The sequence below is a fragment of the Camelus bactrianus genome, chromosome 10 (genome assembly GCF_048773025.1).
Source record: "Camelus bactrianus isolate YW-2024 breed Bactrian camel chromosome 10, ASM4877302v1, whole genome shotgun sequence".
In the NCBI taxonomy this organism is placed as follows: domain Eukaryota; kingdom Metazoa; phylum Chordata; class Mammalia; order Artiodactyla; family Camelidae; genus Camelus; species Camelus bactrianus.
In genome coordinates, this window is record NC_133548.1 from 71,048,091 (window position 1) to 71,162,324 (window position 114,234).

The following is a 114,234-nucleotide window of genomic DNA, read 5'->3' on the forward strand; positions in this document are numbered from 1 at the left end:
CAGTTCTAAGAGGGAAGTTTATAGCAATACATGCTTACCCAGGGAACCAGGAAAATCTCAAGTAAACAGCTTAACCTTATATCTAAAGGAACTAGAGAAAGAAGAACAAATTCCAAAGTTAGTGAAGGAAAGAAATCATAAAGATCAGAACACAAATAAATGAAATAAAGACTAAAAAACAATAGAAAAGATCAATGAAACTAAAAGCTGTTTATTTGAAAAGGTAAACAAAATTTATAAAACTTTAGCCAGACTCATCAAATAAAAAAAAAAAGAGTGCAAGAAAGAGAGCCCAAATCAATAATATCAGAAATGAAAAAGAAGTCACACCACAGATAAATAAAGGATTATGACTACTACAAATAAGAGTGTGCCAGTAAAATGGAGAACTTATAAAAAATTTACAAATTCTTAGAAAGGTACAATATTTCAAGACTTAACAAGGAACAAATAGAAAATATAAACAGTTCAACTACCAGTAATGAAATTGATTCAGAAAAATTTGAATTAAAAAACTCCAAACAAACAAAAGTCCAGGACCAGATGGCTTCACAGGTGAATTCTACCAAAAATTTAGGGAAGAGTTAACACCCATCTTTCTGAAATTATTCCCAAACATGGCAGAGGAAGGGACACTTCTGACCCCATTCTGTGAGGCCACTATCACAATGATACCAAAATCAGACAAAGATATCACAAAAAAGAGAAAATTATAGGCCAATATCACTGATGAGCATAGATGGAAAAATCTTCAACAAAATACTAGTATATAGACTCCAACAATGAATTAAAAGGATCATACACCATGATCAATTTGGATTTATCCCAGGGCGGCAAGGATATTACAATATCTGCAAATTAATCAATGTGATACACCACATTAACAAATTGAAGAATAAAAACCCTATGATAATCTCAGTGGGTGCAGGAAAAATCTTGACAAAATTCAACTTCCAATTATGTTAAAAAAAAAAAACTCTCCAGAAAGTGGGCAAAAAGGGAATATACTTTAACATAATAAGAGCAATATAGCTCCTAAAACAAAGGAAATAAAAGCCAAAATAGGAAAATTGGACCGAATTAAACTTAAAAGTTTTGCACAGCAAAGGAAACCATCGACAAAACAAGAAGACAACCTACTGAATGGAAGATATTTCCAAATGATATGACTGATAGGCAGTTAATATCCAACATATATAAACAGCTCATGCAACTCAACACCAAAAAAGTAAACAACTTGGTTAAAAAATGGGCAGAATAACCTAATAGACATTTTTCCAAAGAGGAAATACAGATGACCAACAGGCACATGGAAAGATGCTCAACGTTGCTAATCATCAGGGAAAAGCAAATCAAAACCACAATGAGACACCACCTCAAACTTGTCAGAATGGCCATTATCAAAATGAATACAAATAACAAATGTTGGTGAGGATGTGGAGAAAAGGGAACCCTCCTACACTGCTGGTGGGAATGTAATTTGGTGAAGCAACTGTGGAAAACAGTATGGAGGGTTCTCAAAAACCTAAAAATAGAATGACTGCATGGCCCAGCAATTCCACTCCTGGGTTTATATCTGAAAAACACAAAAACACTAATCAAAAAGATATATGCATGCCAACGTTCCTAGCAGCGTTATTTACAATTGCCAAGATATGGAAGCAACCTAAGTGTCCATCAACAGGTGAATGGATAGTGAAGATGTAGTATATATTCACAATGGAATGGGACTCAGCCATAAAAAATGACAGAAGTTTGCCATTTACAGCAACATGGATGGACCTGGAGGGCGTTATGCTAAATGAAATATGTCAGGCAGAGAAAGACAAATACTCTATGACATCACTTATATGTAGAATCTAAAAAAATACTACAAACTAGTGAATATAAAAGAAAAAATCAGACTCATAGATGTAGATATTAAACTAATGGTTACCAGTAGGGGGGATGGGCAATATGGAGGTGGAGGGGCGGGAGGTGCAAACTACTTGGCTACATGGGTATATTGTACAACATGGGGAATATAACCACTGTTTGAATTAAAAAAACTGTAAATGGAGTATAACTTTAGAATTGTATAAAAATAAAAATCAAAATTAAAAGAGAGACTTAAAATATATATTTAAAAAAAAATGAATTGGCAGCCACAGGTGTGTAACAGTAGGATCCAATCACAAAGATTGACATGATTCTCCTACTGTCATAGTTAAATGCATTTAAGTTAATTGAAATTCTATTTTTAGATATCAGGGTTTTGTTTTTTTTTTCTCTTAAAAAGCAGCCATTTTTGGTAACATTTTGTATTAATTAGCTAATGCCTCAATAATAAAGTGCCACCAACTTGGAGGGAATGGGCTAAAAACAGAAATGCATTTTTTTCATAATTTTGAAGACTAGAAGTCAGAGATTAGGGTGCTGGCATGGTAGGCTTGTTCTGAGAAGTCCCTCCTTTACTTGGAGATAGTCAGCTTCTCCTTGTGTCTTCAGTTAGCCTTTTTGTACGTGTGTATTCAAATTTCCTCTTCTTATAAGGATCCCACTCAGAGTAGAGTCTACCCTCATGGCTTCATTTTAACTTACACTTCTCTCCAAACAGGGTCACATTCTGAGGTACTGTGCGTTAGACTTTCAACATACACATTTTAGCGGGGGGGAGGGGGTGTCACACAATTGAGCCCATAACACATTAGTAGTGGAATAAAAATGTCTTCCACCACAGGAGAACAGTTATATTGTCAACTAAACCTCCATGTTACCACAGTCCAGCAGAAGCTTCACATTAAAAGGGGTAATCTTAAACTTCGTTCAACATAGCCAGCTAATGAGTCAGCCGCACAAAAATCTAGCATTTTGCAACTTTGATGCGGGGATGGCAAAGAGGGAAGCTTCACAAAGTCTGACTTTATTCTCTATACCTGTTGGAATCAAAGAAGAATTTCTACCCTGTACACACACACACACACACACAAATATATCACCTTGCTGTCATTTTAATGAAAATGTAATAATAAGCCTTTTGTTTTTCACCTAACAGTGGCTAAGGCTGTATTTCTCATACTTTCCGGAAGGCATTGGTCAGAGCAATTATGCATTTAAAACATTTCAGTCTTACCAATCTAGAATGCAAATGGATAGATAATAAATTTCTAATATAACAGGGTCCTCAAAATATTACAAAATAATAGAATTTAAAAGTTAAACCCAAGTTAAAAGTAAAAATTGGTGATAAGACACTCAAAATGTAATTTAGTTTAGCAGTTCCTCGTTAAAATTTGGAATTCAAGGAAGAATCATTCTTTATGTGTCTGAAATGCTAATCTCTGCTATTCTAGCCCTGTACATCTTGATTTCTGCCCCTAAGTGTTACTGAGAAGGAAAAAATCCAGATGAAATATTTTTCATGTTTGTCCCCATAACACTAAAGAGAATATTATTATTTAAGTAAGGATATAAGGAATCAGCCTGGGCCTAAGTTAGAACTCCAATGATGATAGTGTAATTCTTTGATAGGCTTGAAAAGGGACTTTTTAAATTTCTGGTTTTAGTCAAAATGTTCATGTTGTTACAGAAGTAGAGAGAACAGTGTAATGGTCCTCCGTGTACTCATCACAGCCCCAAAAGTTATTCCATCATGACAACTTTTTTCCCTAACTCCACTCACACTCCTTGTCCCCTGATTATTTAGAAGAGAATCTTAGGCATTAAAAACTTTAGAGATAAATATTTCAGTAGGCACTTCTAAAATATAATGGATTTTCATAAACATAACCACAATAGTATTAACATGCTCCCATAAATTAAAAATATTTGTTTTCATGAACTAATACAATTTAGTTTTTAGAAAAAAAATTAGGTTCACAGGAAGATTGAAAACAATGAATAGAGATATCCCACATACTCCCTGCCCCACTCATGCACAACATCCTCCGCCAGAGTGGTACAATTTGGTACAATCGATGAACCCACATTGACACATCATTGTCACTCAAAGACTATAGTTTACATCATGGTTCACTCTGTAAAATGTATTACATTTTATGGCTTTGGACATATCAAATGTATCATGACATGCATCTACCATTACAGTATCATATGGAATAATTTCACTGCCCTGGAAATGCTCTGTGCTTCACCTGTTCATCCCTCCCACCTCTCAACCCCTGACCTTTTTACTGTCTCCATGGTTTTACTTTTCCCAGAGTGAAATAGAGTTGGAGTCATACAGTATGTAGCCTTTTCAGACTGGCCGTTTTCACTGAGTGGTATGCATTTGTTTCCTCTGTGTTATTTCATGGCTTGATAGCTCAGTGTCTTTTAGTGCTGGGAAAAAAATAATGCATCAATATTGATAACATTATTAATTATTAAAATGCAGTGTTATATATAATAATAATTTCTTTTTAAAAAGAAAATATCTGGTTAGTTCACATTTCCCAAATGATCACAATTATATGTATAATATTTGAAAATTCAAGTAAAATCCAAATATTGCAATTGGTTGAAATGCCACTTTAGTGTTTTGTTTTTTTTTTAAATTACTAGTTACACATGTCTCATGAGCTTTCTTTTTACTGTCTTTTTATTGTTGTTGAGGAGAGTAAGTCATCTGTTGCAGAAAGTTTTCTCACACAGACAGAGTTTGCTAATTGCCATTAATGCCAGAAAAACAATTGCCTAAACTCCTTGTCACGATTAATCGCTTTCCCAGAATAACAGCTAAAAAAAAAAAAAAAAAGAATGCAGAAGAAATGTCCAGGATGTTAAAGGATTGTCTGGAACACTAAAGGGAATAGCCTACTACTGAGACCAAAAACATGAATTAGAATAATGATTCTGAGAATTAATAGTTTGACATTGGACAAGCTTTTGATAATTTGGTCTCAATTTCCAACTATGTAATCATACTTAAATATATCACAGCTAAATTACCGAATAAAATTTTGTTGTTGTTAGGTATGAAAGCAGCTACTAGAGGGTGATAAACAATAAGAATGACACCTGCTATCAGAGCAAATATATAAAACAAGCTATCTTCAAGGAAGAATGCAGAGAAAATATTTAGTGACGTTAAAACTTGTGTGGAACGTTAAAAGGAATAGCTTGTGACTGACAAACAGTTTAGAGCTTTGGTTTGGGCAATAGACCCAAGGGCAAATCTCAAATTTGCTATCTTTTTTCTGAATAGCTTTTGGAAGTTACATAGACCGACCTTTCAGTTCCCCCCCCTTTTTTAATGTATATAATAATGTTTACCTCATAGAGATGTTATAGAGATTGAAATAAATAAATCAGTAAAAAATAATAAAAATAATTTGCTTAATAAAATTCATAGCTATCAAAACTGTAAAATATGATCAGAGGAAAAAGGAGATGTTATGGATATATAAATAAAATATTCACGTATTTAGCTCAGTTTCCTTCGTGTCTATCTGTGTAGGTATATATGCCAGGTTGGAGTGACTGCAGTCACAGTGAATCCCATCATTTGAAATAATCCATTTAAATAATCTCTGAAAAGTTTTCTTCACAAGTATTTTATAGTTAACTAATTGGTCTACAAAGGTTTTGTTTGTTTTGTTTCACTTTTATGAGGACTAGGGAAGACAAAGTCTGAAAGGAGTGCAGAGGAGCTCCCACTCTGTTGGCACTGGCTTATTTCCTTGGCTGTATTATCTATGTCCAAAATAGTTCATAAATTTTTTAAAAGTATAATTCAAGTATAATTAGCTAGCACTCAGAGATTACAAGTCTTTAAAAATTATGGAATAATTTCATTGTAAGTTTCAGCTACTGATATATGGGGTGTGCAGAATATGTTAATTATAGATGATATTATGACTATTGATTACACACATTTTCACTTCCTGTTTCCCTGCTCTTTATCTATGTAATATCCTCTCTTTACCATACATCTGAACACTTCTTTTCCTGTAAGGATATTAAGTCTCCTTTTCTGTTATTAATGTTATATTGGTTGAAGTCACTTGGGGAGTGAGGTCAATAATACACAGACTAGACACTGTGGATCCTGTACCGCGATATTTGGCTAAAGCTAGCCCATGAAGAGTTTTAGATCATTGGAAGCTGGAAAATTTTTTCCATCAACTTCCAAATGTATTGTCCATAGTCAAGCCTGTATTGAAAAAAAAAGATTGTCTACAGACTGTTGCAATTAATATTTTGCAGTGTCCAATCTAATATTTAAGTGAATAATAATAGATGTTTTATATGTATGTGTGTCTTACCTCATTCAATTTTTTTCTTAATTATTAAGGCAAGCTCCAGTATAAATTACTGAAGGTATATTAAATTCAGCAGATAGGCAGAAATGCTCTGAGTTTTGCACTAGCCTTTACATTCATTATATTTTTTAGGGATCATAGTTTATGTTTACTCTGACCTGAGCTAGCTTTTCATTTAGGTATGTGTTTATTCATTTGAAGGAAGTGTTGTATTGAATGTTTTAAGAAATTTTTATGATAAATTAAAACAATTATTATTATTTCAGATAATCTGATATTTTCTGAAAACATTTATTCATTCTTTTTTTGCCAGTTAGAATGCACTTTAGGCTCTCTGGAACAGAATTTCATTTTTGTTTTGGGTCCCAGTTGTGCAGCCTGTGTGTATTGAATGATGTCAAATTTAAGTCATTCCATGAACGGAGGACTAAGCCAATCTGAAGATTCCATCCACATGACCACAGTGATTGGGTCAAATATGAGCATGTGATCTAGGTCAAGCCAATCAGGCTCAACAAGCTGGTTGCAGAGTTTTGAGAATGCATTTCTAGAACAGCTACAATCCTCATGTGACAAAGAGAAGGGAACCTCTATGATAATAAATGAACAAACATTTTTTTTTAAAGATAAGAAACAGGGAGATAAACTAAATTATTTTAGCATTGTTTGAATCAATGATCAATCATGCCTGAAGCTACCATATTCCTTTTGTCTTGAAATCAAGTTTGGCTTCAATTTTCTGTTTGATGCAGCCTCCAACCCACCATCTACATTCTTGCCACCTATTTATAACCATGCAGCAAAGCTTTAAGAATTTAGCCTAATTAATCCCTTACTACCCATCCAGTCTGGGCCACTCTGCTCCTCACCCACCATATATATTCCATAAAAATATTTAATATGATGCAATTATTAATTTGTTCAGTTAACTAGCTATTCTAATACTCTGCTCAACAAAAGTCACCAAATTTAGAAGTGTCGCATTCCCAGTATTAGGCGTACACTGAAGTCTCTTTCATGCTCTGGACAGTTTCCTTTTCTGTTACCCGGGAGCATCAAGGTCGAAATCTTATTCTCAGCTTTCTGGCAGAAGAGCACAATTCTGTGATGACTGCGCTGTCTCTGCCTCTGACCTCTAAAACTGTGCATATTTGATGAATGGCATCCCAGGCGACAAGGCTTGACATGTGGGCTTGTTTGAAATCAGATGAGAAGAAACAGTTAAAAAGCACTTTAGGGACACATGTGGTTTTCACTTGGATTTATTGCAGAAAAATGTATTTATTTTCTGATAAATAATTCACTTCTTGAATTGGTTTTTAGGCAGAGTGATCCAGTTTTGTTTCGAGAGGTATAAGCAAGAGTGATTGAGAGCTTAATACAGACATAATCTCTAGCTTGCACTGATCAGTCCTCCATGGATTTTTGCCATGGATTAATGTACAGCTGCGAAATTCACACAGTAATCCTCTGCTATGCAATTTGGTGACAGGCTGTATATTAGTCATTGTCCCTACAGACAGTAAGGACATCACATGTATCCTGTCTTGGTTTACACCTTCCTATGAATGGATAAGCAAAGGGAAGACAATAACCCAAAGTCACAAGGAAGCCAACACAGAGATAAAATCTGACAGTGAAATACCTTAGTACGCAAATTGGATTAAATATACTGAGTGCAGGGTGGCTTAAAGGCAGTGATGGGATGTGAGTTGTACCTCAAATACCGACTGAGATTAGATGAGAAGTTATGTGTTCCCATTAGGAGCAGAAGTGGCATGAACAGTATAAACAAGGTATGGTTGTGAGTAATAAAAAAAAGCCCTACTAGAAAAAGGGGTCATGCTTGGAAGAAATGTGACATGAAGATAGAAATGAAACCAGAGTGCAACCATGTGAGAAATGTGTTAATGACAGTGAAACAGTCTTAAAATCTATCTTGTAAATTGTAATAAAGGTTTTTAATTGGTTTTAGGCCTTCGCATTTAGGCCTAGCTAATGAGAAAAACAAAATTCAGGTGGACGTGCCTTATTTTTGCTTCTGGAAATACGATTAGTGAACATTGGGGAAACTCTCCATCAGAATAGCTGATTCTAAACTGAGAAGATGGAGAAGAAAACGGGCAGTGTTTCCATCTCTTTGACGGGGTGGTAATGAAAGAATTAAATTCAATTACGGTTTTGAAATCATCTGCTGAAACTGGAAGAAAGTACTGTTTGTATCTTGCCCCCTTAACTGGTTGTAGGATGGATGGCAAAACTATGCCAACATGGCTTTGGGGGGAAGATCTGGAACTGATGCAGGAAAATGGATATGGGGCGTGAGAAGGGCTGTGTCCCAGGCTTCAGCTGGCCCCTGGGATGTGTCCTGCCAAGTGTGGGTCCTTGGCTTTGCACAGGAAAGAATTCAAGAGCGAACTGCAGTGGAGTGAAGGTAGATTTATTCAGAGAGATACATGAAAGGCAAGAGAAGAGGGAGAGAAAGGGGGCGACAGCTGCGAGACACCTTGTTGCCAGTTATTCACCAAGTTAATATATTATAATGGGCATATAATGAAGCTTAAGTTCTACTAGGAGTCAAATCTCCCACCATCCTGAGCCTCAAGGCCTACTGGGGGTTGAATCTTCCACCATTTTGATGTTAGTTGCTGTATCATTCCTTGAATGGCTGTGCCCTGCCCACTTCCTGTCTCAGAACTAGTCAGGTAATATTACCCAGCACTGTTTGAATGCCGTATGGTTGTGGCAAATCTCAGCTTCAAATGCTAAAGCACAGCATAGAGATGCTTTGGAATCAGCAACAGTAAACAAATGAATATGCGTTCAGTAGATAAAAGGAGGGGTGATGAGCAAAGTCCTCTTTAAGACATACAACAGGAGGGAAGGGTCCCCAAACACCAGGCTTAGCATAGAGCTATCACACAGACCAGAGACCACTGTAGGTTTGGAAATGAAGAGATATTGGTCAAGCAAAGGGCAACAGTATTTGGAGGAGGGAGGTAAAAAGTGTTGTACACTCAAGTACGTGAAAGAAGGTAGAAAGTTGGCAGAGAAAATGGTATGAATTGTGAAATATGAAAAGAAAGGCATGAATTGTGTCTTCTAGTGAAGCTGGAAGACATGGATTTAGAAATGAGTAGCCAAGTGCCAAGGCTTGATGGTTTTACGGCCATAATAATTTTCCTATGTGACAGAAAAATACTTGAAGTGCTCATCACGAGAATGAATTCTTTCTAAATATTTGTATCTCTACAAAGAGGATATTGTTGAAAATTATTGGGGGGAGTGTATAGCTCTGTGGTAGACCACATGCTTAGCATCCACAAGGTCCTGGGTTCAATACCCGGTACCTCCACCAAAAAAAAAATTTTTTTTTAATTATTTTATTAGGTAATTTGCCCTACCTAATAAAATTTCTATTATCCTTGCTGTGTTATATTCAAAACTTAAGCCAATGTATACAGTTTATAAGAATGGAAAAATTTGATCCTGGCAGCGTGCTTTAGTAACTTTTTAAAAAATTAAATACACATATTAATTGTCTGTTACATGAAAAATTCTGTGTTAGTTACTGGAGATACACAGATGAAAAGTAAATCAGATAAAGTGCAAAATCTGGAAGGTAAAGATCAATTCATAAACAAGTCATCTAAAGAGGCAACTGAGTTAGTGAGAGGTGGAATGAGAAGGAAGTGTAAACGAAAAATACCTCAAACCATCTCAGTAAGCAAAGAACGCTGAAGCCATCAAGTCATCAGTGGCTGCCACCACCAGACCTAAGTGGGGACAGGCCTGCAGCCCGGCCTCTGCAGCCACTCACAGTGGTGCACCCTGAGGGGACTCAGAATAAGGAAGGACAGGATACTGGCCCTGGATAGCTAGGTGCTCATCAGAGGAATGAATTCAATGAGCCCAAATGTTTGCTTCCTCCCATACACACAAAAGCACTAAATTTTTTAACTTGAGATGCCTGGTTTTCTTAGATAATAAGCAATCTTTTATTGTTCCAACTACCTGGCCTTTGCTGTAAAGCTCCTATATATCCTAGCTGCTCCTCTACCTCTTTGGAGCAGCCCCTCAGAGCCATCTGAGAGGCTGTCATCCCGGCTCAAGTCCTCCCACCAGATAAAACATAACTCTCAACTTTTAGGCTGCGCATTTATTTCAGACGACAGAAGTAACCACAATGCTTAGAGTTCTCTGGTGCTCAATTTTAAATACTGGTTTATGAGGAGAGATCAATTTCAACTGGATAGAATATTTGATGAAAAGTCCTATATAAACATTGAGAGTACGCTTACAAGCTGAAGTGAATTTAAAAGTACAGGGGGAAATCACAGAGCAAGACATAGTGAGAAAAAAAAAATGGACACTGAGATGAGTCAGATATGAGTTGAAATAATTAGTAACATGCCAGGCATTCTGAGGTACAACAGTGAATAAAACATGGTCCTTGTCCTTGTGGATCTTACATTCTAGTGGGGAAAATGATACGATAAAAAACAATTACAATATCAGGCAGTGATCAGATTTAAGAAAAGAAATTGGCTTAGGGGATAGGGAATATTGGGCTGTAGGTCAGGAAACAGTCCTCTCTGACATTTGAAAAAAGACCTTCAAGAGTTAAGGGAGCCCTGCAGGAATCTGATAGTGTTGCCGGTGGATTGAACAGGTGTTCCAGGTTCTTGTCCCGTCCCAGAAAGAATTCAGAGACAAGACGTAGAGGTTAAGAAAAGCAGAGTGAGGATTTATTAGAGGATGGGTGGTCCACTCTCAGGGGAGAGCGGGCAGGCTCAGGTGAGCGGCTGCCCTGAGCTTCTTTGGCAGGTTGGTTACACAGGGTGTAGAAATGAATGGTTGGAATATTCACTGGGGAGGGAAGGGTCTGGGGTCGTATTCTCTGCTTATCATCCCAACTCCACCTTCCCAAAGGGAGGAGGGATTTTTGTCCTTATTTAGTCCGGATCAAAGTGTCATGGCGTCGGTGCATGATGGGTACTTCTGGCCTGCAAGGCTAATTTTATTGAAATGAGGGCTTAATGAGCCAAAGGTTACATTTGGACACTGAAAATTCCTGGCTTTTCTGACCTTTCTTTGTTGGTCTCCAGGCCAAAAGGTGTGGCCCTTTATCAGTCCAAATGTTCCTTCTTTTCTTTCTCTGCCCAGGGGCCCCTGGTGCTTACATGATGTGTGGTTTTCTGCATTTGGCCTGTGCCCCGCCTTTCTGCCCAATTCCTGCCACTTGGTCTGTGTCCCCCTTTCTGTGCTCGTATCTAGCTATCTGCCTGCTCTGACAGTAGCAGTGATCATATTTTCAAGGTTCTGCAAAAAGGCCAGGACTCAATATTAGGTGCCCAATAAAGGTGAAGTAACCCTAAAAAGCCGTAGTAGTATATTTACAGTTTAAACCAGTTTAAAGAAAACCTGTTTCCATCCTAGAGCAAAAAACTCAAAAGAATAAAACACAAGACATTAAAGCCAACAATTGTGGAGAGGACTGAGTCCAACCACATCAATTTGCAGATGAGACAACTACATGCAGAGAAGCAAAATTATTGGCAGAATGGAACTGGGACTAGGAATTATGTCCTTTCAACCATAGGCAGTTTATTCTTTCCCCATCGTCCCTGCTGACACGTAAGAAAAAAAAAAAGGTCCCATAACATTTAGCTTAGCACTAAATTCAATAAGCTGCATGATTCACACACCTTGTTCAAAATGACATGACAATTCAGAATCCTCTTGTCATTTTCTCCATGAAATACCACATCTATTTTTTTGAAGACAAAAAAGCCAGCTTTTACATAGCAATAATGCTTTGTACTTAGGCCTCTAATATGAGCAGCATAAAAACATATGTATTTTTTTTAATTTAGGGAAAATTGGATCTCATTTTTGGAAGGAACTTCAACTACTCTCCAAAAAGTATTGCTCAGTTGGCTCCCTTTGACTCTCCAGGAGTCAATGACTAAGGCTGACCTTATTCGTATTTTTGAGTTGGAGTATTTAAAAAAATGCATGAATCAAGTTGCCATCTCCTCTTCCTTTTGTTTTTATTTGAACTTTATGAATTTGCTACAAGGCAAACCCTCGGCCATTTCTGTAATAAGAAGAGAGCAAATCTGACTCCACATTGGATCTGTTCCTTTAGTTCTAACCACTGTGCCCCATTTTCTAGGCTCAGTCTTTCCAGCTCTGCACCTTTTGTGAAATAATGTTGCCTTTAGCCTGAAATACACAGGAGAGCCTATTCTCGGGGCTCTGACCTTTAAGGATGTCAGCTCTTCTGCACTTATGTAGAGATGGCAAGTTGCAAACTAGACAATAACCTTTGTTTCGTTGGAGGTTTACAGGGACACCATGGCCTGACCCACATGGATGGCTGCGAGAACAGAGAATTCCTGCAGCAAGAAGTTTGCACCAACCAACCAACCACACCCCCTGCCCTATTTTTTTGTGTAAAAGGAGCCTGTATTCTGACTGGAGCAGGATGGTTCTCCAAGACATGAGTCTGCCATCCCCTCGGTCTGCCGGCTTTCCAAACAAAGTCGCTATTCCTTGCCCCAACACCTCGTCTCCTGATTTATTGGCCTGTCGTGTGGCGAGCAGAATGAGTTTGGACTCAGCAACATTTCTTTTGAATCATTTGCATCTTCTCAAGGTCTATTATTATTGCCTCGTTCCACAACCACCACACTTGGGCTGGGATGTTGCTGCTGACTTAGTTTCGTGACTCACATGACACTCATGGCCTGCTGTCCTTCTAGCTCTGCTTTCCCAGAAATCATCGCTGTGTGTCTATCCACATAATACTAAAGAGTAAGTGATCTTGGCCCAGGCATTCATTTTTTGTCTGGAGTTAGTCAACATATTTTTGTTGACAGTAATCTATCTGTATCCTTCAAATATGTTTGCATATTTTTGCATTATTAATTTGCATGTTTGCATGTATGCAAATTGTGTTAAAATTTTTAAAAATATTCTTTAAAAAAGAGATAAATGGTAGTGGTTTCTGTCTCTAGCCTACAAAAGCCAGTTTAACTCATAATATAGTTTTAGTATAAAATGAATAGAGTCTAATTTCAGTCCTGAGGGGAGAGGCATTTTCTGTCAAAAGAAAAAAACACATCAGTGAATGGGAGAGACACTGAGGAGTGAGTTTGTTTTCTTCCCCATTCTTAGTTTTGAAATAGCAGCACAATTCCCACAGCAGTGAAATTTGTCTTTTTTTAACCTATATACTCTCTTTCCAGGGTGCCCTTTATCTAAACGTCAGAGGTTTTCAGCAACTGTAATAGATTAAAGGTGGACACAAATTTTTTTACACTTTTCCCATCAGTAGGCGGCATCTAATTCCCTTCCCTTGAATCTGGGCACGGATTGTGACACCTTGCCCAACAGAATACTGTGAAAGGAATGCCACTGGTTTTCATGCCCACATTTAAGAAACTTAGGCTGGTCCCATGCCAGTCTCTTGAATACTCATTCTTGGATCCCAGCTGCCATGCTCTGAGGAGGCTCACCCAGTCCTTTGGAGAAACCCTTGTAGGAAGGAATGGAGGTGTATGACAGTCCCAGCTGACAGTGAGCTGTCATTTCCAGCCACACGAGTGAGCCTATCTGGGAAAACCCATCTTTCAGCTCCATTAGCCTGAAGTAAAGGAATCAGTGATGAGTTCCCCGTACCAACTCCTGCACAAATGGCAGATTAATGGGGAAGACATGATTTTGTGGTTTAAGATAAGAAGTTTTGAGTGTTTTTATGCACCAGAAGAGTGCCCTTTTGTGAGCATATACACAGCAGTCAGGCTTGCTGTTTCTGTAAGAGTGTTCTTAGTTTACTTGCACTAAGACACTACATTTTCCACAAAGCCACTTCCCCAGGTCAGCGCTCACCTTCTATTAGAGCCAGTGGGCTAATTAGTCATTAGAAGAAAGCAGAATGATTGAAGTAATTTTGCATTGTCTTAAATGACTAATGTGTGTTTAAGCCACTCAGAAAGCTTTAACCAGCAAAATTTCAACAAACAAAAAGAAACTGAAAATAGAGTAGACGACATGGGAAAGGATATTCTCAGATGGGGTCATAGTTCAGAGTATACGAAATACATCCACTTAATTGGGTAGCGTAGATCAAGGATTCATATCTTGTGTTAGTTACTAGAAAAGGGGCAACATATATAGGGCATTGAGTTGTATTTTAAAATAATCCATTGCTCACACCCATGGCTACTTTATATGTTTCTTCAAGGTAGGAATGAAGCCTACCTCATTCATGTATTTTCCATCCTACCCCATACAGTGTGTTTTGTACAATTCAGGCGTTCAAGCAATTTTTGTGTGAAATAATTAGTATACTTGTATATATATTTACCATTTTTTTTGATGTCAGAGTGCCCAAATATGAGGTTTCAAAATAAAATAATCAAGTTGAAACAATATATATATATATATATATTCTTGCCTCTTTATTGCACTGTCTAAAATATCTAGTACAATGTTGAATACTTGGATAAATTTTAAAATGTAATAATTCCCTTACATTCCTTGAATAACCCCAATTTATTTATATTCTATGATTCTTTTTCTGTATTTCTTGGTTCACTTTGCTCATATTTTATTCAAGTTTTTTAACATCTAAGTTCATGGGTTTGCCTAGGATTATCTTTTTGAAATTTTCTGGTCAGGTTTTGTTATCGAAGTTAGGCTATCCTCATAGAACAAACTGAGGGGGTCCTACCTTTTCCTAGTTTCTGAGATAAAAACATAGTGTAGCAATCACCATTAAAGCAATCTGGGGCTGGACTTTCTCTTGGATGAAAAGAATATATAGATCAATAATGGAAATAATAATTTGGTTTAGAAGATTGACACATATCAATTTCAATACATACAAACTATAATATTCAAGAAAAAAGAGAAAAGAAAATGTAACGATAAAAATTTTATTTAAAATAGCAAAAAATATGAAACATCAAATACTAAGACATCTCTACAAAAATTATAAAATATTTAAGAATTTTTAGAGAAGAAATTAGTAATGATATGTACCATGTAAAATTTTTGAAATAAGCCATATGATAAAGGTGCAAATTTTCCCAAAATTGACCTATAGTTTTAATGCAGTTCCAATCTAAATTCTAGCAGCTGTATTCATGTGTTTGGCCACAAGCAGATTTTAAAGTTCATAAAGACTTGTAAAGGCACAAAAATAGCTATCATAGTATAGATCAATAAACTACAGAATAACAGAGAGAGTGCAGAAACAGATCCAGTCTTAAAGGGATACTTGAAATATCACAAATTGGAACTAAGAAACAGGAAAGAGGAGACATCTCTTTATTAAATTTTAAGTTAATGGGATATTCAGATTTTTAATTATGAAATTTGACTTCTACTTTCATATTGTTCTCAAAAGTTAATTCCAAGGAGTTTACAGACATTAGCATGAAAGGAAAAAGAATACAACTTCTAGAAATTATATGAGACTACTGACATGAAATTCAGGTAGATAGAAAGATTTTTACAAAGAAAACAAATAAAGCACTGTCTATAAATGTAATTTGATAAATTGAAATTAAAATAAAAAATAAAATTAACATTAAAATAAAAAATTTGATAAATTCAAAATATGAGTGAAAAGACAATCTGCAGAGTGGACAAAATAATTCTAACACAAATAACTGACAAAAGGACTTGAATCCTAAATATAGAAAAAGGTCCTAAAAATTAATACGGAAATTACCAAAAAAACCCTATAAAAATGAACATGACACTGGATCAAGCATACTACAAAACAGGATATCTACATGACTGATAAATCTATGAAGAGATGATCAATCTTATTGGTAATCAGGGGAATGTTAACTAAAACCACAATACTAAAAACCCAGTAGGTGATTAAAACTAAAAAGGTAGAAGATATGAACATTAGTAGGATGTGGAGTAACCAGAATCTTCATGTTCTACTGCTCCAAGATGAAACTAGAATAGTGACATTCAAATCCTCTTTGACCAGTATCTACAAATATACATCAGCTTTATCATGATCCAGCAATTCCATTGCTGAGAATAGACCCAGCCAAAGTGATTGGTTAGGTGTACAGACAGACTAGATAGATAAATAGATAGATAGATAGGTAGATAAATAGATAGAGTTATATACTAAAAAACAAGAATGTTCATAGTACTATTATTTGCAGTAGCCACACTGGAAACAACCTTACAATATAATAGCCCACATGAGAAATGTGCAACAACAGTGATGTGGCCTATTCATATAATTAAAAATTATACAATAATGTGAAAGAATAAACCACTGATGAGTGAAACAATATGGACAAATTTCCCGGATACAATATTTAATGAAATAAACCAAACACCAGTTCATACTACTTGATTTCATTCACAGTTCAGAAATATAAAAAGTAATACGATGCTGGTTATCTCATAAGGCTATGGTAAAGTCTAATAAGAGAAGCAAGGAATTCAGCTACACCTTTAAAAAACAGATAATTGTAGTTCTATTGAAACTTTTGCAGTGCATAGAAAAAGGAGGATAAGTTTTAAATTATTCTGTGAATGTAACATTACACTCATAGTAAAGCCCAAGAAAGATTTCACAAGAAAGAATACCCACTCCACTTTGGAATGTCAAAGCCAAGTCTCTTCAAAGACACTGAGATGGTTCAACATTAGAACTCATTCAATATCACAGTGCGAGTTAATGTAAATAGATGAAAGTATGAAATTTTATTTCTTAATAAAACACAACATGGTATGTATTCAGCTCTAAGCTGATTACATTTACATCAATCCCAAAAACAACAGCAGAAAATGTCAAATTTTATTTAAGTAGACAAAGTAAATCTTAAAGTAATGTTAAAAAACAAATCAAGTAGAAAATGTCTGGAAAAGACCAACACTGAAGGGGAAAAGTAGAGGAGTCTATTCTTAGAAAGTATTAAGATATACCATGCAGCCCCCAAAATAATGGGGCATTGCCACAGAACTACACAGACTAATAGGTCAGAATAGAAAGTTTAGAAATGAAAACAAATTTCTGAGAAAAAACTTCATGTTTCAGATGACATCTTTCATCAGGGTGAAAAGCTAGACTTTTTAATAAGTGGTACGTAAAAACAATTTATTATCTGGGAAAGTACTAAAGTTGGATCAATTCTTCAGACTGTATACTAGGAAATATTCAAAACTAATCAAATATGTACATAAAAAAATAAAACAATAGATGTTATAGAAGAAAACACAGAAGAAGTATATTTAATCTTTGAATTAGAAAGGCTTTTCTCCCTAGTACATAAAAGAAGCATCAAGAGAAAAATAAACCTGGTCAATTTAACAACATAAAAATCAAAAGCTTTTGTAGGACAAAAACTCATATACCATTTTGATTAAGTCAACTAAGTTGAGAAATATGACAAATGGTGATCTTTTAAATACATGGGATTATAGTAGCTCTGAACCCAACAGAAAAATGAACAAAGGGCATGAACAGTATGATCACAATACAGGAATTATATGTGTGAAGATAATCAGCTGCAGTCATAATAAGAAAAATACAAATGAAAACTAATAAGGTATCATTTATCACCCATCAGATGAATAAACACTTAACAGCTTAATACTGCACTATCATTGAGACGTGTGAAAATATGCACTTTATATTGTCTATATTACAATTAGAAAGTAAATATCATTGCTAGGTAGGGAAACTGGGGATTGTCTTTGAAAATCACAAATACATTTACTCTTGGACTCAGCAGTTACAGTTCTAAGAATTCCTAAAAGTGTACTAGCATATTTATGAAAGGATTATTCAGTGCTGTATTACTGGAACGGGTGCCCAATCCCTTATCCAAAACCTTCAGAATAAATGTGTTAAGGAGTACAGCTTTTGTGTTTGATTTTAGGAAGATGGCATATGCACGTATTATCTATTACATAAAACCCTCAATAGGATTTGGGGCTGCATCCCCTACCGAAATTATTGCAATGTCTGTAGTGAAATATGTGTACATTCACACTAAGTGGCATATATATATATATGTATTATATATAAGTATTTAAATAGTATTTTATAAATAGTATTTAGTTTGCTTATGGTTCTTTTTTAGAGTAGTCTTTTTTAAAGTAGTCTTTTTTATAGTTTTTGAAATAATGGAATACATTTAGACCGGGGTTCTAAAATAAGAGCCTGTGTAAGGATCACTTGAAGCCTTGTAGAAAGACAAATTACGGGGTCCCAACTTCAGAGTGCATGATTCAGTAGGGTTGGGGTAGGACCTTACAATTTTCATTTTTATCACCTTATCTGGTAATGCTGATGCTGTTGGTTCTAGGCATCACATTTTTAAAACATTGATATAGACCATAAACACTCTATGCTTATTTTTTCTATAAATAATATTTAATCAAACTCCATTCTAAATATAATGCCTGTACATACACATACACTGGATATTTATTACAACAGCAAGATGAGGAAAAGTGGACACATTAGCACAGGCTTTGTAACTAGACTGGAGTTAGGTGTTTGAGGATTGGCCAGAAGCAAATTTCTCAAGTGACCAATCACATCAGAGCCTTATTAAATCTCTCTGTGGATCGCCTGATTAAACACTTCTGCTGTCTTCTGTCTCATTACCGTAAGTTTCTTTCCAAGAAGTTTCTGTTTAATTATGTAAACCACTGTAATCTCTTGCTCACTGATAAAAGCATGCTGTTTAAGGATACAAATTCAGTTATCAAACATTTTCTTCTAATAAAAAATTTAGTATGTATACAGTTTTCCCATCATTAAGGTAATGCACAACAAATGCTTTTTCTTTAACTTTCTACATAATTGATTAACTTCAATCTTGATGGAGTTTAATATCACCTCTTATCATTTTGCAAAAGAATTATTTAAAGTCTTCATCATTAGAGCTTTTCAAACCATGATTGCTGTGCCAAGCATTTTTTAATGTTGATTTATCAACATAATTCCAAACATTAGTGATGGTATAATTGGTGTCCTAGAAATTGAATGCTTTTGGGAAATCTTGAATTCTTCATTCTCTGTTAATTACAACAGCCTTACACATTAAAGTGTGTCTATACTTGCCCTTCGTAGAGTGTAATGGACATATTATAGATGTCCCATTGGTAGAAAATATATTCATCCACAAATAATAACATTTTAAAGTTTCTTTCTCTGGTTATATTGATCTGAAATGAGTTTGCATGGCTGGTACAAAATTATTTTTGAATCAGTAAAAGGCACAATATATCTAGTTATACTTGTTTTCATTTTGCACAATAATGTACAAGTTAATCAAATACACCTTTCAAATATTTTGTTGAGTTTTTCTTATCCCTATCTATTCACCATCTGTATTCCTGCATACCCAGGAGGAGTTAATATGATTTTCCATTTGTATTACCCACTGGCATTCTCTCCTCTGTTATCATTAAGATGTTTCTAGGAATTAAGCATCATTGTCAAGCTTTTTATCTAAATTGTAAATATTTTCAAGACTACATTTTTCATTAAGTACTATCTCACAAAATTTGTCAAAGTAGATTTTTTCACCATAGATTTCACTGTGGTTCTTCCCAGTACTTTGAAGTTAACATCCTAAAGACTCACACTCACCTTCATTTTTCATGATCACTTCTAGCTAGTTTCATGACCAACAAATCAGTTGCTGGTATAGATTCACTTCTTATTGTTCTATCAATACAGTCAACACATGGTTATGTCTTTAATATTTTACCCCACGTAATGTGTCTTTCTGTTTCCCATTTCTTGTTCATCATTGTCACAGAGTAAACATAAAACCTGCTAATTATCATATCACTCATTCATTTCTGATTGTAACTGCTACCAGAGTAGTGGAATTTATTCTAAACATATTTTCACAGTTCAACTAAAACTAAGATCAAAACATAAGAAAATGTTAAAGAACAACAAATACCAAATAACACATTATCAAAAATGCAATAACATGTCAGCAAACAGAGGCACATGTGACCACTGTGAGCACGGAAGCACAAATGATACTTCCTATCAGTCAAGATTAGGTTTTGTGAACAAGTGAGTTCTAGTATAAGTATTATTTTAAAAATTTATTTTCAGAGAGAATCAGATTTTGAAATATTGGACATGGGAATATGTATCTATGTAAACAAAATAATAAAAAACTTGAATATTCATCAGTAGGTGTTTAATTCAATAAACTGTGGAGTATGCTCTGTGGTGTAATAGAGTATAACTTTCAAAAAGAATGTGCGATGTTCCTTACATTTTTGTATGAAAATGACCTTAAGATTTATTATCACGTGTGACAAGCAATGCGCTAAGCCATATTACTAGTCTGTTTATATTCTTGTAGAAAAGGAGGAGATAAACACATAAACAGGTATCCTGCATAGAACTGGTGTACAAGAGAGTGAGGATGGGAGAGAGACTCTTCAGCATATGCTTTTTTCCCCTCTTTGGTAATTTTTACTACTTAAATATGGCCATATGGTATGTATTTATATTAATTCTACTCAAGAAATTAAATGCTTGAATGACTGAAAGAGAGTGCTGCTAAGAAAACTGAAAGGCAGGAATATGGGTCATGATGTGGATAATAAAAAGTTTATCAAATAAATCTTTAAAAAGTTTTCAGGACACAGCATATTTTTAACCTTTCCTATTAATTAAATACACAATATATTCTAGTAACGAACCTTAAAGCAGATATGACTACCTTCAGAATTATTATAGGTAAAGAATATATTATATTATTTAATTTGGAGTATTAAATATTTATAGAGTGGGGCAAAAGGAATCATCTTCTGCAGAATAGTTGCTACAGTAACTCCAAGAGGCTGCACACTTACTATCTTCTCAGGAAAAATTCTGAAAAATCTACCAGAAATCCCATAGGGTGCATATAGTAGGTTTCGTATAAATCAAACCAAGCACCGGAGGCAGAGTAGGAGCACATTCAGTCTCCCTTCGGAAAACCCGAGAAGTCACCACGTTCAAGGTTCCCTCCACTGTTTACCTACTCAGCTCTGAGAAAGCCAAACCATTTGCAAACAAATGCATACTCAGAACTATGTCTTCAAAGGGGACAATGTTAAGTCTCAAAATGATATAATAAGTAGGAGTGGAATGTGTTTTGGTGTCTACCTCAGATTGACAGTCAATAGACATTCCTTTCTTTTTTTTTTTTTCTTTTTGTATATATATTTTTATGGAAGTACAGTCAGTTTACAATGTTGTCTCAGATTCTGGTGTCCAGCATAGTGCTTCAGTCACACAGGAACACGCATATATGTGTTTTCATTCTTTCACTATAAATTACTACAAGATATTGACTATAGTTCCCTGTGCTATACCGTATGAACTTGTTGTTTATCAGATTTTTTTTTATTGAGGTATAGTTGGTTTACTATTTTTGTGTCAATCTCTGGTGTACAGCTCAATTGTTCAGTCGTACATGGATATACATATATTCATTTTCATGTTATTTTCACCATGAGCTACTACAAGATATTGAATATATTAGACATTCCTTTCAATTCTCCATTTTAGAACAAGCATAGGGGCACACATAGACAGGTAGACTCTCCCTTTAAATACTTTTTGCTCCAACATAAGGCAAAACATTGAGGAAGAGGTAATGTAAGAATATTCTGAGAACTCCACAGCTACATACAACAAGTAAAAGTGCCCTTGAATTATTATTGAATTATTATTGAAAAACTGTGACAGTGTATTGTACTAGCAGGATGAATCTGGGTGGGGTGGGGCCTGAAATTCATACAACTCAACATTACAAACACAAAATCAGGTACGAGAGTGAATATTTACTTACAGTAAAAATAATTTACAAGTTACACATTTTTAAAAGCTTAAAAATCTTATATACATAAAGAAATCTAGAAAAATTTCTTACTTACTACCTAGCACAATTCTACAGTACTTTTAATTCTATGCTTCTGGCTGTCTATGCTTCAATGACTTCTTCCCAGGATGACAATTTTGTGATATCACTTCTGAAATATCACAGAAAATGGGAAGCAAATCCAACTGTACTTTTAGTATGGTTGATTGAAATTTGTGTTTATTGCTAATTGTAGAGACACGAGGTACAAAAGCCCTTTTAAATAAACCTAGAGAGGGATCACAAAAATGTGTTAACATTTTTTTGGTAAATTATGCAAGTTAGCTATTTTAACCATAATCAGTTCAGACCACTGCCTATTTCTCTTCCAACTTCTCCTTTATCTGTTGATCTCATGTTGGCTCGTTCCCATATAGCCACAGAAAGTTTTGAGATCAAGCTACGGAGAAATCAGGGGAGAACATTTAGTTTGAGGTTAGCAGGAGTATTTGTGTGGTTTGAAGTCATTTCTGATTGTATTTGGATTATTGAGAACAGCTTCCAGGAATACATCTCAAAGTGTGTATAAGGTTAATCACTGCACACACAAAAAATTTGCAATTCCCGCACTGTATTTAGATGATACATGAAAAAAACTATAGAAGTTTCCTCAAATTTGATAACAGTCCTAAAATTTGCATGTTATTACTATTAATGGATTCTGAAGCTGTTGCTGAAAGTATAATGAAAGGAAATTCTGAATGGAAAGAGACAGTGGTATTGACCGATTTCACTTAAAATATATTACTTCCCAAAACACATTGGACTTTAATGACCACATTGCTATGGTCCTTCCTGAAGCTTAAAGTTTAATCGGCTTCATTGTAAACCCACCTGTGTGTGTATAGTAAGGAAAGCTAAGCCTTTAAAGAAGTTTGGTTTAAAATCTCGGCCCACTACTTAAGACTTTGGTAGAGAAGAACTATTTACTTGGCTTTAGCTTCTTCATCCATTAAACACTTAACTTGAAGAGTTGGAATGATTCGTTTATTCATCTATTGATTAAGTGTCTATTTTGTTTCTTGCCGGGGAAAAAAGCAAGAGCTGGGAAAGAGCTGGGCACGCGCCACAAACTGAATGAAGTTCCACGTGGCTGGGAAGTAGTGAGTGGAGTGGAAAGTGTTACTGAGTGAGACCTGGGTGAAGGGACCCCACAGGTGCTAAAGATATTTACTCTTTATTTTATTTTTTTTATTTCTAGATAATTATTTGTATTGTAAGTAACTTAGTTTTAAGATTTTAAACTGGAAGTGGCATGCTAATATATATTTTGAGGAAAATAATCAAAACAGCAATTGATTTATGTACCAGGCAAGATGCTAATCTCCACGCATGTGCTTTCTCATGTAACCCCCCTAAAAGCCTACTTTAATAGTATCATTGTCTCCGTTTGGCAGGTTTGGAAGCTGAGACGTAGAAAATTTAATCAAACCAATGGAGGCCATGCAGTTACATTTTGACAAGTGGGACTCCAACCCACGTCTCTGTTACTCAAAAGTCCCCCTCTGCAAACTGTAACTACCCTGTTCCCACATGGCAGGAGTCAGAGCACTTCAATGCCATGGGGGTTAAAGGAAGCTTCTGCACCATTTGGTTGAGTATTATTGGAAACTTTCTGTCTGTGCTCCAAATGTTTCTGTGGGGGGAAATAGACTAGCCTTTTAAATTGAGAACATTTTCAAATGTTTTGGCAGTTGGCTCAGTAAAGAAAAGGTGTTCTTCTGCAGTTAAATTGGAATGTAGCTTTTTGCAACAGTGACGGTATTTTTAAATGGCTTATCCAAATGGAGTACTTTCAGAAAATTTCAAAATAGAATTAAACTATTTGTGTCATGAAGCTGAACTACAGTCTTGATATATTCCTAAAATGTTGTCCAGTATGAAAGATGTCACAATTCACTTCATGATATGGCTAAGAAACAAGGAGAGGAAAAAGCAACATCACAAATTCTTAAGCTATTACTATGTGCCAGGGGTTGTTTAGATTTTTTTCATATATGTTGTTTCTTTTAATTCTCCCTAATTCCTCCCTTTCTCTCTCCTCCAACAGAATCAGAAATTCCGGGCCTAAATGTAAGTGCTAGCCAGCTAAAACGAATCAGAATATTAATTTCATTCATCTCCCCCAAATTTTTTATCTGTTAAAAAAATGTAGATTCCTGTATCCTATTGAAGCCCAAATTTCTTTCTTTCTTTTTTTTTTCTATTTGACTTTCACATTCACCCATTTTCTTATTAGGGTCTCCTTTATCTAAATTGACCAGGTACCCTCCTCAAGGTCTGAGATATTGGCTCAATCTGCTGTATAAGCTTTACAATTTCTATTTAGAAATTGTAATAAAAGAGTGAATGGTAGCTCTTGGCAGTTCTTCTAAAATAACTCAGACTTAATGCAGCCAAATTCATTACTTCTAGAGGCATACAGGATAGATAATTTTAAAAGATGGAGATCAAAGATGAGCCATGCAAAGATGTTTTATTCTCTGAAAGAGGTTAGGTGACAACTGAGACTCTTTTAGGTCTACTGTATGAGGGGGTAGAGATGGATCCATGCCAGAGAAAGTCATCAACATTAAAGCTTCAAGCGTCACGCAGAGTCTCTTTTGTTGTTGTTTCTGCAGTCTGTATTCTGCTTCCCTTTCCACTCTTTTTTAATTCATCTAAGCAGGCCTGGAGATTATTTCCATTTTTGTGTTATTCCAAAAAATAATTTTTTTTCTGATTGATTGCATCTTCATTTCTCATTGACAAGACTTCACTCCCTGCAGGTAGAACCCATCGATTGCATCACTTAGTAATTCCTGCTTTAACATTATCTTTTATAATTCACCACCAACTGTTTGCATCCGTCAGCCAAGAATTAGAATCTGAGCAACAGCAAAGGCAGTGCAACATTTGGTTGATGGATACAACCTCACATACTACTGGTAATTCTCATTTCACGGATCAGTCAACCCAAGCCAATGGTACCAAGGCTTGGTTTTAATTCATACTTTTATTCAATTAATAGGCCTGTAAAATGGAACACTTAAATGGAAATCAGTAATACTGAAGTGTAAGAAGGAGTCTGTAATCAGTTTGAAAGATTCGAATTTCTGATAAGTGCTGAAAACGTCAGGCTTGCTTGTGCCCTAGACAGAGAATCTCCTGGAATAACTGGTAGCCACTTTAAATTACTCAACATTCCAAACAGAGAATCATCCTACTATTTTAGCAGCTTCAGAAATAAAAATGCATTCTGCATGCAAAAAATGACAGAAAATGCAGTAGATTACTATGTGACTCTTTTAAGGCTAGCCTGCTTATTTCCTGCCATACTTCAATATAAGTTAATTTTAAAGTACATTTTAAGTAATGTTTGACTACAGACGTCTTGCATCTGATTAAAACATGTGATAAATGCCTCTGTGAGTTGAAGTTACAGAAGCAAAATACTTCTTGAATATGTGCAAAGGTGTTAATCAAGAAGTGACAATTTGAATTGTTCATAGTCAACTGATGAAACATGATTAAAATCTCACACCAAAGCAACAGCTACTAAAAGGGCAATGACTATGACTTCCATAGTGGGCTATTGAGCACTTGAAATGTGGATAGTGGAGCATCTGAATTTAGATGAGCTATAAAAGTAGAACATACACTGGCTTTGAAGACTTTCTGTGAAAAAAATAGACATTCCAATAGTATTGTATTGTCTTGAATTGTACTGAACGTAAGTTGAAATGACAATATTTGGGTATATTGAGTTGAATAAAATGGGTTACTAAAATTCATTTCACTTATTTTTGCTATTTTGCTTGTGTTGTTTGTTTCCTGAGGGGGAGATAATTAGGCTTCTTCATTGATTTCTGCTTGGAGGAGGTACTGGGGATTGAACCCGGGACCTCCTGGGTGCTGAGCATGCGCTCTACCACTTGAGCTATACCCTTCCCCCTATTTTTGCTTTTCTAATGTAAGTACTAGAGGATTTAAAATTAAAACTATGTCGCTCGTATTTGTGACTCTAATTGTATTTCTGTTGAACAGCACTGCTCCATGGAGACTGATGGATGAAAATACATTGTTAAGAGTAAATTAAAATCCCTTTGAGAAAGTTTGGCAGTTATATTAACCTTCAGAACACATCTTAGAAACTTTTCTCAACTTTACCTCATCATTCTCGGTTAGACAGCTGGTTCCTATTAAAAACACACACAGTAGACAAACATACACATGCACACATACTATCCTTAAAAGAAGGTGGAGGAAAATAAGTGATCAGCACAGTCAGCCCTCCATATCTGCAGATTCCACATCCATAGATTCAACCAACTGTGAACTGAAAGATAAAAAAAAAAAAAAATCCAGAAAGTTTCAAAAAGCAAGACTTGAATTTGCTGGGCGTCAACAACTATTTACATAGCATTTACATTGTGTTAGGTATTAAAAAGTAATCTAGAGATGATTTAAAGTATGTGGGAGGATATGCAAATACCACATCTTTTCATGTAAGAGACGAGCTTCCACAGTCTTTGATATCTTCAGGAGGTCCTAGAACCAATCTCTTGTGGATGCCATAGGGCAGCATATGCTAGAAAGAATACTAGGATGAGATTTAGAAGATCTGTGTTGTGTTTAACATTTCTACCAACAACTGTATCTAATGGCAATAAGATACGTATTTGACCTGACTTTCAGCTTGCCCATCTGTTAAGTTGAGTGTGTCAAAGACTCACAAGGACCCCTTCCTGCTCTGACATCAACTACTTCTTAAAACAGACACAAAAGGTACAAGAATGACATGAAAATTGATTCAGGAAACTGGACTTAAGCGGAAAAATCAGAGAGAAGCCATCACTGGTGCCCAGAGCAATGTGTCCCTTCAACAGCATGGAGAAGCATTCCCAGGAACCTTTAACCGTTAGCTTCTACCCACTGCTTGTGCATCTCACCTTTACAGGAAGAAAATATATCCCTAACCTTCTGTGGCTGTCCCTTTGTTATAAAGATTCCTTTTCCTCACAACCACCGCAAATCATATCTGTGGGCTGCTCGCATTCTGTACCTCTGCTTATTTGGGTCTACGGGGGCCTCCTCCTGCCCAGCCTTATGTGTTGTCTCTTGCTTTCAGACAGGAAGTTCTCCTGGGAGTGGTCCTGCATCCCCCTCTTTCCTGGTGGAACTTTCTGTATGGGTGCCCCTATCTTCAAATCAAGACTCAAAGCTTCACGTCTCTACCTTCCCATGTCTCATTTCCAAGGCTCTTTAGGTTACTCTATCTTAGCCATCAGTGCTCCAGGCAGACTCTGAATCCCTCAAAAAGTGGAGAACATTTAGGTCTGGGGTGGGATGAAAGGTTGGAGGATGAGAGATTTCCCATCATAGAGAGGGAAGGCATGAGAGAAGCTAAAGTATGAAGGATGAGAAAGGGGACGTATCTGCTTGACCCACAGCATATGTCTCCTTTCTTAATTTACTGACTTTACCTATTCAATTACCTTTACTGAATACTCAGCTAACTAGGTACCTAGAAGTTTATCTGTGCAGACATATTCTCTGCCCTTGGAAATATTTATTTTGCAAAATCACCTGAATATTGTTTTTGAATCACGGTAGGGGATTTTCTTTTCATTCTTACACATATAATTATTAATACTTTGTTCCGAATTACTCTTTACAATTTCACTGTACCTTGGAGCATATCTCAACTCTATGCATTACTCCCTCAAGTCAGCTGCCCTTCAGTTTATCAAAAAATGTTTTAAAAATCTTAAATCTGATGTTACATTGATTGAGCAAAGCCTCTCATTTCTATTTAAACATCAGATAATCTCTGACTTCAGAAAGCAATGGATATAATTAGTTATGATTTTGTTTTGTTGCTTTAAGTGTGCTTTTTACCTGGAAGCTTATAATTTACACAAACACACACATACACGTACAAAATTGGTCCTTGTTCATGTTTACCGTTTATATTTTTTAAATTTAATTCCATACTAAGTCATACTCTTTTGCTGTATCACTACAAGTTTTCTGGGATCCTCATGTGAGCCCAGACATAGAGTTAGAAATAAAATTTATATTTGGTTCCCCATCATGACTCCCAGAAAGTCTTTAATTGAGGACTTTTTTTTTGTAGCCAAATTTCGGTGTGGCAATATCCAAGGCCTCGGCAATGAATTCATCTCCACGAATTTTCCACCAAGGGCACATTAACTCTGTTTCCATTTGACACGTATTTATAATCAGAATGTTCAGAGGATTTGAAAAGCTTCAAACAAACCATGAGATTTTCCCTATGTGAGTCAAGGAGTCAGAGGCTTTTATCTATTTTAATAAAGAATTCTAATTGCTTCTCAAGACACTTTTATTTATAACTTTGTAAAACAATGTTAATGGAGTATATGCAAATATAAAAATACAAGAACAAACCCAGTCTGCCCCCAACTTTTAAAGGGATCGTCAAATTAATAAACACATTTGAATACTCTCCAGAAAAGCTTTCCCTCACTATGTGCTTACCGGGTATGAAAAATGGTAACAAGAATTTCCATGGGGTACAGGTAGCAACAAAACCTACGAGCATCTCCCTCTAGTTGACATTCAGATCTAAGCTGAAAAGAACGTATGGAGTCTAGAAGAGAAGCCTTTTGACTTGAAAAGGGACTGTTGGGGAGCAGAGTCATTGATACAGGGGACTCTGTAGTGTCTGAGATTCTTCAGTGGCAAAAGAGGAAATGATTGAGGGGGAAAAGCCTGTTGATGGTAGGAGCTATAGCGTTTTCTCAGAGGAAGACACTCATTCTTTATTTCCTATTTTAAAATAAAAGCAATCCTGTTGAGAAACAGAAGGAGCATCACAAAAGGCGATAACCAAAGCAAGACATGGGTACTTCCAAGTCAGTCCACAACTATGCCATTGTGAAATTATTATAGAGAAATGTTACTTATTTCTATATGTTAGATTTTTGGGAGGTTTGTATTTCATCTGCATAAGACAAATGTTTTAAAATATTAATACATGAGCTTTCCTCTGTCCCCTTCAAAATTGTCTTATTGATAGGAAGTTCCTCTGAAAGTCTCTTTATGTGAATGAGAACCCCCCAAAATGACCCGTTTTAATTCAACCAGTTTTTCTCTCTAACCCATACTTATCTTAAATTGCTTAAAATCTGTAACCTAAAGATATAAACAGAGTGATGTAATCTTAGAATAATGCAGTTTAGATTAAGCACAAAAGGTATTCAGAGTGTAAGGGAATGACTTCAAAATCCTGTCCTTTACAGTGATTGTCATTCATGCATAAGTCCCTTGAGTGATAAACACAAGGCCACTCTGAATAAGACCCACAGCAGCCACATATGATCAGTGGAAGAGAGAGTCTTGGGTCTGTTTTCCAGGTTACACAAGGTAACAGCCAATCACTGTATCCTGAGTGTTTGCCATTACACACCTGCCAGAGCTGCCACAGATCTCCGGTCCCCTGACCAGGCGACACTGGCCCAGAGCTCCCTCAGGGAGAGAGGAAGAAGCGAAAGGTATTGCAGAGCTCCTGGTGGGCAAGGGGCTTTGCGTCCCCACTTGACCCTCACAGGCGAATGCTCTAAACTTCATTCTCTTCTGGGCTAGGGGTTCTGCTCCACCTCAGCCCACGGAGACTCTGAGGCAAGCAGTGCTTGCTTTAATTTCACTCACAGGAGTCAAAGTTCCATTTGTCATCACAAAGTGGCTTCAGTGACCTTTAACCATAGCAAAAGAAATGGAAACCCAACAGGACATGAATAAACTCTTCTGCTCAAGGCTAGCTACAATCAAATATATTGCAGTTAAAGCCATAATCAGGAAAAGCCAGGTTCTCTAACTCTATTTTATTTTGTAGTTCCCATCTATTTGCTTATCCTTATTACTCGTGTGAGGTCAGTTAGTCAAAACCCCTTCGTTTTCTATTTTGTTGTCTACTGACAAAGGCACACTGGTTTACACAGTGCCCTTGTGTCCAGTTCACTTAAAGGGAGGACATCACAGAACAGCTTGTGTGATTTTCGTGATAAATCAGCCTCTACAATGATAAATTCAGTTCGTTGTGCTTTTACTGGTTCATACCTGTTGCTTCTTTATTTACTATCATATTAAATTAAATTAAATTAAAAAGACAATTTAATTTAATTACAATTAAATTAAGATCAAATTAAATTAAGAGTTAAAACAGATAATGAATATAACACTTTATTATGGGGAAAAAAATCAGTTTTTTACAGTCACAGCTGAAAGTAATCAAAATGTCAGTCCATTTTTATCTGATTAATTTTTAAGTGGTAACTGAGACGCTAAACTTGCCTTAAGTGAGGGGGTGGTATTGAACATCATCACTTTTATGTAAGAACCTCATTGCAAAAAGTTATTTCTGTTTGTTTTTGAACATTGTTATTAAACATATTAAGTCTCTAAAGTAGGTCATGTTTGTTATGGGATTAGTTACTTCGTCAAAGCTCACCACAAGATTAACATACAGAAACCTGTTGTGTGTCTCTACACTAACAATGAAATATCAGGAAAAAAGTAAACAATTACTTTAAAAATTATATAAAAATTGCCTGGGAATAAACCTGACCAAGATGGTGAAAGACCTATAGGTTGAAAACTATAAAACATTAATAAAGGAAATTGAAGATGATTCAAAGAAATGAAAATATATCCTATGTTCTTGGATTAGAAGAATTAATATTGTTAAAATGGCCATACTACTCAAAGAAATCTACAGATTTAATATAATCTCTATAAAATTATGAAGAACATTTTTCACAGAACTAAGAAAAATAATCTTAAAATTATATGGAACCACAAAGACTCAGAATTGCCAAAGCAATCCAGAGGAAAAAGAACAAAGCTGGAGGTCTAACCCTCCCAGGCTACAGACAATATTACAAGGCTAAAGTAATCAAAACAGCACTGTATTGGCACAAAAAACTGTCATATGGACTAATAGAACAGAATAGAGAGCCTAGAAATAATCCCACACAGTTATGGTCAATTAATCTTTGACAAAGGAGGCAAAAATATACAATGGAGAAAAGACAGACTCTTTAGGAAGTGGTGTTGGGAAAGATGGACTGCCTCACATAAATTAATGAAGTTAGAACTCTCCATCACATCATACACAAAAATAAATTCAAATGACTTAAAGACTTAAATATGACGTGACACCATAAAGAAGAAAACTTAAGCCAAATATCCTCGAATGTAAATTATAGCAATGTTTTCTTAAGTCTGTCTCCCAAGGCAAAAGAAACAAAAGCAAAAATAAACAAATGGGACCTAATCAAACTTAAAAGCTTTTGTGTAGCAAAGGAAACCATCAATAAGACAAAAAGACAACTTACGGGCTGGGAGAAAATATTAGCAAACAATGCAATCAACAAGGGCTTAACTTCCAAAATATACAAACTTCTCATAGGGTTCATTTAAAAAAGAAAATCAAAAAATGGACTGAATACCTAAATAGACATTTCTCTAAAGAAGACACAAAAGAAGCTGTACAGATGGCCAACAGGCACATAAAAAGATTCTCAATGCAATTAATTAGTAGAGAAATGCATCAAACTACAGTGAAGTATCATGCTGGAGAGAGTGTGGACAAAAGGGAACCCTCCTACACTGTTGAGGGGAATATAAATTGGTGCAGTCACTTGGAGAACAGCATGGAGGTTTCCTAAAAATATAATAATAAAATAAAATAAGAATAGAGTTGTCTTATGATCCAGCAATCCCACTCTTGGACATATATCCAGAAGATAAAAACTCTAATTTGAAAAGATAAGTGCACCCCAATGTTTATATCAGCACTATTTATAATAGCCAAGACATGGAAAAAATCTAAGTGACCATCAATAGATAAATGTATAAAAAAGATGTTTTTATTTATATATATATTTTATATTATTTATATATATACTTTATATATATATATATATATAAAATGGAATATTACTGAACCATAAAAAGTGAAATAATGCCATTTATAGCAAACTAGAGATTGTCATACTAAGTAAAGTAAGTCAGACAGAGAAAGACAAACTTATATGTGGAATCTAAAAAAAAATAGCGATTCAAATGAACTTATTTACAAAACAAAAATGGAATCACAGTCATAGTAAACAAACTTATGGTTACCAAAGGGGAAAGTGGTGGGGAGGGATTAATTAGGATTTTGGAATTAACTGTTACTCACTACTACGTATAAAATAGACTTTAAAAAAACCAAGGATCTACTGTATACCTGTATAGCACAGGGAACTATATTCAATATATTGTAATAATCTATAATGAAAAAAATCTAAAAAGAATATATATATATACATATATACATATACATATATGTACATATATATACACATATGTATGTATAACTGAATCATTTTGCTGCACACCTGAAAGTAAAAGAACATTTGTAAATTGACTATACTTCAAGTTAAAAATAAAAAAGGTATGATTTCCTAAATTCATCGTCTTGTTTCATTACCTAGCATGTGATCTAATGTAAAGAATTTTCCATATGCAGTTGAAAAAAATATCCATTCTGTTACTTTTGGAAGGAATGTTCTATATATATATCTCTGCTGAGTTCATTCATCTAATGTGTCCTATAAGGCCAGTGTTTCTTATTGATTTTCTGTCTAGATGATCTGCCCATTGATATAAGTGGTGTGTTGAAATTCCCTACTATTACTGCGTTACTGTCAATTGCTCCCATTATGTTTATTAATATTTGGTTTATGTCTTTAAGTGTTTCTATGTTGGGTGCATGTACAGTTACAAGTATTATATCTTCTTGAATTGATCCCTGATATCATGTAATTTACTTCTTCGTCTCTTGCAACAGTTTGTTGTAAAGTCTATTTTGTCTTATGTAAGTACTGCTACCCCAGCTTTCTTTTAATTTCCACTTTCATAGAATACCTTTTTTTATCTCCTCATTTTCAGTCTGTGTGTGTTTTTATATCTGAAGTGAGTCTCTTGTAGACAACACATACATGGGTCTTGTTCTTGCATCCATTCAACCACTCTACGTCTTTTGATGGGAGTGGTTAGTCCATTTACATTTAAAATAATTATTAATAAATATGGTCTTATTGCTATTTTGTCAATTGTTTTTGTGTCATTTTTGTAGGTGTTTTTTGTTTCTTTCTTCTTCTTTTGTTTGCTTCTCTTGTGATTTGATGACTATCTTTAGTGTTACGTTTGGATTTCTTTTTCTTTGTGTGTGTGTATCTTTTGTACATTTTTGGTTTCTGGTTACCATGAGGTCTGTATTAACAATCCATATACATTACCAGTTGCTTCAATTTCTGATCTCTTAATTTCAAATGCATTTGCTACTTTTGTCTTTTAACTTTCCTACTAGCTTGGAGAGTATATGGATGAGTTTCTCCCTTTACTATCTATGCCTTTATGGGCACTAATTTCATTGAGGTGCCAACCTACCAAAAAATAGGCAAAGACAAATATGGGGAGAAATATTTAAATTATGAGCCTGGAGTTTTTCAGAGAATGCAGGAGTTTGCAAATGCAGCTGCTATATCTGAGAATGTCAAAATCTTGATGAGAGCAAAACCACAGCTGAATTCTTTGTGGAAGGGGTGAAAAATTATTTGCACCCAGGAACCTCATGGACAGAGCAACTTTAATGACGTCACCATGAAAGTCACCGAGGACACTTCCCGGATTATGTCATGGAGGGAGGGAACAGACAGCAGTCCTTTGACTATATGGACCAAGGAAAATGGGACCAACTCAACAAATTTCAACTCTGCCACCACAGCAGGCTGTGTCATGACCCTGCAGAGCTCACCAACCATCATCCTGGAAAGCCAAGGCCTCCTGTTTGCAGGAATTCAACCTGGCAATGTACAGATGGATCCAGATACATATTTGTGGGGCCCTACATGGGCTTGAGTTCCTGATGTAGACGGAGTATTCTACCCTACTCCTAACATGGGGGGTTTGGGTGTCATCAACCCCCCTCCAATGATTCTAGTAAAAAACACTGCTGTGCCAGCCCAGCCCTGGAAAGCATTTACAGGAGGCCCTAGTCTTTCATTAATCAGTACTCCACAGGACAGGTTACAGTAGAGATGGAGTGGGAGATTGAAGGAAAAAACAGTAAGCACTGGAATCCAGAGATTCAGTACACCGGTAATTACGGTCCTACAAGGACACAATGAATTTTACCGTAGATGGGAACGGGAAATATAACGGGAGTCCCCAATTTGCTAGAACCAGGTTTCTGTCAAAACGCTTGTGATAAAAATATTATGTTTCAGATTTTGGTGTCAGTATCTTTATTTGAAATTTCCCTTTATCTCGCTGGTTGGTTTCGGTGACGTGTGCACTGAAGAGGGCGGGGCAAGGGCGTTGCATCAGCCAGAAGAGACTAACCGGAAAGAGATGAAACTGGAAGCAGAAACGAGCATCAGAGTAGGAGGGGGAGGGGCTTTAGCAGGAGGAGCTAGGGTTAGGGGTAATCTCATGGGGTAGGTGTGCCAGGGGTGCGTACGCTCTGTTTTTCTGCAAATAGTTACACTTTAGGTATGCCTCGGAGAGGAGGGAGCTCAGGGTTTCTCTACCCTGACATCTTTGCCTGTCTTTCTGCTCCTTCCTTTCAAAGCGAACCAGAAGGGAGGATGTATGTGTGTGCGTGGCAGAGGGAGAAGAGGTTCTGATTGATCAAAAATACTATGATTTCGTTGGAAATGCTGCTGGGAGGAGAATTATTTATTGTTACTGGTTATACCCATGCATCCCCTGTTCCTTGGGCTGGCAGGACACAAAGCTTTTGATTTTCTTCTCCCTACACTGTGCCGTTTCTGGGGAGAAGACTACGAAGGAGAGAAAGTGTCAGAGTTTTTATGAGCCACTTAACTAGAGCTGACTGAATACCAAATCATTAATCATTTTTATTTCTTCATATGATAGAGCTTTTGAATTCAAAGGAAATTATCCTAGGTTACAGTATGACTACTGACATAAACTTTACAATACTGTACAACAGTTCATCACCCTATGCTTGAATGATATGGTATCTTTCATAACCAAAAATCTTCCCTGCTTACTCTTTTGTGTTGAGGCAGAATGCTATTATAGTCAAATATTTAATTGTGTCTGTTTCTCTTAGATTGAGCTATAGCTTGAATAAATGTATTTTAGCAGGACTATTGCATATTCCTTTTGCACTATATAGAAGCAATGGGCCCATTGCTGGGTGATGTATTGATGTCTTAGATACAATAGTCTTTGCTTTCTCGCAAGCAACGAGATAACTTTGCTTACATGGGAAGATGGAGAAAAACAAAACTAACAAAGAATGCTTAGTGGAGATTAAAGACTGTTTAAACCAAAAAGCATGTGCATTTCAATTTCTATAGTGAGACAGTAGAAAAGAATTATTGCTAGGAGAAAAAATAGCACACTTGAATATGGAGCTCATTTGTAGAGAATATAAACAATGCTCTGTACATGAGCATAAGTATGTAGCGGTGGGATGAAAACTGAGTTGGTCAAAAGCACCTTGCAAAATTAGCAAGGAGGAAGTGCTCATTATTCAACAATTGGCAGGTTTTCATATAACTAAATAACTTGTACTCTTTACGAAGTCATATGATTTTAATTTGACTGGACCTCGAGATGCTCAGAGATGTATAGAGATGACACATTAATGACCTTCTCATGTAGCCTAATATTCCAGCAAATCCTTTGAGCTGCCTTCTGTTAAATAAATATGAAAAAAGGAAAAAAAATATGAAAAAAGGATATGGCTTACAATAGTCCTACCAGCTTAAGTTATCCACCTGATTAGCTTATGATTTATAGCAGATTCTGACTAAAGCAGGGGGAACTGATGAGTGATATATGCTGTTACTACTAGAAAAAACAGAGAACATCTTGTGTCAATCAAGATTACACAATAGCATTTCCCCATTTACATTTTCTTCTCTTTGTATGTATCTTTAAATAGCCATCATTATTCCATTTGTCTTATTTGAGAGATTAATTACCATTACATAAACTGGTAATGTTTTTTCTAAGTATTAAACACATTACTGATAAACCCAAGACAAGACATAAATTATGCACATAAGGAAATAAAAAAGTTGAATCTGCCACATAAAGTGGTATCAACAGGCAACAATTCAAGATGTTGGTAATTAAATATATATTGTAAGTTCAAAATACATTTCCTTACTAGCCAAGAACGTATTTTCAATATCAGTTTTATGGTGTTAAAATCATGGTATATTCTTATATTATCAAGACTATTTTTGGTAGTATATAAGCAGCCTATAAGGAATCTGAATCAATATGGCCTATTTTAATCAGAATGATAACTCAAAACTGATAGACATTTAAACCCAAACTGAAAGTATTTAGAAACCTAACCACATGTAAATGACATCCTGCCATTGTCTCAAGCTCTATCATCCTTAGGTAATAATTATTGAACTTACTATTTATAATGTCAACATACATGACTAATATATTCTGAATATGCACACACACATTAAATAAATTAGAGGATCAGGAAATGGAGAATGTCCCAAAATCATAACAGGATGAAAAGGGATGAATAATACAGAACAGAGTGTCCAAGACAAATAGGATTCTGAGAAAATGCAGAGTGAAAAACACCAAAATCTGTCTCCCCACTTAGACAACAATGGAATTCACAGAATCTGTCTGATGTAACTATTTTGTGATTCTGGAATCTGTTGAAGACTTACAACTTCAAAAGGGGAAGGCTTGGATGGTAAATTGTGCTTAACTTTGGTCAGTTTCAGCTTTTGGCAAAGCAGCAGCTAACCATATTCTACTCCTTGTCCTATGGCAGGGTGTACATCTCATTTTTCCCTTTTGGGAGCCAAGCATTAAATGCTAAGACATTCAGAACCAACCACATATACATGGGAAATTAAAAAGTCACCATGCTTGCCCAATGAAAAGAGAAAGCTCAGAAAATACCAGCTAAGACCTTACTTTTGTATCTTAGACTTCTCCTTGGCACAGACTACAACAATCAAAAAAGCAAAAATGATTAACAAAACCAAAGCACCCTGGAAAGAAAAGAATCTGATTTTCAGAGTTATCACATTATTAGATTCAAATATTCAATTTTAATGAAAAAATCACAAGTATACAAGGAAACAGAAAAGCATGGCCAATTCAAAGGAAAAAATTAATTTATACATATATATTTTTTTTCCCTGAAAAGACCTGATTATTTACCTCACAAAGACTTTTAAATTACTGTCTTAAAAGATTTTCAAAGAATTTTTTAAAAATGTAAATAAAATCAGGAAAACAATGGAAATGTTAATAAAAGGAAACCAAAAAGAAATTCTAGAACTGAAAATATAATAAATGAAATAAAAAATTACTGGAAGTGTACAAAGGCAGTTTTGACCAGGCAGGAGAAAAAATAATGAACTAGAACACAAAACATGGAAATTATCAAATCTGAGTTACAGAAATTTTTTAAAACATAAAGAAAATTGAACAGAGACTAAGGATCCTGTGGGACACCATCAAGAAGATCAACATATGCATTGTGGGAGTTCCAGAAGGAGAAGAGAAAGAGAAAGGGGAACAAAAATATTTGATGAAATAATGGCTGAAAAGTTTCCAAATTTAACAAAAGATGTGAATATAAACATCCAAGAAGCTCAACAAATTCCAAGCATGATGAACTCAAAGAGACTCACATTACAACAGAGGATAATACTCAAGTTTCAAAAATCAAAGGCAAAAAGAGAATCTTAAAGCAACAGAAAAGTGACTCATCACAAACAGAGGATCCTCATTAACTAATCAGCAGATTTCTCAGAAATTTAGGAGGCTGGAATTCAGCAGACCCATGTATTCACAGAGCTTAAATAAACAAATAAATGAATAAATAAATAAACAAATAAACCATCAATCAAGAATCCTATCTATGGCAAAAATAACTTCCAAATGTGAGAAGAAATTAAGACATTAAAAAAAAAAAAACCTGAAGTGATTCATTACCATTAGCTTTATCTTGCAGTAAATACTAAAGAGAGCTGAAATAAAAGGATACCAGATGACAACTTGAAGCCATATGAAGAAATGAAAATCTCAATAAAGATAAACACATGGACATTTACAAGAGCTAGCATTTTAACAATGATTTACAAGTCCATTTTTGTTTTCCATGTGCTCAAAGAGACTGATATATTTAAAAATATATATTAGTCTAAAAACTAGTATTATTTTAGCTTTTGTTTATAATTCCACACTGTATTTTCTACCTAATTTAAGAGACTAGAATATTTAAAATAATTGTTAATTTATGTTTGGGGACACACTATGTATAGAGATATAATTTTGTAAAGTAAAAAATGAAAAGTGGTGAGCATGGAGTTGAAAAGGAGCAGAGTTTTTATTATTATTAATAATTATTACTATTATTAATATTAGGTTGGATATGTTCAAATTAAAGTGTGGTAACTTTAGGATTTTAAATGTAATTCTCATGGTAATAATCACAAAGAAAACAGCTATAGACATAAACAAAAGGAAATAAGAAAGAAATGTAAACATTTTCCTACAAAAGATTAAACACAAAGGAAGACAGTATGCAGGAAATGAGGGACAAAAATTGTGAATCATGTGGAAAACAAATAGCAAAATGACAGAAGTATATCCCTACTTATCAGTAATTACTATAAATGTGAATGTATCAAACTCTTGAATCAAAAGGCTGAGATTGACAGAATGGATAGAAATTTTACACTTTAATATGCATGTGAATTACTTGAAAATCTTTTTAAAAATGCAGTCAATTTAAAATGCAAATTTGGACTCAGTCAGTCAGAGAAAAAGTCTAAGAATTTACGTTTCTAACCAGCCCAGAGGTAATGTCCATGCAGCTGGTGCATACACCATACTCTGAGTAGCAAAATATTAGAGAGGAGGCTGTAATTCTCTGAAAGCCTTCCTTGGCCACAACACTTTCTGAAAAATATCTGCATCAAATTTTAAACCACCTTCCCTCCCACCACAAGAGTCATTACAGCTTACTGGATCAGAGGTGGGCTCCTCATATAAATGCTGTTATCTGTAGTTTCACCAATGGCCTATGATGTGGCCTGGGATGAGAGTACCACCCATTTAGGGGAATTCTGCATCAAATGGAGATGAATGGCTCAACAACGATGGTCTCTTTGGGCTATGGGGAGAATGGTGTGTGTGTGTGTGTGTGTGTGTGTGTGTGTGTGTGTGTGTGTGTGTGTTAGTGAGAGAGAGGGAGAAAGACAAAACAAAAAGAGAATGAGAAAGAGAGAGAGAATGAAAGAACCAGCAGAAGAGAGGAGAGGGAGCACATAACAGTGTCCCAATTCTTACAAGATATAAAGGATACCTTCTAGACTTAGTGCTGCATCAGTAGCATCCTTGGAAGATACTAGAGATGAGATCTTTTTGAGACCTAATAAGTAGTTGTTGAGACATCTACAAGCCACTTGCTTATTTACCTGTTCTTACAAATGAATAAACTCTTCACTTGTGAGATAACAGAGTATTTCCACAGATAACTTGAAACATTCTCTCAGATTAATCCTAAATTGCTTCATTATTAAAATATTTCAAGGTCTATTTCTGTGCTTTAAAGATTTATGGTGAAAACTTTTTCCAAACCCCAGAATAGGTAGTGGATAGATTAGTTAGGTGAGTAGAATAAATAAGATACATAGGTAATAGATAAATAGATAGATAAATGCTTTGTAACTGATAGTTATGCACAAGCAATATTATGATCCAGATAATTTCACCTGCCTTAGGGCATTCTTGATACTATGTAACAGGAAGAAGCAAAAGGAGATCCATGTGACTCCAGTTACCAGTGGTAACTCTAATATTCAACTTCTCAGTCTATAGCAAATACAAAACCAGGGCAAGAATTCCATCCTTATTCCAAGACACTAGTTAAAGTTTTAGAACACTTCCTTGCACCATACACAAAACTAAACTCAAAATGTCTTAAAGACTTAAACACAAGACAAGACACTATAAACCTCTTAGAAGAAAACATAGGTAAAACACTATCTGACATAAATCTCAGCAGTGTTTTCCTAGGGCAGTCTACCCAGGCAATAGAAATAAAAGCAAAAATAAACAAATGGACTGAATTAAACTTATAAACTTTTGCACAGCAAAGGAAACCATAAGCAAAACAAAAAGACAACCTACAGAATGGGAGAAAATGTTTGCAAAAGATGAGACTGATGAGGACTTAATTTCCAGAATATATAAGCAGTTCATACAACTTAATAAGAAAAAGCAAACAAACAACACAGTCCAAAAATGGAAGAAGACATAAACAAGGAATTCTCCAATGAAGACATACAAATGGCCAAAATGCACATAAAAAATGCTCAGTACTACAAATTATCAGAGAAATGCAAATCAAAACTACAGTGAAGTATCACCTCACATCAATCAGAATGACCATCATTCAAAAGTCCACAAATGACAAATGCTGGAGAGGCTGTGGGGAAAAGAGAACCCTCCTACACTGTTGGTGGGAATGTATTTTGGTGCAGCTGTTAAGGAAAACAGTATGGAGATTCCTCAAATAACTTAAAATAGACTTACCATATATTCCAGCAATCCCACTCCTGGGCATATATCCAGAGGGAACCATAATTCAAAAAGATACATGCACCCCAATGTTCATAGCAGCACTATTTACAATAGCCAAGATATGGAAAAAAATTTACACTTCCATTGACAGATGACTGGATAAAGAAGTTGTGGTATATTTATACAATGGAATACTACTCAGCCATAAAATATGAACTAATGACATCTGCAGTAACACGGTTGGACCTGGATATTGTCATTCTAAGTGAAGTTAGCCAGAAAGAGAAATAAAATACCATATGATATCACTCATATGTAGAACCTAAAAAAAAAAATAAAGGACAAATTTATTTACAAAGGAGAAACCGACTAATAGAAAACAAACTTATGGTTACCAGATGGGGAAGTGGGTGGGAAAGGGTAAATTGGGAGTACAAGATTTGCAGATACTAACCAACATATATAAAATAGTTGAACAGTAAGTTCATACTATATAGCACAGGGAATTATATTCAATATCTTAAAGTAACTTATGGTGAAAAGTACATGTATATATGTATATTCATGTATGACTGAAGCACTATGCTGTACACTGGAAATTGACACAACATTGTAAACTGACTATACTTCAGTAAAAAATATATATATAAAATAAAAGTTTTACCTGAAATATAATTTCCATTCAATCTGCAAGAAGACAATAAACCTTCACTGGAATTTTAAAGATTGAGAAGTAGTGAGTGCAGAGAAAATGCTAATCAATGTGGTGTGAACAAAAACTACTGCAAGCCACATCAGTAAACAAAGGATGCTGTAACCATCAAGTCATCATCCGCTACAGTCAACTCAGGATGCAGACAAGCAGGCAGCCTGGCCTCTGCATCCACCCCACAATGGTTCCCCCTGAGGGGCATGAAAGAACAAGACACTGGCCATAGACTGCTAGGTGCATATCAAAGGAATGATTTCAATGAGCCCAGACATTTGTGACTTCCTATACATAGAAAAGGGCTAAATTCTTTAACTTGAGATGCCTGGTTTTCTTTAGTTAACAGTAATCTTTTAATGTTCTGACCACCTGGTCTTTGTTGTGAAAACTCCTGTATATCCTGGCTCCTCCCCCACCTCTTCAGAGCAGTCCCTCATAGTGATCTGAGAGGCTGTCATCCTGGGCTCGAATGGGTTAGAGTCCTCAGAAATGTCCACTGAATTAAACATAACTCTCAACTTTTGGGTTGTATACTTATTTCAGTCGACATCAGGAAGAAAATTTCAAGACCTTTGACTCCAGGCTTTTCTTTTTTAACTAAGCCCCTGAGTGGCCAGTTGGCCATCACACATCACAAAACGAGCAGTAATAAGACTAAGGACTTCTACTTCTGGGCATTTTCTATTACATTAATAAATTCTGCAGCTTATTTTCTTTTTAATTTTCCTGTTCAAACAATTTCAAGTCCTTACCACTTAGTTTGTTGTCATAGTATGTTTCTGAGACTATTTAACTAGACTGACTTTTAAAAATATACATTTGAACTCTAACATGTATATATATGTGTGTATTATATTTAAATATATATATATATTTTGTTTTATGTCCATCCCAGGGTAAAAATTAAATGCAATAACAGAGAACAGCAATCCATTTCTAATTAAAATTTTAAGTCCTAAAATTTACCCTTTCAAATAAATTTTTTTACTTTTTACAGTTAAAATCATAACATGAAATCTTTTTATACATCTAAATTTAGTAGGATTTCAGAGGTTCAGCTGACTTGAACTTGTTCATGACATAAACACAGCATCTTTAAAGTCAATGAAAGAAAAAAGGTTAATTTTAATCATATTCAAAGAATGTGTTCATGAAAAATCAACTATCATTTAAAGTTCCACTCACCTGCCAAACAATAATTAAAAATACCTATTTTTTATCTAAACCATTGATTCTAGTATCATTAGTATTTCAGAATAAGTTAGAGAGCCAACGTAGAATTTCACAAGCAAATCACAGATTACGCAGATGTGCTTCTCTGTGAAGCGAGTGCCCAGTCCTTCTGGATTCGGGTCCCAACTTTTTAATATCGTTCAAAACGTCTTTACACCATGGTTTAACTTGAGGGGCCATAGCAGTATTTTAGGTTGATTGACGATGATACAGAATGTAACAGGTGGTGCCCATCATGTCACGCATCAATGCGGTGTGGTAGAATGGAGATACTGCATTCTTCCCACGCTACTGTAAGTACCGCAAAGGTGGGGAATTTTGGTATTAAAATGTTTCCAAGTCATCAAATCATTCTGAAAAGCATCCTCCTCTACCACCAGCAATACTTTATGACAGTTATTTAATAATCTAATAATCTAACATGACCCAGACATTTTTATGTCAAAAACAAACAAAAAAAAATGGAATAAAGGAGCACCAGCTTGGTTGCAGTGGACCACGAAGGCATTACTACCTGTATAAGGTCCATCCTGTGGACTCTTAGGCACGTAACCAAATGTCTTTGAGCCTCAGCAACCTTCTACTCTGTACAACAGAGATGGCAGAAACTACCACTCAGAGGTAGGATTTGAATAGAAAATGGAGCGGAAAGACATTCTTGCAGGGTTCAAAAAGGGTAAAAAGTGAGATTTGGACCACAAAAAGAAAATTAGGAGGCACCACAAGAATTATCCAATATGGCTAATGCCAAGAAAAGGAATTACAGTTGCAAACCCCTTAATGATAGGGGAAAAGTTGTGATGACTAAAGTAGAGGCTAGACAGAAAATATTTACTACGTAACTTAAAGCTCTTCAGGAGAGCCAAGGTGGTACAATTCCATCACTAGTAATTGCAGGCAGGATCAGCTCCAGACATATCCGGAGGCAAACAGAAGTGATTTTCCTCCTTTTCTCTTATATCCAACCAATATTGGATAACCACGAATGGACTGAGGACAGTGCATACGATTCTGTATAAAGCAATCTGGAAATCTTTATAACTATTTCTATACGACAAGGTTAACACTCATACCTAAAACAATTAAGTGTTACACAAAATACGAAAAAAATTCTCTAATCTCAATGACCAAGAAGTAGAGAGTCCTGAAGGAGACACATACATGAGTATGCATCTATCATACAACTAAAGGAGGAATTTCAAATCCATAAGGGGAAGAATTAAAAAATGACTTAGAGATAATTGGCAATGCAATGGGAAAAAATTACTTCATAAAATATAAAAAAAGATACATTCCAGAAGCAGTTAAAAGTTCATATGAAAAAAATATAAATTATAATACTGTGTAGGGGAATATTTTTATGGTTTTTGTGCATAACACAAATATTGAAAGTCATAAGTAATTTGTATGCATAATTTGCATTCACAAAATTGAACAAAAGTTTATAAAGATTATATACAGTTAAAAACCTCAGCTGGGTAAAAATATTGACAAATGATATACTTAACAAATGATAGATAATTTTCATATCAATAAAGTCTTTAAAGATAACTATCAAATGACTATTAAAACAGAGAAGAAGATAAGAAAAATATCTATGTAATAATAACATATAATGAGCATTTAACATCTTGAGCAATATGACAGGTGCTTTACATACATTGTGTGTGTGTGTGTGTTTGTGTGTTATTTAACATTTATTGAGTATTTACTATATGCCAGGTTCTATGATTAGTGCTTGTTACTTGTATTACTAAATCCTCATCATAATCGTATCATGTACTCATCTCATTTTTACAGATTAGTAAAATGTATCTCAGTCTAGTTGAATATTTTGTTCAAGGGTCCACAGGAGTAAAACAGCCGATTAATCAGATCCCAGAGCCCCAGCTTTTAACCAGTATATTACTTGAAATTGTAAACCCTTGTATCATTATTTATAAAGTGAGTATTTTGGAAATATTTGTCAACTAAATTATGAAACACCCATAATTTGGAAAAATATGTAGTAGCTAAACAAAACAAAAAAATAGAACTATATGTATTAACATGGAAACTAATTTCAGAACATATTACTATGTGGGGAAAACTGTTACAGAACACAACGATGGGTTTTAAAAATTCTATATGTAGCTAAGTCCATATCTACTTCAAAAGCATGGAAAAGGTATTGAGAGGATACATATGATTTGTGAATATGTTTTTTCCTGAGGTCTGGAGTGGGATAAAAGAGAAAGGAGATGAAGAAGAACTTTCCAATAGTGGTTCTAAGAGTTTGATAACATTTGAATCTTTTACAAAGAAATGTAAGTTTATATTACCATTTTTAAAAATTAAAAACCACACTGGCAGTCAGTTATAGATTGTTTAGAATGTGGTTTCCCTGGAATTGTAGGTCCGTGTGTAGTGTACATGTATAATATTTGATATAGATATGTCATTGCTAAAGGAATAAATTCAAATGGACATGTCAAAATACTCTGTGAAACAGAACTTACTAGAGCAGTGTTAGTTTTGATTAGTGTATACATAATACTTACGATTGTTTGGTTATGAATTAATTGATGGAAACTTTGGGACATTTTCTATGACTGATTAAAGTAATGACAATTCTCTATATTCATAAATTATAAATTAATTATCCTCTAAAACATATATACATATATTATTTTATGCATCAGCATCTCAATAGGTTTAAAAATGTTTCATTAGAATATATTGTTTAGATTCTGCATATGTTTAATTTTGTTGTTTCTAGAATGGGTTAAAATGTGTCACATAAAGCAAACCTAATTCCTTTCCTCTACACACATTTTACTCTATTAATTTTCGCTCAAAGTAGAGGTCTTCTTGAGATTTTCCCCTACAAGTCCACTTTCTGACCTTCAGGTCAGACAATGAGGCTCATATTTCTTTCCCTGTAATTCTTTCATGCACCCAGTTTATGACTTCCACCTTGAGATGCCATTACCGGTGAAGCTGAGTTATTATATACCCAATTGAAATGAACCAGGAAATGTGTTTCTCACAATTATTTCACAGTTCCTAATGGAGGCCCAGGCCCTGATAGAATCCCCAAAATTGCCATCAAAGTTCAAATTGAATGTGAACCATGGAATGCCTCGGTTCACATTAGAAAGATCTATGACTGCCCTGCATTGGGTGTGAGGTTAATTTAGAGTTGAGGTCTTAAGCAGTTGAGTTGCTGTTTGGATATCCATGAATACACATACAGATTTGAATTTATCTGTGATCAGCCTTTGTCATCTATCAGTATCACAATGTAGACTGACTTGTCTTGCTCAATCGAAACAAATGTGAAAAGGTAGACAGATTGTTTTCAGTACTTCCTAACTATTCTTGCATTTTTTTTTAACTTGTTGTTTTAACATCTTATTGAGGCACAGTAGCACATACACAGAAAAGTGTAACCATCATAGTACGCAGCACAATGATTTTTTTAAAAACAGTCAAGTAATATTTTGGGGGGTTATCAGGGCCTGGGCCTCCATTAGAAACTGTGAGTTCAAAGCCATAGATGTAAAAATAGACCATAACTTTAATCCCTCCTTGATGTTGTCTCTGTCCGTGGGTGGATTTCAGGGAAGCGTCCATGAAGGGTTTAGTTGCTTCCGTATCAAAGTGGATGCTTCTTCTTCTTCTTTTTTTTTTAATAATTCTTTTTTTGGGGGGAAGGGGAAGGTAATTAGATTGATTTATTTATTTCTCTACTTACCTACTTATTTATTAGTGGAGGTACTGGAGACTGAACCCAGGGCATCCTGCATACTAAGCATGCGCTCTACCACTGAGCTCTGCCCTCCACCCCAAAGTGGATGCTTCTTAAGAGGAAGCCTGAAAGCTGGAGGCAACACCTACCGCTGCTCTTTGCCAGTGCTCATACAAGTACTTGTATATGCTCTCAGGACATAAAAAAAAAAAAAAATTTGTGCTACAAGCAAATATGATTTTTCTTCTCCTCAATCTATCAAATTTTACCTGAGTGACTTCCATTGCAGAATTGAAGGAGAGAGCTGCAGGCAGGGCATCTGGTAAATGGCATTACTAGGCTTTGTGTCCCTGCACTTGAACAACAGGCTTAGAAGAGCAGGTGTGGAATTATCAGCCAACACAGGCAGAACACCTTCTAAGAGTCTTCTGAAATCTAAAGGAATCATCTTTATTGCACAAACATGATTTAATGTTGCAGTGACACTCATAGAGAACCACAGATTTGAAAAAAAAAAAAATTGGTGCTTGATATTAATTGAAGGGAGTCAAAAATGACTCATGAGTTTCTTTTTTATTTTAGCTTTTTTTAAAAAAACTATAATTATAAGGCATTTTTTAATTACAGAAATTCAGTATTCACAAATTTGAAAATAGTATGCTGAAACCAATTATTTCATCTCCCAGCTGCAATCTTCCTTCATCTGTGCCCCACCTCCATCATTCTTTTCCATGTGGGTTTTTCACTCAAATCTAAAATATTACATACTTGTTTAATGAAAATTTACTATGTGTATATAAAATATCATATTTTCTAAACATTATCACCATATTTTTATCCTGTGTAAAGTATGTATGAAAACAGTATCTTAATAACACCAAATATTTTGTTGGTATTCAAATATATCCATTTCATAATTGTTAAAGGATTTTTTAAAAAATTAGGGTTCTGATAAATTCTACAAACTGCAATTGGTTCAAATTGCAATTATTCACAAATTGCAGAAAATCACAAATTGCAATTAAATCGCTTGTTTCTTTTAGTCTATAGATTTTCTGTTTGTTTCCTTCTGTCTCTGTCACTCTGACTCTAGCTCTTGTTCTCAGTCTTTCTCCATCTCTATCAATTTATTTATTCAAGACTCAGGTGGTGGTTTACCACAATATGGTTTTGGCTGATTGCATCCATGGGGTGTTATTTAAAAGGCTCCTCTGTTCCTTATCACCGTTAGAGGCTTGATCCGATTCTGAAATGTGATACTGTGTGTTTTCAGCAGGATGCACATGTAGTCTAGCCTTCTGTCCTTCTTGTGGTTTTTAGCTGTTATTAGTAATCATTTCCGACATCTTCCTTTCTTTTGGATTTATAAAATTGTTTGTTCTGTCTCTCATTTTGTGTGCTTCCTTAAAGTGAAATTGCAGTACTCACTTATTTAGTTACCCTTATGTACAGTTTACATTGGAAAAGCAGGGTAGACACTTGATTCTTTCCCTTTAGGTATCAGTTTTCAAATAGTTCCCTCCGATCCTCAAATGTGGCCAACATGTGCTCAGTCCTAGCCCTGCTGCTTAAGAGTTGTGTAACACTGGGGAAATCACTTTTCCTCCCTGTGTATATGTATTCTGGTAAAGATTTTGGACAATTAGATGTGCGAAAAATTAAATAGAAACCTCAGTTAAATAGAGTTGTGGGATGAAACAGGGGAACTCTCATAGCCTGTAATGATAGCAGAGCCCAACATGAAAAAAAAAAGATTCCTTTTCTTTCCCAACAAGGACTCAGCCAACTAAAAGCCATGGAGTTTTCTGTGCATTATAGCGTTCCCTACTTTCTTTTTCTCTCTATAAAAGTGACCACTTTCCCTTACTGTGCAGGGACTACTACATTAGTTACCATGGTGGAAGGCCTGGAATTACAATTCTCTGTTGATCCTGAATAAGCTCCTCTTTGTTGGAAAAAAAAAAATATCTGGAGTCTATTTGTGCCAGGTCAGCAGATATCATATACATAAAGTGCACAGCAGACTGTTGCACACTGTAAGAACTCAATCCATTATTATCATCATCAATTTTTGTTAAATCTCCCAGATCCAATCATCACACATATATAATTCAGTTATATACATTTTTAGAAGCCATATGGTCAAATGAAGTCCGTGAAAACAGAGAACCCTGTTTTTTAAGGCAATAGAACTTTGGAAGGGCAGTCTTATTGAGTTAATGCTTACCTAGCTGCCAATTGGAAGAAAATGTGCTGGAAGTCATTCCAGACTCATGGAGGTCACTTATGAATGTCTTCTATGTGGAAAGAAGAAAAGCATGTGTTAGTGACTCTGTACCTGAACAGAAATGATAAAGTTTGTTCATTCTGTCATTTGTTTGCTTTACAGCTATGGGAAGATATATAAAATTTGTTGAGAGTTAAAACGCTGTGTAAATTGATCTAAGAGCTGAATAGATAGATATTCTAGAATTTCTGTAAAACAAAACAAAACAAAACGGAATGTTTTTTGTTTCTGTTTTTACCATGGAGAACATACCCAATACACTGGATTGTTTCCAGTGACATGGAAATCCATACTTCAATCCCGATCTGCTATGTTTATTTGCTCTCTCCTAGGTGAATGGATCTTAAAATGCTAGTTTTTCTATGGGGTACTATGGGACCAGAAGGGGTGATAAGGGGTTTGAGGTAGCAAAACAATAAAACGAAGGGAGTATAAACTTTGAGTCAATAAAATCTAGTTTCAGCCTTAAAAAATGCATCATTTTATTTTTCAGTTGGAATTTTATATAAGCTTGCAAGAAAAGGAGAGTAAGAGTGCTTATACAGATGGCTAACTCAGCAGGTGAGAACTTGATCGATCCAAGGTCAAGACCTCATGTATCTTATGGGCTCATTATTTTCATGTTTTCATGTCCAGAGAGTCCATACGTAACCCAGGTCAGTTATTTCATAAATGCTTGGCCTGATTCACTAAGGGGTGAATTTTGGAATTTCTAACTCCACAACTAAATGGAGAATTTAAAGCACACCCATATAATGCTGAATTGGTAGTTTCAATCTCAAATTAAAGCCCAACATTAATGTTATTATGACCATTATTATCCCACAGATTCATTAATTTATGTTTGAGGTTGTTTATTTTCTTCTTTATTGACAGGTCAATTCCTTCAACTCATTGAAACAATAGAAAATGCATATGTCATGCAATCAGTATGAGTTGATCTCTGGCTGTCCAGAATCGGATCACCCTTTTCATGTTTGATTTTCTGTATATCCTGAGAGTCGAAACAAAGCCTATTTCCTCTGAGATAAGTATGAGTGTTTCCGCCTCTCTTGCAGCTAGATTGACAGCATGTGACCTTGTCCCTTCAATCAGTTTGCCCCACCTTGGATTTTGAATTGGGACCTAGTAAATTTTAGGGCAGAGATCATGGAACTTGTTTGCCAGCAATAGTAGCAACTATCCTCTCCATAAATGTTCTATTTAAATTAGCCAGTTTGTTTCTTCTGCATGAAACAAGAAAACTTAACTGATCTGGGGAGTAATCACTCAATTAAGTGTTAAATAAATTTTCTAGGCAGGACTGAAACAAAAACTTCAACTAGTATTTGGAGAAAGAATTTTGCCCACCTTTAGCATGAAATGGAAAAATAAAAGTATTCCTTGCTTTCTGAACTCTATTCACCTGAATACATGTTGGAATACCTTTCAAGTAAATTTAAACAATATTCACCATCTACATTGAAAGCTTGGCCTCACACACCTACATGCAGGTACAGTGAAAACATCTGAATTGCATGAATATCAGTGTGAAAAGATGCAGAATATGATGCAGTGTTATCTAAGTAATTTTTTCAATAGGTTTTTGTCCTGTGCTTGCGTTAAAAAAAATTATGTTGTGTATTTTTGCTATGACTTTCCCCTCATAAGTAAGTTTAAAAGGCATTCTAAGGAAGGAGAAATGCCTGTGAAGAAAGTAGGTGAGCCCAAAATGTACCCAAAAGTCATACATTAGAAGTGAGCTTAGAAGTAGGCAAGTGTGACTACAGAAAATATTTACTCATGACCGTGTACATCTTCCCAGCTACTGTGTATGTGAGTTGTTTCTTTTCATGACAAAATAAATAATGATTAGAGAAGTGTTGTCGGTTCTGGAAAATTTCAACACATTATTCATATATGGCACAATAATTTTGGAAAGCATCAGAAAATTAACTTGCTCAGTGCATTGGTAATCACAATGAGCATGGGATGACACTGAGCACTATGTTAACACAGAAATGTTGAACATATTTGAAGGTCTGAGTAAAACCACAATGAAGGAGTAAGATGATTTAGTGAAGGAGTTGAGAACTAGAGAATTCAAGACAGATTATGGGTCAAGGAGCTTCTGCTGATAATCACCTAAGGAGTCTTCTGATGTGAAGTGCAAAATTCTATTGTTGCTGACTTCAAGCCTCTGGGGAAATGACTGACACAAAGCAAAAAAAAAAAATTGTAAGACTTAGTAAGTACCCAAGTGTAGTGAACCAGTCAGGCATCTGCTGTTGCACTTTTATCAACACATAGAAAATTACTATGGAGAACAACATCCTACTTGGTGCTCATTGTTGGACTGAGAAAAAAAGAAAAAGGAACTCCAGGATACTATATGCCACATCTATAAAAGAAATTTTGTATTATACAAACTAGTTAGTTGCTATTGAAAGCAAGGTGGATGATAACATGAGCACTTCAAAAAAAATCACTTTTCAGGGGACGAGGGTATAGCTCAGGGGTAGAGCACGTGCTTGGCATGTACGAGGTCCTGGGTTAAGTCCCCAGTATCTCCAACAACAACAACAAAAAACTAATTACCTGTCCCCCTCAAAACACCCCAAAACAAACAAAAAAATCACTTTCCAAAAGACAATTATAAATTTAAGTTGCTGTATAATTGATCTCAAGCAGAGATAATGGAAGCTGATGATCATTTTTATTTCTTTATACATTTTTATTCCAAACATCCCATTTCTGTAATTTCAGATGCTGAAAGAGAATCCAACCACTTGGATTCCACCTTGAACACACTTCAGGCTGTTTCAACCTCTCCTTTACCAGCAGACTCTCCAAACACTCCAGAAAGGAGCAGCAGAAACTCTGCCTCCATCACAAAGTTTACCAAGATTGCCAAAGACGGGTATGATAATTTAAGCAGCTTGGAGCTTTTTGTGATTGTTTGTTTGCTTAGTTAACTGAAACTAGATCCAATGGCATGTGAACAGATATTCAGATGACAGAAGCATCTCCATTTAAAATAAACAGAGAAATCCACAGGCTTGGGGAAGGCACACCGAGCACATCCTTCATCCTGAAGAAATTTGTCAGTCACTTCAGCCGCTTCAGGAAGTAGAGAATCCCCAAGAGATGAAAAGCAAAGTGCTGTTTTTTAATTCTTTCATTTTCTTTCAGATTCACTCCTCCCGCTATTTTCTATAGGACATATTTGTGGTGATAATGCTATAGTTAAAACCTATCAAGGCAAGTTGAAGTCAGAAGAACAGAGCAGTGTACATTTCCCCAGAGATGCTGTGGCTGGATGCAGTAACTAATGGAACTTTGAGCTTCCCTTCTTTGGGGAGGGTGAGAGTACATTTTAGCTTCATGAAGGAGCAGGGGGGTCCATTAGGGTGCGCTTGTTTTCTTTCTTTTTCTTTTCTTTCTTTTCTTTCTTTTTTTCTTTCTTCCTTTCTTCCTTCCTTCCTTCCTTTCTTCCTTCCTTCCTTCCTTCCTTCCTTTCTTTCTTTCCTTCCTTCTTTCTTTCCTTTCTTTCTCTTTCTTCCTTCCTTCCTTCCTTCCTTTCCTTTCTTCCTTCCTTCCTTCCTTCCTTCCTTCCTTCCTTTCTTTCTTTCCTTCCTTCTTTCTTTCCTTTCTTTCTCTTTCTTCCTTCCTTCCTTCCTTCCTTTCTTTCCTTCCTTCCTTCCTTCCTTCCTTCCTTCCTTTCTTTCCTTCCTTCCTTCCTTCCTTCCTTCCTTCCTTTCTTTCCTTCCTTCTTTTCTTTCTTTCTTTCTTTCTTTCTTTCTTTCTTTCTTTCTTTCTTTCTTTCTTTCTTTCTTTCTTTCTTTCTTTCTTTCTTTCTTTCTTTCTTTCTTTCTTTCTTTCTTTCTTTCTTTCTTTCTTTCTTTCTTTCTTTCTTTCTTTCTCTTTTCAGTGTCAACAGTGGAGGGAGGCACTGTAATCCAGAGCGCCTGTGTTCCGTGGCAATTCTTTTTTTCCAACAGTTTTCATATTGGACTAGTGTTACTGATTTTGACTGTGGCCCTATCTGATGCCCACTTCCTTGTTTCTCCTCAGTCTTCCAGCCCCAGTTTTCAAGCTTTCTTGGAGTTTCTGTTAGTTATGTAATACCGTTTGTGATAAGTTTATTTTTTTTTCTGTGTAAATATGCCTAAATCAATACCTGTAGCTAGCAGCTAAGAACCATGGCTGATTCTTGGTCCAGCAAAGTAGTCTGAAGTTTATGAATAGACAGTAAATGTACATTATCAGGAAGCTATTTAAAATAGGAGCCTGATCTGCAGTCCTACGGGCTAACCCTGAAATTAACATTCTTTTACTCTGACCCAGAACCACTCAGCAAACAAACAGGCTGGGATCCCATCAGGGATAAATGCTATGCTTAGTCGATACTGAAGTGAGTTTAAATAAGGGACAATTTATGGTTGAACCAACCAGGGATGATGTTGTCCTGCAAACTAGCAATGGTGAAACACTCTATAAAGTGAAGGAGAAAAAAAACCACCACCAGAGTCACGTGATAAACTGGCATGAGGAATTGAAAAGGAGCTATAGTTACAAAGGGACAAAACCGCAGCCACAACCACAGGACCAAGTCAGGTGGGGGGAGGAGAGCAGAGAAGAAATATTCTGACCTCAAACCCCAGGCCTCCAATCAGCTGTTGGGTCCTCCCAGGGCTAACCACAGAAGTCGAATAAAAGCTACTCAAGCAAGAGATCCAGGCCTCTTCCCCATCAAAAAATGTAAAAGCAGGGTCATATGGTAAGTCTACTTTCAGCCTTTTGAGGAATCTCCATAATGTCTTCCACAGTGGCTGCACCAAACTGCATTCCCACCAGCAGTGTAGGAGGATTCTCTTTTCTCCACAGCCTCTCCAGCATTTGTCATTGGTGGACGTTTGAATGATGGCCATTCTGACTGATGTGAGGTGATACCTCATTGTAGTTTTGATTTGCATTTCTCTGATAATTAGTGGAATCTAGAAAAAATAAAAGACAAATGAACTTATATATAAAATAGAAACCGACTCACAGACATAGAATACAGACTTGTGGTGTATACCACAGGGAAATATATTCAATATCTTGTAGTAGCTTACAGTGAAAAAGACTATGAAAATGAATATATGTATATTCATGTATGACTGAAGCATTGTGCTGTACACCCAAAATTGACACAACATTGTAAACTGACTATACTTCAATTTAAAAAAAAAAAGAAACATAGAAGCAGAGAATGGACCTGGAGTTAAACAGAGAACACTTTGAATAATAATCAACTTACTTTTCGAAATAAATTAGGAGAACTTTGTGATACATTCTTGTCTCAATAAATTACCATATTAAAATTTTTTCCAAGCAAATATACATTAATTAGAAAAACTTCAATATTATCTGGGGGAAGTTAATCCAGAAATGCTTTTTGTTAAAGCATATGAGAAATTTTGAAGGATTTGGAATGAGAACATATGATTCCTTTTTAAAATTACATTGGTCGAGGAGCAAGCAACTGCAGAATGAACATATGGAGGATCGAAAACCTTCTCCGCAGCAAAAAAACAATAACCTTTGAAAATTATAAAGTAAACAACCATTTAAAATCTCTGGAACTTATCCTAAGGGCAAACAGAAAATGGAGAAATATTTAATGAAAAAAAAAAATCCACTAAGTTTTGGTAAGCGCAAAGAGAAGCTCTGGATTTGAGGAAGTGTAATTCACTCAACCTCTCCGCAGCTCAGTCTGATGGAAATCACATTATAGGCAGATTATAAGGAAGAAAGGAGACTAGGACTTCCTCTTCCCTCGGCTGCTAGTAAAGTGCTGTGGATTCCTCCTTCAGCATCCCCCATCCTCTCACCCTTGTGTTGAAGAAGCTCGATTCTAGGCAAGAGCAACTGAGAAGTCTGGGCACACTTTTTCTATCCAGCTACCAACTCATAAGGTGAAAGCTTTATGCCAGGTGCACAGGCCAAGAGCACTGGTCCCTGATGACTCTTGTCCCAGCTTGCTTAAAGAGCAGAGGCTTCATGCTAAGACAGGCAAGTCTAGAAGACCACAGCTACTGCTCCTGCCTGCCACCCCACTCACAGAGCAGGGTGTCACCCCAAGAGCAGAAGACAATAGTCCCACTTTCCAGGTTCAGAACATTAGTGCACGATTTAGACCCAGCACAGAATCAAGCCTTAAGAACAACTAGTTGTACAAAAAGACTGACTTTATTTGGAACAGAGCATGAAGATTGTCAAGCCTACATGCCCTTCCAGAAATAATGGCAATTTTAGCAGTGTGCAATTAAGAGAAGACTACTGGCTCCATGAAAGCAACAAGATAATGATACACCAGACTGAAATTTAGCAGACAAACCAGAGGAAGAGACAGCTAAAAAGAGTCCTTCTGGAGGCAGAACAAGCCTCAAACTCTAGCCTCAAAAAGTACCTCTAGTTTAATTCTATAAGACTGTCAAAAAATGTGTGCATTAAGGCATCACTGATAACAAGGGAGTCAGCTAGCATTAGAGCAGGTGAACAGCTGGGCACAACACCAATAAATGGAGATGAGCTGGTATTCCATGAAAGTGAAACCCGAAAGACAGCAGATGTACCTACCTGCATATAAAACAAAATAGAATTTAAGCCAAAAATAGTAACAAGCGACAAAAAAAGCTCCTTGTATAATGATGGGGGTGGTCCATTCATCAAGAAGATATAACAATCCTAAATAGATATGCATCCGATATTGAAGCATATATTTATATTAAGTAAATATTAACAGATCTGAAGGAAGAAATAGATTACAATATAATGACAGTAGGGGACTTCAGTGCCCCACTTTGAACAGTGACAGAAATCAACAAGAAAAATTTGTCTTGCACCATACTTTACACCAAATGTCCCTAACAGGGAAGTACAGGACATTCCATTAAAAGCAGAAGAAAAGACTTTCTTCTCAAGCTCACGTAAGTGTTCTCCAGAACAGAGTATATGAGAGGTTACAAAATAAACCTTTGCAATTAAGAAGATTAAAATCATATCAAGTATCTTTTCCAACCACATGGTATGAAACTACAAATCAATTAACAGGAGGGAAGCTGGATAATTCACAATGATGTGAATATTAAACAATTTACTCCTGAACAACCAATTTCAAAGAAGAAATCAAAAGGGAAAACAAAACAAAACAAAAAAATCTTGAAACAGCTGAAAATGGAAACACAACATATCAAAACCTATGAGATGCTGCAAAAGATGTTCTAAAAAAGAAGTTTATAGCAATAAATGCCTACCTGCATTAAGAAAAAAATCACAAATAAACAATCTAACTTTATACCTCAAGGAACTAGAAAAAGAACAAAGTAAGTCCAATTAAGCAGAAGAAAGGAAATAACAACAACAATAAAAAAAAAAAAGCAGAAATAAAATAAATAGAGAATAGAAGAAAAATGAATTTTTTGAAAAGATACACAAAATTAGCCAAACTTTAGCTAGACTATGAAGAAAGAGAAGACTGAAAAAAAAAATCAGAAGAAAACACGTAACAAAAGAGACCAAATGACGTTTTTCTGATTGAAATCAGTTGAAACAAGGCAGTAGTTTGAATCCACACACACAAAACCAAAGTTAATTATCTGGGCACATAATTGTATATTTCTTCTTCATTCTCTTACCTTATTTAATAAGCAATTGCATAAGACAATAGATATTTAATTATATCATTATTCTCACATAGGAATGTGATATATTTGACAATACCAGGACATTTAAGGCAGCTGAGGGCAAAGTTGGATTGGAAGAAAAACAAGGCCAATCAGTTGTCAAAATCAAGGAGCGATTTCCAATAATGAAAATGAGACAGGTTCTATATTTTAAAAAAATGCACACCTGCTCAGCCAAGTGACAAACAGCAGCAGTGGCAGACCGCTCCCTAACCATCCACGGATGGGTGGACATACCCTTCATTTTCAATAATTTGAATAATGAACTGAAAAAGTAATTTTGTGTCAGCTTTGAGCAAATATCCTGCCCTGTAGATAGTTGTTTTCCTCATCTTTTTTAGTCTTTCATTAATGTTTTTCTTTTCACTTTCATCGGGAGACGAAGATCCTCAGAAAACAAAACAGGACAGCTTTAGAGAGGAGGTGGTGGTGGGGAATTACATCATGGGAGCTGTAAAAATCATCCCTGAAAGTAGAAGTTTAGAGTCTTGTTACTTCTCATGAGTTGTGTCTATTTAGGGTAAAAGAAGGTCAGAAAATGAGACTAGAAAAATATACAATCTCAGATCTACATGAATTAAATTTGGCTGACTTGAAAATTGGACTAGGAGCTTTGTGAATGAAACCACCATCCTGCTGTGAATGTGGGAAAAAAAAAAAAAAAAAAGAATTCAGGCAGCATCCACATTGCCAGAGAGTGGGGTCAAAGGCTGTGCTTTAGTCAAGTGGACAAATTCAACTTCTTATTAACAAAGAAAACTCAGGTCATCTTATTTCTCATGGTTAAAAATTACATTCTTGGGAGATTATATATATATATACGTGTGTGTGTGTACACAATAGAACAGTTGAGTATCTCAGGGAGCCTTTGTTTCTTTTAATAACATTCAAAGAAAATAATAACCAAGAAACAGAGGAATATAGGTTTAAATTTGCTCCCCAGTGGTTTATCTCTTCAAATACTCCTCTTTTTAAATAATATTCACAGTATAGTAATTTACAGATCACATTAATTAATGCAGGGAACATTAATGGCTTATATTTTTAAATTATTGTTTTTATACACTTTTGATTGGAAAACATCAATTAAGTTATGTATTGCTGTAGCTGGAAGTAATTTTAGTGTTTTTGTGATTCAAATCCCCATTGACAGAAAATTAGCTAAGTAAATTATTCGTATAATGTCAAATAACAAAGGCTAAGAAAAAAGAAAAGGTGGCTGCATCCCAAAACAGTTTTTTCCTACATCTTCTGTCTCTTAACCAATCCTAAAATTGGCTAAGATTGGCACTTGACGCATAGTAGTGCTCAAAAAATACATGTTTATTGAAACCTTTTGAAATGTACGAGGGAATATGGTTTATTTCAAGAATTATCTGGTAAGTCCCCTTAAGTAAAAATTAATGGTAACACTCTAATATTTTTTTTCTCACAAATCAACATACTCATTTGAGTTTTCTTGCAATGTGACACACATTGCAGTGCATGTTGTTTATACTTGGATGCTGAATGTAAACACAAAACAAAACAAAATAAAATCCATATATATTCAACTTTACTCTCACTCATGTATTTGAGAATCATCTACCAGAGATGTGTTGTTTTTCTAATATAACCAATCGCACAGGCAATAAGAGTACAGACAAGCATTCCTTAGGACTTACGCAGTCCTGTGGGGGCAGTCTCTTAGTCGGGTGTTAGATCTTCCATTGTCACATAGAAAGCCCAGCCTGATGTTTGTATGTTTCTGGGCAATAAAAATGCTCATGTGGCTGTGTGGCCAGCATACAGCTCTAGAAGCAGAGAAGACTACCTACAGGTATGATCTCAGAGTCCCTTCTGAAAATCAGAAGAATGCGTCCTGGCAATCCTTTCAACCTTTAGCTGCTCCTTCAGGACAGAGAGAATATTTTTTTAAACATATATTTATCGGCATTCGAGGCCTGCTCACTCTGCATCCCCAAGAAATATCTTGCCTTCACTTGTGCTAAAGCAAAACCTATAATATTATGGCTAAAACTTAGATAACATTTCTAATATTCAGGGCATTGTTCTAAGCAATTTTTAAAAATTAGCTCAGTTAATTGTCACAACCACACTGTGAGTTAAGTATTATTATTACTCTTACTTTACAGGTGAAAAAAACTGGAGCATCGAGAGGCATGAGTTTTTGCATGTGAATCCATGTCATCTGGGTTGCAGCCTCCATGATCTAAGCCACCGTGGGCCCCTGCTTCCCCCGTGGTAGCCTTGCTTACTTGCCAGTCTTGCCTGCAAAGTGCTGGTGAAACTTCTCCGAGGTGCTGAGAGACAGCAAGCTAGACTGAAATTAAACAATGTCCTCCCTTACGAGTTCGGCCTGGCACACCGAACACAAATTGTGGGAAGGTGCACAGTTTAGCAAGTTCTTTTTGGCTTTTCCTAATTGCAGAAAGAAAAGACAATGTTGCTTTTTTTTTTTCCCTGTAAGATGAGAAAATGAGGGGAAAATCCATATCTCGTATCTCATTTTGACTTGCCTTTTACATCATTTTTCTACTTAACTCCAAAACTAAGAGAACATAAAAATGTAGGAATCATTTGTGAGGTGATTTCAGTAACAGAACTTTTCCTTTATTTTGATTCTTCTCTTAGTTTTCTTCAAAATCTAATTTTTATTATGTTGACTGTCCACAGCTCTGTCTTCCAAAATAAAGATTTTTTAGCATTTTAAAGTGTCATCTGTATAGATATTTTAAATACTTTCAACTTTGAAGCATGTCTTAAAAGTCTGGAACTCAACGAAAAAAAAAAATCCTTAGAGCTCACATTTGCAACCAGGACAGTTTTTGTGTGAGAGAAATGCATAGACGTATTTGGTACATAAGTTTAATTCTGTGAAGAATTCTGACCCATATGACCCATTATTTTGGATACACGGGATGGATAATGCTGAAGTCCCAATGCAAATAAGAAAACTAAGAAAATTTGGGTAAAGCATGTTTAGGGCATCAGATATATTTCTTATAATTGATGTATCCTGATATATAACTAGAATATGTGATAAAGAATTTAGTAACTTAAATTTAAGATAAATCCTAATTTGCCTTGTCTTTGACATATCATGTCTTACCAGGACAAAATGGTAAATTCTATTCCAAGAAGTGGCAAAAGTATGAGAAATTTCAAAATCCAGTATATTTTTTCAAGTATGCAACTCATTAACCAAATATTCTAATAGCCACCATCAGAATTAACACATAAGGACCACAGATTTTAGTGACCGTTTAGTGAGACCCATCTCAAATGGCATTCCCAAACTCGGAATCATAGAGTAGAGAAGCTACCCGAAAGTTCCAAGAAATAATCTTCTTATCTCAAGGACTAGGCAAGGAATGCACTCCCTAGAGTGATGAAGGGTTCATCTTAAGCACACCTGCTCCTGTGGAGGTACCGGATCCCACAGAGATAATTGGGGTATTCTAGAAACCTGTCAGTGAAGATTGAGGCAATCCATAGCTCTGCAGACTCCTTTAGCATTTCCAGGGCCTCTTTTCCTCCCATGGTTTATGAGAACAATACCCCTTTGAAGAGCAGAAGCCTTGGCAGTATAATGTGGGAGGCAATGTCATTTCAGGTTTCAATGCTATTGTCTGGAAAATTCATGGAAGCAATTAAAACTCTTAGTCTAAATAATTTGATTAGATGCTGCATAAAGTCATGGATAATTATTTGCTTCTGGCCAGAAAATAGTAAGTAGAATCTAATAAAGAAGCATGATAAAAATTTCTCTTATTATGCAGAACGTGATGAAGTCTGATAAGAGTAAGTTATAAGCTAATTTCCATTATTTAGAAGCAAGAAGTAAAAAAAAAACCAAGAAATCGGTTACAATACAGCATTCATGTCAGAGATGCAATAAAAGAGACAAGCAAGGAAAAGAAATCCCAATAACCAATAGAACTATTATAAGGTTGGCGTCTTGAAGCTTGAAGCTGATCAGACCAAGTCAGAGCAGTGCGAGTATCCAGCCTGCTCTGTGTCTCACTCAAGACTTTTCAGGATGGTATCTCATAGTATCACTTGGGTCCCAGATTTTGTCAAATGTGACAAGAAAATATGTCAATGATGAGGATGGTCACTGCATCATTGCCAAAACAATACTTTCTGTAACACTTATTTTTGACTGTTGAGTCCCTGATCAGTAACACCTAGTTGCTGGAAGTTAACAATGGCTAAAAAAGCAGGCACCCTAACCTAATGTGACCACAATTTAGAACTCATCTCTTATATAATAATAATCAAAGCTTTGCTTTGTTTTTTGACCTCACACCTCAGGATACTCTTATTTCTAGCCAGTGGTCAAGAAGATCTGTGTCCATGGAGTTTTGGGTAGAAAGTTATGGGTAATTTAAAAATGTATTCACAGTCTCTCAGAATAAAATGCTATATCATGTCCTTCTTTAGTTGGGTCCAGAGCATTTTCTTAATACTAAAAAAAAAAAAAAGAAAAAAGTAGTGTTGGTAAGATAAAGTGCAATTGTACACATTTGATTAAATCAAAAGTATATGTATCTCAGAGACAATAATAGAAGCTGTGGTTGCAACCACAAAGAGCTACACTAAATATTGTTTCTTAAATACACATTAGAAGATTTCATTACAAGGCAGACCAAGTTTGATTTTTATCTAATGAACCTGAGCTTTCTGCTAGTCTGAGCCCCTATGGGGTCCTCCTTGGTACAAAACATTTCCGTGTCCCTCATGTCTTGTTTGTAAGAAATAGACTTCATTCAGCCTCCTTGACCTTCCCTGTGTTCCAATGGGCAGATTCAAACAGTTGCTAATCAGGGATGGGAGGGTGTGTAGAGACAAGGGAGGAACAGTCAAGAAACAATAGTGAAGCCTTGGGACAGGGTCTTGGTTCCACTTCAAGGGAGATACATAACAATATCTTTGAGTTCTTCTGCAGAACTAAGGCCCCCACTGAGGTGGAGGATGGCAACTCCAGGCTGAGCACAAGTTTCCTGGAACAGCACCCTGTTGCCTTACCACCAACCAATCAGAAAAATGTGACACATCCAGCTGCCCTAAAACTCTTCCCCTCAAAGCCACTTGTTTTCTTGCAATAATAAAAAAAAAAAAAAAAAGAAGAAGAAGAAATACAAAACCAACTGGAAAACAATGTTTAAAATGACAATAAACATATCTATCAGCAATTACTGTAAATGTCAATGGACTCAATGCTCCAGTCAAAAAAAAAAAAAAAAAAATAGAGTGGTGGATTGGGTAGTGAAACAAGAGCCTGCAATATAAGTGTATCTTTAATGGTCCCTTGTCCTCTGTTCCAGTCTCACCTGGAGTCCAGTGAGCCTGCAGCCCTTGTTTTGTTGAAGCGTACACTTGAGTAGCTTTCTGAGAAAAGGTGTGAGAGAGGCAAATTTATTTTGGATGGTGCTTGTGTGAAAAAGTTTTGTCTAACTTATTTAAAGGAAATGAGATTCTAGGTTGAAAATAACTTTAATATTTTGGGGAAGGGAAATGCTTAATTCTACTAAATTCTGGCTACCAGTGTTACTTTTGAGAAATGTGTTGCTGTTCTTGCCTTAAATGTTGTATAAGACATATATTTTTCTTTTTTCTTGGATATTATTTTAAAAAAAAACACGTTTAACCTGTGTTTTGACATTTCTTTTTGAGGTACTTTACTGTTGCTCATTTTGCCTATAATATGCTAGACTTTCAATCTGGAAACTTAACCCCCTCATTTCTGAGATGTTTTCTTATCCTTACTTTATTTATTTATTTATTCACTTATTCATTCATTCATTCATTCATTTATTTCATCAAACTGTTGGCTGTTGGACCCTGTGGACTGAGGCTCTTTCTTTTATTTTTGCTAATTTTTTTTCAATAGCTTTACTTTCAAGGACAGTAACTAAAATTTATTTTCTACTCCTTATGTCAAAATTTCTATTTCTACTATCATATTTTCAAGAGATTATTTTTTCAAATTCTTGGGGTAGTCCATTTTATAAACTCCTATTCTTGATTTATAAATACATTTTTTTTTATAATTCTTTAAAAAATGAATTATAGTTCTTTGGCATTTTTCTCATAAACTCTATGACATCATTATTTATAGTTTCTAACTTTCTATTATTTTAAATTTTGCCTCTTTCACATTTGAGACCTTTCCCTCTAAATATCTGATTATTCTCTTATTTAAAAGTGGGGCATCAAAAAGCGTATCGGAAGACATTCATGTGTGGTGAAAGGAAATGGGTAAAAATGTTAACAGTTGGAATTCATTGTAGGGTAGTTGGATGAGACCCAGCTATTCTGTTAGAAGACCTCCAAATATCAGGGTTAGTAGTTCTTACTTATTAAGCCAATGTATGTCCCCCAGAGTGGAATCACCTAGATCCCTGGCTAGTTAATACTTTTAGCTACTGACTTTATGTGAATTACACAGGGCAAAAGGATGTAAGTTTTACAATTCATCGTGTAAATATTTATAAGTAATCTCTCTGTTCTCGGTTAGGTATATTACCACTGCTCTCAGTAGTGCCTCGTTTCTCTCAGTCCAGAGTCCCTTTAACTCAACCTCTGCAAAGATTAAACTTCCAATCTTTTGCTGGATTTAAGGAAAATCTGTGGATTAAAAAAATCTTTATACAACAAAGGAGAAAGGAACCTTTCAGCCAACGCTCACCTATCATGCATAATTCCACACCTTCTCCCACAAGGTATTCACTGACACGTACTTCTGAGCTTTTCTAAAACTCTGCAGCATGGAGCAGTCTGCATCTTGGTTTCTCCTTAGACAGGCTGAAGTTTCACTTTCCTTTGTTCACTTGGGTGTCACTTCCTATTTGCTTTCCACCTTCCAAAATTGTATGTACCATCATCTTTACTTTGTTTTATTTCACATTCTCTTTATTCCTTTGATACTATGTTATTTTAAAAGTATTATCATGTTAGTTTGGTTTTTGGAAAGGAGTTGAGTTACAATGTATCTAAATCTGACACATTTAATAGGATAACCTGAACCCTCTAATTTTTCCTTGCACAGTGTGGTGATAAGACAGGACTTAATATCGTTTCCTGCTTGGAAAAACATTGTCTCATTGGCCATTCTCCCTTAGTAAGAAAAAGTGAGAAAAAAAATGAGACTTACCTAACCTGGGCAAAAGTTGCCTTTCCTGGTAAACACATTTCTAGCTTAGCAGGCTTTAACATTAAAATTTGATGCCAGGGTTCCAACTCGCAATCAGATCTTGTCATCTGGGTATATAATTTCCCTGGGAAAAAAAAAAGTGTAAGTAAATAGACAAAATAATTATTAACAGCACTGGGCATTCCTGAGTCTCTGTCAAAATATATCTTCTTACTCTCTCTCTCTCTCTCTCTGTATTTATATGTAGTACATGTATATCAACATATATAAATTTGTGTGACTATATTCATATATGTATATTGTACACAACACAAAATTTTAAAAATACAGTTTTTGAGAGCGTTATATTGCCAAGTGTTAATAGTACATAACTGGATTGTAGGGATTTGGGTGTATTCCTTTTTATTTTTTTTTAATTTTCCTGGTCATCTGCCAAAGAATATGCATTGCATGTTCAATAAGGAAATTATAGCTCAGAATCTGCAATTTTAGTGAATATAATTATTATTTCCTGAGAAATTAATAAAAGTTAAGCAAAGATGACCATGAGAGAAGCTGGAACTGAGAAAAAAGTTCCCACCATGCTTTAAGGTCAATAACTTCCAATTTGGTGCCTGGGAAAACCTGGTTAAATTCTAACTGCGGATAAGCTTGGAGTTACCTTGAACTTTTATTTCTTCCTGAAAACTTGATCTTAGGGAAGGAAAACATTGTGGCAATGTGGATTCTTAATATCGATGACCTCATTGCTCTTGATCTCCTGCAACCACTGGACCTTAACTTGCCGCCGTGTTTTAACACTGACGAAACATCTCCTGAGTTTCCTGTGTAAATTTTCCCATTGTGTTTCATCAACTTGGGAAAGAAAATGTAGGCCAGAGGGGATTGTCATGTACATTGTTCAGTATCCTTGTTCTGACAAATTGTTTTCTTTTAATAATCCACTCAGCCCTGAAATGAGTTTACAAGTTTTCTGTAGCACAGTAATTTCCAGAATGCATGTGTGAGGTCACTGAGCTGTTGTGTTTCCTCATCAGAGTAAAAGGAATCATGTATTAATCTTTTCATTGTCTCTCCTCACGTGCAGCAGAGTGATGACTTTTTGGCATGTGCTCAATTATGGTGCCAAACACATGGCGACTATTCAGGCAGAAGCTGAGTCAGGCAGTGATGCCCTCCCCAGTTTTGTGCTTGTGAGGAGAAACAAATAGAGCGGGCTTCCTTTTCTTTCTCTTTTGATATTTGGATTCTGAATAGGAGGGGAAAAATCATTCTGAATGAACTGCTGTCTCTTCTATTGATAGGTATTGTATTGATTAAGAGCACATTTGCAATGAATCAAACCCTCCAAATAAATCAGTTACTGCGGAAAATTAACAAAGTACATTTAAACATTTTATTACTTTGTTTCAGAAAGAGACATTTATGAATGCCATTGTAACTCTAGGTCTCTTCCTCTTAATTTACTTTCTACAACCTGGCCCATTCATTTATTTCAGAAAGTATTTATAATGTATTCACTATACCAGGAACTTACCTAAGACCTAGAGACACTGTGAAAAATAAATGTGGATCCCCAGATCCTCACGCCACTTGCATTCTAGTGGATAAATAATACTGGCAATAATCAATATCAATAAGGGAAAATCACATGTCAGACAGTGAGTGCTGTGAAGCAGCTCACAGGTTAAGAGGAAAGAGCCTACCGGTGAAGCCGAGTTTTATTGTTCAAATGAGAAAGTCATAGAAGAGATCTCCAATGGAGTGCCGCTTGAAGATGTTTAAGTAAGACCCGTGGACAGATGAGCAAAAATAACGTAAAGAACCTGAGATAGAATCACACAGTTCTACAAAGCATACTTGAGAAATAGCAGGGGGCCAGGGCAGCGGAAGCAAGGTGAGAAAACACGAAAGCAGAGAGGAAGCAGGAAGGGAGCGCAGTGTCAGATCATGTACGGATTTTTAAGCATTTTCGAGTCTTAGATTCCACGCTAAGTGAGACGGAAAACTAGTAGAGAATTTTGAACAGAGAGAGGACACAGTAACTTACATTTTAGACAGATCATTCTAGATACTTCTTTGGAGGGGGGTTTCTGTGGGGACACAACACTGGACTCAGATCTTTTGAAAAAATATAGTAATAATCAAGATGAGAGATGATAGTGGCTTAGCCCAAGAGGATGGCACAGGATTATGATAAGCAGTTACATTTTGTGTGTTTGCTCAAAAAAAGACTAAAAAGATTTGGTGATATACTGATTGTGGGTGGAAGAAACAACAACAAAATAAAAAACCAGTTTAAAAGAATACTTTTTAAAATCATAGTAGAGGCTGGCACCTTCTGAATGATGGAGTACAGACTTCAAACATTCTGCCTTCAATGTAGGCAATGTGAGTACTGGCAAAAATTATCAGAGTAAAATGTTTCAGAACTCTGGAAATTAACCAAAGTTGGGAGCATTTTTTTAATGGCTAAATCATGGTTAAAATCTCTAAGCTTCATGGTGTTTTAACTTCTCTCCTTCTTATATCCCTCATCCAATTCAATGGTTGACTTGAAAACCAGTAAGAGACTCTTATCATGGTGATAACCAGAAAGATGGTAGCCAACTGAAGTAGCAGGTGAGAACTGGGGCTCCTTAAAGGCCGTGTTTTTAATAAGTCGTCATGAAGACTTTCTGATGATTTCTTGGAAGACCTCAGCTGCAAGGCCGTATGTATAGAAACTGATTGATGGCTTGCCCAGTGCAGAAGAAGCCTTTTTCCTGGGGATATTTTAGAAAAAAACAAACAAACAAACAAACAAACAAAAAAAAAACAGAGACAATTTACTAATTTTGCAGCTGCCTGGGCTATGGATAAATAATATGGGCAAATTACAGGCTAGCCAAAAAGCTCAAAATGTAAAGCTAGAAAAATGAGATGTTCATAAAATCTGTGAATACTCCTGACAATTTCCTGGAATAAATAAGACCATGCATGTGTGTTGTACATATGTTCAGGAAAGACAAGAGAAAGTCTTAAGCTGTGACCTTTGGTTGACTTTGAGACTCTACACAGGCAGAAAATGAGGTTAAGGGAGAGTTGTCAATTGCCTGACTGATATTAAATGACTGTTCCCACATACACACAGAATCCTTCAACAAAGACTTGGAGAATTAATGATCCTTCCCCTTTGAGAACTGCAATCAGAAGCTGACGGCTAAACTACAGAAACAAGACTTCAGAGGCCACACACAGCAAAGAATGATGATTTTGTAGAATTAACTCAAACAAATCACTAAAACAAAGAAACAACAACCTGGAAGATCATCTCAAATCTGGGAGGTTGGAAGACTGATTTCCAGAGATGCTACATTATATTGTATAGTATGTCCAATTTTTATACCATTTTATATATTTTTCACCAAAAAATAAATAAGAAGCAAACACAAAATAAATTAAGACCCATACACAGCACAGCTCAGGTGTGTAAAGCAGGGGTTGTTGAGAGTGGTGGAATCAGAAGTCTTTTTGAGTTGACTTTTGAAGTCCCTTCTACTTCAGGTTGACTCCAGTAACCAACGATAACACGGGGGATAAAGTGTCCATCAAATGCCATGGCAACTGATCTATTAAGTGGTTTGGAAGAAAGAATGCACACTGTTGTCAGAACACAGATGATCTGAAAAGCTGAAAACATGGCAACAGTTTTGTTTCAAGGGCAAGTGTGATTGCAGAGTCCGCTTGCCACATAGAGCAGCAGCGAAGAACCAAGCGTTGCCCCAAGACGAGGCCTAAATACTTCACATAATCCGTTTGTCAGCAGCAGTCAGGGGCATCACCTCATACACTGTGGCCTCTGTCTCCAGGAGACAGAAGGGATCATCGTTGGCAGAGTCACAAGTTTGGCAGCCTGTCATAGTGTTTGGAGTGGAACCCCCCGTGCTCTTTAACTGTGTTCCCAGTCCATGACGGTGGATGTATTATCATGTCTGGTTTTTTGATGAACTCAGGAGGTGATGGCAGAGACTGGGTACTGCCGGCTTAATCAGCACCTTGACAGTAGTCAGTTTCCTCAGAGAACGGGTTTTGCTTATTGCGGAAACCTACCTGAGTGACACAGACTGTCCAATTGGCAGTAGGGACCTATTTCTGCATATCCTGGCCCCTCTCCTCTCACTGATCATTGTCCCGTGCTGCTGGCTACTCAGTGTGTGAAACTGTCATTTCCAACATTTTGTCCAGATTTGTAGCATTTCTGGGTGGAAGGATAAATCCCATTTACTCCTATTCTTTGTAATAATTGGAGCAGCGAAAAGAATCTCTTCCTTAGAAGATCCTTCCTCTGGGAGAAGAACAATGGCCAAGGTGGTTGGAGCTTGGAAAAAAAGACAACATAGAATATTCAGAAATAAAGATTGTTCAAGGGCTTTGCATGTTCTTTTGTCATTTTTTTTTAAGGAGAATCTTAACCATCATATGAGAGTTTATGCTGCTGAATCTTAGCCCTAGATTTTAAAACCCAAAAGAAATACTCGAGATTTTCCAGGGAGCGCAGAGCCTTCCCAATGTCATTAGAGGATGCTTCTGTGATTGTGAGCTCGCTGACCTCCTCTTCATGCTGCTCTGTACACACTCTCCTTGGCAAGCACACTCTTTGCAGTGAGGCTGATGGGCTGCATTCTGAGCAGGGAGGAGTCTCAGCATCACAGCACCCGTTTGCTGGACCTCAGGCTGAAGATAAGAGACCAGTGAATATGCCCAATTGATTCATTGGGTTTTCCCAAATAACTCCCAGCCAAACCCTTTACAGGACAAAGGGAAAGGCAAAGCAGAGACCGGTCACTCACTAACCACTTCCTCACAGCTACTGGCTCTTCTCCTTTGACATATATACGTTTTTAAACACATCGAAACGCAGATCGCATGTCTCCTTGTGTTTTAAAGTTCATCTCTTCAGCAGCGCTTCACTTTGGGAACTATTCCCAGTGATGAGTCCTGAAACAAACGTTTCCCTATAATTTTAAAGTGAGACCCTTTGATCTGTTGTTGTTGTTTTATGCATTTCCTTCATTTCCTTTATCTTTTGAACAATTATTTTCGGTTCTCAGGACTATCATGGAAGTCTGTGAGAGATTATTCTCTTTTTTAAGCTGTAGATTTGTGAGTTGGAAAGAGAAACAAGAACGCTAGCTAGTGGCCACTGAGGGCTTTTTACTCTGTAGCATCCTCTCTACTTGGGACTGTGTATAGAGCGTCTCATTCAACAACCTTGTGAGGCAGCTGCCACAGTTCTGGAATTAACAGATGAAGAAATACAGACTAAGAAAGGCCAAGACCAGTGCATAGGCATTTTTCAAGTGTCCAAATTCAAAACATTGTCCTTCTATTCTTCTCTTTTGCAAACTTACTCTGTAAAATCAGGCTGAGACATTTCTACTTTATTTTATATATTTTATTTAAACAGCAATAAAGCAGCATTTTTATTAAAACAGTGACAGGCAATTCAGGAAATATAAACAGTGATATTTTAAAAAACATGAATATCATTATCTCTAATCAAGGTCCATCTTCTTCTGAGCAGCCAATATTAATAATTTTGAGTTTTTCATTACATACAAACTCATTCAAATACACAAAAGCACAATTTGGTAACTTTTATATGACATAGTATGTATTATGTTCTTCAATATATCTTTTAAATTTAAAACTAAGTCTTTGACTTTTTCTCCATCCAATATATTGACTTTTAAAATTGATGCATAGTATCCCGTTGTCTGCTATAGCTCAATTTTATAATCATTCACTGCTCTGTTGTCAGAGATACAGAATGTCTATAAATTTTGATATTATAAATAATACTACAGCCAACATACATATAGTTACACCTTTTCATTTTACAGGTACAAATGTATTATTCATCTTCTTCCCCGATTTGACCCTTTTCCCCTTTCCATTTAAGAGACTCTAGTTTAATTAGCAAATGCACCATCCAGTAACGTTGCCAGGTTTCCCTCGGCCTTGCTAGGGAGTTTAAATGATGATTCTCTTCCCATCCCAGCAATTTTAGGCAAACTGATATTGGCATTTAGGTATCAAATTCCTGATTCACAGCCATTCAACTCTTAAAAGTATTAGACGTTCCAGTATTCACATTCTTAGAGCAGGTTCATAGAATTATAGAAATAAGAGATTGAAATGACCTAATGGGTCAACTCTTCCCTAACCCTGCCAGCAGAAGATTGTTCCTTACAATATATATTATTAATGGGATGGACTGAAATATATTTCTTTAGAATCAATCTATTCACTCAAAGAAAAAGGGAAGAAGTCTTCAATGAGAACAGGGATCCATCCAGATGAATGATTTCAAGGTCATGAAAGGATTTATTGCAATTTTCACAGAATTACATCGAGCAATGTAATTTTATTTAATTAAAAATGTTCTAAATCAGTAGAATTTATACCCTTCTCTCAGAACACGTTTTTCATTATTTAAGACTGATTACCAACAGGAAAAATATTCCATTTCCAAAGTAAATTTTCTTGTATTTCTAAGCCTTACCTGGGAAAAGTTCGATAGCCGAGAGCATGGGCCATATTCTGATTTCAAAAATAATGACTTACAGTAAGAAGAATGCTGCCAAGATCTAGACATGATCCTCCTCATACACAAATATACATTGGGTAATACATAGATTTTATAAAAATTAGGTGAAGCAAGACAAGTTGTTCTTAGCAGAGAGCCTAATGCATCCTCAAGAAATGGTTTTTTATCTCATTTATTCACCCTCCTTACTACCTAAATTAATGTTCAAATACCTCCCTTTACTAGTGCTTCTTCAATCTCAGCTATTCATCCATTCATTAAAAATTTACCGAGTCCCATTTCTATTTCAAACATTGTGGTAAATAATACTGGTACAGTAAACGGAGAAGGAGAGTACAGGGTGATTGCCCTGCTCTTTTGAAGATTATAACCCATCTGGGGAAATCGATTATTAATCAAGGAATCATACAAATAAGTGAAAAAAAATTAAACTATTGTAGATAAAAGAACCATGTGGCGTGAAAGTCCAGGGGGGCTAGATCTAATCTGCATAGTCCAAGCAAGACTCCCAGATGATGAACCTGAGATGGAAAAGAGAGGGGGAGGAGGGGCCAGAGTACTCCATGCAGGGAGGATGTAATGAAAGGAGCAACTGTCATGTTATGGTAGGAAGCCTGGCACGTGGAGGAAGTGACTGACAGGTAACTGGGCTAGTGAGGAGAAAGTAACAGGATAAAGAAGCAGATGAGGCTGGGGAGATACAAGAGCAAGCATGGAAAGAAAAGAGGTTGGACAAAGACAAGAATGGGTGTAGGGAAACCAGCTGGCGTATTAGTGCTGTGCTCTGGGTAAGATACCACGAATGCTTGGACTAAAGGACAGAATACTTCTGCAGAAACTAGAATTTGCCACCCTTCAGTCCAGAAAGCATGATGTTCAAAACTATAAAAGATCATTTTAGCTTTAGTCCATGCTTCCTAAACCTATAAGCCTAACTTGAAGGTTATATGAGGAAAAAAAATTTTTAAACCTAGGAATCTAATTTTAGAAAGATTCCATTAGCTCACAATAGACTGTCATTATAAGTTTGTTAAAAAGCAGTATAATAGGAAAAGTGACATTTTAAGATACCATCTCTTTCCCCACTTTTCCTGAAATCTTTTAAGTTAGTTAACTTCCTAGCTGCAGTTAGCGATAGAGGTTGATGACAAAGGATGGAAAAGAAATTGCTGATACAGAAAACCCCTGATCGTTAAGAGATGGGAAGAAAATATTCAGTTATCTTTCTAGTATCTAGTAATTACCTCCTTCCTCTATTCATTAAGACTGCTTGTGAACTAAAGTATTTTGGTAGATAATGTTAAATTTTTGACTTGCTATCTGACAACAGAGAAGGTGTATTTTTGCATGAAATGAAAGATTAGGTGTAAAGAATTTCATTCTTAGTTGCATTCTAGATGCAAATAATTGTATCTTAAGTGATTATTTACAGGAATGTCTTTCCCTATAATCTTCAGGCTCTTTGGGGGCAAAATCCTTATCTTACTTATATTTGTAATTTCTGGACTCAATGTAATAGCTAGTAAGCCAGAGATAACAAATACATATTTGATGAATAAATGAAATAACAAACCCCATTTTTTGCTTCTATAGACTGAATCATTACTCTGGCACTAACCTATGGCATTTTATAAATCTAGAAGAAGCTTAATAGATAAGTTGATATAATACACCTATCCTTTTACAAATAAGGGAATAGAAACTTGAGAAGATAGTTTAAAAACTACAGCTGACTCCTAGTATGTAATGTATTAAGTGTGAGAAAATTATTTAGGATGAAATGTGCAAAGTAAAAATAAAAGTATCATTGTAATGAATCAATTTAATAATTCACTGCTTTAGACAAAGCATGCATGGCTACTCACATTTAATCAGATGTTAGCATTTTATACACTACCTAGAAATGGATGGTCAATCCCATGGAGCTCCCATATCTTTCTTCTTTATGTTCTGAGAGGTTCTGTTATTTTGATCTTTAATTTTCCTCTCTGGTTTCATCACAAGATGGTGCCAGTGTGTCTCTGTCACCACAGAATAAGAACAGATAATCTGCATATACTTGTGTTGGAGGTTGGATATAGACCTAGGAATTACAAGCATCCTGACTTTTTTTTTTTCCCTATAAAATTTCAGCATTCCCATTCCAGCAGTTGGTGAATATTTCTCTAGGAGATGTCTACAAGGCTCAGAGATGTCTAAGAGAATCCCATGTCCATATATAACTCATACATCACTTGTGATCTCAGTGAATTTCGCCTGTCTCTAGGCGCGCACACACACAGTATGCACAGACAGTCAGGGTCACGGTCATTATTCTTGATCTGGGCCATGTGCAAAATCTTTTCTACCAGTGAGCTCCATGTATAGTGTATACAAATGCTAGTTCGTCACTTCTGCAGACCGATGGAAAATTTAACTTCGGTCATGCTGACAGTTCTCCTCGTTCAGATGTCTTATAATCTTAAGCCATATTATAAGAAGAATGAGGAAAAATAATTAGTTACTGATTATGTTTCCTTTGATAATTCCATTATTCCAGTTGGCAAAGCCAATTACCTGACGCTTCTATGTTTTCCTTAGATGCGGATATTACTGCTGTGTTTGGGAGCACTTGGCTGCTTCAGTCTTCTCCATGCAACATAGTGCCACTAGTTCTGAGGTTCTGCCCCCTCCTCCGGGATGCTGACAAATCCCTCTTCTCAAAGGGCACACCTTATACACACACACGCGTGCGTGCGTGCACGCATACAGGTACACACCTCTCTCAGTTGGGAGCCATCTCTTTTTAGTCCAGAGATTAAAAATTATCCTTCAATTCTGTTCTTCACAAATGGACTTAGACACTTGGAAATGAAAGCCAAGAAACCCAAACAAAAATGCCACCTGAAGAAAGAAGACACATTACGGCTACCTACTTAAAGAGGGGAAAGAGAGAGGAAGAAAGTGGAAAATAAAACAGAAAATGCCAGGGAGAAGATCTCTGTCTCAGTAAACTATCCTGGCAAATATGCACAGAAATTCATTCCATAGCTACAGACACTACGCATTTGTTCCCCATTGTATGGCTGGATGCAGGAAGCTTTCCCAGGTTCTGCCAAAACAAAAAACTTAACCAATATCTGTTTATGGAGGGTTCACTAACTAGCATATGTACTTGAATCAATGAACCAGGTAATTAGTTTATAATAAATAAATTAATTACACAATGCCTTAATCCCAAAAGGATTTAATACAGTCCTGAATTACTAAACTTCACTGGAATATGCCCAATTCTCCATGATTAATCTGATTTTTAGGGAGGGGTCAGTCCATGACGAGGCTGGATCTTGAGTCAGGATGGAGGGCACTGGCTGCATGGATTAACTGTGACTCCTTGATACACATTCCAGTTTTTAATCTTCTCACCTGTGTGCATATTGTTTTAAACTGCCATTTGTTATTTCCACCATCACTTATTAGCACAATAGATCATTTTCCAATGGAGCATCTTCAGATAGTTCATGCAAAATCCTGCTTACTGGTAATCTTGATTAACCCGAGACGTAGCAGTTAAAATATATTTTTAGGAAAGCTCTCTCTCTTTTTTTTTTTTTTTTTGGATAGGTTCTACCAAAGCCTCCCCCAAACCAAGTGTATTTGTGTGTATGTGTGTGTGTGCACATACACACACACATGCATGTTAATGAATTAGACCCAAAATAAAAACCAAGCAAACCAAAAACAAAACAAAACCCCAAACCCTGCCTTTTACCAAGAGCTCTTAGGGCCCACTGGCTTATCGAACACTTAACCACTGAAATATTTTTAGATGTGAAAACCACAGCAACCAAATAATTTTGTGCTCCAGAACATGCCAGACAAGAGGGTAAAATTAAAAAAAAAAAAAGGTCATGTACTGTGTCCTGAAGGTGAACAGTGAAATGTATAAAACATTCACAGCTCCTATAACTAAGCTACTTCCTGGAGCAAAAGAAAAAATTGTATATGTATAAATACATCTGTAGTTACTGCATGATAAACATATCACCTGTCTCTTTAACCTCTCAAAATTCATATTTCTTCCCTGTCTCTTACTCTTTAACCTCTCAAAAATCCCTGTATTGCTTTCTTTTTCTATGGTTTCAAGTTCTGTATAATGTATAGTTGTTTTTTTTTTAACATGTTCTAGTTTCTCAAATGTATTATCTTATCTTAGTTTAAATAGTTTCTCCCTAATCTCTTTCTCTGCTCAGAGGTACTAAATAATTCAGTTTGTTTTACTCATATTTTCTCTCTCTTGCCACTGCATTCTTTTTTAACTTTAATAGTTCTTTCATTGAATTCTATGCCCATTTTTACAGAATTTTTAGTATGATACAGAGAGCTGATGGGGGAAAATGAAATGTCCTATTGATTACTCAATCATTCACTTTTTTCTCTTATTCATGAAACATTTATTTCATGGCAACTATGAACAAGGCCTCCTTGCATATGAAGAAAGGCCTGAGATTCATTCCCTGAACACAAGGAACTGATAGAAACTAAATAAATTAAATGTCAGCTTTGGAAGGATGTTAAAGGTCATATAGATCAGTGGTTCCACAGACAGAGTCACCTTTAGGATTTTAAATGATGCAGAATTATGGATTCCACACTGTAAGATGCTCAGGGAGTATTAAATGGGTTTGTAAATTTAAGTATTTACCGTGTATCTTAGGTAACTTTGGAATTTCAGAATGAGAATGGAGAAGAATTTGGACCCATGGATCTAATCAAACCTCTAATTCATTTCTTGAATTCTTTCAGTTTTGAAATACATATAGTTATTTATTATCTTCTAAATTATATAATATCTATATTGAGTAAAACATGTACATTGACCGCCTTTGGATTTAGGACATCAAAATGTCCTGAAGCAGCTCTGGACGTCTCTGACTGGTATGAATCTTTCTTTCCTTGAAGAAAAATGGTCTCTTTATAATTTCCGCTGGTTGAGATTTTCTTTCACTTGATTCTGAACTGGGTTAAATCCCTTGGGGACATCAGAGAAGCAGATCAAGATGGCAGAGTAAGAAGATACGGAGCTTACCTTCCTTTGCAAAGACATCAAAAATACATCTGTATGTGGAACAGTTCTCACTGAAAACTAACTGGAAACTAGCAGAAGGACTTCTGTGCCACAAAAGCTGTAAGGAAGATAGACACATAATTGAGTAGGAAAGGAAGAGCAGTGATTGCATTGGGATCTGTGCCCACGGGAGGGGACTCAGAGAAAGATGGAGATTACATGGATGGACACTCTCCCTGGGGAGCGAGCAAGTCAAACCACAAACTGGGTGTCCCAGTCCCAAGTGTCCTACATCAAAGAGACCCTTTGGCAGGTTGGAGGACCCCTGTAACAAATAAAAGGGATGGGAGGAGCCTGTGTGCCTCTGTGAGGAGTGTGTGCTGGGCAGCCTCCAGGGCAGGGCAGAGGGAGGTGTGATTTTGTGGCTGCCAGTTCCATGCCACTCCTTCACCAAGCACCCCAGCTCAAGCCAGTGAATGCTCTGACCCCACTAACTCCACACCACAGCAAGGCACTGGATCTTGGGAAACCAGGACTGGGGAAAAGACTTGACCTTGGGATACAGAAGTGACCTGTGGGACAGTGGTAGCCATTGTTGGCACTTATACAAGTGGTGCCCCCAAAGCCACCTAGACTTCTGAGGGCAGCCACTCTACCAAAGCTTACCCCTCAGCACACAAAGAGAAATCACACAGGCCCCACCCGCCGTGTAGAGTGGCTGCGCAACGGGGATGACGGTTGGAGGCAGGGGGCTACGATCAGCTGTGAGAGACAAAGGGGGCTTGCACTGAGGAGCCACAAATGCTTACACAGGCAGCACTTTAAACTTCCATCTATGTGTGGATCCCACTTGCTTTGGACTCTCCTCCCCTGGGGCAAAAGTACTGGTATGGGGAAAGAGTAAAACCCGCATTTAAAGGGAGGAGAGCCATCTTGAGCCTGACCATCAGGGATTCTGCTCCAGAAATTTGGTATCAGAACCCACCCTTGACAAGTCAGTGATGGATAATGAGCAGAGAGGAAATCTCACTTCACACGTGGCGCCAGCTCTAGCCCTCCATCTCCAGCCTCATCTGCTATCAAGGTAAGGTGACAGCTGTGAGCACAATCTGAGGAAAGATGTGACTGGCACCCAGGTCAAATCCAGCCCTCCCATCAAGGTCGTCGGGCACATGTAGTCTGCGTAGGGATGCTCCCACGTAAGAATTCTCCTTCACGATCATAACAGGTAAGTGTTTTACCTAAGTTCGTAGGTAAAGAAAATTAAGCAAAATGGAAAGGCAGAGGAACTACTTTAAATTGAAAGATCAAGAGAAAACCTGTGGAAAAGTAAATAATGGAACAGAAATAAACAATTCATCAGATAAAGAATGCAAAACATTGATAATAAAATTGTTAAAGAAATTAAGGAAAATAATTGATCTAAACACTGATTATTTTAACAATGAAGTAGAAAATATAAAAAAAATCAGAAGTGAAAAATTCAATAGCTAAAATTAAAAAAAAATAAAACAGACTAGAAGGAATGAATAGCAGACTAAGTGATACAGAAGAGCACATTAGTGATCTGGAAGACAGAACAATGGAAATCACCCAATCAGAACAGCAGGAAAAAACTTTAAACAAAAGTAATTTAAGATATCTATAGAATAACATTAGAAATACTAAAATTGACACTATAGGAATCCCAGAAGGAGAAGAGGGAGAGAAAGGGATGCAGAATATATTTTGATAAAATAATGGATGAAAACTTCCCAAACTTTAAGAAGGGCACAGACATCCAGGTACAGGAAGCACAGAGAGTCTGAAATATATATATATATGCAAAAATCTTCAACAAAAATCTTATCAAACCAAATCCAGCAATATATAAAAAAGATCAACAACATGATCAAGTTGGATTTATTTCAGGGTCTCCAGGGTTGTTCAACATTCCCAAATCAATATGATACACCACGTTAACAAAAGGAAGGATAAAAATCACATGATCATCCAATGGATGCATAAAAGGCATTTGATAAACTTCAACATCCATTCATGATAAAATCTCTCATCAAAGTGATATAAAGGGAGCATTTCTCAACATAATAAAGGTCCATATGGAACCACAAAAGACTCTGAATTGCCAAAGCAATCTTGAGAAAAAGAGCAAAGTTGGAGGTCTCACTCTCCTAGACTTCAGACTGTTCTACAAGCTACAGTAATCAAAACAGCATGGTACTGGAATATAAACAGATACATACATCAATGGAACAGAATTGTGAGCCCAGAAATAAACCCACGCACCTGTGGCCAATTAACCTGCAACAAAGGAGGCAAGAATGCACAATAGAGGAAAGATAATCTCTTCAATAAGTGATACTGGGAAAAATGGACCGCTACATGTAAAACAGTGAGATTAGAACATATCCTCATGCTATGTACAAACATAAACTCAAAATGGACTAAATTCTGAATGGAAGTCCTAAAACCATAAAATACCTAGAAGAGAGCACAGGCAGTACGTTCTTTGACATAAATCATAGCAATATATTTTGGGGGCCTATCTCCTACGGCAGAAGATATAAAAACAAAAACAAACAAAAGAGGCCTAATTATATTTAAAAGATTTTCTACAGCAAAACTTTTGTACATTGACAAAATGAAAAGACACCCTACAGAGTGGGAGAAAATATGTGCAAATAATATGACCGACAAGGGGTTGATATCCAAAATATATAAACAGCTTATATAATTTGATATCAAAGATCCAATCATAAAGTGGGCAGAAGACATAAATAGATATTTTTCCAAACAAAACATTCAGATGACCAATAGACACATGAAAAGATGCTCAACATTGTTAATCACTAGAGGAGCGTAAATCAAAATGACAGTAGATCTCACCTCATGCCTGTCAGAATGACTATCATCAAAAAGTCTATAATTAACAAATGTTGATTAGGATGTAGAGAAAAGGAAAATTTTGTACACTGTTGATGGGAGTGTAAATTGTTGCAGTCACTATGGAAGACAGTATGGAGGTTCCTCAAAAAATTACATATAGATCTGCTCTACAATCCAGCAATTCTGCTCCTGGAGGTCTATCTGGAAAAAAATCAAAAACTCTAATTCAAAAAAGATACATGCACACAGCACTATTTATAGTAGCTGAGATATGGAAGCAACCTACGTTCCCAACAACAGAGGAATGGATAAAGAAGATGCGGTAGAGACATACCATGGAATATTACTCAGCCATAGAAAATGATAAAATTATGACATTTTCAGCAATGTGGATGCCGGACAGAGAAAGACAAGTACTGTATGATATCTCTTATATGTGGAATCTGAAAAAAAATAAGACAAATCAACGTATATGCAAAAGAGGAACAGACATAAAAAGCAAACTTGTGTTTACCAAAGGAAAGAGGAAAAGTGAATGGGCAAATTAGGGGTATGGAATTACGAGATATAAACTACTATGTGTAAAATAGATTAACAACACAAATACATTGTACGGCACAGGGAATTATAGTCATTATCTTGTAATAACTTTTATTAGAGTATAATTGTAAAAATGCTGAATCACTGTGTTGTACCCCAGAAACTAACACAACATTGTAAATCAATTATACTTCAAAAAAACCCCTATACTTCAATTAAAAACTTATAAAATATACTGATGATTTTGCCTAACAGTAAAATGCTTAAACATTTGTAATTAAAACTGGCAATTCACATCACTATGATAATCAGTAAAATCCATCCTATTAACTTAAAAATTTAATTTTTTCCTTACTTAGAATGCCAATTATTTTTCATAGAAATTTTAATTAAAAGTTTTATTTTAAGAACTTTTTTGATTCACATGCATTTTAAGAAATAAAGCAGAAGTTCTACGTACATTCTGCCCAGTTTCCCAAATGGTGCACAAAATTTAACTAAAATATTTGCAATTTTCATTGAAGTTGTTCTGAACCAATTCAGAAAAAGAAACCGAATGATACAAGAAATATATTTTTCCCTCTGGACTCATTAGTTTTGCATTATTTTCTCCTTAATTTTAGACAATACTGTGTTTGTAAAATAATTTTGTGGGCTTTAATTTCACCATAAAACTTTTTAATTATGCCATGTCCCACTTTTTCCTTTAGGTTCTTGTGTTTTTTTTTTTTTTTTTTTTACAGAAAAGCACATCGCCTTAAAGTGTAAATATACAAACCAATTTAGGGTACGTGATATTCCCGACAGGTTAAATTACATGTAATGCTAATCAGAGCCTTGGGGAAAAAGAAATAGTGTTGTGTCTTAGATTCCACAACCACCTACTGCCCAGCCTTGTTCAGTGCCAAAGGAGAACTCAGTGTGCTCGCTAGTGGTCCTTAAAGACTTCAAGGTAAAGTGAGGTTCTCTGTCAGATTTAGAAACCTCAGAAATTATATTGAAGACTGCATTCATTAGTCAGTACCAAATGATCTCAAAATATCATTGGAAAATTTTAGTATAGTTTATTTTTCACCTGTATGCGTCCAGAACAGCTGGGGACATCTCTGCTTCCTAATGTAGGTCAGCTCAGTGTGTCTTTTCCCTGTTTCCCAAGCTCCCCCAGAACTGGTGGGCTCTTAACACAGCAATGGTAGAACATAAAAAGACAAGTCTAATCACTTTAAGCACATTTCAAACCCCTGTTTGCATCAATCCGTTGATTGCTTTAAACACAAAGAGGTTTCTATAGAAACCGCATGTTGCCTATTTTTATCCTCTACTTCTTGAAATTTTTTTTCTGATAGACTCTACTCAGACATCTTCCTCTACTGATCTCCTGTGGTAGTTACACTCTAAGTCACTTACCTTTCCTTATAAGGTAAATTCTTTTCAATGTGTAATTTTTTCTCAAGTTTGAAAGCAGAAGAAAGTATTTTCTGTTATATCCAAATTTATCAGGATATTCTAAAGTATGATAACCTAAAGCAAAGATGATGATACAGAACTAGACTTAAATATTACTCCAGAATTACTTCCAGGCATTTCTGATTTCCATGGACAAAATCTTGTGGCAATACTTGGAGTAAAATGATATGTTTCTCTCAAATGAATAAATGTGCACTATCTTTGCTTTAAAATTGCTTATAGGTAACATCCAAGATGGTTTCCCAAACACGGTGAAAGCATCACTATGCAAGATGAAGCTTTTAAAAATTACTTGGCGTGTGAGTCAGAAATTGAAAGAAGAAATGGAGTGTGTTAAGTATTAGGAAAATGGGAAGAGAGGCACATATATTTTAATATTTTCAAATATTTAGCCTATGTTCTATCTGTATCCTGACTATGGGATTTAAAAGCATCTCATATTTTTACCCTGTTGCTGTACATGCTACCTACCCCCCAATAATTATAAGATTGTGAAGGCAAAAGATTACAAGAATCATGTCCTCAAGCCCCTCAAAAAATATTTGTGAAGACTTCTTGATGTGACTGTATATTAAAAATGTTTCTTTCTAACTAGATGCTTAGGGCAATAGGGAACAGGGTGGATCTTCCTTCTGAGAAAAAGAAAACGTTTTCACTAAATCATTTTCTTTATTCCAGGAAATGCCGCTCTTCATCAGGGTTATTTTTCTCCTTTATGTTTATCTTTTTCTCAAGTCTAATTCTTTCTTTCTTTTGGGGCCACATTACAAATTATCCTCCTTTCATTGGAAGACAGTCACATAAAAATAAATGTCATTATGGAGGAAAGAGAAGTTGATAGGAATGGAAAGAGCAAAAAAAAAAAAAAAAAGAAAAAATGAAAGACTAAAATTATTTGAATCCAATTAATTTGCACTTTGGTTTCTAACTCTGAATTCCAGCTACATTCAATCTTAGGTTTAGAAATTTTGTCAGACACTTGATAATGTGGGCAATTTGGGTTTTATATATGCCAACCTGCTGTCCATTCTTCAAGTCATCTATCTTAACCGTAAATCTGGCAACACCACCCTCCTGTTTAATATTCTTAAATGTTTTTCCATTGTCTCTAAGATAAATAACAAGTCCTATGCATTTCAACAGCATACCTAATATTTTTCAATCCATGTCTCATCTTTTACTTTCCAACCACACAAAACTACTATTAAAAATTTCCTTTTTTTACTCTCACCCGAAATTTTTGTATATGACTTTCCCTTTGCCTGAGAAAAATCTTCTCTTAGCTCTTCTCTTGGGTTATTCATGCTCAGTCCTTTCTGGTATAAATCTGAAAATCACCTAAGGTTATGGAAGAAATTAGAAAGTCTTCCTGTACACTACCAAAGCACTCCATCTCATAGGCTCTGTCTTTTGATTAGAGCATTTTGTTCATTTTACATTACATAATCATTGATAGGTATGTACTTTTTGCAACTTTGTTAATTTTTTTGCAGTTTTTTATAATTCTTTTTGTTTCTTTCATCTTCTGCTCTCTTCCCTTGTGATTTGATGATTATCTTAGTGTTAGTTTTGAATTCCTTTCCCTTTTTTGTGATTGTATCTTTTATATATTTTTGGTTTGTGATTATCATAAGGTTTATATATAGCAATCCATCTATCTGATTATTTTAAGCTGATGGTCTCTGAAGTTCAAATGCACTTTAGCAATCCAGTATTTATACTCTCCTCCGCCAAGTTTAATGTTTTTGATGTCATATTTTGCGTCTTTTGGTTTGTCTCTTATCTATTTACTGTGGATATAGATGATTTTACCACTTTTGTCATTTAATCTTCCTATTAGCATGATGAGTATTTACTGCATGTTTGCCTTTATCAATGAGATTTCTTCTTTCATAGTTTTCGTATTTCTAGTCGTGGTCTCCTCTTTTCCACTTGAAGTCCCTTTAACACTTGTTCTACAGCCACTTTAGTATTGCTGAACTCTTTCAGATTTTGTTTGTCTATAAAACTCTTCATCTGTCCTTCAAATCTGAATAATAGCTTTGTTGAGCGCTCTAGGTTGTATGTTTTCTTCCTTTCATCCTTTTGCAGGTATAGTGTCACTGCCTTCTGGCCTGCAGGATTGCCACTGAAACGTCATCTGATTGACTTGTGGAAGTTCCTTTGTACATAACTCATTGCTTTTTTCTTGCTACTTTTAATTTTATCTTTATCTTCAGTTTTTGTCATTTTTATTATAATAGGTTTTGTTGCAGACTTTTTCAGGTTGATCTTGTTAGGGACACTGATTCTTGTACCTGGATGGTTGTTTCTGTTCACAGGTTAGGGTAGTTTTCAGCTATTATGTCTTCAAATAAATTACCTGCCCCTTTCTCTCTCTTCCTTCTGGGACTTCTCTAATGCAAATGTTAGTACACTTGAGGCTGTTTCACAGGTCTCTTAAACTGCCTTCAGTTTTTAAATCATTTTTTTTTTCCTTTTAACTGTTCAGCATGAGTGATTTTCACTACTGTCTTCTTGTTCAGTGATCCTTTCCTCTGAGTCATATAATCTATTGTTGATCCCTTCCAGTGTATTTTTCTTTCCATTATTTTATTCTTCAGCTTTGTTTGGTTCTTCTTCATATTTCCTAACTCTGTAAAAGTTCTCAGTGTTCATTCTTCTCCCAAGTTGATGGAACAACTTTGTAATCATTACCTTGAACTATTTTGGGGGGATCTCTTTATTGAGTCAATTGCTTATCTCCACCTTGCTTAGCCCTTCTTCTGGGGTTTTATCCTGTTTCTTCATTGCATTTTGTTTTATTTTTATTTTTTTAAATTGGGGTATAGTGAGTTTACAATGTTGCGTCGTGTTTGTTCATTTTAAAACATTCTCCTGTCGCCTCATTTTGCCTGGTTCCCTATTTTTATTTCTACGTATTTGGTGAGTTGGATACATTTCCTTGCCTTGGAGAAGTGTCCTTATGCAGATGACGTCTAATGGGGTCCAGGAGCACATTATCTTCTGCCCACCAGAGGGATGTGTTCTAGGGGCACCCCCCCCATGTAAGCTGCATGGGCCCTCCTGTTTTGGGGGGGCCGTCCACTGTGGGCACGCTGACAGATGGGACACGTCCCTGGCCTGGCTTGTTGCCATACCCTGCCTTGTGTGGAGGCTGCTGGCTGCTGGGGAGTGTGGCTGGGTTCTGGGTGTCTGGCTTTGCACTGGAGGTCTTGGGGCTCATGCCAGCCTGCTGATGGGCAGGACTGGGGCCTAGGGTATCTGGTTATTTATCCCTGGGTGTCTTGAGGCTAGTGCCAGCCCACTGGTGAGGGGAGCTTGGACCTGGGGTGGCTGTGGACCAGGCATCCCAGAGCTGGTGTCAGTCTGCTGGTGGGTGGGCCCACTTCCTGGGGCTAGTGCTGGCCCACTGGTAGATAGGGCCAGACCCAGGGGCTGCTGGCTGAGGGGCTCAAGGTGCCTTGGAGCTGCTCTTAGCTTGCTAGTGGGTGGAGCTGGGTCTCAGTGTCTCTGGCTATGGGGCTTGGAGCTGGTGTTGGCTTGCTGGTGGGTGGGGCTGGGTCCCAATACAACTGGATCTGGGGCCCTGTGGGTCCTTGGGCTAATGCCATCCCCCTGGTGGGCAGAGCCTGGTCTTCAGGCTGCTGAGCAGCTAAAGAGGACCTGCAGCTACTGCCGGCCTTCTGGTAGGGGAAGCTGTGTTATTGTACAGCTAGCTGTTTGACCTTGGGTACCCCAAGAGTGATGCCAGCCAGCTGGTGGGGGGGTCATGTCCTGGCACTAAGAGAGAGGAAGGACTGAAAAATGGTGCTTGCCAGCAACAGTGTTCTTGTGGGAAAATGAGCTCTCCAAAGTGGCCACCACCAGTGTCTGTGTACCCAGCGTGGCTTCCAGTTGCCTCCGGTCTCCCTGGGAGGCTCTCCAAGATTGGCAGACAGGTCTGATACAGGCTCCACTCAAATTAGTTGAAGGATGTGAAATTTTGTGCATGACCTTTGAGAATGGATTCTCTGTTTCCCATAGCCCTCTGGCTTTCCTGAGAACAAGTATGTCTCACCTTCAAAGCCACACATTCTGAGGGCTTGTCTTTCCAGTGCAAGACTCCAGGGCTGGGTAGCACACTGTAGGACTTGGACCCCTCTCTTGAGGGAAACCTCTGCGATTTTGGTGATCCTTCTGTTCTTGGGTCACCTACCCTCGAATTTGGGCCTTGACTATACCAAATCTTCACCCTTCCTACCTGTCTCATTGTGGTTCCCTTTTTATATCTTTAGTTGTAGAAGATCTTTTTTTGCTGGTCTTCAAATTACTCTCATCTATATTCTTCAGCAATAAAAAATCTGCTTCCCATTAGCATCAATAAATTTACTTAATTGATTAACTCAGATGTTAGTAACTAATCCTATTGCTATAGAGACATAATCCTCACCACAGGCCAGCTTGGACACCTTACACTGGATGCCATGGCTGTACCCACCAGGTTGCCTTTCTCACTCTGTCTGGGCTTTAACACAGGTACTAAGCCACTCACCACCCCCTCTTCACCAGGCTTAGCCTCTGACATGCCACGCTAGAGCATGCTGACTAGGAGACGGTGTCAAGAGAGGAAGTTCAAATTATTCAGATAGTTCTGCTTTTCTGAATTTCTGTTTCGACTTCAGTGAATCAGAGAGGCAATGTAATACTATGTGCAAAGAGTAAAAAGACTTTTATGGCTCCAAAATAACCACAGATTTGGTGACAAGTCCTCAATCCAGCTGTATTTGGATGGAAAACATGACAGTGTTTCTGACGTGACTACATAGAGATTTTGTGTATCTCAGTCTATATTTTGAAATCGATCTTGGTTAGGTCTGTTTCATTCTCAGAAGCATGGTTTCATCACATTTCCTCTTTGATTACTCCTGAAAGTTCATGAGATGCTTTATTTTCTGTGTTTACAAAGGTTTTTGATTTATCTGCTCTCTCTAAAGAAATTATTTGTTATAATAATATATTTGGATAGCACTATTTATTCTTATTGCATCTCCACACTTATTAAATGATTTTGCCCTAGCAACAATAAATAGTGCAGTATCTATTAAGTCATAGGAAAGTTTTAATTACCTATGTGAAGGGACATAGTTGAGCAGAGGAGGCAGTAAAAAGCTCCATGCCTGTGTAAGTCAGGTGGATGGCTGTTTGGTGGTGCTATTTGAGAGCACCATCTTGAATTTTTGCTCCAAGATCACTCTTACACCAAAACGGTCTTCCAGCACTCTTTATAAAATTATATGGCACACTTCTAATGGTAAATTATATATATGTAATTTGTATTTCAATAAAGCTATTAAAAAAAAAAAACCTGGTCATTATGTCCCTTGGGTATCTTTTTAAGTGAATATGTGTTTAGGAAGGAGTAAGACATTGGTTTAGAGAACATAAATTGACAACTCCCTTCTTTGAACCCTGATGCCAAGAGAAGGGAGAGAAATGCTTACGGCTAGATCTGCATTGTAGATCCACTTGTGTTGGTTCCCACTTTTTACCTGGGGTGAATCTTTCTCTGCAAGGACATACTGTAAATTAGGTCCTCATACTGCCGCATGCTACCGAGAGTAAAAACTCCTGATTTATACCAAATTTGAGCAGATCTGACAGCTATTCTATTCAATATTAAGCCCCACAGTCAATCATACATAATAAAAGTGAAGCCTACATAACTCATGGAGATACAGTGAGAGCCAATTCCTTGTAAGCTGACAGAGCTTACAAACAACTAAATGGCTGTCATTTTTGAATGACCTTATATCATAAAATTTATATTTTACTTTAATATAAAGGCAACCAGGTTCTTTGCAATTTTTATAAAACTATAAGAATGAAGAATGGAGGACCTTTTTGAAGTATCTAATTTTAAAAGGTGGAGGCATTCAGATTTTAAGGAATAAAAATATATTCAAGAAAATGTTGGTATAGTGTCTGTATTATAAGAAAAAAAGGAAGAGCAGGAGGATGGGCAGCCATTTAAGTTGAAATTTTTTTCTAATTTAATGACTGTAGCCTATATTTTCTGCTAAGTTTTTGTTCAAATTATGCAAAATTATTAAAAAGACTTTATGCAAAGTACAAAGAAAACAATAGTGTACTTAAGAAGATCTAACTCTATCAACCAACCATTTTTGAGTGTTATTCTAAATTTATATTAGGTATTATGGTAAATGCTGCAAACATAGCAGAGATTAATTTAGGTCCCTGCCATTTGCAAAAATCTTGATTGGTGCAATGCAATGTTTTTTAAACTGTTTAAGGATACAAGTCCCTGAGGGATGTAAGATTCAGGGTAGCAAATTGCTGTAGGTTGAGGCAGTAAATAAAGGCCTCATGAAGTGGACTTAAAGCTAGTCCTTAAAGGAAAGATATTTTTATAGGAGGACAGAAGCTGGAAGGATTGATCGGTTAGAAATTTAATGTGAGGAAGCTCAAGCTATGTTTGAAGCACTGTAATCATTCTCTTAAACTTTTCTCTGAATCTTATTTCATGTAGAATATACTAACATTTATAATTTGCTATTTAAATACATACCATTACCCATGGTTTTATATAATCTTTAAGAGCATCTCAATAAAAAGGTATCTTTACTATTGGATGCTGTAATACCAAATTAAAATTAAATAATAACCAAACCCATGATCTCACTATCTGATATATATATATGTATTTTTTTAAATAATATTAACTTATAGTGTTTCCTTATAGATTTCCTTGCTAGTATTTTTAGGAGATTTGTATTTTTTTCTTAATCTTGGATTGCAAGGAAAAATTAACTGAGAAATCAGGAAAGTGATTTTTCTGTAAGAACTGAAGCTTACAAATAAACAGACATTACTGGTTTGAAGGAAGAAAATCTGACATGCAGAGTCCAAGTTTAAGGTTACCATTTTGCAGGAAGGAGAGGAACAGTCATGACCTCATCAGTCAGTCTTGTCTTTAGCTGTAGCTATATTATAAGCATGTATTTATGGTCCTATCTTTGGCTAATGGTGAGTCATTCTTGCAAACAAGATGTCCAAGAAATAGCAAGTTTAGGAAACAAAGGAAGTCTTTAAAATGTCAGCTTAAACATGTGATTCTGTGCAGGGCTGTTAACCCTGTTAGATGACCATAGTTTTGTCTTATTCAAATACAATCCAGCGAGGGTACCACCAGTCATTTCTCGTATCTGAATATTCACTATGCACTACAGTTACTAGTAAATACAATGAACCTTAAAATTTCACCTTTAATGAGTAAGTTTTTTATAAATATCCACAATAAACAGTAAAGAATATGAGGAATGTTGAGATTATTTTAATAAGATGATTTCAGAAATTTCCAAGAACTCTAATTTCTTTTTCCCAGATCCAGAAGGTTGCTATCTGAAGGGAAAGGAAATGGAATTTAGAAACATTACCCTTTGAATCTTATATCGTAGGAAAATACAGTAAATAAAATTTAAAATCTGTTTTTGACAGTGTTTCTAATGGTATTTTTCTATGCATCATAGTATCATTCTTAGGATATAATATTTGTCTCTGACTTAACGAATTAATTTCTGTGATTTAGCAAATTCAGTCTGTTCCTATAGACATGCAAATATAAGTTGGATTAATTCTTGATCTCATTGCTTTTTATGTATTATTCCAATGCCCATGTATCACCATAATCAAATTCTATTATACCACCTCCTTTTACTGAAAGTAATTTGAAGATCTAAAAAATAGTTATTTACTCCAGGATATAACTATTTTAGAGTTATTTATATTTTAAGTGTATGTTTTTAATGGTTTATTTGTAGATTTCAGTATTCTCAATTCATACATTATAAGAAGTAGGTTTAGGAAATCGCTAAAAATAGCTTTAAGAATTGTAATAAGCAAGATGCATTTTAATAAAAGTATAAAAATGATTTATCACTCAAATCAGGCTATATTTAATATTCTCACTTGTCTTGTGGAAGCTGACACATCACTTTTTCTTTCACATTTTCTTTCTCAAAGCCCCTGAAGCGATCTGTTTTCAGAAGGTCAAGAAGGAAGAATGCTGTCTGCAGCATCATTCTGATTTTAAACCTCAAAGTACATCTGCTCTGGATTCTAGAAAACATTTTTAACTAATAAAATGCTTCATCTGTTAAATTTGCTGTGATTCCATGGTCACATTTCCAATGAACACTGGGAAATTTGAGAAACTGGCATAAAATGGTAGTTAAATGTACACACATTTTGAAAACTTTCTTAAGTGACATCAGGTTTTTAACTGCATTACAATGAAAGAATGGGGACCACTTTTCCTAAAAGTCGGTAAAATATCTAAAAGAAAGATTTAGTAAGTCAATGTGACTCCTTGACTTACTAATAAACCACATGGCTATTTCCACATGATTGACATGTTGCTTTCTTAATTTCACCTTCTCAAAACTAATAGCTTGTTTAAAGAGTGAACAAGCAACATTTTCCACGTATGTTGTACAAAGAAGAGCACATGAAACATCTGTATACAATGAGGTCCTCAGTGTTCATTAGGAAGTCACCAAGCCAGGAACTGGGGACAGACATGGCTACGTAGTTAAGATGGCCACTAGGGAGAAGTCAAAGCTATGGTGCCATTTATCTCAAATTCCCACAAGTGATTCTCGACATAACTGGTAACTGCAAACACATCTTTTTTCTGCATAAGAAGCTAAACATACATAAAATAAAAACAGTGCTTAGCAGAGCTGAACTTCTGTTTTTTCTGAAGATGTTTGCAGTGTGCATGGCACAACTATGGACCCAACCATCAGACTCAAAAACTGGCCAGATGGGAAGATCCTGAAGAAGGCAAAGTCAGGGGAAAATGTGAACTCAAAGAGTAAATACCATAGGGAAGACTACTATGAATAATGGTTTTAGAGTAAGAACTAGCTTACTTGCGAACTTAACCTTGGCTTATAAGTTAGTATAAGGGTAAAGAAAGGTCCCCCCCTTTCCTTGTCATTGTTTCCCTGAGTGGTTAGGAGTTTGGGCTGTGCGATCTTGGCCAAATTATCCAATCTGTGTGATTCCAAGTGTCTTCGTTTATAAAACAAGGGTAATACAACTTCTTTCTTAGACCTTTATGAAGATTCATTATGATAAACTTGGCAAAGGGTCTATGATATTACCTTGCCCATAGCAAACACTCAATAAATGTTTACGTTACGGTTGTGGTGTTGTGCTTGCGGTTGCCATTGGCTGGTTCGTGACACACATATTTGTTGTGATCTGCACCCCAGAGCCTATCGCCAAACAAGGAGAAGTGACAGTTCTTTCCTACTTTATTCAGGCCTTTCCTGCAGGACTTCTCAGAGAGGTTTCCTTCTACTTGCGTATCCATCTTTCTAACTAAACTTTGAAGTGCAGAAAGGAGAGAAAAAAGAAATTTCCTCTTCATTTTTATGTTCATGGTTTCTGTCATATTGTTGTTGAACGAAGGGCTTAAATAACACATATTTATTTGTATATGTGAACATTACATTTGCCGCTTGGTTTTGTGACTTCATGCAGGGCATTTAATCATATTAAACCTCAATTTCCTTGTTATGAATAAAGACAATAAATGCCTCTTCAATATACCTCAAAAAGTTTGAGGGTTAAATAATATAAAACATGAGGAAACATTTTTTAAATTGTAAAATATTATATAGACATCAGTGGTATAAAAATTAAACCATCACACAAAAGACTCAAATTACCTATCTTGCTATTTATCTTTTCTTGGCCAAAAGAACGTTTTTTCAAGTAAAATATAAAAATGACAAATACAAAGTTTATCTGAGAAGATCTTCTAGTATATGACTTAAAAGTAGATTAGAAACCTAATAGCAGGTAGATACATTATGAATTGACCACATGAACAAACCGATCACGAGAAATGGGTACATGTTAATAGCGGTAGACTGAAGGTAAGATCCTGTGCAATAAATTTACCAAGGGCTTGTATTTAGTTATTTATTTATCTACAGCAGGTAGACAGGTTTTTACAGATAAAGTGGATTCTCAATAAGTATTCTTTGTAACGGAACAGAACTTTAGTGTTACACCTAAAATATAATGCAGATGGGAGGCATTTGAAACCAGTTAAGAAGAGGAGAAAGTTGATTGATTCAAATGAAGTTGTCCCCAAGATGTGTGTCTGGGAGTGAGCCGTTAATGATGGCCCTGGCAAGTCTCTGGCAAGTCTCTGGCAAGTTGATGGTAAGCTCAGGGCTGACTGTTTCATCTGCTGTTAAGATTTGATTTTTTTTTCCCCTAGGAGCATAGAAAGTTGAGCGCCCATGGAGGGTGAGGGAAGTAGAGTGAAGAGGATACATAAACAGCTTGAAGAGTTCTGAATTAAAGGCACTGAAATGTCCATTACTGAAGATGTTCAAGGCTACTTTCCCATATCTTTGGCCACTGAATTAACTGTAACTGGCAGTGGCAGAGGCTAAGATGCACATTTTCTCATCTCCACGGCCAGGAGTAAGTAAGTAAGTACCTCTTCTTTGCGGTACTGCTACTGTTTCCGGAAGAAAGCCCCCAGGTAAGTCTGTCTTCCGCTCTGTGCTGCAGGCGATGACTAGGCGTAAAACTGCATTCACTGAAATGGCCTCTGCTTTCCCCTGGATGCTGGGCCACCAGAAGGACATCAGAGTATCTGTCAGAAGCTAGTGGCTAAAACCCAGGTGACTCTGTAGTTAATACCTGACAACCCAATATCTACCTGTGTCTCTTGGGCAAGTTAACTTTTGGGGCCACAAAATTCTCATACGTAAAATGGGGATAATAATAGTATACATCTCACTAGGTCCTTTTGAAAAATTAAATGAGTTAATCCCTGTAAAACGTTTAGAATGTTGGCTGGTCTGTGTCAATGGTCATTAGGTTATAGCAAATACAAGTAGCTTTTCCAAGGAAAAATTACCTCCTAGTCATTTGGTTTCAGATAGCAACATGTCAGAGAATTAAGTATGTCTCTTTATTCAGATATCAGGGATACTAGTTAGCCAATGTTGTACCAAAGCCTGATTTAGCACCAAGTAAAACCTGGTCTGTATCTCATGTTACAAGTTAACTTTGAAAAACTATGTTTAAAGAGGGGGATAGATGAGTTTTCAATTTCTTCCACATCTACCTTTTCCCTTAAAGCAAATGCCTTTGTGTAACTCATCCAGCCCTATTGAAGAGGAGGATTTAGAGGCAGATGGCAATTCTAAGCAATAGATTAATTGTAATTCATCATAATTGACTTTTAATAATCCTTGAGATAATCACAAAATCAAAGCTGAACAAGGCTTTTTGATCACTGAGTTTCAAATTCACACTTTGCACTTGGAGAAAAGTGTCTCCATTTGGACTCCTTAATTATATACCATACCTTATCTTTTCACTTTGAGAGGAGAGTCCAGAATAGGAATCCGGGTCCTTAGCTATTTCTGCCCACAGCACATACTGCCCTGTGCTTGCTCTGGGAGTGAGACAGCTAAAGGCAGTTCGGGACAAGGGTCCTGATGCCTGTGCTTTGCCAAAGGTCATCCAACTCACTCACAGGCGCTTCGTTAAACTCACTCCAGCCACTGGACAGCCATCAAGCCCATAGGTACAGTTTTAGCAACACAAACGGATGTGAAGCTTCTTTGTTTCCAAAGAATAATACAATTAACGTGCATGCAAACTTCTTACTGACCTTTAATTCTCTTGATTTATTCAATTGTGATCCAGAATTAAAGTTACCTCAACTTTACAATCATCATATCACTATCTCCAGCTAATTGCAGTGGATTTTGAATAATTGGGCCACCCTCGTGACAATGCTGAGGTTTTTTTCAATTCAGATTTAGAATGAGATGATGACAAATACAAAAGTAACTGGACATAATGGATTTTATTTCCCAATATATGACAAAAATCCAATCCAACACAGAGTAACTGCACACACCAACATTTGCAGACGGCCCCAGCACGCATAAGGCGGACAGCTAGCCAGGGGAAATGTGGTGGCCCAGATAGTGCAAATGGCAATTTTGGCCTGCGGTAAACAGGCAGCACGCTGTCACATTTCAGATGACAGAACAAGAGGCTATCCGGGGCCGTGACATTTTTCTAAGCTGTACTCATGCAATTTGAGACTTCCACGATTCCTCACAAAGAGGATATCACATTCTGACTCGACCATCTTAGAAAAGAGAACTAGATTATGGCTTTACATGCCCAGGAAGTGGGAATGGGGAGTGTTATTATTGGTTTAAATAGTGAAGAGAGTGTATTTATATATTGTTGAAAAATAAAATAAAATGTGCATGGGTGTGTGCACAAAACATACACATTGTAAGTCAACTATAATTTAACTGTAAGTAAATAAATAAATAAATATGTATAAATATATACATAAATGCCCACTGGAAGAAAAAAAAGAAAAATGTAAAGTGATTGCAAATTAAGAAAAATATATACTTTTTCCCACTTAAGTTGATATAATGCTTTATTTATGATAAGCTTACTTAGAAGTGACATACGCCAAGGAGGACGATATTTAGTATTTTGTTTTTATTCATTCTTCTCCATAAAGTTGAGTTTACAATGCATAGGAATTCTCTTCACAGCTTAACCAAAGAATTCTAAAAAGGAAAGATTGTCAGTTCTTTATAAACGATGCAAATTCCGGTATGATACTTAGTGAAGCCTTGGATCTTGAATAAGAAATTTTCATAAATTAAAAAAAAAATGTATTCCTTAAAATAATAAAAGCCCAATCCTCAACAAAAGAATAGCAATACACTGCATCATTTACATGATAATCCATTTCTAATTTGCCAAGTGATTTTAGCATAGTCTAATATATCTAAGTTAGGCTGGTGTCTCTAAGTGATTTCTGTGGTCCCTTGAAAGAAAAAAAAGTCCTATTCATATCTAAATAAGGCAGTAGGACTTCTTTGAAATCAATCTGAAGGCCTTTTCTAAAGTAGGGTGCTGGTTCAGTTCAGAACAGACCCTTTTATTCTCTGGAGCACGCTTTCATTTCCAGGACTTCCATAAGTGAAATCTCTCTGTGACTTGCATGGTTCTGTTATCAGCCATTGATTCTTCACCTCGTGAGCAGAGACAGCTGCTTTCAGTGGTCTCCTTAAATATTAATTATTCCAATCTTTGAACCAGGTCAGATTTCGATGCATCCTGCTTTCTCTGTCATTTTAAGATGTATCTGAAATTGCCTGAGCTTGCTGAATCTTTCAGCTCCAGAGTTTTTCTTTAACAATAGTCTTTTTTTTTTTTTTTTTTTTATGGGTGAGGACAGAAAGCATGAATCTTTGAGACTGAAAACGACATGCATAGGTGAATAGTGTTTTGGTAAAACTCTGTAACTCATCTTCGTTGTGTCTACATGACAGCCTTACCTTGAAAAGAAGTTCACAGACTTTTACTTTCATTTTGCTCGCCTTTGTTCATTAAAATTCAGTAAAGTCTTGGAATCAAGTTTTCATTTATTTTATTTACTTATTTATATGTACAAATCCACATCTCAGGAAGAGCTCCCTAACAAAGGCATTACTCCATTTCTCACCAGATCTCCACTGAAGTGAATTGGCCTTTTTGGTTTTTTTTTGGTCCAGTTCATGACACACATATTTGTTATGATATGCACCCCAAATCTTATCATTGAACAAGGAGAAGTGTCTATTCTTTCCTACTTTATTCAGGCCTTTCCTACAGGACTTCTCAGAGAGGTTTTTTTTTTCTACTTACTTACACATCTTTCTAACTAAACTTTGAGTTGCAGAAAAGAGAGAAAAAAATTTCCTCTTCATTTTTATGTTCATGGTTTCTGTCATATTGTTGTTGAACAAAGGACTCAAATAACACATATTCTTTGTATATGCAAACATTACATTTGCTGCTTGGTTTTGTGGTTTCATGCAGGGTATTTAATCATATTAAACCTCAAATTCCCTGTTATAAATAAAGACAATAATGCCTCCTCAATATACCTCAAAAAGCTTGAGGGTTAAATAATATAAAACATGAGGAAACACTTTTTAAATTGTAAAATATTATATAGACATCAGTGGTATTAAAATTAAACCATCACACAAAAGACTCAAATTATCTATCTTGCTATTTATCTTTTCTTGGCCAAAAGAACATTTTTTTCAAGTAAGTTTTAAAGATGACAAATACAAAGTTTATCTGAGAAGATCTTCTAGTGTATGACTTAAAAGTAGATTAGAAACCTAATAGCAGGTAGATATATTATGAATTGACCACCTGAACAAACCAATCACTAGAAATGAAATCAAATTAGCAATAACCTCCCTACAAACAAAAGTCCAGGACCAGATGGCTTCACTGGAGAATTTTATGAAACATACAAATGAGAGCTCATACCAATCCTTCCCAAACTCTTTCAAAAGATTGAAAAGGAAGACGTACTCTCAAACTCATTCCATGAAGCACCATCACCCTGATACCAAAACCAGACAAAGACACTACCAAAAAAGAAAATTACAGGCCAATACCATTGATAAACACAGATGTAAAATTCCTCAACAGAATATTAGCAAGCAAACAGAATCCAACAACACTTAAAAAGGTGAGAAAATTATACACTATGATCATTGGGTTCATCCCAGGGACACAAGGATGGTTCAACATATGCAAATTAACCAACATAATACACCACATCAACAAGAAAAAGGGCAAAAATCACATGATCATCTCAATACATGGAGAAAAAGCTTTTGATAAAATTCAACATCTATTTATGATAAAACCTCTAACCAAAGTGGGTATACAGGGGACATGTTTCAACATAATAAAAGCTATTTATGACAAACCCACAACCAGCATAATACTCAGTGGTTAAAAGCTGAAAGCCTTTCCACTAAAATCTGGTACAAGACAAGGATGCCCATTGTCACCACTTCTATTCAATATAGTATTGGAAATCCTAGTCATAAAATCAGACAAGAAAAAGAAAAAAGGGATCCAAATTGGAAGACAAGAAGTGAAACTGTCATTATATGCAGATGACATGATACTGTATATAGAAAACCCTAAAGATGCCACACAAAAACTACTAGAGCTGATAACAGGACATGGCCAGGTAGCAGGAGACAAGTTTAACATGCAGAATTCAGTTGCATTTCTTTAGACTACCAATGAAGTATCAGAAAAGGAAAGTAAAGAAACAATCCCTTTTAAAATTACATCCAAAAAAATAAAGTACTTAGGAATAAATCTGACCAAGGAAGTGAAAGACTTATACATGGAAAACAACAAAACATTGACTGAGGAAATTAAAGATGACTTAAAGAAATGGAAAGATATCCCATGTTCTTGAATTGGAAGAATTAATATTATTAAAATGGTCATACTGCCCAAAGAAACCTACAGATGTAATACATTCCCTATCAAATTACCTGAACATTTTTCACAAAACTAGAACTAATAATCCTAAAATGTATATGGAATCACAAAAAACTCAGACTTACCAGAGCAATACTGAAGAAAAAGAATGAAGCCAGAGGAATAACCCCCCGAGACTTCAGGCAATACCAGAGAGCTACAGTCATCGAAACAGCATGATATTGGTACAAAAACAGACATATGGATCAATGGAACAGAATAGAGAGCCCAGAAATGACTCCACAAACTTTTGGTCAATTAATCTTTGACGAAGGAGGCAAGAATATACAATGGAATAAAGACAGTCTCTTCAGCAAATGGTGTTGGGATAACTGGACAGCTGCATGTATCTCAGTGAAGTTAGAACACTCCCTCACACCATACACAAAAATAAACTCAAAATGGCTTGAAGACTTACACATAAGACAAGACAAAATAAATCTCCTAGAAGGAAACATAGGCAAAACATTATCTCACATACATCTCAGCAATGTTCTCTTAGGGCAGTCTACCCAAGCAATAGAAATAAAAGCAAAACTAAACAAATGGGACCTAATTAAACTTACAAGCTTTTGCAGAGCAAAGGAAACCATAAGCAAAACAAAACGACAACCTACAGAATGGGAGAAAATATTTGCAAAAGATGAAACTGACAAAAGCTTGATCTCCAGAATATATAAACAGCTCATATGACTTAATAAGAAAAAAACAAATAACCCAATCCAAAAATGGGCAGAAGATCTAAACAAGCAATTCTCCAAGGAAGACATACAAATGACTAACAGACACATGAAAAAATGCTTAATATCACTAATTATCAGAGAAATGCAAATCAAAATTACAATGAGGTATCACCTCACACCAGTCAGAATGGCCATCATTCAAAAGCCCACAGATGATAAAAGCTGGAGAGGCTGTGCAGAAAAGGGGAACCCTCCTACACTGCTGGTGGGAATGCAATTTGGTGCAGCCACTGTGGAAAACAGTATGGAGACTTCTCAAAAGACTAGGAATAGACTTACCATATGACCCAGCAATCCCATTCCTGGGCATATATCCAGAGGGAATCTTAATTCAGAAAGACACCTGCACCCCAATGCTCATAGCAGCACTATTTACAGTAGCCTAGACATGGAAACAATCTAAATGTCCATTGACAGATGGCTGGATAAAGAAAATGCAGTACATTTATACAATGGAATACTACTCAGATGTAAAAAATGATAAAATAATGCCATTTGCAGCAAAGTGGATGGCCCTGGAGAATGTCATTCTAAGTGAAGTAAACCAGAAAGAGAAAGAAAAGTACCATATGAGATCACTTATATGTGGAATCTGGGAAAAAAAAAAAAAGACAAATGAACTTGTATATGAAACAGAAACAGACTCACTGACATAGAATACAGGCTTGTGGTTGCCAGTGGGGAGGAGAGTGGGAAGGGATAAACTGGGAGTTCAAGATTTGCAGACACTGACTGGTATGTATAAAATAGATAAACAAGCTTATACTGTACAGCACAGGGAAATATATTCAATACCTTGCAGTAGCTTAAGGTGAAAAAGACTATGAAAATGAATGTGTGCATATTCACGTATGACAAAAGAATTGTGCTGTACACCAGAAATTGACACAACATTGTAAATTTATACCTCAAAAAAAACTTAGGCCATAGTATAAAGAGTGCGTGTCTTACATCAGCAAACTCATGCTAAAATATTCTATTTTTGTAAGATAAATATCACCAAAATTTTACATATACTGCAAGTTTATACCATATATTTACATGGCTCTTTCCTAGGTACTTAAAACTTTCACACTGTGCACCTCCACACTTTAAACAAGCTTTGCAGGGATTTGAAGCCACATCACTGTCAGAATAGTGTGTGCAGTGCCGTAATACAAAAAGGAATTTTGAAAGCTACTCGGTGAACACCAAACATTGTTTCTGTAAAAAATGGTTCTGGTGCATTTGTTGGCAGACACCTATCCACTGCATGTCAGAAGCAGGGCCATTTGGATATACTCTTTCGTTCTGAGAAGCCCCCAATGTCCCTTCCACGTTCACTATCATACAGTTCACTAAAACATGACTATCCACTAAAAAAAATTCACATTTTCTTTTGGCAGTGCATCAGGTTTTTGGCATATTACTGGTTTGGGTGTTTCTAGGATATTAAACTTTTAAATATTCAACTAGTTTTCAACTCTTATATGCCTTAACTGGATGCTTATAATCAGATTCATCAGCTTTCAACAAGTAAATCTGCTAACACTAAATCTAATAACCTTAAATTAGTATTTTCCCCCAACAAGCAACAGAAAAAGCTGATTCCTTTACCATTCTCCAAATCTAAACCTGAATGGTTTCACTTGGTAACTCAATTGAGAACACTTAATATCGATATCAAGAAAAATTATCATTAATTTAGTTATTTTAAGTTGCACTGATTTAACCATTACATCACAGTGCACATAATACATAAAACAAGATGAGGTCTAATTATATTTTCTACATTAATTAGCAGTTTTACAGATTAATTCCCTAGTAAATTTAGTCTGAAACAATTGCCAATTATCCTTAAATGTGACTTAATTTAAACATTAGTGCTTCATCTTATTTTATGCCTGTACTTTAAATAAGGTTTTAAGTTGAAATATATAATTTAAAGAATAATCAAATTATTTAACCAAGATTTTTGTGCAATAACATTTTTCATTCTGAGAAGAAAAAGTACGTCTCTGTATGGAAAGCAGAGTCTTTTGACAATAACAAAATAGCCCCAGAGGGATGTTCCAAGAGTTGGAAATATACTCATGGATATATTTTACATATATAAAGACTAGGGGTCAGCAAACTATGATCTCCAGGTTCAAATTCAGCCTCATACTTGTTTTTGTAAATAAAGTTTTATTGGAACACACCAACATTTATTTTGTGCTTATTATCTATTGCTGATTCCATACTACAACAGCAGATTTGAGTAATTGTTACAGGAAACCATATGGTCCAAAATGCTTAAAATATTTACTCCCTGACTCATCAGAGAAAAGTGTGCCAACACGTGCTCTAGAGAGAAAGACACATCTATGTCCCTCTAACCTTCAATTCCCTATATTTTCCTTAATAAGGAGAAATCTAGGTTCTCAGATATTTGTCCCTTGGTCTAATTGAGAGCTAAGCAGAAGATGGTAGATTTTTATTCTATTGAACATTCTGTATCTGGAATTGATTCTAGAGGCCACAGTGTATGGCCAGAGCAGCACAGATTAACTAAAGACTATCATTTAGTTTAACACAGCACCAACACCGTTTATTCACTTAACAAATATTCACTCAGCACCTATTATGTGTCAGGTGCCATTTCCATGAGTTCGGGCTATGTTCATGAACAAAGCTGACAAAGATCCATGCCTCACTGAGCTTACACTTTAGCAGGGAAAGCTATAATAAATAAATGAATGTTTTCAAAGGATTGAAAGTGACAATTGCTAAAGAAAAAAGAAAATGGGCAGCACTGTAAAGCGACTGGGGATGCCGAAACAGGGACTGGGGCAGATGAGGGCATTTTGCCACATTAAGTAAGATAGATGGATAGATGGGCAAATAAGATGCTGCAGAAGTGAACAGTTTATTCTGCACTTGCAGCCAGAAGTAAGATAGAAACCGCATAAGGCTAGTAGATAAAGAACAAGTGACTTGCCCTTCTCCCAGGTACGCATTTACATTCAGCCATTTCTTGGGGTTGAAGTGACGGCCCGTTAAAACCTTTGCCTGCTATTTGCGTTTTCTCAGTGAGACCATCAGCCGGGTCGTCAGTCCTGTTCACAGTGAGGTTTGCTTCTTCCCTTAATCTTTGTAACTCACCCCTATTTAACACATTATTTTCCATCAAGTCAGCAAATATGCGACCCAGCACATTCCTTGCAATCAACTTCACCACGTTGACCTAATCTTTTTGGCTCTGTAAGAATGATAGGATTTTAGATATGGACAGGGGCTTAGATATCAAATTAAGAAAAACAAATCTCCTGAAAAGCTTGATAAGCAGAGCTTCCTGCACCCCATTCTCAGAAATTCTGATTTGATAGATCAGGGTGGAGCCCACGAATTTATATTTATAACAATTTCTGAGGTGGTACCAAAGCTGCTGGTCTGAGGACCACACTTAGACGAACAGCTATCTTGTTCAATCTTCTACTTTTGTACAGTTGGGGAAACTGAGGTCCAGAGAAGTGACGCAATTTCACTGTGTAAGTCAGTGAGAGCTGACTCAGTTTAGTCTTCGTATCACCCACGATCCCTTCACCTCCTGGCATTTTTATCAATACCTAATTTAAAAACGCATTATACTTCAATATGTATGGTAAAATATAAACATATTATACCTGTAAAAGTATGCATTTTTTAACATTTTTTATTGATTTATAATAATTTTACAACGTTGTGTCAAATTCCAGTGTAGAGCACAACTTTTCAGTTATACATGAACATATATATATTCATTGTCACATGTTTTTCTCTGTGAGCTACCATAAGATCTTGTATATATTGCCCTGCGCTATACCATATAATCTTGTTTATCTATTCTACAATTTTGAAATCCCAGTCTATCCCTTCCCACCCTCCACCCCCTTGGCAGCCACAAGAATGCATTTTTGCTTCCATGGGCAGAACTGGCAGGGCGGAGCTGTACGCAAAGATTGCACACACAAGTATCTGGTTTGCTCGCTGCTATAAATGAAAGTTCACACAGAGAGCAGAAACAGGGAGGACACTCAAGTTACTCTGCGTTTCAACTGCATGGTCTTTCACCCTGACAAGAGAACATTCATAAAATGGGTGAGGATTCTGGGTCCAAAGAAAATGAACCCAAAGAAAAGCCTAAAACCACAAGGAAGTTTCAAGAACATAGGTCCAGATTTTCTATATTTTCCTTTTTCCCAAGAAGCTGTAACATATTACCTAAAACACTTTGTTAGTATGACCATCACTGTGCCCAAGCCGCCATCACTTACATTTCCAGAGTGGGACAGTTGTGTCTGGTGAGTGCCTCCCTCGTGGCTCCTGCCCCGCCCCCTTTCTCCTGAGCTGTTTCTCGCCCAGTACACAGCCATGAACAGCAGAAAAACTGCAGCATCCCACCAGCCATTGCTGCTCCAGCTCCCCGGGAAGGGAAAGCAGCCTTCTTGCTTTGCTCTCTGTGGACCAGCGTGCTAACATTACCTAAATGGGAAACTGCAGCTTCTCAGATTTTCTTGTTCTTTGCCAGGATAGAACTTGACTCCTCCTCTGACATAAAGCTTCTCTCCTTTGGAAAACAGGAAGCAGATACTGCCTTGTCGTTTTACTGTGACAAAGTCCAGAGGATGAAACACACACACACACACACACAAACACACACACACACACACATGCATTTCTTTGTTCTATTTTCCAAACTTTTTTTTAACACAGTAGGTCAAATTGACCCTTACTTGTCTCTGCGTCACCCGTAGGGACTGAATGGTAGGGGTGCCTCACTTAACTGCTCAACCCCGGAAATGAAGTGTGAATTTGGAAGCCTTGATGGGAGGGTGAAACTGACTGAAAACTGCCAAACAGTTTAAAAAAAACAAAACAAAAAACAAGATGAAGACTCTGTTTTCGTCCCTCCTCATCTGCTATTTGTCAGTTTTGGTTATTGTTTATCCTTGAGAGTCATGTGTATATTTTATTTGTTAAATGCACAAGGAACTCTTACTTTAAAATCTCCTATAATAATAGATAGTTGTTTGCCATTAAAATGAAACAACAGAAAATTTTGTGAAATGAAGTAAGATCTTCCAGCTTCTTTAATTGCACACTACAAAGTAACCACAATTGTTTAGCTTGCATCTTTGTGATTTTTTTCTTATGTTTTTAAAAAACACAATACAATATTGATTTTATTGATGGACGCTGTCATTGGCTTCCCGTATCCAGGCCCTTCGCTCTGACTACAGACTGGCCTTATAACTTGGTTTTGTGACACAGTAGAGGGACATTGTGCAATTCTGAGCCCAGGTCTTTGGAAGCACTGTGCGCTCCTTCCTCCTGGATACCCGAACCTTCATGTGAGTGAGCCTGGGCTAGGCTGCTAGAAGAGTAAGAGACATCACAGGAAGGAAGGGAAGTCCAGTTGTCTCAGCCAAGGTCATGCTAGACCATCTTTAAGCTTTCCAAAGCCAGATGCTTTCCAAATATGTGAGAGATCCTAGTACTGTCAGTAGAAATGCTTCCCCTACATGCAGGTGCCCTCAGACACATGGATAATCCCAGAGACAAGGAGAAACGCCCAGCTAACTGGTCAACCTGTGAATAATAGTTAAGTGCTTATTGTTTTAAGCCACTGAGTTTGGAGGTAGTTTGTTACTCAGCAAGAGATAACTGACAAATACATATTTACCGATAACTTCTTTCTCATATTATTGATAATTTGCTTTTTAAAAATTTGACAATGTATAACAAACATTTTCAACACATTAAGAACTATCTATCTCATTTTTATGACTATATATTAAAGTGTTGCTAGATTACAATTTAAAAATCTTTGTCAAATTAAAGCATACATATGGCAACTAATCCAGTAGTACAGAAAAATGTATGATTAAAAACCATATTCTCCAGTACATCTCTCCCCATCTCTCTCCCATATCCTGCATATCATTTCCCTAAATTATGTATGTTTTTATTTTCTGGTGATGATAATCTTCAGAACTCTCAATAACATGCCCATTTTATTCCTTTATTTTCTGATATATCAAATGCAATGTTGTTGATCACCACATATGAAAAATGAGATGCAGTTCATTTATACTGCCTCATTTAAATCCTACTCTACCTAATATTTGATGATAGCATAGTTTAAAATTTTTGATTAATTTTTAAATATTAAATAACCTATTAACCATTTCTTCTTCCATTTGTGTTGCTCAGTAGTTTAATTCTCTATGTAAGCTAATTTTAGTTGCCCCAACACAATTTCTTCCATCTTTACTCACCTCCAATTATGCCATCATTTTTAATCTATATTTTTATTTTACTTTGTCAGCTTATTAAGATTTGCATCCACAGCCAAGTCTACCATGCTTGTCTGTAAAATAACTAAAGTTAAAGAGCCAATGAAAAAACATTTACAGTATTTTTGGCCATGTATATATTGCAATCTGTCTAGCAAAGTGATACGTTGGGATTAAAGTTCCTTCCCATTGGTCCCAAATCTCCCAAATAATTTTCCATTCGAAGAGAGTATTTCTAGCCTCAGTATCTACTAACTTACAGTTACCTGGTCTCATATTGTTGGCCTTCACTCCTCCAACTCCATCTAAGGCTAAGCCATCACTTTTTTCATTTGATTTATTCACTCTCACCTACTCAAGGACATTATTTAACAGTATTCCCCTTGTGTTCTTAACGTCGTTAATTTTCCCACTTAATCATATCATTGCTATAACATAAAAGCACATTATAATATCCCAGATTAAAAAATAAACTCTTGATCCCACTTCCCCACAACTCAGAAGCATTGTCTATCCTCACTGTCTCCAAATGTGGTTTATTCTCTCTTGAGCCAGCTCGTCACCCTTTTCTCTTTACCCCTCTACCAGAACAACTCTTGTTAATGTAACCAGTGACTTCCACGTTGTTAAATTAAATGTTATACCTCAATTGTTATTCTGACCTATAGAAGCATTTCACACTGATATTTGCACTTCTCCCTGAAACCCTTCATTCTAAATCACAGCCCTGTCTTGACTCCCCTGTTACTTCACTGGCTGCTTCTTCTAGTAACCTTTGCCAGTTAATTCACATCTTTGGTCTTTGCTCTAGCTTTTCCTCACTTATTTAGCAGCCTCATCCAGTATTTTGATTTTCAGTACTGTTTATTTATAAGAAAGCAAATCAAAATGCTAATCTCTAGCCTAGGCCTGTTCCCTGAGTACCATATTCATACAGCCAGTATCAACTGGGCACCTATTTAAATGTCTGGTAGACATCTCAATTTTGATATCTCAAACCCCACCCCACCAATATACTACCTTCCAAGAATTCAGAGTAGAACACTTTTTTCCCCCTTTCTCAAAACTTTATGCAACTGTTGGCTTTACCTTTAAAACATGAAGCTTGCTCAAAACCCTTCCTTCTAAGCTATTCTTACTGTATTACCTTCCAAACAAGCAGTATAAACAAGCTGTCAGGTTCAAGAAGATACCCTGTTAGGTTTTCTTTGGGATTTTGTGGGGCTTATAGATTAATTTGAGTGGAAAATGGAAATCTTTTCATGTATTTATCTTCTCATCAATGATGGAGGTATAGCTCTTATTTTAGTTAAATCTTCTTTTATGTCACCCAATATTAAAAAAAATTTTTTTCCATGTATACTCTGCAAATATTTGTTTAGAATTTTCTTTAAGTGTCTTACGATATTTTTTGCTTTTACAAAGAGAAGCTTTAAAGTAGCAAAATAACAAAAAAACAATACTTCCTAATAAATTGTCTTTCAAATACAAGAATGATATTGAATGTTGTATATTGACTTGATTTCTTGCAAATGTGGGAACTTTATTATTCATTCTAAGAAATTTTTAATGAATAAAAGCATATTTTCCAGGAATAGTGATGGTTTTGTTTCTTGTGTTCCAAACATTTTTGCTTTTGGTCTTACTGTCTTAGAAGTCTAGTGCAAAATTGAATAGGATTATTATTTTTTTTATTGAAGTATAGCTAATTTACAATGTTGCATTATTTTCTGCTGTACCGTATAGTGATTCAGTCATACATATGTATATATACATACTCTTTTTCACATTCTTTTTTTTTATAGATTATTTCAAGAGATTGAATATAGTTCCCTGTGCTATACCATAGGAACTTGTTGTTTATTTTATATATAGTAGTTTGTGTCTGCCAATCCTAAATTTCTAATTTATGCCCCCTCCTTTCTCCTTTGGTGACTATAAATTTGTTTTCTATGTCTGTGAGTCTGTTTCTATTTTGTAAGTGAATTCATTTATCTCATGTTTTAGAGATAACACAATTATTTTTATTTAAAATTTATTTAAAGACAATGCTTAAGTAATTTTGCACAAGAGGGCTATAAATTTCCTCACATTTAGTGTTTTTCCTCTGTGGCTATTTTCCTTGTAGGCTTTTATTAGATGCATCCTGTTAGATTAAGGAATTATTTTTGTCTCTGTTTTTCTAAGACTTTTTATGTCATAAATGAGTTCTGAATATTATCAAATGACTTCTAAACCTTTTAAAACATTACAATTTTCCCTTTAATCTCTTATTTGAGGAATGCTATCATAAATATTTTATTATTAAACTATAGCTGGATTCCCAGAGTAAATACTAGTTGGTTACAGATATTAATAATGTTTCATACATGGCTGGAATTTCTTTGCTAACTTCTTATTTAGAATGTTTTCATCAATATTTCTGAGAAATAATCCTATATCTTTCTAAATTTGCCTCTACTTCTCTAGTTTATTTTTGTAATCAGTTTTGCACTAGCTTTGTATACAAATTTAAGGAGTATAGTATTTTTATTACTTAGAAGTGTTGAAGTAAAATTGAACTCATCAATTTCTTAAAAGTTTAGTAAGATATTTCTTTACAATCATTTGGGTTTATTAAATATTTTTGCACTAGATATGACAAAGAAAAATTAATTTAATGTTTATTGATCCCATTTAGCTTTTTATTTTTTTATGTATTAATTTTGTTAACTTCCTTTTTCTAGAATCTCATCTATGTTATAAATGATACTCTCTTATGTTTTTTCTGTATTTATGTTTATCTATATTTATTGTACCTTCCTATCTCTAATATTCTTTTTGTGCTAATTTTATTATTTAATATCACTCTTGCTGAATATCTACTATTTGACCAGTCTCTTTTAAAGGACTAGCTTTTTTTTTTGTTGTTGACATGCTCAAATTTTTGTTTCATTACTATCTCAAAAATGTTTTGCAATTTAATCTTTACTATTTTCTCTTTTCTATTCTTAGTGGTTTATTATTGTTCTGACTTCTTGAGTTGAATGCTTGGTTCATACTTTTTTCCTTCCTTGTTTTTCTATCTGTGTATGCATATGTTTTAAGTTATATGTTGGTATATGTACATATACACATGTATGTACGTGTTTGTATATGTGTACTTTTTAATTTCCAACTGTGTGTAGATGTGTGGCTGTCTTTGTGTTACTGGCTTTCTATTATGATCATACAGTAGTCGGAGAATGAGGTCTCTATTTTTTCTCTTACAAATTTAATTTTTAATTTTTATTAATTTTCACTTAAATATCAGTTTACAATGCTGTGTGAATTTCTGTACAGTATATTGATTCAGTTATACATATATATATTTCTTTTCATATTCTTTTTCATTGCAGGCTATTTCAATATATTGAATATAGTTCCCTATGCTATTCAGTAAGATCTCATTGTTTGTCTATTTTATATATAGTAGTTAGAATCTGCAAACCACAAAGTCCCAATTTATCCCTCTACCACCACTTTCCCCTATGGTAACCATAAGTTTGGTCTCAATGTCTTTGAGTCTGTTTCTGTTTTGTAAATCAGTTCATTTGCGTCATTTTTTTAAGATTCCATACGTAAGTGGTATCATATGGTATTTTTTTCTTTCTGGCTTACTTCACTTAGTATGAAAATCTCTAGATTTATCCTTGTTGATTCAAATGGCATAATTTTATTTCTTTTATGGCTAAGTAGTTTTCCACTGTGTGTGTGTGTGTGTGTGTGTGTATGTGTGTGTGTGTGTGTGTATGTGTGTATACATATATATTCCATATATAAGTGATATCATGTGATATTTTTCTTTCTCTTTCTGGCTTACTTCACTTAGTGTGACAATCTCCATGTCTATCCATGTTGCTGCAAATGGCATTATTTTATTCTTTTTTAGGTCTGAGTAGAATTTATATATATATACAAATATTTATTTTATGTATATATACATACATATGTGTATGTGTGTGTGTTTGTGTGTATATATATATACACCACTCTTCTTTATTAAACATCTGTTGATGAACATTTAGGTTGTTTCCATGTCTTGGCTATTGTAAATAGTGCTGCTATGAACATTGGGGTGCAGGTGTCTTTTCGAATTAGAGTCTCCTCTGAATATGTGCCCAAGAGTGGGATTTCTGGATCATAGGATAAATCCATTTTTAGTTTTTTTAGGGAATCTCCAAACTGTTTTCCATAATGGCTGCACCAAACTGCATTCCCACCAGCCGTGTAGGAGGGTTCCCTTTTCTCCACAGCCTCTCCAGCATTTATCATTTGTGGACTTTTGAATGATTGCCATTCTGAATGGTGTGAGGTGATACCACATTGTAGTTTTGATTTGCATTTCTCTGATAATTAGCAATATTGAGCATCTTTTCATGTGCCTGTTGGACATTTGTATGTCTTCACTGAAAAGGTGTTTTTTTAGGTCTTCTGCCATTTTTTGATTGGGTTGTTTGTTTTCTGTGATTGAGTTGGATGAGCTGTTTGTGTATCCTGGAAATTAAGCCTTTGTCAGTAGCATCTTTTGTAAATATTTTCTCCAATTCTGTAGATTCTTGTTTTGTTTTACATATGGTTTCCTTTGCGGTGCAAAAACTTATAAATTTAACTAGGTTCTATTTGTTTATTTTTGCTTTTATTCCTATTGCCTGGGTAGACTGCCCTAGGAGAACATTGCTAAGATTTATGTCAGATAATGTTTTGCCTATGTTTTCTCCTAGGAAGTTTATAGTGTCTTGTCTTACATTTAAGTCTTTAAGCCATTTAAAAAAATTTTTTGTGTATGTTTTGAGGGAGTTGTCTAACTTCATTGATGTATATACAGCTTTCCAGTTTTGTCAACACCAATTGCTGAAGAGGCTGTCTTTTTTCCATTGTATATTCTTGCTTTGTCAAAGATTAATTGACTGTAGGTGTGTGGCTGTATTTCTGGGCTCTCTATTTTGTTCCATTCATCCATATGTTTGTTTTTGTGCCAATACTAAGCTGTTTTGCTCATCATAGCTCTGTAGTATTGTCTGAAGTCTGGGAGGGCTAATTACTCCAGCTTTGTTCCCTTTCTTCAGCATTGACTTGGCAATCCTGGGTCTTTTGGGAATCCATATACATTTTAGGATTGTTTCTTCTAGTTTGTGAAAAACATGATGGCAATTTGATAAAGTTTGCATTAAATCTGTAGATTGCTTTGGGTAGTACAGCCATTTTAACAATATTAATTCTTCCAATTAAAGAGTCATGGGATATGTTTCCCTTTTTTTAAATCATTTTTAATTTTCTTAATCAGTGTTTTACAGTTCTCCCCATATGACTTTCACCTCCTTGGTAAAGGTTTATTCTTAAGTATTTTATTTTTTGATGTGATTTTAAAAGGAATTTTTTTTGTTAGTTTCTTTTTTTTATATTTCATTGTTAGTGTAAAGAAATGCAGCAGATTTCTGTATGTTAATCTTGTCTCCTGCTCTCTTACTGAATTGGTCTGTTAGCTCTAGTGGTTTTTTTGTGGAGTCTTTAGAGTTGTCTATAAATATATATATATACAGAATTATGTCATCTGTATATAGTGACAATTTTACTTCTTCTCTTCCAACTTGGATCCATTTTATTCCTTTTTCTTATCTGATTGCTTTATCTAGGACTTCCAATACTATGTTGAATAGAAGTGGTGATTGTAGGCATCGCAGCTCCAGATTTTAGTGGGAAGGCTGTCAACTTTTCATCATTGAGTATTATGTTCACTGTGAGTTTGTCATAAATAGCTTTTATTATGTTGAGAAATGTTCCCTTTATAACCCATTTTGACAAGAGTTTTTATCATCAATGGGTGTCAAGTTTTATCAAAAGCTTTTTCTGCATCAATTGAGATGATCATGTGATTTTTGTCCTTTCTCTTGTTGATGTGGTGTATCACAGTGATTGACTTGCATGTGTTGAGCCATCCTTGTGTCCCTGGGATGAATCCAACTTGATCATGGTGTACAATCTTTTTTATATACTGTTATATTCTGTTTCCTAATATTTTGTTGAGAATTTTTGCATCTGTGTTTATGAATGATATTGGCCTGTAAATTTATTTTTTGGTAGTTTTATTGTCTGATTTTGGTATCAGGGTGATTGTGGTTTCACAGAATGAGTTTGGGAGTGTTCCCGTCTCTTCAACGTTTTTGCAAGTTTGAGAAGTTTTGGTATAAGTTCTTCCTTGTATGTTTACTCGAATTCCCCAATGAAGCCACCTGGCTCTGGACTTTTATTTGCAGGGAGGATTTTTATTGCTGATTCTATTTCACTTCTAGTGATCGGTCTGTTTAGATGATCTATTTCTTCTTGATTCAGTTTTTGGGGGATTGTATGTTTCTAGAAACTTGTGCATTTCTTCTAGATTGTCCAGTTCATTGCCGTGTAGTTGTTCACAGTATGGTTTGTTGTATTTCTGTGTTGTTGGCTGTAATTTCTCCATTTTCACATCTTGTTTTGTTTATTTGCATCCTTTCCCTGTTCTTCTTGGTAATCCTGACCAGAGGTTTGTTGATTTTGTTTACTCTCAAAAAACCAGCTTTTAGTTTGATTGATTTTTCTATTGTTATGTAAATCTCTATTTTACTTATTTCTTCCCTCATTTTCATTATTCCTTTCCTTCTGCTGACTTTAGGGTTTTCTTAAATCTTCTTTTCCTAATTGTTTTAAACAGTAGGTTAGGTTGTTTATTTGAGATTGTTCTTATTTTGTGATGAAGGCCTGGATCACTATAAACTTTCCTCTTAGGACTGCTTGTGCTGCATCCCCTAAATTTTGTGTGATTGTGCTTTCATTGTAATTTGTCTCAAGGTAATTATTTTTAATTTATCCTTTGATTTCATTATTGACTCATTGGTTTTTTTTAGCCTGTTTTTAGGCTCCATGCAGTTGTTTTGTTTGTTTGTTTGTTTGTTTGTTTGTTTGTTAGTCTTTTCTCATTTGTTTTTTTTGTAGTTGATTTCTCGTTTCATGCCCTTGTGGTCAGAAAAGATGCTTGAAATATTTTCTAGCCTCTTAATTTTGTAGAGGCTTGTTCTGTATCCAAATATATTGTCTGTCTTAGAGAATATCCCATGTGCACTTGTAAAGAATATATATTCTGGTTTTTGGTTTTTTTTAATAATGTCCTGAAAATATCAATTAATCTAAGCATCCTGTGTCATTTAGTATCTCTGTTGCTTCATTGATTTTCTGTCTGGAAGATCTGTCCAATGATGTTAGTGGAGTGTTAAAGCCTTTAATATTATTGTGTTCCCTTCAATTTCTCCCTATTAGTATTCATTTCATGTATTTAGGTGCTCATTTATTTGGTTCATATATGTTAATGAACATATTATCCTCTTCTTGTATTACCTCATTTATTATTATATAGTGTCCTTCTTTATCTTTCTTTATGACCCTTATTTTAAAGTTTATTTTATCTGTTATAAGTACTGCTACCTCTGCTTTCTTGTCATTTCCATTTGCATGAAATATCTTTTTCCATCCTTTCACTTGCAATCTATGTGTGTCCTTTGTCTTTAAGTGGGTCTCTTGTAGACAGCATATTGTAGGCTCTTGTTTTAGTATCTAATCCTCCACTCTGTGTCTTTTAATTAGAGCATTAATTCCATCGACATTTATGGTAATTATTGATAGATGTGTGTTTATTGTCATTTCTAACCTTATTTTCTAGTTGATTTCGTATTTCTTCTTTGTTCCTTTGTTTTCCTTTTCCTTTTTTATTTTTTCTTTTGTGCTTATATAATTTTCTTTTGTATTCACTTGCTTTTTTTTCTTTTTGGTTTTTGTGACTCTACTGCGTGGTTTTGATTTGTGTTTACAGTGTTTTTCATGTATGTTAACATTTTACCATATGTATTCCCTTTAGACTGGTAATCATATAAGCTCAAATACGTCCTAAAAAGGATGAAAATTAATCTACACTTTCTTGCTCTCCTCTCCTACATTTTATGATTTTGATGTCCTCTTTTACATCTTCATGTTTATTCTTTTGCAGCACATTGTAATGATCACATTTCCAATTGTGTGTTTTTTTTTTTCTTTTCTATAGATTCCTGCTTTTTTTCTATTTAGAGACTTTCAACATTTCTTTTAGGATAGCTTTAGTACTGTTTTTTTCTTTTAGTTTTTGCTTGTTTGAGAAATTCTTTATCTCTCCTTGTATTCTAAATGACAGCATGGCTGGGTAAAATATCCTAGGATGCAATTTTTTTTTCTCTTTCAAGACTTTAAATATATCTTGCCGCTCCTTTCTGGCCAGCATCATTCCTGTAGAGAATTCATCTGATAGCCTGATGGGAGTTCCCTTGGAACACACTGTTTTGCTTCTGTTTCCTTTAGAATCTTTCTTTATCTCTAAATTGGACATCTTAATTAGAATAATATATCCTGGTGCAGATCTGTTTGGGTTCACCTTGTTTGGGACCTTCTACACTTCCTGTACTTGGATATCTGTTTCCTTCTACAAGTTTTGGATGTTTTCAGTCATAATTTATTCAAATATATTTTTGATCCCATTTACAATTTCCTCTTCTGCAACTCCTATTATTATTTTTAGATTGTCATACTTTATATTATCCCATAAGTCCTTACATTATTTTAATATTTTTCATTTGTTTTCCTGCTGTTCTGATTGGGTCATTTCCATTATTCTATCTTCTAAAGCACTTATTCTTTCTTCTGCATAATTAAATCTGCTATGAATTTCCTTAACCTTGCTTTTTCTCTCAGCAATTGAGTTTTCCATTTTTAATTGGCCCCTCTTTATAATTTCTAGTTCCTTTTTATAGTATTCGATATTTCTATTGATCACCTTATTTTCCTCAGTTTTTTATCCTCTCCTTTTTGAACTTAAGTTCTGGTAGAATCTAGAAGTCTATTTAATTGTTCGTTTTTTTAGGGGACTTCTTTGTTTTTTTAATTTTGAGTTGTTCCTCAGCTTCTTCATTTCATTTATATTTCTCTAAATCTATGAATTTAAGAGTAACATACATCTACTTGAAGGGCAGTTTTTATGTGTGAATGTCCCTTTGTCAACTGTGTGTATCTAAAAATTTTGTTGCAAGGGCTGATTTTAGTATGGCTGGCTGCTACGTCTTTCTCCTGTATGTGCTGACTATTATTCTCTTGATTGGGAGTGTGTTGGGTTTTGTGGTGACTGGAGTCTGCCCTGGATGTTGAGTGAGACCTCCTGTTTGTTCTGTGGTTATCACAGCCCTGTCCAGGCTCATGTCTGCACCCCTGTGTTGGAATAGGTGCCCCAAGCTCCATTTCTGAGCTGTGATGTGTGATAGGTGGGACTGGATAGCTTCCGCTAGGAAAGGAGCTGCGGAGTCTTCCTCCACAGCCAATGTCCACTGGGAAGTGCCCTCTGCGGTGCCACCTGTCACTCATTGTGCTGGCTTACAAAGCAGTTTGTTGATGCTGCCTTTCCCCAGTCACGGCTGTGGGAATGCTGGCATCTTGCCCTTTGGTCACCAGGCTCCACACCGACAAAGCCAACAGTGTAGGCCCACAGACCTCAGGGACCAGGACCAGCCATAGTGCATGTGCTGTCATGCGCCATGATCCACTCTGGGCCACAAGGTCAACCCTGTGCCCAGCCCCACATCCCCATGTGCACAACTGCCGTTACACCACTCCTGACCCCACCATGCACCGGTACTATTCTTGGATGTCCCAGTCCACCAAGGCACCCGTGGAACAAGTCCACCACAGTTGCCTGGGTCTTGACCAAATTCTCAGTCCCATCTGTGAAGTCATGCAATTCCTGAGAATGGGTTTAGATTTCAGCCCCACCTTTGCCTGGGATCCTCCTACCAGTGATTATGCCCCAGCAGAGCAAGCTGAGAAGACTGCTATGTCTGGATCTGGCCCCTCCCTCTACAAGACGACATGAGTGATGAGCAATATCTGGGCTAACAGAGAAGTCTGCTGTGGTCAGCCACCTTTCACCCAGCCCCAGGAGTGTGCCAGGAGTGGAGATTTCTACGGTAGACTCAGGTTATTTTACACAGACTCCCAACCTCAGCCTGTACCACACTCCCTGAGGCTGCCTCTGCACAGTCAACCCGAGTTGACTGGGGCTTGACTCAAATCTCAGTCCCATCTGCAAAGCTGTGCTATCCCTGGGGATGTGTTCATGTTTTAGCCCCTCCCCCTCCTCCTGGAAGCTGTCTGTCAGCCACTGTGCTCCTCCAGGGCAAGCCCAGAAGTCTGTTATGTCTGGATCCCACCCTTTCCTCCACAAGAGTGCTTTAACAATGGTGCAATATCCTCTGGGCTAGTAGAAAAGGCTGCTATGGACAGGCTGCATTGTGGCCCTCCCTCCTTGTGCACCAGCAGTGAAGCTTTCTAAGGTAGACCCAGGTTCTTCTGCATACACTCCAGCCCCCTGAGGATGCTTCTGCACAGTCAACCCCAGTCCTCTCCCCAAGTCCGTCCTCTGAAGCCCCAGCTTCAGCACCCAGTCCTGGCCTGCACCAGCCAGCTCGCGTCGTGGGCTAGGAATTGCACATAACCTCTATTCCAGTTCCTCTCTGTTCTGTCTGCCCAGAGGCTGCTGCTTTCTCCTTCGAATCTCTGAAGCCTCCTTTCTGACCCAGTTGACCTCCCCACTGGAGAGGGGGCTTCCAAGGGTGAGGGCACTTTTCATCCTCACTGTTCCCTCCCCAGGTGGCAGGTCCAGCCCAGATTTCCTTTTGATTTTTTTGCCTTCTCCCTGGTTTTGTGAATATTTCCCTGGTGGTTCCAATTGTACAAGTTACTCTGCCAAAGTTCAGTAGGTATACTGTTAGAATTGTTCCACATGTAGATGGAGTTTTGATGTATTCATGGGAGAGAGTGAGCTTTGCTTTCTTTTCAGCCATTTTGAACCTCCTCTGTATTTTTGGATCTTTGGTGTGCCTCATGTTTCCACGTGGACAAGCAAAGTCCAGAAAAATAAACATCATAAATCTTTGTAATGTTAGTTAACCCTTACAATTAAAAATTCAATTAACCCTTACAATTTAAAACACATACAATTTCAGTCTCTCCTTTCTTTGGAGAAGCAATGTAGTGCAGTGGTTAATAATGCAGATTCCAGAGCAGGTAAGTTTGCATTCAAATCCTGGTGTGGTCATCTATTAACTGTGTGACTTTGGACACATCACTTGAGCTCCATTTCCTTTTGTTTCTCCTCTTTCCATGAGCATTAGCCCTTGTAGGGCTGGTGTGAGCCTGAAGCCACCAGGAGCCATTGCGGGGAACCTGATAACAGAGGCATCAAAGAGGACAACAAGATACATAGGAGAGAGATTTCCGGTCAAGATGGTGGAGTGGTAGGACCACAAGCTTCACTCTCCTCAGGACTATAACAAATCCACAACTGAATGCTAAACAACCATCGAAAAAGACTAGAACCTACTTCCTTTTGTCTCATTATCTGTAAAATGGGGATATTAATAGTAATTACATGGCTTTTGTGAGGTTAAAGTAGTTATTTATATATAAAAAAATCCCTTAAAATAATAAAAATCTTAAAAATAATCCTGACATACAGTAATAAATATTAACTATTA

General features: G+C 36.0%; 1 protein-coding gene across 5 annotated transcripts; it reads right to left on the reverse strand.

The window, feature by feature from the left end:
• Positions 1–43,921: 43,921 nt before the first annotated feature.
• On the reverse strand, positions 43,922–100,938 carry LOC141578917 (uncharacterized). 5 transcript variants are annotated; one of them, XM_074372959.1, is made up of 5 exons: positions 100,616–100,922; positions 75,301–75,397; positions 63,646–63,764; positions 53,404–53,748; positions 43,922–48,782 (listed from the first exon to the last, which is right to left on the reverse strand). In XM_074372959.1, the coding sequence occupies exons 1-5, from the start codon at positions 100,712–100,714 to the stop codon at positions 48,702–48,704; spliced, it is 741 nt and encodes a 246-aa protein (XP_074229060.1). In that variant the 5' UTR covers positions 100,715–100,922; the 3' UTR covers positions 43,922–48,701. The 5 variants fall into 5 exon arrangements, 2 of the variants coding, with proteins under 2 accessions (XP_074229060.1, XP_074229059.1); XM_074372958.1 differs by lacking the exon at positions 75,301–75,397; XR_012509811.1 differs by lacking the exons at positions 43,922–48,782; positions 75,301–75,397 and having other exon boundaries at positions 51,451–53,748; positions 63,641–63,764; positions 100,824–100,938.
• Positions 100,939–114,234: the final 13,296 nt, after the last annotated feature.

Coding starts and splice junctions, on each gene's coding strand:
- LOC141578917 (XM_074372958.1), bottom strand. CDS start 100,820: ATGTTAGCACGCTGGTCCACAGAGAGCAAAGCAAGAAGGCTGCTTTCC. Junction 53,749..63,645: donor GAAAGGCAACTTTTGCCCAG/GTTAGGTAAGTC, acceptor TATTTTTTCTAG/ATTCCACTAATTATCAGAGA. Junction 48,783..53,403: donor TTGGAGGCCTGGGGTTTGAG/GTCAGAATATTT, acceptor CTTTCCACATAG/AAGACATTCATAAGTGACCT.